The sequence below is a fragment of the Ictalurus furcatus genome, chromosome 3, assembly GCF_023375685.1.
Source record: "Ictalurus furcatus strain D&B chromosome 3, Billie_1.0, whole genome shotgun sequence".
NCBI lineage: Eukaryota > Metazoa > Chordata > Actinopteri > Siluriformes > Ictaluridae > Ictalurus > Ictalurus furcatus.
The window spans coordinates 18,522,988-18,630,857 of NC_071257.1; the positions used below are offsets into that span (position 1 = coordinate 18,522,988).

At 37.3% G+C, this 107,870-nt stretch overlaps 3 protein-coding genes across 4 annotated transcripts; 1 reads left to right on the forward strand and 2 right to left on the reverse strand.

The window, feature by feature from the left end:
- Positions 1-5,478: 5,478 nt before the first annotated feature.
- hpse2 (heparanase 2) lies at positions 5,479-61,621 on the reverse strand. The gene is made up of 12 exons (XM_053621229.1): positions 60,774-61,621; positions 58,137-58,291; positions 57,781-57,942; positions 40,236-40,409; positions 38,013-38,184; positions 33,351-33,398; positions 29,071-29,164; positions 25,928-26,034; positions 24,887-25,001; positions 17,562-17,707; positions 14,651-14,797; positions 5,479-9,595 (listed from the first exon to the last, which is right to left on the reverse strand). The coding sequence occupies exons 1-12, from the start codon at positions 61,028-61,030 to the stop codon at positions 9,433-9,435; spliced, it is 1,740 nt and encodes a 579-aa protein (XP_053477204.1). The 5' UTR covers positions 61,031-61,621; the 3' UTR covers positions 5,479-9,432.
- A 4,604-nt stretch (positions 61,622-66,225) lies between these two features.
- LOC128605065 (metal transporter CNNM1) lies at positions 66,226-84,864 on the forward strand (the record flags this gene model as incomplete). The annotated part of the gene is made up of 10 exons (XM_053620176.1): positions 66,226-67,699; positions 73,716-73,859; positions 75,644-75,784; positions 75,915-76,084; positions 78,524-78,623; positions 81,062-81,207; positions 81,528-81,747; positions 82,346-82,450; positions 83,283-83,393; positions 83,732-84,864. Coding segments are annotated over 10 exons (2,691 nt in total), but the record flags the coding sequence as incomplete, so codon positions are not given.
- Positions 84,865-90,042: 5,178 nt separating this feature from the next.
- Positions 90,043-107,349, reverse strand: got1 (glutamic-oxaloacetic transaminase 1, soluble). 2 transcript variants are annotated; one of them, XM_053621230.1, is made up of 9 exons: positions 107,118-107,349; positions 102,548-102,729; positions 102,199-102,322; positions 101,814-101,926; positions 92,692-92,796; positions 92,410-92,560; positions 92,069-92,234; positions 91,568-91,710; positions 90,043-91,206 (listed from the first exon to the last, which is right to left on the reverse strand). In XM_053621230.1, the coding sequence occupies exons 1-9, from the start codon at positions 107,227-107,229 to the stop codon at positions 91,067-91,069; spliced, it is 1,236 nt and encodes a 411-aa protein (XP_053477205.1). In that variant the 5' UTR covers positions 107,230-107,349; the 3' UTR covers positions 90,043-91,066. The 2 variants fall into 2 exon arrangements, with proteins under 2 accessions (XP_053477205.1, XP_053477206.1); XM_053621231.1 differs by lacking the exon at positions 91,568-91,710.
- Positions 107,350-107,870: the final 521 nt, after the last annotated feature.

Sequence of the window (107,870 nt, forward strand, 5' to 3'; positions counted from 1 at the left end):
TATAAATAAGCATGTATTACCCTTTCTTAAAGACTGACTGAAAACATGCCATGTTTGCTATTTGGGGACAGCATGTTTGGAAATTTGGAACACATATTTTCATTGGTTTAGACCTTTACTTTCATCCACAATGACATGTTTAAAACGTTTCAGTACCAGAATTTCTCCAAATCTATCATCAATATATTATAATGTTGTATAAATACAGTACATCTGAAGGAAAATTGACTGCATATTAAGATGTTGGCCTAAGTAGCATTCTATAATTGTTTTCTTACAGCAATAACAACAATAACATGGTGTAGAAAATCTTCAGCATTTTACAAGTTTACAATAAGTCTTTTCTAAAATTCAACATCACAGAAAAAAAGAACATGTTAACATAATTATTTTTTTTTTTTTGCAGTAGTGAACAGAGTACAGTAGTAAAAATCTCTGTATACTTCCTTATTCGTCTGCTTATTAATATGCTTCTTAAATACAATTTAATAAATGCGTCATTTGTGGAGTGTTTGATGCATCCATTCATGCATCCATTATATCCTTTCACTTTTCCTGTATACACGTATTGTATTTTAAGCCTGTCCCATTTAACTTGAACCATGTTATGCCTAATTAGGCCTACATGTTTGGTGATCCTCGAAAATGATTAAATTATAAATGATCAATTTGTAATTTTATAAAGTTGTAAATTTGTGCTTGGTTTGTGCTAACTTTATGCTTATTTTGTTAGAGTAGGACGTCTTAGGTATAGAAGCATCGAAAATATATCATCTAGGGGTGAAGGTTTCACAATCCACCATTTGAAGAAGACTTACCACAAGATGCATATATTTTGTTAGAGTAGGACCTTTTATGTATAAATGCATCAAAAATATATAGCTTATACTTGACAATTCAATAATCGTATAGAAAAAATAGCCAAAGCATATGTCATTTTGCCTCAGTTTTTGGGGTCAACTTCCTGTTTGATGCTGACCACACCCACTTACATGATGTCACATGTATTAAGTCTAGCTACTTCTATCAGTCAGTTCTAGCTACTGCAAGAGCTCAGCACAAGTTTTCTTTTTCAATTTTAATTCAGTTCAGTTTTATTTATAAAGCGCTTTTAACAATGGCCATTGTCACAAAGCAGCTTTACAGAAAGTCCGGATATAAAATTTTAATTTTAATATGTCTCTAACGAACAAAGCAGAGGCGATGGTGGCAAGGAAAAACTCTCTGAGGCGACATGAGGAAGAAACCTTGAAAGGAATTAGACTCAAAACCCATCCTCAAATTTGTCACATAGTCGATTATAAATCATTTCTGGTCTATAAATGTATACTAAGTGATAAGTAAAGTTTTCAATTAGCAGGCCAGAAAATAAATACTGCTCATTTAAACTGTCCGAATTAACTTGATGTCCCCATCTGAATTTACCCCAATTATTTATTAATGTCTTCATTTTTTCTTCATCAAAGGGATTATGAAGGTACTGCATGTGTTATATACACATACAGGCACAGCAGGAAATAAAACAATCAAACAGGTGAATCAGAGATTTAAGACTGTCTGCTTCCTGTGTTGAGTGATATTCACGCATTGACCTAGCCTACATGTAAAATATATGCTCAATTTTATGTGTTTATAATTAATATAATTCTTTGTAAAGCTGTATTGTAGCTTGCTCAACTGTTTTCCAGTCACATTGGTGCAGCTGTCATAGCATTTTGAACGACTGTCGGTTAGGTTTAGGGAGCATTTGTGGTCGGTGTGTGTAAAAACATTTGGTAACCTTCAATCTAAAAAATAGCTGAAAGAGTAATGACGGATAATTTTGTCTTTTGTAGTTTCTGACCTACCGAAACCACAAGCTCAGACTAAGTTAAACAACGTGAAGCATGAACGTGCAGATGAAGTTATCCCTAATCTGTCAGTGGTTTAATTTTCAAAGCCTTACTGCAACCCAAACATGGAGCCTGTTATCAATCTTCAGCAAAATCCCTTTCTGTTTTCTACATGAAATGAGTTCTTTTAAGCAAAATATAGAATTTGCAGTAATATGGAATAAACTGTCAGCCAGAGCAGACACTAAAGAGTAAATAATCTGAAATAATAATGATAAAATGTTTGGAGCCAGTCACAGATCTCTATGTCTATAGCCTGCAGTCATTATTCTAGGACCTACTGGCGCAGTCAAAACAACCAGCGGGAATATGGACATAATAGGCTATGGAAACACTGTGAAATAGTTGATTGACAGGCCCTTCAAAAATATAGAAATAAACAAATAAATGAATTACTAAACGAAAAAACAAACTAACAAATAACAGCAACGCACAAGTGAATAAATGAATGAATAAATAAACAAGCAGGAACCAAACATAAAAACAAATACAGTAAAAAGGCATACAGTAACAAATGCATAAACACATGGGTAAAGAAATACCAAAATAACAAACTATTAATAAATCTATGCATTTTTATAAAATAAATGTACATTTAACAGACACTCTTATCCAGAGTGATTTACAGAAGTGTATAGTAGTGTAGTCACCATCAAAACATCCTCATGCTAATTCACTAGGTCAAAGACTAAAAATACATTAACTCTAGTAATCAATAATTTGTTTATTTGATGAAGCAAATAATGTAAAAGTGGTAAATAAAATAATTATTAATAATGTACCACAATAAAAGATGTGGTCTATAGAATATACAAGAATATATCTAGTGATAATGTACCACAATTTAGTACTCAGAAAATGTTATATTTCTACTACCTATAATATTAATACAAACTAATATCATACTAACCTTGTAGCTTAATTAATCAGCTAAGATTGATGGATAGATAGATAGACATACAGACAGACAGATAGATAGATAGATAGATAGATAGATAGACAGATAGATAGATAGACTGAATGATTGATAGATTGATTGATAGACAGCAATACATGCATATTGCCTTCCAACACAGAATGTAATTTAATCCATGGCCAAATGTATTCTTGTTCTAGGGATCTAGAATGAAACAAATCAAGATAGCATCAACAATTATTGTATCAATGGAAAGACACAATAATACAATATTATTACCTACAGAGAATATTATTATTTTTATTTTAAAAAGATGTTTAAAAATATAATTTATCTGAATACCTTACATGCCAAATAAGTATCAAAATTAAAATCATATTTTCAGAAGAAATGTTAACACTCTGAGGCTTTCATTTGTGTTATTCACTAACACCTGTAAGAATTTAACATCGTTAGAACATTACCTAATCTATTTAGTGAATCCTGAGACTACAACATTCCTATAAGCCTTATTTAAGCTGACTACTGTATATATAGTGTAAACAACATGAAATCCACCAGCTTAGAGAGGAGTGGGTCTGCATACTACAAGTGGATCCAAAAATATAAACAGTTTCACAGTGGATTTGGTTACAGTTTGCATGGCTAAGCGAGCATAGTCACGCAAAGGTATGTTGATTGTGCGCAGGCCTCTTAGATGTATCACTGAATCATTTAAATAAATTATGGCTTCATAAATCTATAGTGCAAATTTCTAGTTTTGCAGTTTTCTTACTTAATATGATACAAAAAGCAATATTGTTTCATCAGACGATTAAAATATATTCTTTTATTTTTGTTCAAACATAAAGATTAACAGCAGGAATAGGTGTTTTGTTTTGTCTGCCACGGGCTTTGGTCTGTATATGCCATATGGTTCTATGAAAGAAATGCTTTCTTATTCTTGCTCTTCATCCTTCCCCCACCAGTTTCTTGTGAAGCTTCAATATTTTTCTGTAAACTTTGCATGTTTTCATGGTTTTTTAACTTGGTGTTTACTCAGCAAGTTTCCTTGAAGTATGTCCCATGTTTTAAATGTGGATAAATAGCTTTGAATGATCAAATATGCTCATAAAGGATTTCTGGGTAATGTCAGTATTTTGGCTCCTTACCAAACAAACCCAAGTGTGAATGATCTGGGACTGTGTTTAGAAATGGACCAAGTTGACTCATTTAAGATGAACCATATGTGAAATAGAGAAGTATTCTGACTTTCGCAATATGATAGCGATGATACTTGTGCTGTGTAAATACCGTGTAAATACTTTCCTCATTCACCCATCTGCATAAAGGGTTATTTATCTTGTTCTAAAGTGTGAAGATGCTGGAACATGCAACAGAATTGAGATTTAACAGAAAATGTGTTGAGTTTGAATGGTAATACTTATTTCTATAAAAAAAAATATCAGTGTGTGTCCATTGCCAGTAGTATTAGAAGGATCAGGTATCTTATGACTGTTACCTTAATCAGTATGAAGTAGTTATTGAAGATAAATGAATGGATGAATGAGTTTTTTTGTTGCTGTTTTTTTTTTTTTTTTTAATGTTGATTTTGGTCACCAAACAACTTTATTAGGCTGCCTGCTACTTAAAGGTGTTTCTCTTTAGAAAGACAGAGCTTTCTGTCATCTTTTGGATGACAGTTTCCATCACTGACTGCTTTACACCCATTTCCTGACAACAAAATACTCTTCCACCTTACAAAAAAAAGTTGCTTCCAGCTGTTGATGAGTTCTGAGAGACCTGGCAGGTCAAGTAGCCTTTGGGATCTGTCCAGTGTGAGGCCTGAACAAGCCCGGTGCTCTTTGAAGCCTCCTCAGTTCAACCTGACCTTAAACTCTACATATGCCTTTGGTTTTCCATTCCCTTTTCCTGTCATAATTAATTTCTGCTTTTTTTGTGTTTGGGCCCAGGTATAAATTTTTAAATCTTCTAGATCTTCTAATACTTTTATACCTTGCATTTATACAACACTGCACTCTGTTAACTCACAACCTAGCCACAGAACATATATTTTTATTTTCCAGGTTGCCTGTTTAGAATTTTCTTACACTGGAGTTTCCACCTTGAGTGAAAAAAATGCATGTATGTATTAGTCATTCATTCATTCATTCATCCATTCATCATCAGTAGTGGAACTGGAGCCAATCCAGAAAATGCTGGACACATGGTGACATGGGTGGGATGCCAGTCCATCGCAGGGTACCATGCAAACATACACACACACACACACACACACACACACACACACACACACACACACACACACACACACACACACACACACACACAGGAAGTGGGAGGAAACCAAAGAACATGGAAGAAAAACACACAGATATGGGTAGAACACAGAAAACTCCACACAGACAGAAACCTGAGCTAGGGATCAAACTGCAGACGCTAGAGCTGTGAGGCTGCAATACTATCCACTGATCCACCATGCCAGCCTTAGATTTTTTTTTCCTCCCACTGAGCCTATATGATAAGTATATCATATATACAGTTTAATAATTGGTAAAAATATTAGTGGGAATTTACAGTGTATAATAAAACTGCATGTATTTCTAGTAGATAAAAAAAATAGGATAAAGGACCTGCAGTCTTATTTGGGTGCACACATTTTTGCTTAAATTTAAATAAAATTATTATGTAATGATTTGTAATTGAATACAATTATAAATAATTATTTTGTCCAGAAAACTGCTTTGTATCAAAAAGTTTTAATAGAACACACAGGAAACACAATGGTTCAGAGTGTAGACACTGCCTAAACACTGCCTAAAAACTCACTGCCTAAAAACACTGCCTAAAAACTGACTGCCTAAACACTGCCAAAAAATTGCCTAAAAACACTGCCTAAAAACTCACCACTTGAACACTGTCTAAAAACTCACCACCTGAACACTGCCTAAAAACCCATTGCCTGAACATTGCCTAAATACTCACCACCTGAACACTGCCTAAAAACTCACTGCTTAAACACTGCCTAAATACTCACTGCCTGAACACTGCCTAAAAACTGACTGCCTAAACACTGCCTAAAAATTGACTGCCTAAACACCGCCTGAACACTGCCTAAAAACTGACTGCCTAAACACAGCCTAAATACTCACCACCTGAACACTGCCTAAAAACTCACTGCCTGAATACTGCCTAAACCCTGCCTAAAAACACTGCCTAAAAACTGACTGCCTAAACACTGCCTAAAAACTCACTGCCTGAACACTGCCTAAATACTCACCACCTAAACTCTGCCTAAATACTCACCACCTGAACACTGCCTAAAAACTCATTGCCTGAACACTGCCTAAATACTCACTGCCTAAACACTGCCTAAATACTCACCGCCTGAACACTGCCTAAAAACTCACTGCCTAAACACTGCCTAAATACTCACCGCCTGAACACTGCCTAAAAACTCACTGCCTAAACACTGCCTAAATACTCACCGCCTGAACACTGCCTAAAAACTCACTGCCTAAACACTGCCTAAATACTCACCACCTGAACACTGCCTAAAAACTCACTGCCTAAATACTCACCGCCTGAACAGTGCCTAAAAACTCACCGCCTAAATACTCACCGCCTGAACATTGCCTAAATACTCACCGCCTGAACACTGCCTAAAAACTGACTGCCTAAACACAGCCTAAATACTCACCACCTGAACACTGCCTAAAAACTCACTGCCTGAATACTGCCTAAACCCTGCCTAAAAACACTGCCTAAAAACTGACTGCCTAAACACTGCCTAAAAACTCACTGCCTGAACACTGCCTAAATACTCACCACCTAAACTCTGCCTAAATACTCACCACCTGAACACTGCCTAAAAACTCATTGCCTGAACACTGCCTAAATACTCACTGCCTAAACACTGCCTAAATACTCACCGCCTGAACACTGCCTAAAAACTCACCGCCTAAACACTGCCTAAATACTCACCGCCTGAACACTGCCTAAAAACTCACTGCCTAAACACTGCCTAAATACTCACCACCTGAACACTGCCTAAAAACTCACTGCCTAAATACTCACCGCCTGAACAGTGCCTAAAAACTCACCGCCTAAATACTCACCGCCTGAACATTGCCTAAATACTCACCGCCTGAACACTGCCTAAAAACTGACTGCCTAAACACTGCCTAAATACTCACCACCTGAACACTGCCTAAAAACTCACTGCCTGAATACTGCCTAAACCCTGCCTAAAAACACTGCCTAAAAACTGACTGCCTAAACACTGCCTAAAAACTCACTGCCTGAACACTGCCTAAATACTCACCACCTAAACTCTGCCTAAATACTCACCACCTGAACACTGCCTAAAAACTCATTGCCTGAACACTGCCTAAATACTCACTGCCTAAACACTGCCTAAATACTCACCGCCTGAACACTGCCTAAAAACTCACTGCCTAAACACTGCCTAAATACTCACCACCTGAACACTGCCTAAAAACTCACTGCCTAAATACTCACCGCCTGAACAGTGCCTAAAAACTCACCGCCTAAATACTCACCGCCTGAACATTGCCTAAATACTCACCGCCTGAACACTGCCTAAAAACTCACTGCCTAAACACTGCCTAAATACTCACCACCTGAACATTGCCTAAAAACTCACTACCTAAACACTGCCTAAATACTCACCACCTGAACACTGCCTAAAAACTCACCGCCTAAATACTCACTGCCTGAACACTGCCTAAATACTTACCGCCTGAACACTGCCTAAAAACTCACTGCCTAAACACTGCTGATTTGCTTCAATAATAAAAATCAAACTCTAGTTTAGTTCAACTGGAACAAAAGTATTTTAAATTATTATTTTATTACTGTAAATATATTTAGGCAAATAATGTTCACATATAGACATTTCACACAATAAAACAATGCTCTGGCAAAAGAATAAAATATTAACAACTCCCAATAATCAGTAAACAAAAAGTTTGCTATTATACAACTTCAGGCACTGACCTTGCCTAAAGACAAACCCAGTAGTGAACCAGGCTGTGTTAACATTGTTTTTGTGCTATGTATCAACAAAGTACTTAAAGATGCTTACTTAAATACCAACATGAAATGACTGGAGGTTATCAGCAAATAAAAACACTTCATATGATTAACAAGTATGTTTGACTGAAAGAATACTTTCAAACATGGATTCATACCATTTCACCTTTTTAACTCTTATGAGCTAGTTACAAAACCAGCAACCAGGAGTCTCTCAGCTCCGATTTGAACATTATAATTAGACAATTTATCTCTTAAAAGCTTATAATCAGAATAAGAGGAAATTGAAAAACATTATATAGAAACAGTATGTACCTTTGCATTCATTATGACAGTTGCATTTCTTGGCTAAATAAGTCCCTACTTGTGAAGGGCTCTTATATGCTTTACAAAAAAAAAAAAAAAAATTAATAATAATAATAATAATAATAATAATAATAAAGAAATAAATGATAACAATTTATTGAACTAAATATTTGATATTTCATCTCAACAGGTTAAAATATATACAAATATATATTTCTATAAATAATATATGTAAAGAAACAGCACACACCAAAACATCTATGATAAACATATGTACACAGAACAATTATGCTCATATCTGTTACAAATAATTTGTTACTCATCAACCTTAATATTCACCAAACGTCTAGCAGCACAAGGGATTGTCTGTACATTTGTTTACACAGTATACTCTATAAGGTAGTGCTGAGTACAGTTCGAAAATAGATTTTTATCGAGCCTGAGATAGACGATAGATAAAGATAAATCAGATGAAATAAAGGCTTACAGTGTTATGGCAGTGTACAATGTGTGTGTCTGTTTGGATAACATGCACAGGTATAGAACCAATAATGTACAGTATGATGAGAGAGAAGCAATAAACAGACTAAATAAAATAAGAGGATATCTTTACTCATTTCCTGAGCTAAACAGACATTAAATATACTTTCTTTTGTCACATTTGTAGTTTAGGTTCTATGTCCAGTTACCAATTTGAAAGAAAAATAATATTACTCTGTGCTAAATTGTTGAACTTTTTAAGGTGACAAGGATTTGCATGTTGTACAGAGAAAATAAAGATCTGCCCAAGTATTTGGCTAAGTATTTATTTAGGGAGTTAACGGTAATGTGGCTAAGTATTTATTTAGGGAGTGAACGGTAATGTTATCTACCACAACATACAGCATCTAGTATCACAACTAGTGTTCTAATATTTTATATCTTTCTTTTATAACTTTTATTTTAGTTAATAATAGTTAATATTAGATTATCCTAAAGGATGACCAGCATTCCAAACACAATGAGACATCTAGACTAAACAAACCCCGGGCACTGGATTGATTTAAGACATCTCTTCTTGACATCCCCCAAAATAGAAGAAACACTACAAAGCAAAGTGACAGCTGGATGCAGAAAAAGGCAGGAGAAAAATCAATGCATTTTCAGAAACAGTGTTGGTCTTGTAGAATGAAAAGAAGGGATATTTGTTGAAAGGTATTCAGTGCAACCCTTGCTTACATGAAGGGCAGTTCCTTTTCAGTTAGACAAGAATCTGAATGTGTATTATCTGCGACAGGCATATGCATTGATATTCTTGATGACATAAAAACCGATGGAGACCGGGGGCATGAGTATTGTTCGTCCTGCTCTGAGTGTCCGTGGTTTCAGCTCAGGGAAAGTGTCACTGTCTAACATTAACAAATGTTCTCCATTCAGCTGCACAGACCTGTAGAGCACAGAGAGAGTGTGGGTCAAAATCACAGCATGACCCATGGTAAGAATAAAGACTCATGACTTACTAATAAATAAATAGATAATAAATTATGACTGACTAATAAATAATGGCAATAGTGAACCAGAAAATATTACTAACAATACAATCAATACAGCAAAACAATCAGTGGAGCAAATAACCCAATCTAGGTAACTGTGCTGTCAGTGCTGCTAACCCTAACTCTGTGATCAGGTTTAAAAAATAATTATAATATAACTTTTGTGTTCCTCCACTTGATGGCGCCACAGTTATACAATGCAACCTACAAACGAAAAGCCATACAATACAAATAATTGATTTATAATTCTGATAACCCTATCTTTGTGTTAATTCTGGTTGTATTTCTTATTCTGCCTTAGGTAATTATTACAATCTGAAAGGCGAAGTAGCATCAAATTTCTTTGCATTTAAACCGAAACCCACTGCTTTTTTGTAGCCAAAAACTAAAAGGTTATTAAACAATAAAATCAGACAATATCTACATAAATAAATAGTATAGAGCATCTTCATGTTCATTAGACTATCAATATATAAGTGTGCAAGCTCCTCAGACAAAAAAAGCAGTTGCATCTGCCAATAGCAACACCTTATTACACAATGTCAGTACATCTGGAGGAATGAAACTTGGGCCATCAGATGCTGAGGTTGCCTTTTGTGCTTTGTGTCCAAGCAGAACTCAACACAGACATTCCCACGTTCCAGTCTGACGGGTGTAGGGTGTATAGGATCAAATATGAGTATGACTTGTTCAGTGAGCATGATGGAACACTGGATACTTCGACTGGACAGCAAAATCACCAAACCTCAATCCCGTAGAAAATCTGGGCGATTATTTGGACTAAAATTAACAAGAAATCACAACATGGTGGTATTCTTACATGACAGAATTGGCAGTGTTATTGGGGGCCGAGAGGAGATCTGGCTCTTCTATAATCTAATTTTTATACAGATACTATATTTAAAAAAAAACAACAAATTACATATGAGTAAAAGTCATACTGTTAAAATAATAAATAAATAAATAAATAAATAAATAAATAATCTCCAGCATTTATTCATTTCATTCATTCACACAATGAAAAACAAGTTCATGCTCATGGCTATTTTTCAGCATGCTGTGATAGGCTATTAACAGATAAGAGATCGGTTTAAAAATCTCGTTCCACCTTGTGATACCACAGATTGAAGTGATCAGGAGGTTGGAATTGTTTTAATCCAGCATGTTGCCTGTGGGCCTGGAATCTCTCTGGAATACACTGCAGGTTGTATGGTGATGCAGTGTGACACAACATGCTTCAGAAGCCATGCCAAAGAGCATTTGTTGTTCTTCACAATCAGACTTTTTGAAGATTTATACTCTCATGTTAAAAGCAGAAAGGATAGGTATGTAAGCACACAGTATGCGGCGCATCACTTAGGACATAGACAGAGGGTTGTTTTTGCATTTCCTTAAGATATGATATAAATTAAATTTAAGTGTCCTAATGGTTCCATATGCCTGAGCTAGAGGAGCTCCTGGCTACAGATGTAAGCATGTGAGTGAGAGAGACTATCCTGACAAGACAAAACTCTGCAAGGCACTTAGCAAAATGGAGCCAAAAGTCTGCTCTTTCTACATTTTTGATAACATACCACAACCACAAGAGAGAAGTGTACATAGGCATTTTTGTATTTGCCTAACTCAGAGATGGAGAGATTATTAAACAGGAAATGGATAACAAACTTAACATAACATAAGCTACACATCACCAATACAGCATGTCTTTCCTGTAGAGAAAAAATATTATAGCAAGTACAATATTTTTGTCTCATATGTGTGTGTATGTACATATATATGTGTGTGTGCGTGTGTGTGCGCGTGTGTGTGTGCGTGTGTGTGTGTGTATGTATATATATATATATATATATATATATATATATATATATATATATATATATATATATACACACACGCATATATGTACATACACACATATGAGACAAAAATATTGTACTTGGTATAATTTTTTTTTTGCATTAATAGTTCTGTACTATTTATTGGTTGAGAATCTGGTTGGATATTATGGTATATATGAAATATATTTATTTGATAACTAGATAGGGGTGTACAGTTAATGTCCAATTTGTTACAATTAGTAGAAAAAGAGTTGTAAAAGCACAGATATCTGATGATAACAATGATATTTAGAAAGTGCATCATGATGTTATTATATCACAATATCCAAAAAGTATATTAATTAATCAATCTGGGCATGACAGAGATTTGCTATTCCAAAAAAAAGTGTACCTTACTGAAATCATATATTTCCATCACATAATAAACATAATAAACACACATTTAGCATTATTTAATCAGCATTATTTGCTGATTATATTATTGCCAGAGGTGCCAATAATTTTTAAATGTCCTGCAAAATCAGTGGTTAAATTCATGGCTCTCAAGCATGTTTATTTAGTATGCTACAGAAAACCCTACTTAACTACAATAACTTAGTTAACACTGTATGTCACTAGCTACATTACAGCCAACATACAGTTGTAACTTTATGACATACTATCTTATAACTTTCTGTTATATAACCTCAAATATTCTTATTCATCCCAAAGTACACCTGTTGCAGGCAGCAATTTTAACAAAAGTAGATGCTCGATTGAAAAGTTAATGATTCATCATATTTGTGAGGAACATTTTCCACTGAGTACATTACATAAATCAGCAGCTAACCAAAAGAGAACATCTGTGAAGTCTAAATGACTAAATAACTGAGAGTGGTCAAGTGTAATGCCACAAAATGAACAGTTGGCTATATGCTTTACAGAGGATTGTAGCATTGGAATGTGTCATGAGTAACTTTATAGCCTCCCTGTATATGTTGCTCACTCAATTTGGACTGGGAGGTACTGATTCAGCTCATATGGACCATGGAGGATTGCAAAAGAGATAAATACCCCCATATATTTTGCCGTTACTTACTACAGAGAACCATGTGTTGCATTACAACTGTGTTAATTAGTATTATGACTACAGGTTTCAAACTCTCACTTTGAATCTAGGTATAAACATTTACAGCATTTGCTCTGAAAGATTTGTGAAGACTGAAAGTACTGACACAGTCCAATAATGGTATATAGCATGTGAGACATTGTGAGAAATGAAAAGAAATTGCCATTCAGCTCTAAAAACAGAACAAATTAGCTAAACATTCTTCATATTTCCTTGACAAATATTATGGTAAATTGTGTATAGCTATTCAACATGGCAACTAATGTTTCAGTAGACGTAATTATTGTTATGTTTTCATAATGAACTCTATGATGGATTACAACGTTAGATATAATTAGTAGTGGGCTTTTGCAATGCTGCAGAATATTCTGTTTAATTTAACTTTGTGTTTTAAATGTGGAAAAGGCATGAGCCAAAAATGCAACCAAAATGTCAGGTTCAGGTTATTTCCTCAACATCTGGTATGGCTGCATTCTCCAATTTTGATTATTTGATCTGAAATCACTTTTTAAAAATTTCATTGCAATTATCACTACAAAATATATTTCTATACTACAGGAATTGCACTTCTATTCCCAAAACAGGAACTAGGTAGGGGTGACTTCCTGGATCCCTGCATCCCACATGAAACTGAGAAAACTGAACCATTTAATCACTCATTAAACTATTACCAGGGACTATACTGTACCAAAGGAAGTAACTTATCACTGCATGGTCAGTTTGTTTTCAGTTTCAATAAGCCAAGACAAAGTTATTACACTAATCCAATTTTATGGTCAATTTTGATGGCAATGTTTTTTTCTTGGCTTCAAGGTAGTCCTAGAAATCATTTTCAGTATTTCCTGGACATTTACAGCATAGTAAGTGAAAGCATGTTTCAAATGCAATTTATCTTTTTTTTTCCACTTTCATTTTGTTCCCCTTGGTAAATCTACAGAAATTGATGTAGAGTTTCCATCTGTCAGACCCATTGCCGTTCATAATAAATGAGAGCAACCATATTCACTCCATTCAGTTTCTGTAAGCGTTGAGTTAATACTAAATATATTACACTATATGGGACACAACTAAATATATAATGGGTATATGACATAAACACAATCAAATATAATCAAACATAATGCCTCACAGAGTAAAAACCACAATTAGATTTGACAAAAGATATATTAATTTATTTTCCACTAAGCTCACAAGTAAAATTTGTAATTTGTAATTTCCGTTTTAATAGCATGATATTAACCAACAGTACACATAACCCTGCAGTATGTTAGTAATATTATTAAACATATTATTATAAATAAATGTTGCATAAAAGCTTTACGAAGAACTCTAACAAAATCAACATTAGACCCTACTTACATCTAAATATATTTGCTTTTGAAAATGAAAAAAATAATGGTATAATAAGATACGGTCCCCTTTTTTCCCCTTTCATTTTATTATTCAAGATTAGCAAGTGATCTTAATTAAATGTTTGTTATGAACGCAGAAACATCCTCATAATCCATATTTGGATAGACTATATCTGTGTTGTTGTAACCCAGGTCCATCTCTTCCTCTTTTGCCTTGCTATTTAGTGTGTTAGGGCAATGGTGGTGAAAGGGGATCAGCCATTGGTGCAGAAATGCAATATTTTGTCAGAAAACAATTAGCTCAGCTCTATGTTTCTAGGATATCCTTACTGACCACAGAGCGAGAGATATACAATATCACAACTAAGCTAAACTGTTTGGTGAATAAACAGGGGATCTTGTGATCTCCCTAGGTCATCCCAGTCATTGGTTATTTATATGTGAATGAACTCATAACCCAAGATTATCTGACGACAAGCTAATAAACAGAATTTTCAAGCTTAATCCATTTTCTACAGTTTCTCCTAACAAGATTGACATTCAGTATAATACATTTAAAACCACACATCACATAGTCTACTGTGCTCATAAATGCATACACAGGATTTCCATGAGTTTTACAGGTATGCAAGTAAATGTTAATGCACTTACTTTGAGTGAAGACCATCAGCTCCAAAGGGTTGTAACAGGTATTGATGAACTGTTTTATTTCGTAATGTCCCAGCCAGCTTTATTTTCTTTCTCGACCGATGCAGGTTGATAATATAGATTGTTATGGAGCCTCTGACATAATTGTGACTGCAGGGGATGACAACACAGAAGTAGACTAAGTGATGAAAAAAACATGCAGTGTCTTTAAACAATTACTTCTCCCCATAACAAAGCCAAAACAAAGCCTCTAAACATTTACCTTATTTTAATGGGCCAACATATAATTCATACACAACTGTTCTTCTCATACAATCTACTATAATAATTGTTGTCAATATTTGACTGTACTTTCGACTTTAACATGTACAAAACTCTGATGCAGCCAGAAAGACAAAGCTGTTTGAAGAACTGCATAATGCAGATATGATCTGCTCTGCTTTATTCAGACCTTAAACCTGTCTTTAATTTTGAGTATACAACCACATCAAAAGTGTTTATACATCGGTAGAAGAGACCCTTACAAGGCAAGAAAAGAGGATGCTGTTTTCTACCATAGTTAAGTATATAAACCCATATAAAATCAGACTGGAGAGTTAACAGCATTGCCTGCTGTATAAAATAGTGCTTGTTGCAGTAACTATTCAACATCCAACTTATTCATCTATTCAACAAGAACTGCACTTGGGTTACTGGCTTAAAACTACTGAAGACTAAGCCTTTGGGGATATTAGACAAAGATAACTATCTGGGAAAATGAAAAAACAAACATAAGGTTAAATAAGGGCTCTAATGTAAAGGCGGGAACAACATTGCGGTAGTGAATAACATATGTTGTAAAGGAGCAAGTGAACAGGTCAGAGCTTGGCTTTTGTCAGACAAGCCTGTTAGTAATCTCTCTGCGTGCAACCAGCCTGGCCTCCCATCCATGTGTGCCTTTACACCTTGGCATACAGTGAATAGAGCTGGTGGAACTAAAGGAAACTTGAAAAATGCCAAGAAAAAAAAGTAAAACAATGCACATTTGATATGGATGTGGTGTCTCAGTTTTACTAGACTTTGGTAACTTATGCAGAGATTTTCCAACACACTGTATTAGACCAGACAAACAGATTGAACGGTGATAAACACTGTCCAAAACTTTGAAACAATGTACTTTTCATGCATTTGCATAGGGCACATAAACATTTATGTTTAATTTCAGCAAAATGTTCAAGGGAAATATAGAGAAAACAGACCATATTCTGTCTGGTGCCAGCAAAATGGAAAAAAAGAACAGGGTCTGTCTGTCTGTCTGTCTGTCTGTCTGTCTGTCTATCTATCTATCTATCTATCTATCCTTTGCTGAAAACTTTTAACCTATGATAAAACATTTATATCCTAAGGACACTGCCCCTATCCACAGGGCACGAGGACTCAGCAGATGGTTTCATGAGTACAAAAATGATGTAGATTATATGCTCTGGCCTTTGCAGTCACCAGATCTCAACTCAACTGAACACCTACTGTATAAAAGATTTTGGATCTGCATGTTACAGAGCAGTCTCCACTACTCTACTATCATCAAAACACCAAGGTAGGGAAAAACATTTGGAAGAATCCCTTCAACACAGTTCCAGAGACTTGTAGAATCTGTGCCAAGGTACACCGATGCTGCTCTGGCCGGCTGGGGTGGGCCAACCTCTTAGTGAGCGAACTAAGATGTTTTAGGTGGGGGTTTGTCCTATAATTTGTCCCATGTACATGTATATAAACTGTATATACACATATACACATACTTATTTATGCTTGTGTGTGTAGGTTGGGGAGTGGGGTTGGTGGATTGGTGGATTTTGTATACACACATGGTGAGTTATCCAGCCACATCAGAATGAAAATATGCTTTTCATGCATTTTCTCTGAATGTTTTTTTTTTTTCAATTCAGTCACTTAGCTACTCAAATAGACTGCAAGACAATTGCAACAAATCCCAAACTATACAAATGTGTATGCATCAATAAGATTATTATTAGTATTATTGTGAGCAGCCTGAGCCTTTCTTCTTTACACTACTTTAGTCTGAAACAGACTATTCCCTCAGGTTTCTTCTTGCTATCTGATATATACAGCCTTCCTCCAACAATTTCATGTCCATAAAATAGCATATTTAGGCCTCCTACAATTTAACCAACTAATCAGTGACACTTTTCTGTACTTTACTGTACACACTGAGACTATGATGATGTTCATAAAAATTTGACACTGGCGCATTACAGAACCATAAAGCACCACACTACTGCATTTCATATAGTTTATCACAATAAATATTTTATACTGATGAGAGAACAAGAAGCTCAGGCCAGGGGCCAGGAGGAGGCGTGTAACTGAGCTGAGACAGGAGGAGGACTGTGGTCAGTAAGCCTACACTACTGCTGACAAGCTAGCAATCCCTATGTACATCATCCTGGAGTAAATGATAACCATCAAAGGGGATGGTGGCATTTTTTATCTGTTCTAGAGACAGACCCGCCTATTGTCCTAATACCGGGATGCTGGGATAAAGGCTTCTACTTCCTTTCAGCAACCCAGTGACAGTAGAAAAGGCCCCTGCATACGTGATAATTGATACTTGTTAAATTTTATGGGTAGTCACTCTGAAAGAGAGGGTGTCTGGAGCCAGTAATTTATGTGCTTGAACATAAGCAGATATAAAGTAGAGTATTAACCATGGGCTGTGTTCTCAAATAACTGAATATTTGGTGTATGGTGGAAACAAGCACACATCACTCACACACTAAAATATGATGGAGGGAATAGTTAAGGATTGACCGCTAAAACTGTTTCAGTATAAATATGAGGCATAAAGTGTTAAAAATGTGAAATAATTTTTAATAAATTCTGTAAGCACTTCTAAGGGTCATACTAGTAAACCTACTTGGTAAAGCTTGTACAGTGTGCGTAGATGCGTAACTTGTCTCGGATCACTTTCCCTGGACGCGGCTTCCTTTGGAGCCCAGCAACTTGCACTGCCAGCACCCTGGGGCCCACCAAACGCTTAAAGAGCAGAGACAGCCAGTAATCCTACAACAACAACAACATACACATATACTATATGTTACAAAAAAATGACCTATTGACTTATTTGTACAGGAACCAGCAAGTCAACACACATATTAGGTAAATATATGGTCCTCTACTAGGAGTACAGTGAAGGTCAACATTTAAGAAGAAAAGTGATTCATATGCAGGATGATTCTGGTTCAAATACAAAGAGCAGATACGGTGTTATTTGGCTGCAGGTGGCAAGCTATTCATCCCAGTGTATTTCAAATCGGAAACAAAATTAGTCTTGCAAGATTGACATATTTGCCGGAAATTAGAGATGAAAAGTGTGAAAAACAAATAGAGAGTCACAGCTGTAGTGTGCCTTTCTTATATTAGCCTCCTCTGCTGGAGGGACTGAACGAGATGTGTGCTCTTTTATCCTGTGGTTAAACAAGCCCACCCATGCCCCAGCCTTTTATTGAAAGAGACATTTTCTTGGACAGCCAATTGGAGAAATCTCACTACAGATACTGTTTGGAAGCTTTTCCTTTTATAAGCATGGAACAACAAAGAAGAGACTACAGCAAAATGCTTGACTGGATTCAAGGCAATATGATGAACCTTTGCTATTCATGTCATATCATGTCAATGAGGACAACTAAATGCACTTTTGTACTTTCCTGTGAATATATAACACTGTAAACAAAAGATCAAAGAACATGTTCTTCACAAATCTAATATTGTACAATGTACAAGCTGTTAAAGGAAGTTAGCACTTTGTTAGTGAGTGATGTTGTAATTCATCTAATTAGGTCTAAAAGTTGATACCAATATCAAAATCCTACTTAATCAGTCAAATTAATCTAATTTCTAACCAAGAACAAATATAAAATTCACATATTGTCCTTGTGTACCATGGATGCTAAAAGAGATCCACTGTAATCACTTTCACAAGAGTTTGAATAACAGGACTTTCATGTGCTTCTTTTTAACACCATAGCCACACATGATATACTCCTATAAAAGCGTTTTGCATTTAAGAGTTGAACACACTGAGCATTGGCAAATCATTCAAAATATATACAAATAGGCTAAGAATGGTGTAAATTGAACCATCATGGCCAGTAACTGTCTAACAACTGTCCTTAAAAAAAATCTCATTACTTTTCAATTTCAACACCTAATTGAAAGAATTCAGAGCAGAATATGTGACTCAGGAAGTTCCCATGCAATCCTGCATATGGGATCATTTAAAGGCTCCTTTTTCAGGGAAACATTAACTTAATTTGCTCCGGCAGCAAGTACTGTATAGGATCTGCTATGGCTAGCAGGGCAAATGTTAGTCTCAGCAGTAGGACAGTCTCTCTGTACTCCACATGCAGTATATACTACTCACAATAAATAAATAAATAAATATATACTGTATGTGGTGCAGCGGGTATTGTTGATGCCTCAAAGCTCCAGCGCCCCTGGTGCAATACTGAGCTGTCTATGCAGAGTTTCTGTGCATACTCTCCCCATGAGTTTCCTACAGGTTCTCTGCTTTCCTCTCATCTTTCAAAAACAGCGTGGTAGGTGAATTGACTACTCTAAACATTTCTAGGTATGAATGACTGTGTGCATGTGTGTGTACGTCCTGCCCTGCGATGTATCGACATCCCATCGAGGGTGTATTCCTGCCTCTCACAATGGGATTGGCTCTGGATTCACCCTAAAAGAAAGCAGTGACTGAACATTTATATGTTATGATTCTTGGAAAGGTGGAGGACCATATGGCTGCACACGTCTGCCAGTGGGCATCAGTAGAGTGGAAGGTGTGTTGGACAGCGATTCCAAGCACTACGGTACTAATAAACCTCAGGAATGCCCACAGCAAGCCAGCCTTTCCCATAGACAGCTCTGTTGTGTATTTATGTGCAGTAACTGGATTTCTCATCTGTCAAAATGTCTGACATAAAGTTTTATATGCATTAAAATAAAAATTATAGCATTTATGTTCCTTTAGTGGGGACATAAATATATACAGTATCTCACAAAAGTGAGTATACCCCTCGCATTCTTGTAAATATTTGATTGTATCTTTTCATTTGACAACACTGAAGAAATGACACTTTGCTAGAATATAACGTAGTGAGTGTACAGCTTGTGTAACAGTGTAAATTTGCTGTCCCCTCAAAATAACTCAACACACAGCCATTAATGTCTAAACCACTGGCAACAAAAGTGAGTACACCCTTAAGTGAAAATGTCCAAACTGGGCCCAATTAGCCATTTCCCCCCCCCGGTGTCATGTGACTTGTTAGTGTAACAAGGTCTCAGGTGTGAATGGGGAGCAGGTGTGTTAAATTTGGTGTCATTGCTCTCACACTCCCTCATACTAGTCACTGGAAGTTCAACATGGCACCTCATGGCAAAGAACTCTCTGAGGATCTGAAAAAAAAGAATTGTTGCTCTACATAAAGATGGCCTAGGCTATAAGAAGATTGCCAAGACCCTGACACTGAGCTGCAGCACGGTGGCCAAGACCATACAGCGGTTTAACAGGACAGGTTCCACTCAGAACAGGCCTCGCCATGGTCGACCAAAGAAGTTGAGTGCACGTGCTCAGCGTCATATCCAGAGGTTGTCTTTGGGAAATAGACGTATGAGTGCTGCCAGCATTGCTGCAGAGGTTGAAGGGGTGAGAGTCAGCCTGTCAGTGCTCAGACCATATGCCGCACACTGCATCAAATTGGTCTGCATGGCTATCGTCCCAGAAGGAAGCCTCTTCTAAAGATGATACACAAGAAAGCCCACAAACAGTTTGCTGAAGACAAGCAGACTAAGGACATGGATTACTAGAACCATGTCCTGTGGTCTGATGAGACCAAGATAAACTTATTTGGTTCAGATGGTGTCAAGCGTGTGTGGCGGCAACCAGGTGAGGAGTACAAAGACAAGTGTGTCTTGCCTACAGTCAAGCATGGTGGTGGGAGTGTCATGGTCTGGGGCTGCATGAGTGCTGCCGGCACTGGGGAGCTACAGTTCATTGAGGGAACCATGAATGTCAACATGTACTATGACATACTGAAGCAGAGCATGATCTCCTCCCTTCGGAGACTGTGCCTCAGGGCAGTATTCCAGCATGATAACGACCCCAAACACACCTCCAAGATGACCACTGCCTTGCTAAAGAAGTTGAGGGTGAAGGTGATGGACTAAACCCTATTGAGCATCTGTGGGGCATCCTCAAACGGAAGATGGAGGAGCACAAGGTCTCTAACATCCACCAGCTCCGTGATGTCATCATGGAGGAGTGGAAGAGGACTCCAGTGGCAACCTGTGAAGCTCTGGTGAACTACATGCTCAAGAGGGTTAAGGCAGCACTGGAAATTAATGGTGGCCACACAAAATATTGACACTTTGGGCCCAATTTGGACATTTTCACTTAGGGGTGTACTAACTTTTGTTGCCAGCGGTTTAGACATTAATGGCTGTGTGTTGAGTTATTTTGAGGGGACAGCAAATTTACACTGTTAAACTGTACACTCACTACTTTACATTGTAGCAAAGTGTCATTTCTTCAGTGTTGTCACATTAAAAGATATAATGAAATATTTACAAGAATGTGAGGGGTGTACTCACTTTTGTGAGATACTGTATATATATATATATATATATATATATATATATATATATATATATATATATATATATATATATATATACAGTATCTCACAAAAGTGAGAAATTTAACACACCTGCTCCCCATATATATATATACACACAGCCTAAATACAGATATAGGTACAGCTTTAAAATTCTGGACAATACTACTGCTGTAATATACAGTGGATAAATGCAGTGCTATACATGCAGTGCAAGTTTCCATCTTGTATACAGTAAACTACATTTACAGACTCATTCATTCCTTCATTCATTCATTATTTCATTCATTCATTCATCTTCAGTAATTGCTTCATCCTGACCAGGGTTGCAGTGGATCCAGAACCTATCCTGGTAACACTAGTTGCAAGGTGGGAGAATTCACGCATATGGGATGCTGGTCCATCACAGGGCACCATGCACACACATTCAAACTTAAGGACTATTTAGTGCAGCCAGTCTGCCTACCTGCATGTTTTAGACCGTGGAAGCAAACTAGAGAACCTAGAGGAATCCCATACAAACACCAGGAGAACATGTGAACCTCCATACAGACAGTAACCCGAGTTCAGGATCAAACCAGGGACCCTGGAGCTATGAAACAGCAATGCTCCCTTAACATTAAAATTAACAAATGATCAAGTTTAGCATTAAAACATTAGTAAGGTTGTAAAGTTAGAAATGTTATAAAGTTACGATGTAACACATACATTAATTGGTGTTATATTTTGTTTTAATGCTAATTAAATACACCTGCATTGACTAATATTTATTCAATCCATGACTAAAATTTAGTCCACGTAAATGTGGACTCAAAATTTTAATTATAGTATTTAACTAAATGTTGATGACTAATTAAACTATGGTCTTTAGGTATAAGTACTGGAACTTGTTATTAAGCCACTTGCCAGTTAATGAAAATTTGTTAATTAAGGCATTTGTTCATATTGGCAATTGTTGAGCAAATTTGAAGGTTAATGCATCAGTAAATATATATGTTGATTTTTGGGTTTACCTGATTTATTATTTTTTTAATCATCATTAATTAATACAAATGTTAGCCACTTTGTTAATGTTACTTACGATACATTAATGGTTATATTCATAGTTTGTTAGGTTAACTAATGCATTAATAATATCAGATAAGGGAATCTTAATTTAAAGCATTACCCAAATTCCCAACAATTCACACAGTTGAATTTGTGTGAAAAGTTAGTAATTACATTTCCAGATGAAATGACACATGGCTAAATCCTGAACAATCTAGCCGATTACACCACTAAGATATATCTTAGTATTAATAAGTGTCACTGATGACAAATTGTGACAACAGGTACCTCACATACTTTGCATCATTTTATAGCTAAAAGAATACAGAGAAAATGAGAAACCTAAGACAGTAGAAAGGCAAAATGCAAAACGGTTGGCTAAGGGACTTGAAAGAGGAGGTCAGAATTTTGGGGGTTGGATGGAGGAGGATGGGGAGGGAGATATCCTGGGCTAGCACTGCAGGACTGACTAAATGATTAAAGAGAGTGCGTCTGGACATAAATTTCTCTACTAGCCGACAGGTTGGGCCTGTTGTGCATTCTCACAGTGGGAAGTCTGGCAGTCACCACAGACACCCAGCTATGTTTAAAGCATTGTGATCGCAGCAGGAGGTGGCTCTTCCCAGCAATGACCGGAGATATTGAACCAAGAGAAGGAAAAATGACTTTCCAAAGAAGAAAACTAAAGATGATTTGATGTAAGTCGAGTCTGAGGAACAAATTTATGTTGGATGTATAAAGGAACTTGTGTATGATTTTGAAGGATGATCATATATTGATGGACTGGATTAGGATAACTTGTTCCTGGGGAGAGGGTGATAAATTGTGCTTCAAAAACCCATCCAGACCAGATTTTTTTTTTTAAACAGACATTTAACATATAATATTTTTGCATCTAGAACAAAATTTGTGTTTTCCATTCATTTATTCTTTGCCTTTCACTTTTTTGCCTGATCTAAGATAACATAAAGCCTATTAATACATAATTTTAAAAGTGACAGATAGACTAGCTTGAGTTGAACAACAATCAGTGCAGCTTCCATGAAGGTGGGCTGTTTAAAAAATATCAGGAGATTCTCCACTTATTCCTTATTCTGACATAAAGCTGCACTGAGTTAGGTTAAGCTGCAGCACAATCATTATGAAGGGCAGGATAGTCTCAACTTGAGCCAGTCAGTCCACATGCTTCCTGTTTTAATTTTTTGCTATTGAATAAAAAAATTCTTCAAGATACACTTTCAGAATTGTATTCTCCTACCAACAACACTGCAACTCAAATCCATCTCCTGATTTCCAGCATTTAATATCATTGATATTCAATGATAAAAATCACACAGTGAAATCATTATTACTCTGAATTATAGTCTTTCTAATATGTTTTAGGTTTCATGCTATAGTCAAAACAAAAGAGAAGGAAAATAATAACATGAAAGCCCTTCCTTACTATTTCAGGACTGTTCAAACACATCCATATAAAACAGTTGAGTGATGAAGCAAAGGAAAGTAGGAAAAGTCACAATAAAAGAAATGGGCTTTTGCCCTAAGGCATTGTACTTATGGCACTACAATTCTCTGAGCCTTTTAAGCTGTTTTATAGCCAAGGCGCGGTAGGAGTTCACAAAATAAAATTGAATTTTAATTGAAGTCTTCTGTTTGCTCTGTCTACGAGGCTCACCACTAGAAAATGTGCGAGACCGAGTTACATAGTACGGTAGCTAGAGCCGGTCTGACCTGCTAACATAAAGGAGCTGTATGTCATCGTAGTTGCAACCTGTGGAGTGGCCAAGGCTCAGGTTGCATGTCTGTTAGTATCTCGCAGATCCACACACACACAGTGAAGCAGACATGTTTAGGGGGCAGTGGAGGTGGGGGGCAGGTGACACTGTCCTGGGGTATTTGACAGAGGGTTAGAGTTTCAGTGCACCTCACATCAGCTGCCCAGTATTCAATACCATTAAACACCTTTCATCTTGGCTAATAGGTCCCACGGGAAAAGGCAGCAAAGTGTCTAGGCATCAGACTGAAAAGAAACTGTCTCACACACGCAGCTCATGTGACTGAAAGAGTTTCACAAGGCACAGAATATAACTTCAGGGTCTCTACCCATTATTAACATTGCACTAATTTGTTTGCCCTTAAAGCAGAGGTTATCCATTTTTTTATACTGGGGAACATTTTCCTTATTTGCCTATCAAGGAAAGACAGAAAAATGACAAAATATTCATTTTGTTATAATACTTGCTACACAGAAATATATCCACTGTTGAATAAGCTTTTATTATGTTAATTTGTGTCCACCTGTATTCTAGTTATTAATTCAACACTGTGTAATCTGTATATAACCTTCAATCAGTCAAACTTCATCTGAATTATTGAAATCATATAGCAAAGATGTAATCCTTTTTGTCACAATTTAAACATCAAATTAAGAAATTTGTTATTTACTTACTTTTACTAATTGGTTTGGTCTGACTACATCATAATGCATTTGTGAAACAAAAATGATTAAGTTTTAACTTACAGGTAGAGGATTGAATTGCTGGTCCACTAGATGGCTGTAACCATAGTCAAAAAAAGAGTGTCGAAGTACTACATCAATTCCTTGCATTGCAGAAATGCCAAGAGTGTTTAGCCACCTAATAAAAAAAAAAAAGAAAAAAGAATATAAATCAGTGCACACACACACACACACACACACACACACACACTCGTTCTGCTTGCTACTTATTTATATGTCAGAAATTCCTTTAAAGTGTACTTCAAATAGGAGTGAGGCCATTGATGAAAAACTATTTCAGACATTTGACTTTGCTGTGACCCTGACCCTGTTTTAATCAGTTAAAAAATCTAATTGGTTCATCTGCTGGTTACAAGACACATTCAAATGACAATGACAAATCATTCAACCACTCGTTGTTGAGATAATGAGAATCTCAGACAGACACATGGATGGACACACAGACAACCAATGGCAAAAATCATAGACAGACAAAAAAAAAAAAGGAATTGACGAATTGAGTTACTGAACATGTCTAAATAACATCTTTGTATGACAAACAGAATGGATGCCATTGAAGAAAAACTATTTCATACATTTAACCTTGCTGTGACCTTGATCCTGTAAATGTAATGTAATCAGTTTGCAATTCATCTGGTGGTTTCAATGATAATTCATACATAAGTCTCCACTACTCATAAAAATTCTGAACACACACACACACACACACACACACACACACACATATATATATATGTATATATATATATATATATATATATATATATATATATATATATATATATATATATATATATATATACACACACACACACATTCAGAATATATATTGAACTGTTTAGATAATGCAATATAATGCAATATATATATATATATAAGAATATAAGAAGAATCCAGGAAGTAACAGTGCACTTCAGTAGTATTAGTTTATAAAGTAAAAAGCATAGTACAGAAAGTTCCAGGGAAGTTTTGAACAAATCAACTGTGCAGCTGGTTTAAAATCACATAATTATTAGCTTAATTGGATGACGATATGTTACTTACAATAGTCCAGCTGCAAATGTGTCTGACAAATTGCTGATGCCTCCAGCCCATGCAGGTCCAACTCCTCCCAACCACACCCTCTTCTCGGGAGCATGCATCTTCACAATCTACGCATAAGAATAAAATCACATTCATAAATACTTTCAATTTAGAAACTAAAGCTTAAATTATATGCTGAGTTTGCGTATACATAGGTAGACACAGATACATCTATCTATAAGCATACTGCACTAACTTTGGCCTTCAGAACAGCACACATTTGCCTTAACATGGATATTGCAGAATAATGTGCAGAAATGTCGCACCATAAGGAAATAATTGTGCTGCACATTTGCTGTAAATTGGACAGCTGTGTGGACTTGCTGTAAATAGTGTGTTCCACCTCCCCCAAAAGATGCTTCACAGGGTCGAGATCCGGAGACTATACAGACCACTGAGGCAACAAAAACTCACTGACACATTCCTGAAACCATGTGGTAGTGGTGCACTGTGAGATGATGCAGTATCATGTTGAATTTGTCTGTTTGAATGTTGGTAAACTAGTCATAAACCTGGTCAGAAGCAGTGTTAAGATACGACATGCTGTTCACAATTGTTTAGTATTAGGGGCACTAATGTGTGCAAGAAAAACACTGTCATATCACCTGCCTGACATCAAACAGGATTGCTCTGTGGATTCATGCTGTTAATGATCATTCAATATGCATAACATGCTTGAATTAATCTACGTAGTTGTTTTTCCCACTCCACCAACTGTCTGGTTTGCATTGTGCTTGTCTTACAGCACTGATATCCGGCATGGTCTTTGACTGTTGTAGGCAATTCAAGACAAAGTCTGATCAGTGATGCAATCTGAAATGACATTCTGCACACCAGTGTTTAATAAAGCTGTGATTTGCTTGTTTTACTTGCACAGGTCTTGCCATCTTCTTTTGAGCCCTCTGATCTTTGTCTGCAAAATTGCCTGTCACTGGTAGATTTTTTCTTTGCTTACTCAGTATTTTTAAATAGATCTTCTTGAAGAGCCCAGAATGACAGCTGTCTGGTAGATGCTAGAATTAGCATCACCAATAATACCAAGCCACTAAAATAAATGATTTTATACACTGCAATATTCATTTGAACACTAACTGATGCTATTAAGTATACCACACATCACAATTACATAATGTATAACTTATAATGTAGTAAGTAAATGTAGTAATTTGTGCAACAATTTGTGTGATGTTGGTGCTGTACATGTACCTGATAAATTGGCAAAACACTGTGTGTTGGTATTTGCCATCTATTATACTATTATACAATTTTAAATTGTAAACTGAACACAAAATGTCATAAAAACTTTTGTATAAACAGACATCTGCAATAGAGAGAGGAAGGTCACCCCTCCCACCCAGACAGCATGACCAATTATGCTCTCTTGCACTTGAGATCTCTTGACATTAGGGCAAATCCATAGACAGTTGCACTTTGGGGATTCCAGACTGCATTAAAAATGTATTTAAAATAAGAGTTAATATGTTTAGAATTAATATATTCAGTCACATGTCTGAGTATAATAGTCACAGCTATTATATTTGCACTTCTCTATTTATCAGAATGAAGAATAAAAAATTTTAAAAAACTTTTTTTACAGGAAAAATGGCAAGGGGCAGAATGTTTGAGAGTTTAGAAATGAACTATCTTGAGTAGTTCACAACAAACAACACAAAGCAGACAGTCAACTCAAGGGGTTTTGACTGAAAGTATCAGTTGCACTAAGTTGACAGTATTTATAAGATGTAAAATATCTTGATCCTGTAGAATATTAGAGGAATATAAATATTAATAATTACAGGAAAATTACTTGACAATGCACAAGGTACAATTCTTTAATATTCCTAATGTTCAGTTATAGTTATTATAATGCATACAGTAAAGTACAGTATAATCAAGTTTCCAAATCATGTATACATCTTATATACAGAATTTAGAGTATGTTTCTAAATGGTTGTTTCATGGTGTTTCAAGTCCTATTGAAGTCCCAATTTGATTTTATGATTTTATTATTTGATGCAACATCACTGGACCTGGAACCTCAACATAAGTTTAAATAATAACACGAACAAAATAAATTATTGTTATATTTGGTAGCAACCCAGTATTAAAGATTAGGCTCTGCTCAATGTTGTTAATGCTAAATGAAACTTGGGAAATATTTCCCATATTAAACATGCTGTCAGAGAAGCACAAAATATGAGTTGGCTTTCATTAAGGCTGGCAACCATGCTTAATGTCTCAGAACACACCAAACATTCAGGAATGGGGAAAAACACTCTAGGGACCATATACTTTTTCTTCTTTGTCAGAAAGTGGCAAAAAGCCTAACGTATCATCTTTTCTTTTTTTCTGTTCTTTTTTATTTTTTATTTATTTTTATTTCTTTTACATATCTTTATGTGTGAGTATGATATGACTAATTTGACAAATCTGCCTTTTTAAAAGTTGGCTGAAACAAGTTCTTGACCTTAACTGTTGCTCTGATGTCATAACTGATAATGGTTATGAATTAACCTCAGAAGAACAATGAATGCTTTTATTTATTTGATGTTTGTAAATTGAGTCAGTTTCCCCCCCCCCCCCCCCTTTTTTTTTTTTGCTTTATAGGGAACACTCATCCAGATGTGCGCCCCACAAATATAAAATCTGATACCTGTGTGCTTAAAGATAAAGAGTCATGGGAGAGGGCTTTCATTTGAAACCTGGCACAACATAGCCCCAGAGCTAGGGTGTGATGTGGCACAGAAACAAATTAAGTACGTTGAAACTCCAGCTTAAAGCCCCACTCCCCAACTGTGCTTTAACCCTTGCTCCCTTAGCTATAGCCCACCCCGATTTCAGCCTGTTAGGAAGCTGCACCCAAGAGAAAGGGCACAGTGTGATAATTAAGAAGCAAGGAACTAATGAGGACAAGTGGGAGTTAACTGCCTCTGAGTGCCAGACCCTAACAAACCTAGGTCTGTGATGCTCGGGAAGAACACAGTAATAAACCAAAACCAGCAGCCCACAGTGTACTCTCCCAATATATCAGGAACTATCAGAAATCAGCAATATGACTTCCATTATTACAAACACTTTTTTTTTTTTTTTCCAGAGAATCTCACCTTTAACACCTTTGTAATCTGGTCTGTCAGGGTGTCCAGAAGACGTGTCTTCAAAAAGTCCTCCACTTTAGTAACACGCCGATCAATGTAAAAACTGCAGACCAGAGTACAGCTCAGTTAGAATTGCATCATTGAAATAAAATATATGTAAGAGCCAGCACAGGAAGGGCATTCTGAAGATGCATAGTAGTGAGGTAACCTAATATGAATACACATCCATCCATCCATTTTCCATACTGCTTATCCTACACAGTGTCATGGGGGAGCCTGGAACCTATACCAGGGAACGGGGTGCCAACCTATCGCAGGGCACAATTGTGTCTTTGGACTGTGGGAGCAAACCAGAGTACCCAGAGGAAACTCGCAAAGCACAGGGAGAACATGCAAACTTCGCACACAGGCTGGAGGTGGGATTCAAACCCACAACCGCGGATGTGCAAAGTCAACGTGCTAACCACAAAGCCACCATGCCCCCTAATATAAATATATTATTAGAAATGAACAGATACAAATACAGATACAGATAGGAGGTGAATCAGTCTTTTTTGTTTGTTTCTTTGTTTTTAGAAAGCTTGCCTGAAAGGTGATTAAGATTAAAGGTGTGCATCAGGTCTGGGTTCCCATAGGATGCAACAGGATACAATTGCTACTGTCTTGTGGGCAGGAGGTCAGATAAGCATTTTAGAGGACAACCAAAGACCACGCTTATTAACATGAATACAATGTATTTACAGCATTCATTCGTTCATCTTTAGTAACAGCCTAGTCATATGGATCACATGGTTTAAATTAGGCTACAGGTTTGTTTATATTGGTTTCATGTACCTCTGTTTTTTTTTTCCCAGAGTTTCCAGGGGCATAATCGTAGGGCTCATAGTTAAAAACAAATGAACAAACAAACAAAAAACTAACTTCTGGTTTAGGCCACACCCACTTGAGGTTAAATCTGAATACTAAAACAGATATTTGGAGCACTAAACAGATATAGATTCTGATAGTGGCACTGCTTTATACCCAAGACATAAACAATATCAACCCCAATACCATGCTCAATTTGATGAAAAGCTATAGCAGTCTATTTCCCCAACAGCATTGTAAAATTAAGACTTTAGCTGCAAGAGTTACTGTTCAATGTGATGCTCATTCTACCATTTAATGATGACTCTTTGCTGTGATGCTGTTGGGAAACTCAGCCCAGGTCAACCTGCAGGATTCTTAACAGAACAGCTAACAGATTTAGAATGTGAAGTGTATTAAGATGTCAAGACAGATGGGAAAGCAACTAAAAGTTGCTTTTAGTTAACTCTGGTCACTTTAAATGAGGAGAGAACAGGTCAGACTGAAGTAGCAACGGCGCTGACCATCTGGTGCATGGGCTTGGAAAGCAGGAGGCTTAGAGAGATAAAGAACTGTGAGGCATGTGTTGACACTGACCCTCACAATTTACAGTCTCACTGGGACTGGGGCTGCGCAACTGTGAACTCAACCAATCTTAATTATCTTTACATTTCAAACATTACTAAACATGTATTCAGCCTGACTTACTGGTTATCTTTAGCTTGTGTTTCTGCATTAGTGGTATCTCTGGATCAGGGTGTGTGTTACAGTAGGGATCAAGCCATAAACAATGTTGGCCATATTTTGAACATATTGTACATTTCAATAAAAATACTGGAGAACTGAAAAATAAAAGGCAGAGAGAGAAAGAGAGAGAGAGAGAGAGAGAGAGAGAGAGAGATCTAAGAAAGAAATGTTAATACTTTGCATCTGTTTCGACACACAAAATAGTGGTCTACATATAAGAGAACAGAAAGTTGTTGATACTGGATAAGAAACTCTCTGTGGCTATTCTCAACAGTCTATTGTATTATTTATAATTCAGGTAAAAAAAAAAGAGTCAACCAAGGACGAATTTTGGTGAAGGAAATACTTAACTTAAATACATGCTGTATTTCAATAGGTCATGAAAGGTGGAAGTCAAGGTGTCCCGGCTGTATAATAACTGTATAATCCCAAAGGTAAATGTGTGAAAGCATATGGTTTGAATTTGCCAGTGTGTGTGGTGTGTTTTTAATTCCACTGACACTGCTTTTTCATTCTGTTTCCCTTATTTAGGGCTAACCTCTGGATTAATGATTCCACTTTGGTAGGTTAGGAATAAAGCTCTCCAAACCCACCTTCTTTCTATAGACAGAGATGACCTAGCTGATGGGGATACAGCAAACCCACAAATAACCCTTATATTTGTAAGTCATTTATATGTAAATATTATATATACCTAATATAGAAATTATGGCTCTAATTACTGCAACAATTAAAGAATAAAACGATGCTTAAAAAAATTGACAACTCACAAATGAACCATGTGTCACAAAGTGACTTGACTGTATAGTAAAATGAGAAGGTAGCAATAATTATAAATAAAGATTTGTAGAATAAGTAATTTTCTAACAGGACACATGATCCACAGTCACCTACATGGAGAGCATATTAAGCTAACAGCACCTGTGATTCCTCATAGTGTGAAACAAAGAGAAATTTTCCATGACCTGCAACTCACTACCCTGTGTGTGTGTCTCTGTCAGCCTGCGGTGATCTTTAACTTCCCTTGAGGTAAAGTTCTGCAGTTAAGGAGCATCCATTCCCGTAACTGTAACTTGCTTTCACCACATTTGGACATCCAACTAATTGTTGGAATACATCCAAATACTGTCCATAGACAAGCTGACTAAAACATGCTTCAAGAAAAAACTCCATAAAAAACTTTATTCCACACACAGCCATGCTGTCTCAGAAACACCGCATGAAGAATACTACAGAAAGCACTTCCTTTAGCACTTAAGCACCTCAGACCACTCTGAATGTTGGTCTTCATCAGAAGAGTTCAACTTAGTGCTGACTTGCTAAAGATCCTGATAAAGCCATTTTTTTCTTTAAGAGAAAGGGCATTTTCTCAATTAATTAGCTATTAATGATGTTGTTACTTTTAATTAAGAAAATGCACTTTCTCTTAAAGCAAAAAAATGCTTGATCAGGATCGGATGGTAAAGGAAAGAAAAATGCTAAGACAAGACATTTTACAATAAGAATAAGATACAGTATTTACAACCCAAAGATGCACTAAAAGATTTGAATAGTAGAAGGGTCAATTGAACTAAGGAGCAATTCTGGAGGGTGGCATAGTGGCGCAGTGGGTGCCGTTACCGCCACTCAGCCCCAGGTTAGATTGTGAGCTCGGATTACTGACTGTGAAGAGTTTTTCTGCATGTTCTCCCCATGTCCATGTGGTTTTCTTTCCACCTTCCAGAAACATGCCAGTACAAGGATTGGACACACTAAATTGCCCCTAGGTGTAAAAGTGTATGTGAATGCACGTGTGCATAGTGCCTTGAGATGGACTGGATATCCAGGGTGTACTGCTGACTCACACCCAGTGTTCCCAGGATAGGCTCCGGATCCACTATGAGCCTGACCAGGATAAAAGGACTTACTGAAGATGAATGAGTGAGACCAATTCTGGAGTCAATGTATCTACACTATTTTAGCTTCAAGATGAAGAGTAGTGCAATTACCTAAACACTATTCTTGGTTTCATACTGATGAAATCCAACCTTACAGCCTCAACCTTTTCACAACAATGGCAGCACCTTCTGACGAGGAGAACCTATGAAATGTTGGCGCTTGAGTTTCTGTTAGCATTCTTTTTTTTTTTTTGCTTTTGTTCACATACACATTCTACACAATGTAGTGCTTAGAAATAAACAAAATCAACCAACAAAACAGATGTACACTGGTGTGTCAGTATACAGAAATTTAAAAACAAATGTTTGATTTTAGCTAGCTTGACTTCTATAGGAACCAGATGCAGACAAGGGTAAATTATTTTGCATCACATCAAAGTAATTGTTCCTAATGTGATTAGGAAGAAAGGACTAAATTAGGTGTGCATGTTTTTGGAGGGAGTGTGTGCTTTACCTCCTAGCACACTTTCGCATCAAACAGGTGTCAGTAATTATGGACTGAGGTATACAGAGCAAGTGGTTAGAAGTAGTTTTGCAGTATGGTGATTTTTGGAGTGTGAAATGGTTGAGTTCTATATTACCAAGCGGCACATTATTTTAACCTAAAGTTACAAACTTAGATTCTTTAATTTATCCTTTTACATAGGTGATTTCAGAGGTAATCGCCTAGAGGTACATTTATAGACCTGTTTTCCATTGCTCTAGTGAGTAGATTGTAATTAGATTAAGTGCAGAAAAATGAAAAGGTAGAATACCTACTGTTGCCACGTAACTGCATCAACAACAGAACCACCGTTCTTCATGAACCTATGAGACAAAATAAAGGGATATTTTAGTTAGTGAGTACAAATATAGCAGTGGAATTATGGATTATTTACAGCTGCTTTTTCTGTCTTCCATGCAATTGTAAATGACTCTGGCATAAGCAGCCAATGTCAAGGCCAACTAAGCCACACTCACATGGGGAACTTGTTTATATGGCCGGTGGAGGGTGATCGTTCAGGCAGTGTGTAAACCGGCTCTGAACAGATGTGAGTTGACAGTTTAGCAAAAAATCTGTGCAATCCTTTTTAGGCAATATGTTTCACTCTGAGAAGGCCTCTCTTTCTAAACAGTCATTCTGATGAAGGAAAAGCAAAAGTGTGATGTGTGCAGTAAAACTGTTCACACCTTCATTTGTCCTACAGTCACTCCAGCCAAGCAGACCTTGTTGTCTGCTTTGACAATTTTTCACTTCCATCTAACCCTCAACTGGTAGCAAAAAGAGGTGACGTCTATTTCTGAGAAAAGTCTTTGGCAAGACACTTATGGTTATTGGTTGAATGTTCATTGCTGTTAGCCAAAATTTTATTGTAGAAACTACATGGGAAGGGAAGCGCAGGTCAGATATAGTATAAGAAACTGTACAGTGAAGAAGCCAAGTATCTGACAGGCATCTAAAGACCACAACAGAGTTAAGGTTTTGGTTGTGTCTAGGTTTTTTTCCTCCCATGAGCGTCACTGAAAGTGCTATAATTTCAGTTCATGGCCAGGAAATTATGGCAGATTTTATATTCACTACTTCTCCACACCCTGCACATGTACAGAGACAGGTTTCACTTTAAATGTACAATACCAATCATGTTGAGAATACACCTAGATGTAGTAGAAAGACATAACATAACTAAAAAAAGTCAGTGCCTATATTTTACTTTATTTCTAAAATATCTCCATCATTACAATATTTATTAATTCTCCACCCCCTCTCCACCTAGTAGTTTATCTACGGAATCTAAGAAAAGTAGCAAATGATGTTTCAGCAATTTCTTCAAGACTGTTGGAGGACTTTGTTAAATTGGTAAAGGGAATGACAACATCATGCAACTGCCATCAAGCCTACTATGAAGAATCTAAAATAAAAAATAAATAATAATTTAATACTTTTGATCACTGAATAATTCTGTTATTTAATTTTATTTTATTTCAATGTATTCACTATAGCACAAAAAGACCAACAATAAGTAGATGTCCATTAGAAATGAACATGTTTTTTTCTCATCACTTAGAAAAAAATGGAGTGTGTGTGGACAGTGCGGACATGTGCTGCTGACAGCCACTGATTATGTGCAGAAGGCATTCATGCATGTCACTTCCTAACAAGGCAATGACATATTTATGTGTGGCTTGGTCATGTCTGTACAATAATCAGTTAGCTTAGCAAACTCACTCTGTCTCCAAATGGTCTCATTACCCACATGTTAAAGTCATAGCCAATTGCCACAAAACACAAACATCCAGAAAATAAAGTCACTACAAATCCTGCCTTTTTGGCAGATAATAGAAGGCAAGAAACATGTAGAGTAATCTTGTCTCAGAGCAATACAAAGACACCGAACAATGCCTTTTTGTTTCCATACAAATCAGCACTAATCAGACACAGTTGGCGGTATAAAAAATTCTTCATCTCATTGCAATACTACGAAAGAATCAGTGCTCAGGTGGTTACCTCATGTCCATACTTTTGAAGGTTACAGTTTAAATAACTGTTTCAAACAAAAAAAGTTCCATTCCTGTACTTGTGCACTTAAAGACGAGTCTTTTGTATCTGATAGACATACCTGCAAAAAAACCCTATATATTTCCTCAAACGGGTATATGAATACTAAAAAGAATTCCTTTGTTTCAATTTTATAAGGCAATAACATGTAAAGAAGCGATATATAAGGAGCAAAAGGGTGAACCCCTTGATTTGGAGAACAGGGATTACGCAGGTGGAGTATTGCTCAGCCACACTATAAATCGAGTGACACTTCATTTAGCTGACCGAGGATTTCCCTGGTGCAACGAGCGCCAGTAATAACCCACTGGGAGCAACATAAACATGGTTGTGATATGCTCCACTATAGAGATAGAAAGTGTTACACAGCATTAACAAAGAAAAAACGATGAAGGTTTCTTATAGGACATGTATGGCTATGAGAAAGAAGCACGACCTACACAAAACTTATCTTAGGCAAAACACCTGGCATATAATTTCTTAGTTCTCTGAAAGAGATTACTGAGATATATTAACTTTTGAAACATTCTGTAACTGCGTAAATCAGTAAAGCGTTTTTTTCAGCTGTGATGCAGTGGCGCTTGGCCTTGTTGCTTGGAGACCTTGCCATGATATAGTGTAAATAGCTCAGGTCATCCTGTTTTAGCATGAGCCATGTTTCTTTCGCTTTATTCATTCTCAAATGAAAACTGAACCCAGCTTTTCATTATGGGACATTTGACTGGTCCTGGAATAGTCAGAGGAACTGAAAATATGCCAAAGTGAAAGATTGCCCTCTTTTGCATTTTGCATTACATACACTGTGTAATTGTATGCAGAACTATGAAACATATTCCCCATGTCAGTGTATTATTATTATTATTATTATTATTATTATTATTATTATTATTTAGTAGGAGGAGAAGGAGTAATACACTGTAAGACATTTCAGGTTGGTTAAACTTAGAAACTAAAGTTCACCTGCTGCCTTAAAAATGTGAGTAAACTCAACTTGAAGATAATGTTTGTTTCAACTTAAAAAAAAATGTTTTACAAGTCAACACAGTGGAATACTTTAAGTTTACTTTTTGAAAACTTATAAACTTGAGTTTAATATCCAAAACTTGTCATGACAATTGAGTTAAAGAGAAGAAATAAGTTTACATAACTAAATGGGGCTATCATGTTTTCCAGTAGTAGTAGTGGTAATAGTAGTAGTTATAGCACAAAACAGTTAACAAAGCATTAGCTTTGGTTTAGATTATAGGCTTGTGATATCTTCACTGTGTAATAGAAGGTGCCAAGCCTCTCTTAGCAGAATAAATGGCTCAGTAAACAGTGAATATTTCCCTATTATGATCAGGCAGAAGCAGTAAGAGAAAAAAATTAAGTTTAGGAAACTATTCAGTATTTCATTATAGGCAAGCAACCCATCCGCATGAACGTTTTTAGTTCTCTGTGTTCTGCTCTCCGTTTCAGACACATCAGTCTGGGAGCTCCTGCTGTTAAGAGACATAGGTCTTTCCAACAATCCAAGATTAGGAGACAACACTGGGACACACAACAGTTTATTTTTGGTGTTGGACCAAACCTGGGTCTAATGATGCAATTACTTTACACAACCAGCAAGAATAAGATGAAAGTACTTTTCACCCAGGGTTTCACCCAGGGTTTTGCTTTGAATAGGCAATGACAGGAGTGAGCTATTCCCGCTAAAAAAAACATGAGAATCAAGTTATGGGACAGACCTATTACAAATATTTCCTATCTCCGGTAAACATACTCTTGTTGGAATATATTGGAAATCCCAGCTTCAAGAATATAGATATTCTGAGTCCTTTGCATACTACTAGAGTTGCCAGCTGAGCTCATGATTTAAGTATTACAAGCTTGTTGAAAAACCTCAAATGTTCCAGAGCAGCACTACAATTTTATGAGCTGAGTTCAAATTAAGTGGCCTTTTACACAAACTAGAAAGACATGTCAATTGACTCATATATTACCAAATAAAATGCTCAAATCTCATTTTTCTATATCAGTCAATATCCAAATGTGTCAATCACAATCCAGATGTGTCTTAGACTGGATATTCATCGAGACCTAGCACTGTCACCAAGGTGTTTTCCTTAATCAATTCACATCACTATTCCCGCTTATTACAATATCGTACACTATGTAACAATAGTATAGATCTCATTGATTTGCATTGTGCTGAGAATGGTTGCTTATCTGTAATATAAATCTATAACATTTTATTTTAATAGCTGCTCTATGTAAAAAACACAATTAATTAATGCCCTCCTTTTGTTTTGCTTTGTATGCTTTCACAGTAATTTGATTTGATTCCATTGCATATCATAGTGGTGGCTTAAATCCAAACTCCCTATTACAGACACAAAATTGTTATCTAATAGCATTGAAAAATCCCCTTTGATCTGATCCACACATTCAGGCTAGCTACAACTTAATATAACTTCAACCGAATAAACCAGTCTACTTTGATGAGGTATAGATGCAGTTTAGTTTGAAGACAAGGTCCCATAAAGAAATAAAGAAAAATATACTGGCTTTTGATATATAGGACATTAATTTTGCTCTGGTTATAGCTTTGCCAGAAGGCATAACATAAAAAATAAAAGAAAATAAAAAAAATATTTAAATCTTTTTGATGGAAAAGATGTTTTTGCTCTTCTCCCAACTGTGCTTGGCAAGTTTTACCAACTTGATGTGAACATCTGCGTTAACAATTCACTTTTGAGGGAATGCCAGATTCACAAAGTAAACAGATTCAGAATGGCTGTGGACAAACTTTTATTGTAATTATTCTTTGGCCTGTTTTATCTGTTTGGTAAGCCATAATTCTAGTAGGCAATATTAAAATGCAATAGCCTGCCACAGTCACTCACCCATCCAGTAGTAGGATTGCGTTTTTGCGAGGACGGCCAATGTTGGGACCATAGAGATTGGCCCGACTGTAGTAGCGGACAGACTGCAGCAGTGTCTTCAGCATAATGTAGTCCTGAGCCAGTCGACTGCTGTTGACTGAACGAGCTACCATGGTGCGGTAACTGTTGGGCTCTACAAGAAACAAATAAAACTGAGTGCCTGAAATAGAAAACACCGATCTCAAAGTCATTACCTTGATTTAATGAATAAACGATATAAAAACTGCTTACTGTAAATTGTAATAAGTTGACCTTTAGTAAAAAGGTTTGGACACCAACAACCTTAAAATTCTCAAGTAAAGTTGCTTGTTAGTTTTATGTTTATATATACTGTAAGCTCATATTTAAACTTCCATCCATCCAGTAATCTTCACAAGTATAAGCACTGATTTCCTTATTTTTTTAAGTAAGCTGACCTAAAGATGCTAAAACAAAATGAATAATATTTCAGTTTAAAAACAGTGACAATAGAAAATTCTTATAATAACTCATAAGAACTATTCATAAGGCAAAACAGGAGGTTATGTAGTCATTATATGCACTGATAACAAGAGGATGAAATTGGAAGGATTTTGTATTTCAAACTTTAGCCAGTGTGAAGACTCCAGCATTCAAGATATAAACATGACAACATTACATCTTCATTCAAAGCACAGTTTAAAAATTATGCACTTTTGTTATAGATGTACCCACTTGTCCATATGCCGCAGGGTGTTTATTATACCAAAGCATTCTAATATATCATGCTGGCTTCATAAACATTAACCTCAAGATAAAAATGTTTTGTGTTGGAGGAACAAATGTTCCCTCCATTTTTTGGATTGCTCATTTGTTTGAAAATGAATCATATTCATGAAACTTGACTATGATTCCTAACAGATTTTCTGTTAGTCATTATGGCTGCTCTTGCTGTATTTATAATGAGAACAATCCAAAAAGTGTAACTGCTTTTCATAAGCTCTTAAATACTGGAATTTACAAATAGAAAAATGACATTATAATGTTGAGCAGGATGGTGGAGCAGCAGTTAGTATTGGTGCCGCTTAGTCCCAGAGCCTGGGGTTTTATCCTGAGCTTGGGTTACTGTCTGCTTGCAGTGTCAAATGTTTTCCCTGCATTTGCATGGATTTCCTCTGGGTTCTCTGGTTTCTTTCCACCTCCCAAAAACATACCAGTAGGTGAATTGACTATCACTAATTGCCTAGTTGTGATTAATTGTGTTAATGTGTGTGTTTCACGCCCTTTTATGGACTGGTGTCCGATTCAGTATATCACAAAGCAAAGCATTACCCCCTCGAAGTTATCTACTTTCCAATAACAGCATGTGCTGAATTATTTTATTCCATTTATACCACAACAATTTATCAACAATTATAATTTATCAATCTACAATTCATTAATAAATGACATGTCATACTTCATATATGTCATATCCATTTACAGGTCCATTTACTGGGATGTGTGTTGTGGGATGTCTGAAAGACATGTTATTAATTGCATTAATATAAAATATAGTGCATTCATATTTAATAAATAAATAAATAAATAAATAAATAAATAAATAAATATGTGATGTGTATTACAGCTAGCACTGTTCTCAAATCTGTGCTATTGTAGAAAATTATTTAACACAGATTTAAGAATTCTGCAGCACTGTGGTATAAGTTGTTTTAAAATGTAATAGCTCTCCTATAACCTTATTCATATATTTATAATAATCCTCTAATCCTTATATTCAATCCAAAGCATTGCAGTATTTGTACCTCAAATGGAGTCCCTACATACATGGAGTTCGTACATAGTAAAATTCTACGACGTTGGGCTGCAAAACACCACTTATTTAGTGGTTTCTTAGTCCAGTAAAATTTCAGTATTTAATTTTCACATGTTTACTTCATTCTTTATGTAAGTCATTTGAGTAAAACGTTTTCTCACAACTGGTAGTCTGAGCACCCCAGCTGTGGTAATGATTTCCAGAACTCTGCTTGTCTGTCCTCACCAGTTAAGATACACCAGAGCTTTATGATGAATAAAAATATAATATTGCTTTATTGTTTTTTCAAGGTTCAACGGTTATGCTATGTCAGCATGGACGAGAATGCTAACTACTCGTGGTAATATGCAATTCCTTGCTACAGACAAACAGCCTCAGATCAGTCTTGTTAGTATTATGAACAGACCTACCATTGCCCAGCTCCCAGGATATGTTATACTTCTTGCCAGCACTATACTTTAACAAACTCAACGCACTGGAGGCATTCCATGAGTTGTCAGGATTCCGATGTAGGGCATTGAGCCCAAAGATCAGGTGCAGGCTGGCACAGTCAGCAAAATTGTACAGTTTGTCTAAAGACCTGGCTGGGAGAAAGCGAGACACAGTTGTAACTTTGGCACTTTCATTTTCTGTGAATATATGTAAAATTCACTTTAACATACAATACTGTTTTAAAGTACAATACTGTGCTAAACATGCCCTAAATTCATTTGTAAATGTTTGTCTTAAATGTTTGTCTTCTGCGTTCATGTGTCTGCAGAAAAGGCCAAATTTACATTTTGCATTTTTCATATTAAGAAGGCTTGAAGCTATATAGAACTACCTTTAGAAACAAAAGCAAGTTTTACAGTCAAAGTATACCAAAGAGCAAAGGCAAGTTATACAAGATGCCTGAAATAACCTACAGCTGATTTAAACTACATGACACTGTACCTGTGCAGACAAATGGTGACACAAAATATTGATTTGATTGCTTTTTCACTGTTTACTGATCTTTATTAATATGTTGAATGAATTCTGAATTCTATAGAAAAAGTTCATGTAATTATTTTGCTTCACTTTTTCTTTTCCTTCCTTCAAAGATTTTCTACAGATCAGATTGTATGAAATTTAAATAAAATCTTACATTTTATAGTAGGTCACTTTAATGTCATCAATAATTTAATTAATTTTCTACGCAACATCAAGCTTTTTGGGTTCTTGTAAATAAACACCTCAAGAAGCAACCTGAAAAAAAAGTAGTTTCTAAAGCAAAAAGCAGAAAAAAAATCTGCTACACGCTACACACACAAACTGTAAACGGTTCATCAGTGCACACCACAAAGAGAATAGTGGCAGACACAAACACAGAAATGTGCCAAGGAAAGCATTTTAGTGCAAAAGCCATTGGATGGTCTATAATAACTTGAACTTATCCAGCACATGCTTGCTGGTTGTTTTGAAATTCTATCGGTTAAGAGCAGTGACAATAAACACAAATATTTCAGTGCCCTTTGACTTCATTTCCTCTGTTTAAAAAGAAGCAGATGAGACATCTCACATGGCCTTGAGGGATTTGAAGAAGCCCGAACTGTGGGTGATGTACCAAGTTTCAAGGTTTCAAGGCTGATACATTTACTTACAATACCATATTCATATATGTCTACATTAATTATACATTTTATATATCTATATCTATTTCTCTCTCTCTCTCTCTCTCTCTCTCTCTCTCTCTCTCTCTATATATATATATATATATATATATATATATATATATATATATATATATATATATATATATATATAATGTGGTGCATCACTGATAATCAGGATGCACCCCACTTGATGGGAAACAAAATCCAGAAATGTTCAGGGAATACAGAAAAGTTAAATCTGTTATATCAATTCTGTGTCTGTATAGTGAAATAGCTATTACATCTGTTTGGAAATCTCAAGGACTTTATGTGACAGTAAAATGGGATGATTCTCATGTTTAACCTAAAGTTGTATGAGCCGACGAACCCACAGGGACAGATCACGAAAATGAGATTAGTGCAGTTAGTAAAGTAAAGGTGTGTATATACAGTTAACATAAAATTCCTACCATACAGCCACATTTAACCCAAATAAAGTCAGACAAATTCCTAGTCCAGATGTGCACATTAGCATGAATACAAAATTCCTGATTTTACAGGGTGGGAAATTTTAAAGCTTTCAAAACAAAATAGTTGCCACACCAATAATGACGGGTGGCTATCTTATAATTTCAATGGGAAAGTCTAATTCAAAGCATATTTAATGTAACACTGTTGTTCAAAGCACATTAAATAGTCTAAACATTTAATTAAGTCTTTAATTTAATGCATCACTTAATAGGGTACAAAGCTATAAAACATTAATGAGGAGGACAAGCGCTTTAATTCAAACAAGGAAACAATAAACAAATAGCAATGGTAAGCATTTTTATATACTTTTTTTCAGCCAGATTTTCTTCTCCTTTCTAGTATGCCTAAATTGCATAAGGTAGGGAAGCCCACCTTGATGTGCCTGAGTGGCATTCTGGAAGTCCTGCCTGTTATGCAGCCTTTAGCACAGTGAGCTGATTGAGATAAAACTGTATCAAAGTCAGGTGGATAGAAAGCAGAGCCATGCTGTCAGGGCAAAAGTAGAAGCAGAACCAGATGTGGGCCAGGGAGATTTGAAGGCCTTCTTTCCTTGAGCAGATTCTTGCACAAGAGCTGGCACTGTTGAGCAGTCTGGATATGGGCCAAGCACATATCTAATTGTAACTGGTCTTTTGCCCTCTTTAAGGTTGTAAAGAACACTAAACATGATAATTTTAGAATAAAAAAACTGACCAATATGCTATCTTCTATAGATAAGGCCAGAGCTGGACTTAAAAAATCCTATTACTCTTGTACAACTAATCATCATTCACCATCACATTTTCACACACAAACACACAAACAGTTTAAAATACAACATGTTACTTGATTGCACATCTCGGTGTCTCGTTATCTCAGTCATATTCACAATGAAAGAATAGCTACTTGTCCTAAATGCAGCCAACTGTGATCAATTCCATGTTTCTAAAGTAAGGTAATTACACCATGAACAGCAAGCAGGCTCCTAAAGGCTCAGTACAGACATGGCAATATAGAGAAGACATCAGGAATTGAACTCTGGTTCACATTTACAGCAGACTCAAAGTGTTTCCAGATCAGTCTCTCTCTCTCTCTCTCTCTCTCTCTTTCACTCTCTCTCTCAGTAATTTTACAATGTGATAGCTAAGGAGTACTGAAGAACAATAGACTAATTGATACAACAAATTACAAATTGAAGTGTGGAAAAGCCAAGAGTTGGAAGATGGGCTTGTTTTGGGATGCCTTTAATGTTTAGGTTAGCTGGTCATGTGTCATTCTTACAATATGTATATTTTAGCAGTTGAACTGCGGTGGGATTTCCAAGAACATACTTTGAAAATTGTGCAATCTAATATTATTGAACAGAAAAAAAAGGGTTTATTTTAATATTTTAAAAGCTTAGATTAATAATTACCCTGATATATACTGTAGTTTATTTATTTACACAACACTATAATAATCCACCCCAGGTAATATTTTAAAGCACTGCCAGCAAAGAACTTAAAAAAATGTAATGTAAACGTATTAAAGGCTATTCATTGTTGAAATTGAGTGCATGAACTTAGTATCAACTGTAAAGGAAAGCAATGATTCCCAACAAGCCTTACAAACGTAATGGAAAGAGAGGGGTCTGGATATTGTCAGGCTAGCTATCTGATCACAGACATAAGACCTCCATAACGAGCAGGACTGTACCAGAGCGCTACGGCTCATTTCGGAGCCACAGCATTTCCATTTATGTCCAGTGATTACCTACAGCAACAAACTACATATTCAAAAAAACTTCAAAGCAAAGCATTTCCATAGCCAGACTACATTTACAATGTCTACTTGTAAGGAAAACAACGGGTGCAAGAAGTGTCCCAACACAGACCTTTAATCCCCATGTTTCATACAGTGGTAATAACAGCATGTCTGGCTTATCAGCCAGATATCCACCAAGTCTAGCTTAGAAAAATAAGATTTAGGACACACAAGAAAAAGCCATATACTGCATAACATGGACTTTTGCCACTGAATTTTACATAATCTGTTACAAATCAATGAATTAATTTATTATGAAAATTTTAAGCAGTGCTCATTATTTAATAAAATTACATGAAATGTCATTGGAAAATGTTCCAAGTAAAAGTTAAAAATAACCCATGAAAAACTACTACTAGTATTAGTATCTGATATTATATGTACTTAAATAATTTGGTATTTTAAAAAATGCAGATAGTATCAATAAATATACACTGTAGGGCCTTTCCATGTTGGCATGTTTTACATGTTTTATCACAAAGTTTTCTTACAACAGATGTCATACAGCGGAAGAATCTTCCATCTCTGTGCCAAACAATAATGTGTAGGAATAATAAGTAATAATAATGACAATCAATGTATGCAAACCATTTAGCAAATTAATCACCTTGTCTGTATCAGGAGGGATGTTGATGCTATTTTATTTATACTGTAGTAAAATAGTTCCAACTTTGTCTGGTATGAAGGATAGAAATCACATGGGGCTCTCACCATTCATACAGCACTATTTATGAACTAAATATGAGCAACCTTTACTGACACCACTGCAATGTTCAGTGATAGTTAATACAAGACAGCTAACCCGGCAAGATTTCTGAGAGGACTGTAAGACTTAAAATGTGTAAACCCTAAATTAATGTAGACAGTTAATTTGATTTAATGATCTGATATTCAATGTCAAGCCAGCACACTGATGATGCTGATGGGAAGCTTCCAACATTGCATGCCTTAGCTAAATATTTAGTAGGGGTTAGCTCTGGTGGTAACATAATTTGTCGTTTATCAAGATTTTAAAAAAGGATTAAAAAAGGACAATTCTAGCAAGTTTCTTACAAGACACCATTGGTATTTTCTCTGACAAAGAAAAAGTATTAATGTGTCGGTTGCAAACAAGTTGGCGCTTTAACATTGTAATTTGAGGTAAACATTGGATTAACAGAACTCAACTTTGATGATTGGACAATGTGGAAAAAAAGGCCAAAAGTAATTGTTTTAACAGCATTAAAAGGTTACTGTTAATATCTAGGGACATTTATCAAAGTACAGTAGGAATTAGCTTTAAAAATGTAGTGAACTAAATGTAGTAGCAAGTTTGACATAATATGCATCCACTTAATTAAATTAAAACATCCAAAAACATATTTATACAGTAGTGAAGTATTTCTACTTGGGATGTAACCAAATATGAATACAGTATTCAGATTAAACAGATAATACAGATACAAATATGGGGCACACTATTTCATAACCCTCCATTTTTTCTTTTTGAGCCATTCTTTGGTGGATTCGCTAGTGTGCTTAGGATCATTATCCTGTTGAAAGGTCCACTTTCAGTTCAACTTCAACTTTTGGACAGATGGCCTCACATTATTTTCAAGCACTCTTTGATATGATGCAGAATTCATAGTTGAATCAATGAATGCAAGCTGTCCAGTCCCTGAGGCATCAAGACAACCCAAAACCGTAACATTTCCACCACCGTGCTTCACAGTTGGTATGATGTGCTTCACCTGAAAATCTGTCTGCTGTTACTGTGGCCAAACAACTCCATCTTTGATTCGCCTGTCCAGAACACATTATTCCAAAAGGCCTGGTCTTTGCCTATATGCTCAGTGGCAAACTGTATCTAATGTTCTTTTTAGACAGCAAAGGATTTTTCTTGGAGACTTCTTTTTGCATCAGACGGTCTGCTCTTGGGCTGAATTTGCTGGGACAGTCAATCCTTTACGAATTGGCAGTCGTACATTTCTAGATGATTTTCCTTACAGTGGAATGATGTATTTCAAATATTTTGGAGATCTTTTAATATCCCTTGCCAGACTCATAGTTATCCACAACTGTTTTTTCTGAAGGCCTTATAGAACTCTTTAGATCTTTGCATGATGACATCACACACCTCAGTAGCAAAGGAATCACCAGACACTAGATATGAGAGGGGTATTAGATATGAGAGAGGTTTTATGTGTTGTTTGATTGAGTGTAACGCCTTTATTAATAATCTCTGTTTCAAAGAGCATCAAAAGTGTCCAAATATGTAAAACAAACAAAAAAAAAATACAACAATTTCTATGTGGTGTACTTATCTTTTCACATGACTGTACATATACAGACATTGCATTACAGCCTTAATTTCTACTTGGTAGCTTTAAAACATTACTTACATCAAAGACTCTCTCTCAGCACTCTCAACAAATCGATCAACTGACTGTGGATGACTGACAGTGAATTCTCACACCTCCCCCTTGATAAATGACTGACAACACATATGATCTACAAACTGTGAGAAAGCATGTTCCAACCAAGGAAACGCAATCATGCTGCATGCCATATATCAATTCCCAGCTCACACTAAACCAATTTGAGGCAAAATAACTATTCAATTACAAGGGAAGAACAACAAAGGTTAATCCTTCAATTGTTGTGGGAATCTGTAGGCAAGGATGAAGACCACATTGTGTCTCCATTACAATATGCTTTTAGTTAAACTAGTGTGTTTTGCCAGATTAAACATGGTGCCTCAGTGGATGCCAGCATGAGTGGTATTAATTGTATTTATTCTCTTTTAATCCATTAGAACTCCACAACCCGGGTTTACATCATTTATACGCTGTAATAATGCTAATCAACAACATGTCTTGCCTTGTCATTTAACTACAATTTAGTGCACCGGTAGAAGCAGGAGTGCACCATAAGGAAAATAATAAATAAATGTTTACACAAAAATTTATAAATAAAAAGTATAGATAGACAAATGAACAGAAAAGCAAAACTGAAGGCAGGAAAACAAACTAGTTCTCACAACAAAAATGGCTAGAGTGAAAATATGGTTTCAATAGTCCTCCTCTGCCTGCTGGTAGTCTGAAGTGCATACTGCATGTCATACAAACCCAAGTACCCTTGTGTTTATAAACACAGCATTACACAGGGACCCTCGTTTCGATAGGGTATGTTTTGCAAAGAGCTACTCAGGTCAAAGCACTTTTGTATTCTTGAAGAATGCAAGCTATGAAGACACCTGTTTTTCATTCAGTATGGTTAGTATAAAATCTGTGTGTGTGTGTGTGTGTGTGTGTGTGTGTCAGTGTTCGGATTAGTTAGCTGGTGAACGTCTTATGTCTGTGTGTGACCATATTAATAAGATTTCAGCTGTACATCACTGTATTTGTAAGATTGTGTGAGTGTGTGTGCCTGTGTGTGTCAGCAATTGTACATATTTGCGTGTGTATATCAGGCCATGTGGTTAGCAGTGGAAAGGATAGAGTGAGTGACATGTTAACATCCCCGAACACACACTGGTGTATACATCCACACACATTTGTGTACACTAATTAATCTTCTCCATAGAGACGGTCTTATGCAGCAGCACATGGCTGAGACAGCACAGAGCTGCATGCTGGATTATGATTTCCCGTTAATGTCAACAGTTCTGAGAGCTTGGCTGATTGGATGTACACTTGATGAAGTCAAAGACCAAAGTTTGTGCCAAATTGCATAACACTTTAAATGCTTTATAACATCAAACACAAACCCCTGGTAAGGACAAGCTTTGAATGAAAGACATATATTCATAAAATTAGTCACCTTTGTACAGTGTCACCTTGCACATGCAGATATCTGTGCATATGACCATGGCAGCATAAACTTTACAAATATTTAGTATATTTAAACTATAACTTACAATCAGGTCTATGTAATCTATGTGTAGGGAATCCTGAGCTAGAATTTCCTTAAAATATGCACTAATTCCACTATCATGACATCAGACACAAAGCTTGATTGGATTCACTTGTTTGTTGTCAGAGGTCAAACTGAATATGGGATGTATGAGCACTCTCAGCACTTTAACTTCAATCTTTGATTGAAAATGATGGAATGAGTGCAAATGAGGCATTGGCAAAATTTGTAGGAATTTGACTGAAAACATCTGGTCCACTCTTCTAATATGTATTGAGAGCTTTTTCCTTTGAACCTCAAGTCATATTTTAGATTTCATATCATAACATCATGAACTACAAACATATTTATCAAGGCGTTCAAATAACACAATTTATTCATTAAAGCTTCACTAGAATGTCTTTGAATATATATTAAACATGTAATATATCCAAATACTATAAACAAACTCCACATTACAACAGAAAAGTGAAAAATTGTGAAGAGTAAATAAAGTAAATATAGCAAATAATTACAAGCACTGAATGACAGTAGAAGGTGTAGACTCAGCACTAACAAAGCAAGGAATCTTTAAGTTAATATGATATGATCTCTTCAAAGAGGACTGTGCTGAGTCTTTACATACCTGACAGTATTATCTTTTTAAAATCTTTACTATGCACTAATGCTGTAATTGCTCCATGATTATTTTGTCACTTTAAAGAAGCAGGGCATTTAAGAGTGGTAGAACTAACCTGAGCTGCCCCTAGGCTCTTTATAGCACACATCAAAGCATTTCCCTAAAGACTGTCCATTGTGTTTTACTGCGAGTGCCAATAACACGAGTTAGGACAGCAAATCTATACTCTAAGGATGCACAGATTCCTAAAATTGCCTGGAAATGGGCTAATTAACACGTCAGCCAACCACAGCAACATAAATCACTTTCTATTACAACACTTTTCTGCTTAATTTAGATTTCTTTACCCTGATTCCAGTGATCTGTGTTATTTTGCACACCACACATTTACATCATATTAGGGTTGTTATAAGTACTCATCTCTAAAATTACATAAATTTGACCTGAGACAAAAACATTACAAAAACATTATCTTCCAGGTTGGGGCAAATTGTTCTCTCTGAAGGTGAGCATTTTTAGTGCAATATTATTTCAGTCAAGCTACAATCTCGTAGTAAATGCCTGAAAGTCTCGAAAGCTGTAAGATATAGGAAGTCATGGTGGATATCCTCATTAATGTGTTATTAATTGCATTATATTTTACTTGTATACAGCTGTCCAGAGTGGCCTGAAATTTTGTAGCAGCCTAATGTATGCCTTGGCTTATATTACCGTATGCCAAATGCATACATATGATATTGTGTTATATGAGAGTTACTATCATTTGTTCATAGCTGGCTAACTATTACAATGGATTGTCCTGTAAATTAGTAAGGTAGGAATCACAATGATGAATCTTGTAGCATCTCCAAAATGTGATTTTTTTTTTTTACATCATTGTAAAACATTGTTTACACAAAATGTATTTTATATTATTATTATTATTATTAGTAGTAGTAGTAGTAGTAGTAGTAGTAGTAGTAGTAGTAGTAATAGTCCTCTATTCCTGCTCATCATTCTTTAATAGTATGTTTTAATATTCCATAGCATTCAATATTTTGCATTAGCAACCAGTTCTCACTAAAAAGTAGTTGCCAGTAAACATTTTTATCTTAAATATCACTCTACATGTGAGACACAAATTTGCATAAGCTGCTAGAAGCATTCTTTGTGTCTTTGGATATGCAATAAAAACTCCACTAGCCACGCTAACCACATGACAGACCAAATGCTTGTTAATAGTGCTAAAGAGCTAACAGACAGCACAATAGAACAAACAGACCCAGTGCTATGCATCCATCTGGCTTTGATTAGAGGTGTCAGGTCCTGTCACTCAATTTAAGGGTGAAGAAGGATCAGGAAAGAGTTTCTGTTGAAACCCCCTCTTCCCAGTTATTGAAAGGCACCCAAGCCACCACTTGAATAAAGTGTGGGACTTTGTAACATACCACAGAAAACTCAATTTAAGTTTTCCTTTCAATGCTCTCCAGACCACAGCAAATTTTATTACACCTTTATGGACACTTGTGGATTTATGACATTGCTTTCTCTCACGTGCAGTTTCATCAACATATTATGTTTGCAGGGCAAACTGTGCTCTGTCAGAGTCTAAAATCTCTTTGAGGCTTCCATATGTGGATGGTTAATATTCAGTCATGTCTAACAGGCTCCAACTTAAATATACTGTATACTAACACTCTTCAGCTCATTCATATATATATATATATATATATATATATATATATATATATATATATATATATATATATATATATATATATATATATATGCTTTCTCTGCATCTTATTCTTCAATTTCTGACATTTCTGAAAAGATTTCTTTCTAGAGAAATCATACTATAAGCATGCAATTAATAACATGTTTTTTTCCCGTGGTATAAATGACACATTTCAAGTATTATTATTATTATTATTATTATTATTATTATTATCATTATTATAGCCTGAGTTTTATTTACAGTGTCAAAATCAAGACACCTCTGCAAATTCACAAAAAACATAATAACAAAAAAAAATATTGAGCATCTCAATATCAGCCAAAAATGAAAGAGTATTTGTCTCCACAGAGGCCATTCAAGTGCTTGTTCAGTACCTTGTCATGTCGAGATTGGACTTTTGCAACTCAACTCCTGACAGGTCGGCCCCTGCACACCATCTGACCCCTACAACTACTCCTACCTATCTGAAGGCAATTATCACACCCAGCTCTGCATCACGTCCCCTTCAAGACTCTAGCATGGCTTGTCATGACCCACCATCCCTCAAGGTACAAGAAAGACATGCATCAAGACACTTCTGTGTACTTGTACACGTGCGGTGGAATGTACTTCTCCTGACAGGCAGAACAGCTGAGTCACAGATTGTCTTCAAACAAAGACTGAAGACCTCCCTCATTCCCAAGCACTTAAATGAACACTAATTAAATTGTTTTTGTTGCTGTACCAACTTGTTGTACTGATGTCCTCTCTAACTGGGTTTTAGCTGGATAGTCATAATAGACCCTGAACTATTTGTACAAGCATGAGGATCTGCTTAAGACAGTGACTGTAAGTCACTCTGAATAAGGGTGTCTGCCAAATGTAAATGTAAATGTAAGTGCTATCACTTTATCTTGGTTAAAAATAACTGTGGCATAGGGGAAAAATGTTTTGCCTGATTGCCTAGTGCAATAACAAACCACCAACATTCACTGCAACCCCTTCCTCTAAGTTTAATGCCATTGTGACCAATTCAATAAGTCATTTAGTTTCAGCAAGACTTTTTCAGCCCTTTCTGTCGGGTGAGATGTACTTTTCTCACTGAGCCATCAAGTTCATCCCACTGGAGCTTGTCTACAGAAAGATCCCTCAACCATTTACCATTCTAGCAAATTGTAACACAAATAAGGGAATAATAATCATTCCACTAATTATAGACAACTGGAAAATGCCCTATGTTAATTAAATATTTTAGGGCAGATTTGTTACATTTCCTTGCCACTTTACGGGACCAGCCTGAACTTTATCCCTCTGGTACATTTCATCTATACAAGCTGAGGCTGCAGCAGCTGTGATATACAAATCTGTTCCTGGAGCAAAGGGAAAGCCAATATGATCTAGCGTAAGAGAGCCAATCAGAAAAAGATGCTCTACACCCACAAATGTCCATGTCTGAGAGCACATTAAAGAGCATCTGAGACCATAGCAAATGGGAAACCAGGGTGGTCTGGAGGAAGAAGGCTGGGTGCCATGCCTGTGATCTATGGCTATATAAACATAGAACATTGACATTCACTTGATTTCTTGCAATGAGGCCTAAATTAAATATGCTAATTACTTTGAAAGTATGACATTGATTCCATTTGCTGAAAGTTTGCCAAAATTAATATATTCATCTTAGGCTAAGAGTCAGTTTAACAATAAAATTTTATAGCACAAAAGTCTAACACTCAATTCTCCAAAAAGTATTCACTTGTAATATAACCATATGTTATATTACAGGATCACATAGCCTGCCAGGTGAAATGACTACGGGGATATATAAATAACCTCGGCTACACGTGACACATTGCAACCACATGCACGTCCTCCACAAGTGGTTGTAATGCTTTTTAATGATGTAATCAACTGCTTACCAGTTCTTTGAAAGAAGCAAACACTGCCTCATTCCTGGGGCAAGCACATGCCTTTTCCTGACAGCGCAAGTGTCAAAATTAGGTGTCAATAATAAAACATGTCTTTTACTAATGAAAGTAATTTTACCTCAGGACCAAAAAAACCTGCCAATGCAGGAATGGCTTGTAGTATCAGAAAGTGGAGCATTTCTCTCTAATTACTCACTTTTAAATTGGGATGAAGTTTTGTTGCTTAAGAATGATAACATAAGTATATATACATGTATCCATATGAATATATGTTTTGAAAATTCAGTTGTCCCTTTGGGGGAGCCCCTTAAAGGTTCTATGTAGAGCCCAACAACAGACAGTTTCCCCATCAGAAAGACATTTAAGTAGAACCTCTCACTTGGAAGCTAAGAACACTTTTTTGTTTTTTCAAATGAACCCTTACAGAATTTTAAAATAACCATTTTTCCAAGAACACTTAGATTTACACTTAAGATTTATGGGGTAATGTAGTATCTGCAATTTTATTCATCAATCATTGCATATTTATATATTTATTTTAATGAACACAACTATTTAATATTTCCTCCCCAATGGTGTAACCAGTTATAAAAGTTGTCTGGTATCACCAAGCTCTATTTCTGACTTTCCCAAATGCCACAGACTTCTCCAGTTGGGTTTGAAGTATAGCTTAGGCCACTTTTGTGAGTGATTTTACCTTATCCAGGCCATCAGATAGGGTGGTGAGCAGATAGCACTTTTTTTCCAAGCTTACCTAGCTGTCTATGATGTTCAGTGAGTACCAGCTCTATAAAAATAGTGATTTGGAACATGGATCATGAATGAAGCATGTACTTGCCCTCAACAAACAACAGTAACAAAAATGTATTACAAAAGACCTAGATAAAAGGTGGGAATTAGTGTTACTAACAAATTTGGGGAAAACTGTAATAATTGATTCTTAAAGAAAAAAGGAAATATTCTTTGGTATTCATTCAGTATTGTATAATGATAGAAAACCACAAAGTTGAAATGCCGTTTTTGAAGAAAGGGATAATTTATATTATTAGTTAATTTTAGGTTAGAACCCTACACTTCAGTTTTACTTTGAAACTTCATAAGACCATAATATATATGTATATTGCCATTTCTACTTTTACAGTTATTGATGCAGAAACCAAAGTCGGGGAGTCAAAGATAACTGAAATGTGAAAAATTTGCCTCTGGTTTCCCACAGTTCTTGGCATCTGAGAATTTGACACTGAAAATTTTGCAGCCAAATATTACAAATCTCTCTTGGACCACATTCAAGATGAGGGGGAAAAACTAATACTAAGAGAGAGCCATGGGTAAAACAAAATCACTATTCCAGGAGTTTATGTTGGTGTCCAATAAGTTCAGTGGATAGAAGAACACATAGTATTACAGCACACACTTTTAATAGATGGCATTTTTTTCAGTTTGTAAATGTGTTGTACACTCTAGAATAAAGGGGGGGGGAATGTATTTGTGAATACATATTATTCATTATATTGTATATATTGTGTATGTTATCTTAAATATCTATTGTGAAACATTTTTTCTTTTTTTTCTTTGCAATGGGTATGGTTTGTAAACGCTGGCTCCAAGGAAAAAACTGATACATATCATAGGAAGATAAAGCAACATTTTTCTTTTTATAATAAATGCCAACTCTGATATGAGATGCCAAAACATTTTAATCAGACCTTTCTGTGGAAAAGTAAAGCTGTAAATGCATTACTTTAAGAATCTGTAGAAATTGTACACTCATAGTTTTCAGTTCAGAAACTATGCAGCTCTATTAGACTATTTTACCATTTATAGCAAGCTGACAGCTACAAAAATTAGGGAAAATAAAGAATTGTTAATTTTAATTAATCCTTTTTTCTATCACTATTGTTCCTTCTTGTGTTATTATATGTTACAGCTATTTTGCTTTTCTGCAGACTGTAGTTGTTTCATGACTGAAGAGGCAAAGAAATGCCTGACAGTGATAGACTCCTATTTTATACTGGAGAGATTGTGTTGCAAGTATTAGTGTCTCATATATTCACAATTCTGTTTAGCCAAACATCTCAAGTGATTAGATAGTGTAAATGTTCATGTTACACGTGCCATTAGCTCTCTCTCTCTCTCTCTCTCTCTCTCTCTCTTTCTCTCTCTCTCTCTCTCTCTCTCTCCTAGAGTTTAAACAGAACCATTATAACTGTGTGTATATGTACTGTACGTGTTGAATCTTTCCCTCTGTGTGTGTGTCTGTGTGTGTGTGTGTGTGTGTGTGTGTGTGTGTGTGTGTGTGTATAATGTATATGTCACTGTAAACCTTCATCTGCTTAACGTCTTAGAAATTGAAAAAAAGTCATGTTTCCCTTCTGAGGCAGCAACATCTGCTGGAGTCTCAGATCCATCACTAGCGCAGTGAGCTACATGCTCTTGCTGTGTTTGCATTGAGTGCACGCACGCATGCTCTGACCAATGCGAGAAGCTGGGGGAAGGGAACCAAAACATAAAACTCTGAGGTATTTTACATGCAGTCTGATGAGCACCCAGACAATATGACAAGTCCAAAAATAAATAAATAAATGCTGCCTTGCGTTATTCGTCAAAATACTTCATCTGTAATTTCCAGGAAATTATTCATAGTGTCTCGAGCAAACACTCTTGACAGATCTCAAATTTGGCCCCAAAAGCTGAAAACAAATCTGAACAACATCATCTTAACACATGCCCAGATACCCATTACTTCAGTTTGATCTGGACATTGAACATTTAACTATGTTACTTAATTTTTTCAAAAAAATTCAGAATCAGTGTAAACAGGAAGTGTATAAGAACGGATCCCTCGGCCCTCCCACCTATGAATAAACAAAGTTGATTTTCTACAGAGCACTGTCAATACTGTTTTCATAAGATCTTCCTTTAAAGAGCTTTTAATGAGATGAAAACTCAAGTAGTTACTGCTGTCAACGAAAATGGGGGGCTAAAGGGCACCGTTAGTTAAAGCCCAAACTACACTCACTGGACAATTTCCTGTCATTTGTCTTCAGTGTGGGGGATGGGGGGGGGGGTATATTGCGGTGGTGGGGCGGGTTGTAAGCAGGAAACAGCTTTGAATATGACCAAAATCTTAACAATACATAGTAAAGATTAGGAAATCATTGTCACTGTGAGATCCCTGTTTTCTATCACAAAGAAACACTCATAAAGGAGTGTAGGAAGACAGGAAGGGATTGGAAAGTACTCATAAAAGCAGGAGAGGGTGAACAAACAGTCAATATGAGAGAAAATAAAAAATAATTTGCAACAAGTAAAAATGCAACAGAGATGTAATGCCATGGGATTATTGCAAATGTTGTTCTCATGAGAGTATGCATGATAGACTCAGGCACTTTAGGTAGATCAGAGAATTACACTCAGTTTCAGACATAGGATGACAACCACAGCCGTCTTCTCACCAGAGCACTTAATTCATTGTTTTTCTATAATTCACTTAAGTCTTCACTAAATGAATGTAACAGAGTGTTAGAACCAAGAAAAAGATTCATGCACAAGTGCATATTGTAGATATTCATCATACTAAGAATGTCTGAATATGTGGTAAGTGATTTGTAGATTTGTAATAGTATGTCTACATTTGAACTAGACAACATGACTATAAATTTACATCTGTGTTAACTGGCCAGTAAGAGAGGCTGTGAAAGATTTTAAACAGTACATATTTCTCTTAAGAATAATAGGCGTTCACACTTTGTGGGTTTCACAATAATTTGTCCTAAATTATTCAACTTTTAGACAAGATATAAAGTGCACCATCTGGTCATGCACAAGAATATGCCTGTAATGAATTGCTGCAGTTTTAATTTTGTCTATAAAATTAAAATAAAAAAAAGAGGTAGACGGGAATGCAGTGACACTGGAAAGGAGCAGTCTGAGTTCTGAATTGCAGCAACTTGAGAGCATCTACTGACCCTGACCTTGACTTGTTTCAGATGGTTTGCTTTAACTAACCTGGACTAAACTATGACAAAGAAAAGTGAGAGTTTGACCTCGGTGTGTCTTACCACGGTTTGTTTTAACTGGCAGGGGTGCTTTCTCGCCTAGTACAGTTCACGCTGTAATGAGAGAGGGTCAGCAAGGGTCACATGCAGAGAGTGGAAAAGGATGGAGGAGAGCTGTTTTACCACTTCTCCCACCTGCCAGGCAGTGTATAGGGGGCATTCTGATTGTTAACAGGCCTGTCTGTCTCTCTGGACTGTGAACACTGCTGTGTTAATTCCTCATAGTGCAGAGCCTCTCCTACCAGTTACATACTCTACAGACGTCCTACTCCAGCAAACATGCTGGGGGAAAAAATCCCTATTATTTTTATTTTATCATGTGGAGCACAGCACAACAAAGATTCACTTCACAAACCCCAGTGTTCTTAATCAGCATGTTGCTGTGTGATAAATGCCATACATAATATCATATTTATGTTCAGTCGATTCCAGGTTAACTTAATCTCTGTAGCCAACTTAACAAGAATTAATTCGTATTAAAAAATTAGGGAGGGGGGGGGGTCGGGGTTCATAAAAGAATAAAAATTCATATGAAATTGAGCATTCACTTTCACATATTTTATTACTATTTACATTGCAATAAGCAGTGACCGACACCTGCTCATAACTTGACTTGCCAAGGTCAAACTAAAAATGTCTTTTTTTAAGCAAAGCTAACTTCAGTGTCAGCTTCTGAAATTCCGACAAATAATGCTCTGTTAGTAGCAGCAATGACCTAATGTGACCTTTCAGTTTGTATGTGTATTAGCTCATGTTGCAACTGGTAATTATTTTTATTTAATGTGTAGTTTAACCTATTTGTCTGATTTGTTTTTTCCAGTCATCACTCATCTTTTGTTTTATTGCTCTTCACTCTACTCTGTGCTTGATCTTGGCCCATTACACAATATTTCACAAAGCTTTAATGAGGAACACAAGTGTCATTACTGAAAATGTAGTAAAACCTGATCATACAAAGGTTTTGCTAATCAACCAGCATGGTCAGAAGCAAAATCCAGCACTAACAAGCACACCTCGACTTGATCCAAACTGAGGGTTTTTTCAGCAAAGAGCTTTGGAATTTCACTTACAGTAAATTTTCAGTAAGATTTTCAGAGTTACAGTAAGATTTTTTTTTTTAATTATCATCATAGATATATGCTAAAACATGCTAGCCAGTCAGATAATTGCAAGAATCATGCTTCATAGGCAAATCAATCTAATCAAATAATTATACATATTTTGGCTAAAATGTATGTCTAAATATTGTAATTATTGGCATTTAAATTACATTACATTAAACAATAGCAGTGTATGTGCAGCACAAGTCAGAGAGCATCTTACTTGCTCTCTTACTCTTATAAATTCCTGTGCATTTGAAATAGGATTTTTAATGACTGAAGACTCAGGCTTAAATGTTTTACCTAAAACAGGAAATGATTAAAGCACCAACAACTTTCATTTGCACCTTTCCATTGTATTTGCCTAATTTATTCTGTCACATACTTTACCTCAAACGTTTTAAGCAGACTTTTCATCTATCATAATACCACCGCATGCCATTAATATCTCAATTTCTCTTCTTCTCCAAAAAGCTTTACCCTTGCTTATAATATCACTAGCTTACTGCAATAGACACAACTGCATAACAAAACAGGCACATCACTGCAGCCAACTCCATGACAGTTAGGGGAAGAATCTCAGTTTAGGCTAGCTGCACATGCTGGAACAGGCTTAATTAAGGTGACTTAAACACAATCATTAAAATGAGTGCATGAGCACAACTTTTTGCTCCCTGTTCCTGTATTATTGAGTTCATGTTCTATGACATACCCAGTGTGCTGCTGTGATCTCCTACCTGTTATTGTGACATCGCTGTAGAGGTTAGAGAGCTGCTCCTTCAGTAGAACTTGTTGCATCTGAGCCGCTTTCTCCCTTTGCAGCTCCAGCATCATGTCAGGGTGACTGGCCAGCTTACAGCCCTTTTGTTTATCCAGGGCAATGTCACTTCGCACTATGTCTGAGCAGACAGGAACCATTAGGAAAAATATATATATATTAATTTTTCTATTCATACCACAAACGCAGTTGTGTTATGTCTATTATGTCATCATACAGTAATATCTGGTTATATGGTTAAAGCAAACTAACTTCTGTAATTTATTTATTGCAGTTATAATGTTTAAAAATTACACTGAAAACAAATCTTCATACCATCCTCATAATTCTTGAGGTAATAGTCTGGTCCTGGTCCTCTAAACTTGGCTAAATTCTTCAGGTTATGAAACTGGAGAAAGTCTGTCCTCTTGCCCCCAAACCGCAGATAAGCTGGAGAAAGTCCTCTAGCCAAAGTTACTAATCGCTTGGAACTGAGGAAACAGAGAAAGACTGCTTAAAGTCAGACATGCTACCAACTGGCTATGAATTAGTATTATAGAATTAAAAGAAAAACTTAATTTCATTCCTTAAATATTAAAGCTTTTTAACCTAACCAGAATGGGTCTCTAGTGAATTACTGAACTTCATATTTGGTGTAGAACTGTTTCACCAATTTTCTCATTTGCCTATTGTAATATTGTAGTCTGTACTTGATTTTAAGTCATAATTTGGAACACATTAGCTGGGACATTTAGAAATAGGCCAACATAGACTTGAGAGACCACAGAGATTTAAAAAAATCTAAACACAGTTTAAAATTAATCCCAAATGCAATATTTTGCCCATGTAATAAAGCTAAAACAGCAATGTGCTTACCTAGGGGTTTTTTTGTTGTTGTTGTTGTTTGTTTGTTTTTTTGTTTTTTTTTATCCGCTATCAATCAGCTTTTTGAGAACCTGTGTATCTAGGCAAAACTGTCTGATGATTTAAAAGTTAAAACATTAAATAAAAGTTACATCTGCAGACCACGGCTTAGTAGGTCGAGGACATGATTTACGCTCTAATTACTTATACCCATGTGAAAAAGAATTCTAACGAAGTTTCGTTTAGTTACAGGTTGAGCATATTTTATGATTAATATGGCAAAATAAAAGATCTTGACTGAAATACAAGATTGTACGGCGATATATAGGGTTTGCACAAAGACGCACACATAGGCTACACATATGTAAATAAATAAATAAATAAATAGTCGATTATAATAATGTGATAATGTGTGTATGTGTGTGTTTATTTATTTTAGTTTAGTTTAGTTTAGTTTAGTTTAGTTTGCGCGTTTTATTTATTTATTATGCTGTTGAACTGATGCCGATCCAACTCAAAACAATTACTTCCAAAACATCCAATGGGTCTGTCATGAAAACCTTTTAACCGAGTTTTTTGAAGAGATCACTGCAAGCTGCAAAGTAAGAATAAAAAACAACGATTTATGTGCACCTGAAACGTAATTTCAAGAAAGCAGAACACAATAAACTAACAAACAAACAAATAGATAGATAGATAGATAGATAGATAGATAGATAGATAGATAGATAGATAGATAGATAGATAAATGACTGAATAAATAAATAAGCAGTTGTCATCTCTGTAGCTGTAATTCGATGTAAAGTTAGTCATTAGCCTTATGGAAGATCTTAATGGAAACGGAATTACACCTGGCGGCATATTTTAGGCTAATAGTATTATCAACTAATAATAATAATAATAATAATAATAATAATAATAATAATAATAATAATAATAACGTTGATTTAGTTCTTTATTAACACACAAGCGCATAGCCATGTTTGTTGTTTAAGCTGTCATTGCGCAGTAACTGATAACAGTTTCTGTCGCAATTATTCAGAAATGAACCAACCACTAGGCTAATAACACGCTTCTGTATCCCTGCATGCACGTACCCCAAATCAAGTATTTGCTTATGGTACTTTATATTTTGGGTGAACTCTGCTAGAAGGATCTCCTGGTCATTATCGACCCTGTGGGAAGTTTTGTCAGGATGAATATGCGACTATGCTACACAGACCTTTGTTTCCGTTATAAATCGTGGTGTCTATCGAAATCCACCATGTTTTCCTAACGTCAGTATAGAAAAAAAATAAGGATATTTTACAACTGGGCGTTTATTAAATGAGTCTTTGGACATGGTTAAATCTACAGAAATCATGAATTCACTCTCAGGTCAAAGCTCTGGCCTAAACTGCACACAGCATCTCAGCGACCATGACAGAACTACAGCTACATGTGCACTACAGCACTGGGAACATCGCTTACAGTAGTGCATCCCACCTACAGAAATGTTTCATCAGACGCGAATATTCACCCATCTGCTGGCCTTTGAAACTATTTTCAAAAGGTCATGGCCAAGTTTCATCCCACCCTCATGTTGCATGGTTGAACAAAATCGATTTGACAAAATGAGATGAGACAGAAGAGAGAAGATGAGACGCCACAGACTCCTTTATGGAAGTTTCAGTGTTGTTTAATCAGATCAGATCAGGATTATTGTAGCTGCAACCAAATCCTGCAGCTGATAATATGCTGATAATGCACAAGCGAGCCGCTTGGTATGGAAAAGCCAACAGCAGTAGGCTGATCTTAGTAGAAAGCATGTTACTGCCACAGCAATTGCGTATAATGCTGCTGAGGATGTTTTGCTTGCACACCGAAAAGTGGAATAACTCAAGGATTTCACAGAAGGATGTTATTTATTGTTAGCACTTATTAGGTAAAATCCTTCACATCGTATTGTGTAATTTGCCCTGTGATTACTTTAGCCTGTATGACTTTGGCGCCTAAATATCAGCATTGCTGATTTTTTTTAAACAGAAAATGAAAACAGATGCGTTAGAGCAATGGTGTCTAATAGCTTTATGCATGGTGTGAGTGCAGAGAGCTGTCAAAATCGAATACCTTAAGAAGTCTAGCCAGCCGTTCTTCAGGATAGACGGGTCCACTTGCAGCGATAAGAAGTTGTCATTCAAAACCCGCACCGGGTTTCGCGTATTAACGTCCAGTAAAATCAGAGTTCTCTCCAGAAAATTCTGTCTCTTCTCAGCGGTAGGTACGTGTCGCCGGTAGGAAGCACTGGCGGAATAGATCGGAGACTGGATTAGAAATGACCACCACACAGCCAAACCGATCATCTGAGGGAAGAATCGCCCAGGCATCTTCTGTCCACAAAGCCGCCGAGCAGAGCGCGCTGCGAGTTGAAGGAGACCCTGCAGAGTAGCCTTATAAAAAAATAACGTGATTAAAATCACCTTAAGTGCTGTCGAAAGTGAGTGCTCTTCAAGTGAGTGTTTGTTTTCTGTCGTCCTGTAATCTGGTCTCTCCTCCACCCCCCTGTTTTGCGCTGTTTGTTAAAATCGAGCTGCCGTATCCGCCCCGGGGCCAGAATCCCAGCCTCTCCGTTAACGGGGGCCCGAGGCAGCACCGCCCATCCACTCCACACACACACACGCACACACACACACGCACGCGCGCACACACACACACACACACACACACACACAAGGTAAGGAGCCACACAGACTACCTTCGTAGCCTACTGAACTACATAGAAAGTGATTTTGCTAGGACAGATTTCCGTCAATTACGTTAAAGTAATGGATAAACGTTCGCCCGACGTTAATAGCCTGCTTGGAGGTAACATAGGCTATCAGAAAATAGGATATCCCTACCTTCAAATGGCCTGTAAGTAATTTCTAAACTCAGTTAAAACCTCTGATTTTAGGCTATCATCTAAAGGGCTATTTTAGGTCGGCTGATTTTCTTTGCTGATTTTCAAGAATTAAAAATATATCTTTTTCATCAATAGGCTAGAAGTTGTCTACAGTGTGATGAATAATTCGCCCTCCCTATTTGAAGTTCATATTTCGGTTTGCTAAATCAATCCGCTTAACACTTTCCAGATGGAGTTAAAACACATTAGGCTGTCTCATCTAAACCCAGAGTGACATCAGGTATTATAGTCTACTTAATATTCGTGCTCTGTAGACAAAGTAAAACAGACACTGCCTGTGTTGTTCTCTCTCATTCTAGCTATATAATGCCGTGATACAAAAAAAGGTGATGTAGAAGAAAGACAATACTGGAGTAGCAATTTATTGATCATTACATTCAATAAGTAGACTAATAACAGTTTGAGTAGACTAATAACAGTTTAATAACATAATGATTCTTAATGTCCAGTGGTTCAGTCTAATTGTATGGTCTTAAGAAAAGAAATAGTGGGAAAAATGTGAGGGAATTAAAGATTAAAAATTATGCAATATGCCTATTTCCTTTAGCTGATACTGTTTTTGTTTGTTTGTTTGTTTGTTTTTCAAATGCAAAATAGAGCAGCCTATTACAGTAGAATTCGCCAAGATCCCTGCTTCACTCACTTCAATTAACTCAATTAACACAGTCAAATATAGTCATATTTAGTCAGTCAAATAGGATGCAGTCTAGGCTGCTCGGCCAAGAATAAATGGCCTCGAATAAACTGAAACATACTGAGCAGAAAAGGGGTTTTAGCAGAAGTAGACTATTGTTACATTAACAGTATAGCGTTGGCTATAAAACCACAACTTTTCTGATAACCATTTATTAAATACTTAAATCGTTAAATGACAGGTTAAGCCGGAAAGCAACCCGAGAATCTTAAACCTTTACACTCTTCGCCGTGCATTAGAAATGGGTAATAGCTTACCAAAGTTAGCCTACAAGTAGGCCCGTCATTTGGAAAAGAGTTATTTGGCGATTTTCAAAACGAAATAGCCAGCGTGTTTAATTTAATGCTAGCGGCTAAATTATAGACATCTTTAGCATTTATTTGATGTCTAGGCCTGTAGCTTACTCAGTGCACGCAAATCTGCCCTATTAGACATTTGGACAGTGTGCGCTTTTATACAGCCTATACCTTATATATTCAGGTCGCTTAGTCTTCTCATAAATAGGCTACATGGGCTCACTGAAACAATAATGTCGCTTTATTTGTATTCATTTTACACCGAACATAATTATTTATAATAAATAACCCTTTAAAATAGCTCGACGAAGATACACAATATAGATGCCGTTTTAAGTCTGAGTTTGTCCGTTTAAATGTTTTAGATATGCTGCCTTTAAATACACAGTGAAGTTACATGGATTAAATGTAATTTTTTTTAATTATTACCTGATAAATGAAAAGATTTAATTTATGCAGTTTAATTCTGTAGGCTATAGGTAGCCAAATCATTACTGAGGTAATAATATTTTTGTTTTGTTTTGTTTTGGTTTTTTCCCTCATAATCTTTTTTTTTTTTAAAGTAAAATGCTTCGACGGTCCTTTAAACAGTTGCTTAAACGTGTTTAAACAACATTCTTTTTTCTCAGTCTACATGTTAAATCGTGTACTCCGTTAAATGTGTTGACTATGGGATATTTTTGCTGACAGAATTATATAGGCTACTCAAGTAATAATAATAATATAATCATAATATATAATATAATATAATATAATATAATATAATATAATATAATAATAACAAAGAACCGAAGAAGCATGCAGAAAGTTATCGGCGCTATAACATTCAGGAGACAGTCACGTATTTATGCCTGTAAACTGTGTTTCAGGTGCTGTATACATGCATAGTTGTATAGTTGCACACTATGTAGTTCCAGCGAAAAGTCTTAGGATTATTATGTGATTTCAACTTTCACACTGAGCTGCGGACGAGTTACATTTAGTCTTTGTCTACATTCAGTGCTTATTTATTTGCCGTTTCCATTCCATTTGCTAAATAATTAATAATAGTAGTATACGGAAGCCATTTTTTAAAAACAATCATTGCAAGTCTAAGATATGTCAAGACATTTCATCCACATGTTTAAGTGCCGTGGATCCAATACATACATTATGTCAAGTACATTTAAAAGCACTACAAAATTAACAAAACATCAACTATTAAAAAACATAATGTGTAGCGGGAAATTACCACTTTTATCGCGAATCTGTTGACGAATTCATTACATTTATATATTTTTCATTAAATAGCCTATTACAACTAATCAAAGATAACACACACACACACACACACACACACACACACACACACACACACACACACATATATATATATATATACACACACACACATATATAGTACTATATATATATATATATATATATATATATATATATATAGATAGATATATATATGTTATTATTCTTATTTTTATTATTGTTGTTGTTGTTGTTATTATTATTATCGTTTTATAGAACCGTTCATGATTCTATGACATAAACATTTGCTGACCTGCACACAACCTGTTAATCTGACTCACTGCGTATAAATGTGCATAACTGTATAAATATAGATTATGGAAGTGGTAGTGTTAGTACTCATCGACTATCAAATGATGGTTTAGCAACTTTTAGGATGTTATATAATGTAGGTTCCCCTAGGCAGAGTCAAGGCTGAGACTCTGCTCTGAAACGTCATTGTTTTCCAAAGGCCTACAGAGGAAACCGATCTGACACAGGTCCAGGCACAGCAGTAAAACTCTTGAAAAAAAAAAGTAAATAAAATTAAATAAAAAGTATTAAGCCAAGGTCTCGCAACGTATCGTCCCTATTTAACGCAGACGGCGCGCTGACACACTTCGGGAAGAAAAGTCCTCACCCGGACTGTTTCTCTGATTTACTACGTGGCAGCGACACTGAGCAGACGAGCAGAGCTAGTAAGCTACACATTATTTATGCGGTCAAATCTCCAAACAGCTGAGGCTTTGTTTTATTCTCTACAGTCCAGATATGAGCAGTTAGTTTACCATACGCACATTTAGCGTTCACCGCTTGTTCTAACACGTTTAGGTGAGTAAAATTAGGCTACATTTCCGTCCGTCACCATTAGAATAGTAGCCTATTAAAATATTACTTAATATTTTAAGAGTTAGTAATTCTTTTAAAATGATTGTTTCAAAGTATTTTTTTCAAATACTGTCTTCATTAGTTGCATAAGATTTTACTTTATAAAAGGCTTAACAACTCATTGACTGAGTGCCGTCTCAGAAAGGTCTAATGATTTTGTTCCTATTACTTTTCATTAGGCTATTTCTGTGTGGGGAAAAGCTATATATTATATAAATCAGAATCAGAATCACCTTTATTTCCAAGTACCGTGGGTTTACATGTACAAGGAATTTGTCTTGGTGTAGGCTAATGGTGCTTAACAATAACAGTAAAATACAAGAAAAAAAATATTAATAAGATAAACAAGAGATAAAGTTATGAAAATGGTAAGCATAAAAAAAAAAAAAAAGGTCAAATAGATGATAGTTGATAGTTCTCTTCTGGATTTACCTCTTCATCCAGGTCACATTATTCTAGTGTTCCAGTTACAAACATTAAAAAAAATGCATGCACTCTTAGGAAAGGGATATTAAATATACAGCCCTAAAGTGTGACCTGTTTTGTCTCTGTGGAAGAATCTTTAAACTATTTTATATATATATATATATATATATATATATATATATATATATATATATATATATATATATATATAATATATATATATGTGTGTGTGTGTGTGTGTGTGTGTGTGTGTGTATATATATATATATATATATATATATATATATATATATATATATATATATATATATATATTCATTTTAGCAAAAAGTCCAGGCAGAACCTGTTGGAGGTAAGAACCTTTAAAATCACATCGAGCAACTCTCTCTCTATTTTTCTAAACTACCACAATTATTTGTGTGTGTGTTTGGAGCTAGAAACTGGGTTAACTGATGTCTGACTTAAAAACCCCTCTTTCATAGTCACAGTTCCAGTGTGGGTTGATGCAATGCTGCCATCTTGAGGACACACAGATCATATACCATCGAAAGCAGGCTGGGCGTGCGTGACCAAAACACAACACACAATGCACTGCGATTTTACTTCCAGATATTGTAAACATATCCTCTGTATTTCCGACGTTATTTAAAACATTCCTAATGTGTATTCACAGCAAATGTCTGACCATTATCCATAATGTAACTGAATATCTTACACCGCAGACCTGCTTTTTAGCATAATTGTCTCCAGAAGTCAACTGTTCATTGATTCAGTAAATGTTTATTCAGTTTTTCAAACACATACTCTGTATAATTACGCATAATTGAAGGGAAGTCGCTCGTTACTGACAGGTTCATGCGAAAATTGACCTAAACATTCGGTAAACGGCCTTTCGTCATCGCAATGTGTAATTTCTCTTGAGGTATTACAGCTTGAGCTATTTGCAAGACACAGCAGCTGTTTACTGGTGCCAGCATATGCGCACTTGTGCGTGTGTGTGTGTGTGTGTGTGTGTGAGAGAGAGAGAGAGAGAGAGAGAGATCGCCACGTGACACATCTCGCCAATATCCTTCTGCAAAGCCACTCAGCATCATGGCTGCGGATGCTGCGGATGCTCTCCTCTCGCTCTGCATCCCGGCACCATGGCAGCTGCCGTTGCTGCTTCTCCTCGTCTCGCATCTTCCTGGTCACGCCCTCGGCCTGTTAGGCTTCCGACCAGAGGACACGAGTCCGGCGCTGTCTGTGCAAAACGGACTGCTGAGGGCGACCGAGGGAACGCGCTTCGTGTTGCGGGTGTACTACGCAGTGTCGCCGCAGAGGATGAACCGAAACGCGAGCTCCAGAGCGGACTCTACCACCGCGCCGTGGATCGCTTTTGTCGAGGAGCCGCAGCCGGGCCGAGAGGGTCAAGCTCACCCCAAGCGGAACTTATGCGTGGAAGAGAGCGCACGAACTTCTGACATAGAGCTGCTGGGTTCGTTCAAGTCGGCCTCCAGCCAGAATTCCATCCTCGTGGAGCTGCTGGCCAAAGACCTACGGCGAGGTGAGAAAGTCAAATATTATTCCATGTGCGCCTTTGACGGGGCCAAGTGGGAGCACTTTAGGTCCAGGGACTTCTGGCTCGCGGTGGTCGAGCGGCCACCACACGCGGACGGATGGCTTCAGGCGACTGTTTCTGTGCTGTTGTTGGCTCTGTCTGCACTCTTCAGCGGACTGGTTATAAGCATGCTCGCCCTCGACCCCGTGGAGCTGAAAGTGCTCCAAAACAGTGGCACGGAGAAGGAGCAGAAGTACGCGGGCAAGATTGAGTCCGTGCGCAAACATGGCAACTACGTTCTCTGCACGTTGGTGTTGTGCAACGTGTTCACCAATACATTTTTAGTTGTTTGGATGTGCCAGATTCTCGGAGGCACGCCTCTGTCCACCGCCGCTTGCACTTTTCTGATCTTTGTCGTTGGGGAGATTCTCCCGCATTCCGTCGCATCCAGACACGGGCTGGCCATAGCATCTAAAACCATCTGGCTCACTCGGCTGCTGATGCTGGTCACTTTTCCCATCACGTACCCGATTAGCAAACTATTGGATAACATGTTGCATCAAGAAATAAGTAACTTTTACACTCGTGAAAAGTTACTGGCGATGCTGCGCGTCACAGATCCCTATCATGACCTGGTGAAAGAGGAACTCAACATCATACAGGGAGCCCTGGAGCTTAGGACCAAAACGGTCGAGGATGTTTTGACCCCGCTCAATGATTGCTTTATGCTGGCTTCTGACGCCATCCTGGATTTCTACACGATGTCTGACGTCATGCAGAGCGGTTATACTCGCATCCCTGTTTTTGAGAACGAGAGGTCAAACATTATTGACATTCTGTTTGTTAAAGATCTGGCCTTCGTTGATCCAGATGACTGTACTCCGCTTAAAACCATCACACAGTTCTACAAACATCCTTTGCATTGTGTATTTAATGATACCAAGCTTGATGCAATGCTCGAGCAGTTCAAGAAAGGTAAGTATCAAAAACATTCAGTGGTTAACTGCAGTAGAGCTGCTCATAAGGTTTCACAAATTTGCTGATTACAGCCCTGCAACACATACTACTATTAAATTAAACATCAACTCTACCTGTACAGTTACACGCAACGACAGTTGGGCAAAATAATAAAACATACACAGATTTGACCACTGGTTCAGTTTCTTTTGGCTGAGTAGCTGATCAGAAAGCTGGATGCAAAGTTGAATGATTTACTAATTTATCCTTATAGTATGATACATGAGTTTCATGAACCTATGAGTTTCTTTGAGCTGAAGACTCAGCATTATTTCATAGACAGAATTCACTTTATCAAATGAAAGAGAAAGTAAATGAGTGTGCACTGTTGAGTTGAAAGTACTGTGGAGTATCATTCCATCTGAGCTCTGTATTGTGGCTAGAAATAGAGTTGATCTGCTTTGACATCTGGCATAAATTCATGCACTGGGGTTTAGAACTGTGAAACAGCATTCACTGGATATTATGTAACACGGACTTATCCAGATTGCCAGCATCTACTGTGCAAAAATTTTTGTAATTCTGTTTTGAGAAGCTCGGTAGGAGATAGTAGAGCGGCAAAATTTAACGTTTTATTATGTATCAGCACATACTGTAGGTCTACATGCTGAAAGACATGTTCCATTGGAACGAGAGATTAATATGCACACTGTATATATATACATATATACAGTGTGCATACTAACATATATATATATATATATATATATATATATATATATATATATATATATATATATATATATATATACAAATTTTACTTTTCTTTAAGAAAAAATATGAGAATCAGTTCTGCATTGCGGGACACTGAATGAGCAGATACTTCAGGGCAAATTAAACCTGCTGCAGTGACCTTTCTCCCAATCACTGTCTCAGCTTCGAGCCATAGGGAATAAAATGTCAGGGGTTGTATTGAGGACGATTTTGTCTCTCTCAAACTGAGCTCCCCAAGCATTAGTCTTTGAAGCTTCCACCCCCTGCTGCCTCCACTAAATGTGTTATAAGGGAAATCATGAAATATGCAAGTTCAACCTTTACTTCTGTCAGAGTTAGGAGGGGCAGTTTAGTGACATTTTGATTGGTGTTTGTTTATAGGGAAAGGAATTAGCAGACTCTCACTGCAGTCAGTTCGGAATGGAATAAACCACACGTTATCACAGCTTCTAAACTTGAGCAGATGAAAAACATTAATATTATAAATGCATTAATTACAAAATAAATGTATTTGCAGATTCTTCCAATTTTAAAGAACTGATTTTAAAGAACCTTTAGGCACGTCAGATTATCTTCATACAAAATTGATCAAGTGTTGAAGAGCGGATGTGTTTGGTGGTGCAAAATGCTAGTTATGTATGTAACTTTGGTTCTGTGAACCACAGATAACACTCAGGACTGGCGCACGTGATAATGAGTCTTTATTGATCACATATACATATGCACAGTTACATTCTTTGCTTTGCATACCTCAGCATGTCAGGAAGCTGGGGTCAGAGTGCAGGGTCAGCCATGATACAGCACCCCTGCAGCAGAGAGGGTTAAGGGCCTTGCTTAAGGGCCCAACAGTAGCAGCTTGGCAGTGCTGGGGCTTGAACCCCCCCGACCTTCCGATCAGTAACCCAGAGCCTTAACTGCCAAGCCACCACTGCCTGTGCACAGGCATGCCAAGAGCTTCTAACAAAGGCACAAGCTAAACTATAACATAGTATTTGCAATAAATACCACAGCCATCTTTTCCTGGAACCTTCTCATTAAACTATTGTCTAGTAGGCACTGGTTCCCAAATGAGAAGGAACCATGGCAATTATTTGATGTCATGCCACTGGGAGCAGCAATGTTAGCCTTGTAGAACCTAGAGAAGGTACACAGTGACACCCAAGAGAAGTATTCAAAAGGTCTTGGAGCAGACCAAGCAGTGCAGCAGATGTAGTTGATTAGTTGCACAGCATTCATGAAACAGCTTCCAGCTAAGGGCATACAAGGCCTAGGTACTTTTTGTGGTCAGGAAAGTTTCCAGAACTGCCAGTTCATAGTCCTCAGTCTGTGTTTCATCCTGAAAGACCAAACCCACAGGTACAGGTGACCTGGCTGGGGCATCCAAAATTTTCCATTCATTTGAGGTAGCAGATCTGCTCAGGGATGAATTTAACAGGGTGTTTTGGACCACTTTTCATAGAACAAGGCCTTGCCAGCCATCTCAGAGCCACAAGCTAGACTCTGTGGCCTAGTTGCTGAAATCCATGCAACATGGGAACAATCAGCAGTAGAGGCATAAAATAGATGGCAGGGCGACAACGAGTTGTGAGTTGGCTTGGCATCAGCAAAAGGTCCACCTGTAACCAAGTGGACCCCTTTAACCCTCTGTGCCCCCATGGCACCTCATGACCATGTAGCCAGTGAGTGAGGAGAGTGTGGTCTCTCTGATCAGACACCCCTTCCAAGCAGATCCATTTTGGTTAGGAAGGTTTTACTTCACAAGCAAGCTAGAGCCTCTGCTCCTCTCACTGAGACAAGGACTGATAAATGATAAGCTGAAATATAATTTTATCTGCAATTTTACAGTATTTGTTGAACATCAGTGTTAAAACACAGACTTGCACACGAATATGTACAACATTGATATTGTAAAACTAACTGAAGGAACATCTTAAACACCTTTAGAATCATTTTTTTGTAGACACTACAGTTTTGGGGGACAAGATAAATGTAGCTTTAATCGTAGTTGCAAACTGTTAACATAGATAACATATGGTTACATATGGGGTACATGTGGCCCAACATATCTACGATTTTGGTAGAAATATGGGGAAAGATAGTTGTATGACAGCAGCATTATTGCAAATTTTGTGTCATACATCATGACTGGAAGGTCTCAGCATGTGATCCATGTATCAAAAGTGAAGAGGTCAAACAGAAGCAGAGTTTACAGTCTCTTAATTCTACCAATTCTTGTGTATTCTAAGTATTTTCCCTCTCTAATATTTTTTCATTTTAAAAACTGAGATAAAATATCCAAATAAATTGTATTATTTGTTTTAAATGAGCCATTTTAAAAGCACAGATATGGGCTTAAAGGGTCATATAATTATTTTTAAACATTTTTAAACGTTCATTATTTTGTTTAGTTTTGTTTGGTTGTAATAGAATAGATTAACATGTTTTAATGTTCAAAAAACACATTATTTGTCACATATTCTACATTATTGCAGTACCTCTATTCTCAGGCTGCCTGAAATGCTCCGATTTCTCCAAAGCCCCTCCTTCCAAAAAGCCCAGAGTGCTCTGATTGGCCAGCTGACCCATTGACCCATTTGACCTAATTGGCCAAAAACCTCAAGCGTGTGTCGGAAATGTAATGCCTCTTGGCTTAGCTTCAGCCTCCAAGACTTCTAAACCAATTCTAAGCTCCTAAGCAACATGTCGTCTGTTTTATGGTATCAGTTTTACCCCGAGTCAGATTCAGAAAATGCAGATGATCAAGCGGAAGCAACTTTGCAACCTTTTATAATGGTAAGTTTTTACTTCATAACTCTCTCACCTTTCAGATACGATGTAAATTCCGATGCCCCGCTGGCGGGCCGTCTCGTTGTTAAGTGCAAAACTATGCTATGTACACAGCTGCTTTTGGTACTCGTGTGATATATCTTTGGAAAGCTAAGATTCTTGTGATTCGATTAATATAAACCGTTTCAAGATATACTCAGAGCAGCTACAATCAATATCTCTGTCAGACCACCAACATAGAAACAAACTGAGGCAACTTAGCAAACTTTAGCTAGCATGTTAGCAAAGGTCTGTAACTGAGCTCTGGGCCACAACACAAAACTCAGCATTTGAACAGTCAATAGCAGATACTTCATAAAATAATCAAGCATACTTACAGGTTCTGATTCAGAAGCACGAGATTGTCCCAGCAAAGTGGGAATCTGCCGGCTTTTTAGGAGTAGCCTTTGTGTGTAAGAAGTTAGTGGCAGTTCCTCACTTCACTTCCTGTACTAGAACACCTGAATGCTACTACAACCAAGGGAGCTTTCTGAACTGATAAGCAAGTAGATACTCTTCCTTGTTCTGACTGGTTGGTGGTCCACATTATTTTTTTTCTTCTCCTATTTACTGAGCCTGTGATGCCACAGAGACCTCTACGGAAATATTTATATTGACAGATCATAATTCTGACCATGTACAGTACAGTGGTTGGCTGATTTGGAAGTCACTGGGAATAGCAAAAAATGTTAGTAAAGGGTTGACTTTCAGAAATTGTACCGACGTCTTCTTAGCATCTCTAATCTTTTCTTCAATAGCAAATTTCAGATGCAGATGTAAACTAAGGCAAAAGACAATTGTAAACATATCACGCCACAATGGAGGTCATGCAATTTGTGCAAGAGATTTGAGGAGATTTGCTTTAAAGATTATTCAGTAATCAGCACCACTGAAGCAGGTCATTAATAAAGGACATTTGCGCAAGTTACAGGTCACAAAGAGTTTATAGTCAGTTTTATATAAGTCCTGGAATCTGGCAGCATTTAGCCCATAAAAAGACAGTAAATAATTCTAATTATATGCTTTCTTCCACAAGCTAAGAATTCAGTTGTATTATTCTTAATTGTAAACAGACTTTTTCAAAAGAAATTCCAGATGTCTCAAATGTTACAAAAAGGGTTCAAGCATTACTTCCTGGGCCAGTGATCTTTATTGTCATAAACTATGCTGATTAATCTAGTGGAATGAAATGAAGTTTTGCATATGTTCAAAAAAGGATAATATGCAAATGCCATGTGACTACAAAAAAGACAAAACCATACATAATTCTTGGCAAAATGTGGCATATTATTTGCTTTTCATCTGTGGCCTAAGTTATCTTACATAGTCTGAATGGTATTTTTAATAGTCAGTCCTTCATATTTATATTATTACACATTCTGTCATTTTTACTATGATAAAATAAATAATATAACACCATAAACACACTATTCTGGTGCTGTCAGCCTTATGGAGCTCATTGGCTGGCGGAACAGCAAAGGTAATCGTAGGGACTTTCATGTGGACTTCCCTTGGGGTGTTTTTGCATGTGTGTTGCCGTGTATGCACATATAATAGTGAAGTTATGTAATGCATCGTCCTTGACTAGCACAAGGCTGAAGGCTGAGCAATGCCTAATGTGTCCCATTACCTGAATCCAGAGAAACTCCACCTCAGTCAGTCTGACCTTCAATTACAAATATAATTCAATTATAAATCTGTTCAATTTAAAGTCAATCATTTGGTCAGACTGCGGTGCCATCTTCTGCTCTGAGGTGAAAGTGAATGCATTATATCATATTATATAATCCGGTCTTTGTAAATTGATATTCCAAATCTGGCCATCTGATGCTTTCCAGACTCCCACAATTGAGTAAAGTAATTCTATGTACCCTCAAATGACTGTGCTGAGATTACAGTACTGTGCTGAGAGATGCGTTGACACTCATGAGTTTTCAGGGAAGCTAGTAATTAGTTCTGACAGCTGGGTGCGCATTAAAAAAGCTGATTTTTTTTTTGCTGGATGGTTTTTGTTCATTGTTGTTGTTCATGGTCTGGTTAGATCTGTCAGTAGAGCCAGGCTCCCCAAACCGAATTGCATAATTCTTCACCACTGTTTACGTAAGGACAAGTCTGAATCTTCAAAAGTCAGAACTGGGGCTGCTTAATTCCATCATCTGAATCTAAATCATCTGAATAATGAGATGTCTCATGCTCAGTCTTCTGCAGCAATATGAAATAGCCTGAATAGTTTTATAAAGGTCTGCAGTTTGCATTGCTCTATTAAATGCAAATTCAAATACAATTGAACAAAAATACATTATCCAACTTTATATACTTATATAAAAATCTTTTTTGAGTACTTTTGGAAGCTGTGATTGACGCACATTTTTCCCATTATGATATGTTGTTGTAAAATGAAACATTTTATTTTCTCAAACATCTTCTTTTACAGGGAAAAGCCACTTGGCCATAGTGCAGCGAGTCAACAATGAGGGAGAAGGGGACCCTTTCTATGAGGTTATGGGAATTATCACCTTGGAAGATGTTATTGAAGAGATTATCAAGTCAGAAATTGTGGATGAGACTGACTTGTACAGTAAGCATTGTGCTTTCTCAAAATTTCCAGATGCAATTCTCTCTCTCTCTCTCTCTCTCTCTCTCTATATATATATATATATAATTTTTTTCGGATTACCACCACCACCCCCTCTTCGGAGGACTGTTGAGATAGTGTTATTACATACTTCACAATGTAAACAAGTCCCATAAAGACAGAAGATGTAAACTAATACAAGCATGAAAAACAGCAGAGAGAACATGCAAAAGATGTAAGACAATAGAAACCAAAGACAAAAAGAAACACAAATATAGTATGTGGCAGTATGTTTTTTATATCTTGGTAGGGATCAAATATCCCCATAAATGTCGGAATATCTGATGGTTTTGACCTTGCGGGAACATTTGGCTGGTCTGTATAAGAAAAGCTGATTTAAAAAAAAAAAAAAAAAAAAATTTAAGAAAACTGCAGCTTTTATTTTAAAAAAGAATTACCAAAAGGTTTCCTTTTGGTTATTGAGGTTAAGGTTAAGTTTAGATTTGGGTATAGGCATGGCATTAATTACCTGCATTAATAATTATGTTAATAATTGCTATCCTTAAAAGGATAGTAAAACAACCAAGTGTGTATGTGCGTGAACGTCTACAGATGTGTACTATGGCTGTGTCTACAAGTGCAGTCTTGCTGTGAGTGGTTGTTCTTGTTATAGTAGTAAAGGTTAAGGGGCCTCTGATGCAAAACATATACTATTTTTGGTATTATCATCATTTCTATAAAAGGTATTCTGCCTCTGAGAGAAAGTGGAAGGTTTGTGCAACACTGGAGGTTGTTATAAATTTTTTTGAGCAATGGATTAAAGCTTAGCTCTGACAGCTGGGAAGATATTTTTAATGCCCAAATATGTAATGTGGTCAGTGCTTATGGAGCTGGGTAGAGTCTGGATTGCAGTGTCTGATAAGTTGAAAGGTGGGAGAGTTGTTTTCTGATGGTCTGGATAGTGTCATGTATTGAGGATGAAGGATTGTAGCAAGACTAAAATATCTGTGGCTGATTTTACAGTGTGCGTTAGATATTTTTGATGTTTATATTTTGGCATATAGCTACAGCTAATGGTTCAATAAAAATGGAAACTAGGAATGGGAAGCATGGGCACCCTCTGTGCTACGCTTGTCTGTGTGTACGATGAATGTTTGCTGAATACATAATATATGTCCAACTCCAAGTAGACGTTAGTTCATTGTTTCAATTGTTTCAGTTCTCGTAAACAAACAGTCAGCTAATTTATCTTCTGCATAAATGATATTTGTACCATATGTAATGCTTAAACTGTGCCTTTCCTTGAATACACAGAGTTCAACTATGGAACAGAATAGAATATGTTTAATCAGATGTATAATATTCTATTTTAATACATCATCTGATTTATTTTCACTGGCTGAATGGGGGTATTGATGGCTTATCGGTTAAGGCTCCGGAAGGTCGGGGGTTCAAGCCCCGGTGCTGCCAAGCTGCCACTGTTGGGCCCTTGAGCAAGGCCCTTAACCCTCTCTGCTCCGGTGCACAGAAGGATTACAATTACACCGCCTGGAGCACCCTGGGCAACGTTCAGTATCATACTGCTGAGCGGCCAATCCTTCCACCATGATGCTTCCACCAGTGAAGTGAAACCACGACATGAAAAAAAAAAAAAAAAACTGGCTGAATCATGAACCTTTTTAGGCTCTATATAAGGGTTTGTTTAATGAAATTCAAGTGGGAGATATGTCTTTTTTTTTTTTTTGATAAGTGATAAGTTTTCCTCAGTGCATTTCTGTGTCTTTTAGCTGATAACCGCACTAAACGGCGAGTATCTCACCACGAGAGGAAACAACAAGATTTCTCCATTTTCAAACTTTCTGAGAGTGAGATGAAGTTGAAGGTCTCCCCTCAGCTGCTGCTGGCTACACATCGCTTCCTGGCTACAGGTAACTTTCTCAAGACACAACATTACACGAGAAGCGCTTAAGAACATCTTATGCATTTATATACTGAAAGTTGGTATGTGCACACAGTGGACCAATTTTTTTTTTCCTTTTTTTCCCCATCTCCTGTCAGAAGTGGAGCCTTTCAAGTCGACTTACATCTCAGAGAAGATCCTGCTGCGCCTCATTAAGCATCCAAGTGTTATACAGGAGCTGAAGTTTGATGAGAAGAAAAAAAAATCGCCAAAGCACTACCTCTACCAGCGCAACAAACCTGTTGATTACTTTGTGCTGATTTTGCAGGTAAATATAACCAGGTGAGGGGAAAACCCTTAACCTGGCAAAATTTTGACATTTAAACAATATTGCACAAGCAAGAGTGCTGTTGTGCATGGCTGTGATTAGGCCACAGGTTATCAAAGTTGTGTTAATATTCAGTACAACAACACAATTATGAGTCTGATATTGCCTTTAAACAACAGTTCCATAAACAAGAAATTAATATTGGGTAAGTGACATTTGGGACACAATACGACTAAACATTTTGTTTATTTTTGCTTCATCAATGAAAATAGTTCCCAAAGAAGATAGAGCTGGATATAGTGTTGCATGTGGCCATACAATGACTTACAGTCTGTAGTAAGTGTAGTAACAGCTTCAATGTAACGAATTATTGCTAGAATTGGAATTTTATGTAGCGGTCACTGGCAGGCAGAGTGAGACACAGTGAAATATACCAGTCCTGTTACACTAAATATCAGCACTCTTGGAACACTGCTTGTCCAATCAAATTTGTGAAACTATCTGTTGTATACAGGGTATCTGCAGGTATCAACACTTCGAATTTAATATTTTTTTTATACCATATTCAAGACATTTCCAAAAGATTTTAAGACCTGCATGTCACTTCAATCATGCTACATGATACATCAGCTATAATGGATTGTGTTCATGCATATACATCCATTTCTGGGTTTAAGTAAACTATAGAAGGGTAAACATCTATAGAGGTATATGAAAGACCATAGCAAATATCCTTGTTGCATTACCATTCTGTCCAGTATTTCCAGTAAATCCAGTATTTCCTTTCCATGACTTTCCAAGAGAGGAAACAATATAGAGAGAGATGGATTATGGCAGTCAGAAGAGAAAAATATGTTAAATTTACCATCACTCCTTCAGCACCTGTATTAGAACCCCCCTTGCAGCAGTGTTTGTAACAAGTAGTGTTATAAATGTACATACATTTTTTGCAAAGAAGAAATATATATATATATATATATATATATATATATATATATATATATATATATATATATATATATATATACATATATATATATATATATATATATATATATATATATATATATATACATATATATATATATATATATATATATATAACTTAGCTGTTTTTTAATATTACTACTGCACTGAATAATACTTAATAATAATAATGATAATAAAGTTTTATTTGTGGGTATAAATAGTAATATAACAATAGTAATATATTTCTGACTTAATGCACTTTTATGCGTTAGACCTGGTGGCTTTTATTTTGGCAGAAAAACACAAGAAGACCTCCATTTAGTTGGCAATTCACTTCTCATTACCAATCAGGTGAAATGTTGTAAACCTCTGCCCACAAAAATGTTTGAGATTACGCTAACATAAACAGACAGAGATTAAGTTCGTACTTCTTAAGGAGCAGCAGACACCTTGTGTATAATCTCATTTTATATGAAATTCTGAAAACAAATTTCTCTTATGCTGTTATCTCAATCACAGGTAAAGATTATATGATTTAAAGTCTATAAGTCTGGATTCACCCAAAAGTGAAAAGGGAGAAAACTGGATTTAAAGAATCCATTCCAATTCCCCTGAGAGGCAACGCCACAGACTGTCTAAATGCAACTGCTATTTATTGATTTCATTTGCATTTAATTTAGTATGCAAAATATAAATAATAAATATGGCCATAAAAGCTATCTTTATACAAGCATTTATTCATAGCCCACACAGACCCATAGACTCACAGACTCACAGAATATTCATAGCCCACTCACTACTCCCATCCAACAGTCATTCCATGTTTAATATTAACATCCCTCATTTGATTTTTTTAAAGGTCAATTAACCTTTGTAGATTATTAAAATTCATTATTTAATCAATACCGAATGAGCAAGAGTGGGGTTATATCATGAATATCAGCACAGCAGTGATTTGACTGCAGGCACAAAACCACAGGTTGAGTGCTGTAGGTAAATCAACCACAGCAACATCTGATTGGTTTTCTTAGGCCACCTCACATATGGTAGAGAACAGTGTACATGGAAACCCAGAATTGTTTAATCAGAGAATGAACAGTGGACATTTATAAATGAAGGAAAGAAGGTTTATATACTGTATATCATGTAAGTTGGTGTTGACGTTTGTGCTGGATTAGGAGAAAAGATTAGCTTATTCATCTCTATTCCAACATTTACATTTATGGCATTTGGCAGACTCCCTTATCCAGAACATATTACAGAAGTGTTTTAATGTCTCTATCAATAAATACATCCGCATACTGGTTCACTTGATCACAGACTAAGAGTACTATCAGTCTAAAAAAAAATCCTGGTGTGGATTTAATATAGTGTAAAGAACACACAGTCAATACAAGAAGGTTTTTTTTCTGCCTAGTGTCCTCTAGTGAGACCTGATTGAAAGAGGCTTGGTGTTCTCTTGCCCTGCAGGGTCGAGTGGAGGTAGAGATTGGAAAAGAAGAGCTGAAGTTTGAAAATGGTCCTTTCACTTACTATGGCATGCCTGCCATCATGGCTGTACTACCCACAGGTATGCTTTGTTTATTAGAACATGATCATGTTTTATCCAGAACTGAAGAATTTATAAACAATAAACAAGTTCTTAAAATTTAAATCCAACTTATTACCTCCCTTAAAGTAAAAATAATAATAATAAAAATAATGATAATAATAATAATATGATTGGACATCTTGTCTGCAAACTCAAGTAGAAGTGACGTTCAATTCATAGGACATAATTAAGACAAATGCAACTAGAGCTGCTGTGTAAACCTTTTGGGAGAACATTGGAGTAATTAAAGTAAGAGGTCAGCTCAGAGAAAAATGGCACACAGTTGCATAACTTTAAAGTCCCCAGAAATAGAAAGCTGGAAAAAGCAGATCCTCCAAAGTTACTGAATAACCTCCTTCAGGATGAATGCAATAAGCACAAGCTGGTTCAAGTTTTTCAACTTTTTTCAACCTTTGCTAAAAAGATCTACTCTGCTGATACACACCCATGATTTTGTCCATCGATTTTGACAAAGACCGAAGTTTCCATTTCTGCCTCCATTATGGAGAACACAAACTGGAACTTGACTTGCGCATGAATTGGATTAAAGTGAGGAATACTTGCACAGTATCGGCTTCACTCTCACTTCCCGGTGACCACCATGATCCAGTGGCAAGACTGAGTCAAGACGACTGAAGATGGCCCCCGGGCGCAGGGATTCATACACCCATTCATACACTTCAGACACTTTGGAAATGCCAATCCACCTACCATGCATGTCTTTGGACTGGGGGATGAAACCCCCGCAGCACGGGGAGAACATGCAAACGTGCTAACCACTAAGCCACCGCATGCACGCACACACACAGTGGTGATTGAAAGTTTGTGAACCCTTTAGAATTTTCTATCTATCTGCATATACATGACCTAAAACGTCATCAGATCTTCACACTAAAAGTCCTAAACGTAGATAAAGAGAACCCAGTTAAACAAATGAGACAAAAATATTATACTTGGTCATTTATTTATCTAAGAAAATGATCCAATATTACATATCTGTGTGTGGCAAAAGTATATGAATCTTTGCTTTCAGTATCTGGTGTGAGACCTTGTGCAGCAATAATTGCAACGTTTTGTAATTGATCAGTTCTGCACATCGGCTTGGAGGAATTTTAGCCCATTCCTCAGTACAGAACAACTTAAACTCTGGGATGTTGGTGGGTTTCCTGACATGAACTGTTTGCCTCAGGTCCTTCCACAACATTTCTATTGGATTAAGGTCAGAACTTTGACTTCCAAAACATTAACTTTATTCTTTTTTAACCATTCTTTGGTAGAATGGTTTATGTGCTTAGGGTCGCTGTCTTGCTGAATGACCCACTTTCTCTTGAGATTGAATTCACAGACAGATGTTCAGATTTTTTTCCTTTAGCATTTACATTACATTTATTCATTTAGCAGACACTTTTATCCAAAGCGACTTACAAATGAGGAAATACAAGCAAAGCGATATATCAAGCGGAGAACAATACAAGTAGTGCTACCTACCATGCAAGACAATTTGCTGGTATAATTCAGAATTAATTATTATTAATTATTAATATTATTAATATGTCATTAAAATAATTTAAATTTGATATTAAATGAAATTACATGAAATATGTTGGTGCTTTCGATCCGTTTATTCTCATTGTGAGCCTATAAAAATAAACTTACACTTTTACATAATCAGCAGTTTTCCCGAGCTTTGGCAAACGCAACAGTGCTGCATATTGAACGCTATTAGCTGTTTGCTGCAAACGTCTGGCTTTTATGTGCACGCGCACGCTAAGTAAACATTGATTCTGGGTTAAAATCTGGGTTGACTGAGAAAGTTGATAACCAGTATCATGAAATGTGTTAATCCAAATTAACCTGGGTTGGATTTGTTTGGTTTTGTCAACTCAAAACTTACTCTGCAACTTTGAGTTTGTCCAACTCACTTGGTCTCTGATGTGTTAGTGCCTACCAAAATTGGTCCAAGGAAGGACCACACAACAAGGAAGGCACCAGGGGGACCTACACAATATTAGGCAGGTGGTTTTAATGTTATGACTGATCAGTGTATATCAGGCCAATCAATTATCATTATTATGATAGCGCATACTGTAATGTTCTTGAGCAATCATTATGCCCACCATTGCCATCTGTCAGTCCTAGTATTTGATCAGATACAGATTTACAATTTAGAGATTCTAAAAGATTTTAGATGTGATGAATTTTCCAGCTCTTAGAACCAGTCAAGGCTTTCATTATAATTTCTGTAATTAATATTTTTATTTGTAGCTAATACTTATCATTTGTGACTTGTTTGTATAAAACATGTTGACATTAATGAGTGGGAGGAGCAAGGTTATTAAATATGCTGTAATTGTAAAAGTATTTGTCATAATGAATGGCAACACAGGCAGAAAAGTGACTGGTTGTGTCTGATTCAGTTCACAGGTCACCATCACGGAGCAGTGGACTAAATCATTCAGACACCACCATCCATGTGGGGAGTCTGAGCCAGTTGAGCATAGGTGGAGGGGCTTACCTACCAGACTACTCTGTTCGCCAGCTCACCGACCTGCAGATCATCAAGGTTATCACCCAAATTCACACACAGACACATTGGGAATTTAATTTGACAGGTACAGAAGCAGTATGCTTGAATAATTAGGAACATCATTACTTGCAACATATTAATAAGTTAGGTTCAAATTTCTGAATGTTAATCTTGTGTAGATACTTCTTCATTGTCATGCACATAATCTTGATCTTGCTGTTTTTGATCTCACATTGTTTCAATATCTCATGACACTTGCTCACTTTTGCTACGCTGCATGTTTATGTGAAAATTTAAAGAGAGTGATGTGCTTTTAGCTGCTTCTTTAAATTTAAGTCTCTATTAATCTTATTTAGGTCACTCGTAACCACTACCAGAATGCCCTGACAGCCACGCGGATGGACAGCTCTCCTCAGACACCTGAGGCAGACACCCAGGCTGGAGGAGAGAGGACCACCATTCCAGAGACGCGCTCCAACAGCATTGCACTGCCTCTTCCCCGCTCACACCACCACACACACCACTTCAGACATCCCCACAGCACTTCCATGCTCAACGAGAAGAATCGCATTGTCCGTGAGTGCAACTGTCTTCACTGAAACTTTCCTTATTTGGTGAAAAATATATAACCGAGAATTATTCATAAGAAAACAATATGAACATGAATAATACTTATGTTGTGTTAAATTCTGATTAATAAAGTATCTATGGTACTTTACCTGCTTTTCATTGGTCTGCATGTATTTTTTAGTTTCTATACAATTCATTTATTTCAGGATAGAGGTGAGACAAATGTTACATACTTCAGGTTGTAGGGACAGCAGTGACAGTGCTGGTGTTAAAATGTTAATATATAACATTTATTACATTATTCTGAACTGCAATTACATTTATTACTGAAGTTACTTCCTGAATTCTTCTTCAGATTCCAAATTGTAAAATGTATCCAAGTTTAGGGCAAAAATCAGAGGTTCTGAGATCAGAGATGACTCAGGAGAGTAAGTAGTGTAACAAATTAACACTTATTGTGCCTAAAATGTTTATAGTACTCAATTAATTTCTATTATCATATCCATTACAACTGTCATCAGTTATGTACACTTAGTAGTCATACTGTCAGATTTCGTGCTTAATTTAGGGAACGTGCTAAGCCACTCTCTGCCTCTTCCTGTAGGGAGTAAATCAGATGGACAGAAAAGCCCCAGTGACTCTGTGTTCTTACGCATGGATGAGATCCCGTACATGCGGACGGAATGTCTAGAGGAACCGGGAGGAACTGGTGGGTGAAACTATCACCACCTTATTCTACATAAACATGACATGTGACTGTCTGTGCATCTAAAAGAAATGAGAGAAGACCCTCCAAATAAATCTAAAAGCAACGTTACTGTATTGAAATTGAAATTTAAGCTGTTAACAAATACATCTCCTATTTATTGTTTCCTGCAAAGTCACATCCTCCAATCTTAACCTCAAACACCTGAAGGTTTGTACTGGAGGAGCAACTTTCTAAATTTACAAGCAAGAGGACTAATAGACAAGTAAAGATTGTGCTTGTCCTGATTAGGTGAATATTGCTGATCAGTGGTATTTATTTTTACTCTCATTTACAAGGTGGTGTGCCACAGGGGCTGATGATTTCCCTCTGAGCAGATATTTTATTGATAGCCATAGTGAATGAAAACTTTACAAAATATTACAAAGAAAGTATTCAGAGTTAAAAAAAAAAATTTAAAAAATGAAATAACTGGGCTCACCATTAAAGCAAGTTCTATCCTTCCAGTGATGGCAGTCACCAGATGCACTTGAGAAATGGTCTTGGCTATCTGCCATGACATAAGTAAATGCACTGAAACTGTCAAACACTGAAAAGACTGTTTGACATGCTGCTGGGGAGGGAGATGCATGGCTTCCAGGCTCTGTTTATATGACCCATGCAGGAATGCCGACACCAGACACCACAAATCATCTCAGTGCATGTTGTGGCTGGAGGTTAGCAGGTGTGACTAAATCGGGGATTACGAAATCAAAGTGTGTAACTGGAGATGCAGGGAGAATAGAATAGAATCTCTCCCATTGTTTTTATCTTTTGTGTGTATTTCTCTGCCCAGATACTGTATCTGTACCAAAAGAAACAGGTCTGTCTTCATCTCAGCTGATCAGCTCTCACTCTTTGAATGGATCAGATGACAACTTGGGCAAGAAGCTGCTGCGCAAACTAAGTGATTACACTCCCAACACACACACGCACACACACACACACACGCACACACACACACAAGCACGGCCACTGCTGATGGCAGCAGTATCTTAGCAACAGATACTCACACATACTCTGTCATTCTGCTGCACCCCACGCTTTGCTTTATCAAACATGACATACTCATGCTCAGACGTCATTCTCACATTACACATGCATTTTTAGCAAGCATAGTGAGGTAATTAGAGATCCTCTATAAATAATCATGTGAAGTCAAGTTTTTAATTATTGCATTATACTTACTTAATTCCCATGTAAATGAAATTTGATCCATTTCTTTCTTTTTTTTTTTGTATCCAGGTAACAAGAAACGGAAAAGGTCACGTGATGGAGAGAAGCCAGTAGAGGACATTTGTGAACTGTCCCAGGTGAAGACCTAGCACATCAGAACTAACAGTTCAGCCCTTGCCTCTCTCACATTTCTACATCTCCCACCAATGTGAAACGTCCTAGATCCGTCCTGACAGATTCTAAACAGGAAAGGAGTTCAATGTGGACAGAGATGGCCTCTACAGAAGATGAATGATAAGACCTTGCTGTCATTATTTTTATCTAGACTTTTCGTGCTCTTGAGCTGAAGGATTTTGTTACATAAGGTCATGAAAATGTCAGGACACGGTGTGCTTTCAGGCACCTGTGACATTACCCAGCCTATCCAGCCCAGGTTTGTGATGTGGCGTGGGAACAGCAAATATCCAAGACACAAACATCTTGTTCTTACGTTTTTAAGGTACCACAATTTTTTTTCAGTACTGTCTACTATTTGAAGGCTTTTTGCTGATGATGTCATCTCCAGTCACTGTGGTGATTTCACATGAACCTCTAGTGCAGGTAAAGCTTACAAGCACAAGCCTGCAGCGTTATTCATCTCATTAACATGATATCATGTTATCATCATATTAACATGATACTTCTTCAGTATTACTTTAAAAGAATTAATTAGTGTTTGTTTCTTCGTGGAGAGGTATTAGCAAGGCTGGGTCTGGAACTATATAAGATAATTTAGTGATAACAGAGCACTTTAAGTGAAGGCTGATCATTGTATTCAGTTGAATAGTTTACTTAAGGTGTTGATATAGGGGAAGTGAATGAAACTGCCTATATTAGGTAAGTGCTTTTTTTTTCTTTCTTTTTTTTTAAACACTCTTAGCCAAATGGGAAATTTTATAGTGCTGTAAAAATGCACTGTATCTGTTTTCTTTTATTTCCATGAGAGTACTTTTTAGACCAATTGATGTTTTGCCACAGGCACTAGGTGATAATGCAAGTGGTTTATTGGAAGATATCAGAACACATTCAGCTGATCTCAGCATTATTCATACATGCAGGATGCTTAAAAGTCTAAGCACATCCAGTCAACAGGTTTTACATTAAGAAAGTAATTATATAATGGCATGCTTTTCTTAACTATTGCTACAATTTAACAGAAGCCACATATGTTTATTTGAAGAAAAAAAAAAGGATATGCTTCACTAGGCAGTTAAAAAAAAAAAAAGAAGCCATATCTTGAACAAACTTGAATGCATATTATATATATATATATATATATATATATATATATATATATAAAACCCCAATTCCGAATAAGTTAGGACAGTCAAGACATATGGAAAATGCAAAAGAAAACAAACAAAAAGGGTCATTTGAAAATTCAGTTCACCCCGCACAACATTGAAAACACTTTATTAACACATTATTTAATGTTTTACTTTGTGAATTTAATTTATTTTTGAAAATGTACACTCATTTCAAATCTGATGATTGCAATACACTCCAAAAAAGTTGGGGCAGTCAACTGTTTACCACTGTGTAACATCATGTTTTCTTTTAATAACACGTGTTAAGCATTTGGGCACTGAAGACACCAGTTGGTTAAGTTTAGTAAGCTGAATTCTCCCCCATTCATCCATTATGCATTTCTTCAGCTGCGCAACTGTATGGGGGTTTTGTTGACTTATTTTGCGCTTATTTATATGCCAAACATTCTCAATCAGAGACAGGTCAGAACCGCAGGCAGGCCATGCTATCACCCGCACGCTCTACTTACGCAACCATGCGCTTGTAATCCGGGTAGATTGTGGTTTGGTGTTGTGCTGCTCTGGATGGCAGCATATCTTGCTCCAAAATGTGTACATATTTTTCTGCATTAATGGTGCCCTCACACATGCCATGGGCACTGATGCACCCCCATACCATAACCGGCACTGGCTTTTTCACTTGACACTGATAACAGCTTGGATGGTCCTTTACCTCTTCAGTGCAGAAAACATGACGGATGTTTTGTCCAAAAACTATTTGAACTGTTGACTCGTCTGACCACAAAACACAATTCCACTGTGCTACTATCCATCTCAGATGAGACCGAGCCCAGAGAAGTCGGAGGTGCTTCTGGACAGTGTTGATGTTTGGCTTCTGTTTTGCATAGTAAAGCATTAACTTGCATTTGTGGATGCAGCGGCGAATGGTGTTGATGACAGAGGTTTACCAAAGTATTCCCGAGCCCATGTCAGAATATTCATTACAGACTCATTTTTAAGACAGTGAAATCTGAGGGATTGGAGATCAGAAGTGGTTTTCGGCCTTGCCCTTTGCGCACCAAGATTTGACTGGATTCCTTTTATAATCTTTGGATAATCTTTTAATTATACTGCGCACTGTAGATGGTGAAATGCCCAAAATCCTACTGATTTGTCTTTGGGGAATGTTGTTCTGAAAGTGGATTATTTTCTGACGCATCTGTTGGCAGATTGGCGAGCCTCGACCCATCCTGGCTCTTGAAGGACTAGGCATTTTTTGGAGGCTCCTTATATACTATGATTAGATAATTGCCTCACCTGTTTCACATCACCTTCTTATTTCAACTTGTCACATCGCTATTAATCCTAAATTGCCCCTGTCCCAAATTTTCTGGAACATGTTGCATGCATCAATTTCAAGATAAACATTTACCTTTAAAAACTATGCAGTTGTTTAGGTAAAACATCAATTACCTTGTCTTTATATGTTTTTTGTAATGTACAATTCAAAGTACATTTAAAAATCACTCCTCTTTGTTTTGATTAGCATTTTCCTTACTGTCCCAACTTTTTCAGAATTGGGGTTGTATGCCAATTTCATAATATATGAGATCCTGGCACGTTTAAAGCTGAGCTTGGAATAACAATTAATGTTAGTGAATATCTTACTCCTGTCTAGCCTTAGCTTATAACACTAGGAATGCTGTCCATGCTGCTGCTCAGTCACTCTTATGTCTCTAAAAAGAGAAAACCAAATACAGTAAAATTAACATCAAAGGTGCCATTCCTGTATCACTGCCATCAATTCACCAGCATGTTGTATTCATACTATGCTATATCAGTTAAAGCTCATCCCTGCCAACAGTATTAACTGATATATTAAAGGGGTGAGAAGCATGGCACTTATAAATAATGAGTTAAAAAGGAAATGTTTTGCATGTAAAGCACTGCTATGGTGGATTTTTTTTACTACCCTTCACCAACTACACATCTCCTGTCCTGCATGCATGGAGCAGGCATCAGTATCCTACGTAGCTAATGAGAACTGAAAGGTCTGTCTGCATGAGGTGCACACACCCAGGAGATCCGCAGTGCCTCTGAGCTGCTAAGAATTGATGATGGCATTTGACTCGAATCCATCAGTTTACAGCACAGAGAAACAATGACTCAGGCTGGCGACATCAACACGTCCCTGATATCCCTCAAATAGCTATTTATAGTAATGATAAGCAATAACAAAGCTGTATGATGAATAATCCCCTTTTTCTACTGACCTATTGGAATCTTGTGTGGTTTTTTTTTTTTTTTTTTTGAAAAGGCCCTGTCAGTGGTGCTGCTGCTCTCAGGTCACGTGGACTGACTTTATGTTGTGCAATACAGTAAGCTGACTCTGCTTTACTGAGAGCAGATGAGACAGGAGAGTTAGAGAAAGCGCTCCTGGACTCATTGCTGCATTGCAGGCATAGGAACATGTGACACCTACTGACGTCTGGGCCCAACCCACCTCCAAACGTACATGCCCACACACACACACTCTCTCTCTCACACACACACACACACACACACACACACACACACACACACACACACAATATCCAGTGGCTTCAGGGAATTGCAGTAGCACTGACTAACTAAGCTAGCATCAGCTGGCAGAGCACAAAATACACTGCATCCCTCCCTCAGGCTCTCTGTCACACTGATGCATACATTAAAGCCTTATAGCCCATCAGTATTGCTAAAGGCAATGGGAAAAATCCTGTGAAGCCATCTCTCTCATTCACTCTCAGTAAAGATCGAAAGCAATTGAAAGAATATATAAAGTTGATAAGAATAGTAAGTATAAAGAAATGTACAGGACGAGTGTGTAAGACTACAATGATTTACAATTATAGTATATTAGAACTATATAAGATGATATTATTGTGGTACAATGAAAATGACCACTTTTTTTTAAAATAAATAAATTTGTCTTGCATTGCTTGTTGTTTTCTTCCCTGGGTTGGCAATGCAAAATGTATATGTAAAGTGCTGCTTGAAAATGTGTGAAACCTGTAGAATTTGCTATGTGCCTGAATAAATATGACACAAAACATTATCAAATTTTCACACAAGTCCTAAAAGTAGATAAAGAAACCCCAATTAAACAAATGAGACAAAATATAATACTTGGTCACTTATATATTGAGGAAAATGATCCAATATTACATATCTGTGAGAGTTTGTAATATGTAATATTGGATCATTTTCCTTAATAAATAAATGATCAAGTATAATATTTTTTGCAAAAATCTGATGATGTTTTAGGTCATATGCAGATATATAGAAAATTCTAAAGGGTATACAAACTTCAAGCACCACTGTATCCATCCATCCATTTTATATACTGCTTATCCTAAACAGGTTATCAAGGGCCTGGAGCCTATCCCAGAGAAAAAGGACGATCATTCACCAGAAGAGATAAGAGACAAGCACAACAGCCATTCTGTCCTTGCGTCATATCTTCTGTGTAACTACACACTACAACTGTATGCTCTTTCAAGGCCTATGATATTTGCTAAGGTCACATGACCTGTTGGTTATTCTGCTATGATAGCCAGATGTTCTGACGAGAACACATTCCAGGTATTTCTGCACCAAGGACTTCGTACAACCCCAATTCCGAAAAAGTTGGGACGCTGTGTAAAATGTAAATAAATGTAAATAAAAACAGAATGCAATGATTTGCAAATCTGATAAACCCATATGTTATTCACAGTAGAACATAGAAAACATACCAAATGTTTAAACTGAGTAAAAGTACCATTTTAAGAAATTTTAATCAAAAGAAATTTTGAACTTGATGGCCACAACATGTCTCAAAACAGTTGGGACGGGGGCAACAAAAGGCTGGAAAAGTGAGTGTTACTAAAAAGAAACAGCTGGAGGTTAATTGGCAACAGGTCAGTAACATGATTGGGTATAAAAAGAGTATCTTAGAGAGGCAGAGTCTTTCAGAAGTAAAGATGGGATGGAATCTGGATGGAAGCATATGTTGCTCTAAAACCTATATATACCTTTCAGCATTGATGGTACCGTTCCAGATGTGCAAACTGCCCATTCCATAGGCACTTATGCACTCCCATACCATCAGAGATGCAGGCTTTTGAACAGAGTGCTGATAAAAAGCTGGATGGTCCCTCTCCTCTCTAGTCCTCTTTAGTTTAGAGGACGCACCGTCAATGGTGTCCACAAAGAATTTCAAATTTCGATTTGTCTGACCACAGAACAGTTTTCCACTTTGGCTCAGTTCATTTTAAATTAATTTTGGCCCAGAAAAGAAGTGACATTTCTGGATCATGTTCACATATGTCTTCTTCTTTGCATGATAGAGCTTTAACCAGCATTTGTGGATGGCACCGCGAACTGTGTTCACAGACAATGAGTTCTGGAGGTGTTTCTGAGCCCATGCAGTGATTTCCATTACAGAATCATGCCTGTTTTTAATGCAGTGCTGCCTGAGGGCCATAAGATTATGGGCATGCAGTACATGCAATGTTGATTTTCACCTTGTCCCTTGCACACAGAGATTTCTCCAGATTCTCAGAATCTTTTGATATTATGTGTTGTAGATGATGAGATATTTAGTCTTCACAGTTTTACGTTGAAGAACATTCTGAAATTGTTCCACAAATTGTAGATGCAGTTTTTTGCAGATTTGTGAACCTCTGCCCATCTTTACTTCTGAAAGACTCTGCCTCTCTAAGATACTCTTTTTTTATACCCAATCATGTTCCTGATCTGTTGCCAATTAACCTCCAGCTGTTTCTTTTTAGTAACACTTACTTTTCCAGCCTTTTGTTGCCCCCCTCCCTACTGTTTTGAGACGTGTTGCAGCCATCAAGTTCAAAATTACCTTATTTTTTTCTTAAAATGGTACATTTACTCAGTTTAAACATTTGATGATTTCTATGTTCTGTTGTGAATATCATATGGGTTTATGAGATTTGCAAATTATTGCATTGTTTTTATTTACATTTTACACAGCGTCCCAACTTTTTTTGGAATTAGGGTTGTACAAATAAGCACACACAAAAAAAAACAGGACAGATGGTGTTCTATATTTTCATACTGTTTATTTCAAGAGGCTTATTATATTTTGTGCGTGTGTATTTGGCTTGCTTAACATTTAATTATTTAAGCAACATAAACCAAAGCTTACTTTATGTTAAATATATTTGACAAAGTTACCTTGACATTGCACTATAGTCTGTGAAATTTATATGGTAAGAGCTAGATGATGCAGCCACAATGGTTGTCAGGATGCTGTAGTAAACTGGAGCCTAATGAGAGTTGTATGCTTCATACAGGTTATAGACAGATACAGAGTACTTTATTGATCCCCAAGGGAAACCTTATAGGTAAGGTAGGTTAAAGTTATTGGTAAAATTGATGTAAAACATGTTCCTTTGTGGCTATCAGCTAGAGACTTTACAGTATCATATTCAAATAAAAACTTTGAATAAGTCACGCAAGTAATTTTGATCATATTTTATATAAGCACAGGCATGTACTTATTTAAACACCCCCTTATGACAATGTATCCTCAGACTTGAAGGTTTTTTTGGAGTTGCTATAGCTTTCACTTCCTTGTTCAGCTTTACAGAATAATCTCATCATCCCTGACTTGCCAATACAACATAGTAAGTACATGTGCACAATATTATGGTCTTTTTCAGAAACGGTACAAGACCTTAAAAACCAGTCAAGCTGAAACCATTAACATAAATTCCATCACTACTTTGTCGTACTGACTCATCAATCCATAATTACACAAGAAGTGCTTCTTTAAGTAATGCCATGAAACTCCATGATGCACCATATAAGGGGAACAGACTCATTAATTACAGATTTATGTTCTACTCCAGGATGAGTACAAGTGAGACAAATACCACACAAAACTATCTCTTGATCGACTACTTGACCTTGAATGCTAATTTAGTTTACAGTTTATATTTGTTGATGATGAAATGATGCTGGACTGCTGCATTATGAGAAAAATAAGGGGGGTGCGAGTGTGTAAGGACATCTTAATAATGCCTTTTTTGTCAACACAAATGGAAAGCCGGCATGAGAAACATGGTTATTGGACCCTGGTGACTGCTTCATGAATGGACTCGGCGACGTAGTCAATATTCTTAGTGGTCAGGCCACACATGTTGATGCGGCCACTGGCCATCAAATAGATGTGCTTCTCCTTCACCATGTACTCCACTTGTTTGGCTGTGAAAAACAAGCAATAATAAAAAGTTTCAAACATTTGTAGATGTGCCCGTTATTCTTTAAATGTTTTCAAGTCATATTTTGTTTATTCTTCAGAGCTGATACAGCTTTCACGAAAATGCCAGTGTTTTTCTGTTTCTAATTCATAAGCCAGGTTTGAATCCCTAAACATATTCTTGATTTATTTGTAGATTTAGAGCTATTTATATATTTTTATCACAAGGTTATCCAGTTAACCAAGTTGGTCATGTATAGTTACAATGCATGCAAAATACAATGTTGTATGCCAGCTTTTTCAAACTCAGCCTAGAGACCCTGCTATGTTTGACAGACTGTGTCCTTTGGCACGGATGCTGCTTACAGTTAAGGCCTGTGAAGCTGAACATCCCGATTTGCTCAGTGATGTGCTCCCAGGTGCCTGGGGTGCCGAGAGCCTGTAGTTTGGCTTTCAATTCAGCACGCATCAGCAAAACCCTGTCAGCCATTGTCTTAACGTTATCCTTCCTGTACAAGGCAACAGCAGAAAATCAATCATTAAGATATTTTTATTTTCTTATGTATATATGTGCACTAGGGCTGTCAAAACAACTTTTCACTGATTAGACAGAAAAATGTAATAAAATTTTCCATTTAAACAAAGACAGCAGGTATGTAATATGTGTATATGCATGCATGTATGTATGTATGTATGTATGTATGTATGTATGTGTGTAAATAAATAAATAAATCTGATGAAAGTACGAGTGCCTTCATATGAATTTGAGGGTGGAATTATAGGCTCATTAATATTTGAAAGCAACGGAAGAGTATTAATTTAGATTTGAATGTAACTTAATAGGAACTTGATGGTGCTAATACATACCACTCAGCAAAGAGCTCTGGGGTGTTGAGCGTTATCCCAACCACACGAGCTCCCTGTGATGGAGGATTGGACCAGGTGATACGGACGATCTTCTCCATTTGAGATAGAACACGGCTCAGGTTGTCCGCATCTTTAGCAACAACTGTCAGGTTGCCCACCCTCTCATCTGTGGAAAACAGTTTAGCATTAAACAGGCCTTCATACTTTTAAAATGACATTCTACTGGTGTTCTTACTTTGTAATGGTTATTGTAAGTGAATGATTGTCTGATTACAAGGTTTTTAGTTAGTGGCAGAACAAGATGCAGGTTGTGTGTCCAAAATCAATAAAGACTAACTTACTGTACAGGCCAAAGTTCTTTGAGAAAGACTGGGCACAGAATATTTCAAAACCCTGAGACACAAAATAGCGAATTGCCCAAGCATCCTTCTCTAAATTCCCAGAGGCAAAGCCTTGATATGCTGAGTCAAAGAAGGCAAAGAGATTCCTCCTCTGCAAATTGCAAATACAACAGTGTAAACAGGGGTAATTTTTTTTTTTTTTTTTACAGTGATTAGTCATTGCATGGTGCTCTATGGCTCATGCTGTGGCGTGACTGAAATTAGTCAAACTGAATCCCTCACCTTCATGACTTCAGCAATCTTCTTCCACTCCTCGTGGTTGGGATCTGTGCCTGTGGGGTTATGTGCGCAGGCATGCAGCACAAATATAGAGTGTTCAGGTGCACTCTGAAAGACAGAACATCACTATTAAATGGTCTACTAGGGCATAGTTATGATAAACCCCAGATTTATTTGGCATCCTTCATGACAATAGGCAGAAATTAATAACGCATACACTATAAGACAGGGCTGTATAATCTTATCCACAAAGGGCCAGTGTGGGTACAGGTTTTCAACTGTTTAATCAGTTGAGCTTGGTTTTCAGCAGACTCAGATGTGGCCTCTGCTTAGTTGGAATGAAAACCTGCACCCACACCACCCCTTTACGGATAACACTGGACACCCCTGCTATAAGATACTTTGAGTTTAACTATACGAGCTAATTTTACCACAAAAGCACATTGAAAGGAAATTTTCTTATACCATGTTCTCTCTTATATTATGAAGTGCTATCAAATACCTATGATGAATGTAATCATTTAATTACCCTGTATTAATTTAATTACCTCTTTCAATAAGCTGATCAACTGCTATGCTTGATTATATTATTATGTATTTCCGTGTCAACATGACACAGGACTTATTTTGTATTATGACTTTGTGCTGTGTGTTTTGTTTCAATCTGTCTGACAGCTGGACCAGTGGAAACCATCCACGCACTGCTGTTATCAGTCTATAAATACTTTTGGTTTGCATGAATAAAGTGGGATGTCTTTATGAGCATGCAAGAAGTCAGTGTGTGTTCATTTTAGACCCCCCAGGCCTGAACGCTCCACGGTAAACAACACTTTCTAAATGTTAATAGAAGTTAATGGTGAAACAGGCTGGAAGGCATGACGGACGATCTGACAGGCATAATCTGAGATTCCGGAGATACGTGAAATCTAACACACATGCTGACAGCTTGAATAATAAAACATATAACAGTTGAACTGGTTTAACTGCAAACCAAAGAAAGGTTTGGATTTATAAGATATTTATTATATATAGTGCCCTCCTCTAACATTGGCACCCTTGGTAAATATAAGCAAAGAAGGCTGTAAAAAACTGTCTTTATTGTTTAACCTTTTAATCTTTTGTTACAAAAATTCACAAAAATACTCTGCTCTCATGGATATCAAACAATTGGAAACAAAACACAGGTTTATCCAAAAAAAATAATTGTTAAATATAGGTTTGCAACAATTATTGGCACACTTTTAGTCAATACTTTGTGCTACCTCCCTTTGCCAAGATAACAGCTCTGAGTCTTCTCCTGTAATGACTGATGAGGTTGGAGAATACATGGCAAGGGATCAGAGACCATTCCTCCATACAGAATCTCCAGATCCTTGAAATTTTGAGGTCCATGCTGGTAGACTCTTCTCTTCAGGTCACCCCACAGGTTTTCTATGGGTTTCACGTTAAGGGACTGGGATGGCCATAGCAGGACCTTGATTTTGTGGTCAGTAAACCATTTGTGTGTTGATTTTGATGTATGTTTTGGATCATTGTCCTGCTGGAAGATCCAACCACGGCCCATTTTAAGCTTTCTGGCAGAGGCAGTCAGGTTTTCATTTAATATCTGTTGATATTTGATAGGGTCCATGATGCCATGTATCCCAACAAAATGTCCAGATCCTCTGGCAGAAAAACAGTCCTAAAACATTAAAGAGCCAGCACCATATTTAACCATGCACATGAGGTACTGTTCCATATGGCTACCTCTCTGCATGTGCCAAAACCACCTCTGGTGTTCATTGCCAAAAGGCTCTATTTTGGTTTCATCTGACCATAGAACCCGATTCCATTTGAAGTTCCAGTAGTGTCTGGCAAACTGAAGAGGCTTGAGTTTGTTTTTGGAGGAGAGTAGAGGCTTTTTTGCTGAAACCCTTCCAAACAACTTGTGGTGATGTACAGTATCTCACAAAAGTGAGTACACCCCTCACATTTTTGTAAATATTTGATTATATCTTTTCATGTGACAACACTGAAGAAATGACACGTTGCTACAATGTAAAGTAGTGAGTGTACAGCTTGTCTAACAGTGTAAATTTGCTGTCCCCTCAAAATAATTCAACACACAGCCATTAATGTCTAAACCGCTGGCAACAAAAGTGAGTACACCCCAAAATTGGGCCCAATTAGCCATTTTTCCTCCCCGGTGTCATGTGACTTGTTAGTGTTACAAGGTCTCAGGTGTGAATGGGGAGCAGGTGTGTTAAATTTGGTGTCATCGCTCTCACACTCCCTCATACTGGTCAATGGAAGTTCAACATGGCACCTCATGCCAAAGAACTCTCTGAGGATCTGAAAAAAAGAATTTTTGCTCTACATAAAGATGGCCTAGGCTATAAGAAGATTGCCAAGACCCTGACACTGAGCTGCAGCACGGTGGCCAAGACCATACAGCGGTTTAACAGGACAGGTTCCACTCAGAACAGGCCTCGCCATGGTCTACCAAAGAAGTTGAGTGCACGTGCTCAGCATCATATCCAGAGGTTGTCTTTGGGAAATAGACGTATGAGTGCTGCCAGCGTTGCTGCAGAGGTTGAAGGGGTGAGAGTCAGCCTGTCAGTGCTCAGCCCATATGCCGCACACTGCATCAAATTGGTCTGCATGGCTATCGTCCCAGAAGGAAGCCTCTTCTAAAGATGTTGCATAAGAAAGCCCGCAGACAGTTTGCTGAAGACAAGCAGACTAAAGACATGGATTACTGGAACCATGTCCTGTGGTCTAATGAGATCAAGATAAACGTATTTGGTTCAGATGGTGTCAAGCATGTGTGACGGCAACCAGGTGAGGAGTACCAAGACAAGTGTGTCTTGCCTACAGTCAAGCATGGTGGTGGGAGTGTCATGGTCTGGGGCTGCATGAGTGCTGCCAGCACTGGGGAGCTACAGTTCATTGAGGGAACAATGAATGCCAACATGTACTGTGACATACTGAAGCAGAGCAAGATCCCCTCCCTTCGGAGACTTGGCCGCAGGGCAGTATTCCAGCATGATAACGACCACTGCCTTGCTAAAGAAGTTGAGGGTGAAGGTGATGGACTGGCCAAGCATGTCTCCAGACCTAAACCCTATTGAGCATCTGTGGGGCATCCTCAAATGGAAGGTGGAGGAGCACAAAGTCTCTAACATCCACCAGCTCCGTGATGTCGTTATGGAGGAGTGGAAGAGGACTCCAGTGGCAACCTGTGAAGCTCTGGTGAACTCCATGCCCAAGGGGGTTAAGGCAGTGCTGGAAAATAATGGTGGCCACACAAAATATTGACACTTTGGGCCTAATTTGGACAATTTCCCTTTTGGGTGTACTCAATTTTGTTGCCAGCGGTTTAGACATTAATGGCTGTGTGTTGAGTTATTTTGAGGGGACAGCAAATTTACACTGTTACACAAGCTGTACACTCACTACTTTACATTGTAGCAAAGTGTCATTTCTTCAGTGTTGTCACATTAAAAGATATAATCAAATATTTACAAAAATTTGAGGGGTGTACTCACTTTTGTGAGATACTGTATATTCAACAAAGATTTTTTTGGATAAACCTTTGTTGTGTTTGCAAATGTTTGATATCAAAAGTTTAAACAATATAGACAATTTGTCACAGCCTTCTTTGCTCATATTTATCAAGGGTGCCAATATTAGTGGAGGGAACGGAACATACTGAATATATTTTTAAAAATTTGTCGGCGCACATGTACTACCATGCGCATTTATCACTGAACATCCTTTTTTTCTGCACAGCAATGCAAAATACATGTTTTTGCATTCCACCTGTTTTGCATACAACTGATTTCAGTTTTCTCACTTACAGTGGTGCTTGAAAGTTTGTGAAGTCTTTAGAATTGTCTATATATCTGCATAAATATGAGCTAAAACATCATTGGATTTCTAAAAGTCCTAAAAGTAGAAAAAAGCCAAGAAACCCAATTAAACAAATGAGACAAAAATATTATAATTGGTAATTTATTTATTAAGGAAAATGATTCAATATTACATATCTGTGAGTTGGCAACAGTATGTGAACCTCTAGGATTAGCAGTTAATTTGAAGGTGAAATTAGAGTAAGGTGATTTCAATCAATGGGATGACGATCAGGTGTGAGTGAGTACCCTGTTATATTTAACGAATAGGGATCTAACAGAGTCTGATCTTCACGACACATGTTTGTGGAAGTGTTTCATGGCACAAACAAAGGAAATTTCTGAGGACCTCAGAAAAAGAGCTATTGAAGCTCATCAGGCTGGAAAAGGTTACAAAACCATCTCTAAAGAGTTTGGACTCTTTCCCAATCCACAGTCAGACAGATTGTACAAATGGAAGAAATTCAAGACCATTGTTACCCTCCCCGGGAGTGGTCGACCAACAAAGATCACTCCAAGAGCAAGACGTGCAATAGTCCAAGAGGACACAAAGGAACCCAGGGTAACTTCTAAGCAATTAAAGGTCTCTCTCACATTGGCTAATGTTTATGCTCATGAGTACACCATCAGAACACTGAACAACAATGATGTGCATGTCAGGGTTGCAAGGAGAAACCCACTGCTCTCCCAAAAGAACATTGCTGCCCTTCTGCAGTTTGCTAAAAATAGAATTTTTGGTTTAAATGAGAAGTGTTATGTTTGGAGAAAGGAAAACACTGCATTCCAGCATAAGAACCTTATCCCATCTATGAAACATGCTGGTGGTAGTATCACGGTTTGGGCCTGTTTTGCAGCATCTGGGCCTAGACGACTTGCCATCATTCATGGAACAATGAATTCTGAATTGTACCGGTAAATTCTAATGAAAAAATGTCAGGACATCTGTCCATCAACTGAATCTCAAGAGAAAGTGGGTCATTCAGCAAGACAACGACCCTAAGCACACAACTTGTTCTACCAAAGAATGGTTAAAGAAGAATAAAGGTAATTTTTTGGAATGGCCAAGTCAAAGTCCTGACTTTAATAAAATAGAAATGTTGTGGAAGGACACGAAGCAAGCAGTTCATGTGAGGAAACCCACCAACATCCCAGAGTTGAAGCTGTTCTGTACTGAGGAATGGGCTAAAATTCCTCCAAGCCGATGTGCAGAACTGATCAACAATTACTGGAAACATTTAGTTGCAGTTATTGCTGCACAAGGGGGTCACACCAGATACTGAAAGCAAAGGTTTATATACTTTTGCCACCCACAGACATGTAATATTGGATCATTTTCCCTCAATAAATAAATAACCACATATAATATTTTTGTCTCATTTGTTTAATTGGGTTCTCTTTATCTACTTTTCTTGTGTGAAAATCTGATGATGTTTTTGGTCAAATTTATGCAGAAATATAGAAAATTCTAAAGGGTTCACAAAATTTCAAGTACCATTTTACATCCAGAATTTTTTGGTAGACTAAACTGATCACATGTTACCGTCAAGTTGCACGCATCAACAGTTAGTTATATACTGCCCTTGCTATTTACTTTGCTATTTACAAAATCAAGCGATTACAGGCAGTCCAGATGGCACGCGATTTTAGAAACCATGTAAAGGTAACATCAGCTAGATTTTTTTTGTTTGTTTCAAATGTGCACCAAGGCAAATGTCTGATGTGACTGCCACTTTATAATAAGCAACACCTCCATTTTTTAATCACCCAAAATGACCACAGTCTCACCCATTCCGTTTGAGTGCTACTTTATCAGAGAAAGTAGAAAAGCATACTTTTCAGGTGTCTCATTAATCACCTTATCAACAGTTCAAAAATCATAAATGCTATGGCTAAACTAGATGTTTGCACTTCTGTACATGGAGAGTCTTTAGTTTTAACAATTTTTTTCAAATCGATAAATAGCAAAGAGCATCAATTCTTCATGAACATATTTGACAGTGGGCAGGGTTTGTACAGATGCTTCATAATGAAATTCCAGGACTCTCACAGACTTTTCAAGCACAATTTTTTTGTTTTCAAGGACTATACAAGAAATGTCAAACATATTCTTTATTTCTAATTTTTAAATTCCAAAAAAAAAAATTATTATTAATAATAATAATTTTTTAAAAAACAACCAATTTTTATATGGTGCATTTTCCAGCCATGTGTCATGATCTCCCCTGCAGACAGCGCGAGACGTGCACGGAAAGGCAGAGGGCGCGCGCATGCACGAGCCACCGTCTTGGATTACGTATGGACTATGGTGACTTTGTTTACTAGAGGGACTTCCCTCTGCCACCTCTGTTTACGGAGTACTCCGCTTCACTACGGAAGCAGCAGGAATGCATGGACATCGCTTGGTCACACCTGTTTGCAGAATACTTTGATCCGTGTCCCGGTACACCAAGGTGGGAGGAGGATGTAGCTTGGTATGTCCGCGCCGCTCCGCCTTCCAGCTCGGAGGAGAACTGTGCTCCGCCTTCCGGCTCGGCCGAGAACCTCGCTCCGGTTTCCTGTCCTGTCAAGGATGTTGCTCGGGCACCCCTGTTTTCGAAATACTTTGATCCATGTCCCGGCACATTCCAGAGCTCTGAAATTACGGAAGCAGTGGGGGAACCAGAATGGCGTCAACCTATCGATGACCAGAGTAAAGCAAGAAACGCGCGCCTAGATCAGATCTCTCGCTTAACGTAGCAAATAGCTCAGCTGTCGCAAGCCGTGCCACCCGCCACATTGCCCCCCGCGCAGTTTCCCCCGCCGCCAATGCCAGAGAGGTATGCTGGGAACCAGAGCGATGTAAAGGGTTCCTGCGGCAATGGTCTCTGTTCTTCTCCAGCCACCTGGACATGCCAGAGGCTCGTAAGATCGCACACTTCCTGGGGCTCTTAACTGGACGTGCATTGTTGTGGGCCGCCGCAGTGTGGGAGCGGGTGGGCGGCACCCTCGCCTCACTAGAAGAGTTCGTTGCACGTTTCCGGCATGCCTTTGATCACTCGAGAGACGGGACAGGAACTCATGAACATCAAGCAGGGCGCGCGTGATGCTGTGGAATATGCCTTAGAGTTTCAGCCTGAGACCCATGAGGGGGTGCTCCAGCCAGAGGTCAACATGGCGACCTCAGAGCTTTAGCCAGAGGTCAACATGGCGACCTCAGCCACCGAGTTTCAGCCTGAGACCCATGAGGAGATCTCAGCTCCAGAGTTCCTGTCAGAGGTCAATGAGATGACCTCCCAAGTCATGTTCAGGTCCCAGGTCGAAGAGACAGCCTCTCATGCTAAGTTCCTGCCCAGGGTCGAAGAGACGGGTAACCCAAGCTCTGCTCACGCCAAGTTCCTGTCAGAGGGCAAAAAGGGGACATCCAAGTCCTGTTCAGGTCTGAGGTCGAAAAGACAGCCTCTCATGCTAAGCTCCTGCCCAGGGTCGAGGAGGACGTTGCCCCGATTTCCTGTCTCGCTGAGGACGTCGCCCAGCGTTCCAGCTTCGCTGAGGACGTCGCCCCAATGTCCTGCATCACTGAGGACGTCGCCCCGAGCCCCAGCCCCGCTGAGGACGTCGCCCCGAGCCACAGCCCCGCTGAGGACGTCGCCCCGATCCCCAGCCCCGCTGAGGACGTCGCCCCGAGCCCCAGCCCCGCTGAGGACGTCGCCCCGAGCCCCAGCCCCGCTGAGGACGTCACCCCGAGTTCCAGCCCCGCTGAGGACACCGTTCTGAGTTCCAGCCATGCTGAGAACACAGCTCTGATCTCGAACCCCACTGAGGACGGCATTCCGCCTACATGCTTCATGGCGGAGTCCGCTCAGTTTCCTGGGTCAGCAAAGGACAGGTTACCCAGGGGACCAGGACTGCCATTGGAGGGGAGTGTTCTTTTTTTGGGGGGGGGGGGGGGATTCTGTCAGGATCTCCCCTGCAGACGGCGCTGCGGCGCAAGACGTGCCCGGAAAGCCAGGGGGCGCTCTTGGATTACGTATGGACTATGGTGACTTTGCTTACTATTGACACGTGCATTTGTTCTGGCTTCTGTTTTGTCTCCTCCCTGTTCAGTTATTGGTTGATGTTTGAGGGTGTGTCTTTATTGTTTCCCGATGTCGGCGTTCTAGGTTAATTACGTTTGTGATTTAAACCACTCGTGTTGCTGTGTACTTCGCACAGTATTATATATGTTGAATTAGCTAACGAAGTATAAGTGTATGTATGTATTAGCTACTTTGATGCTAAGCGGTCGTGCTCTCGTGTCCCATTTTTGTTTCATGTTTCTGGCCTCGAATCTTGTTTCATGTTTAAGACCGCGTATCTCTGCTCATGTTTATTGACCTCGTGTTTTGGAATAAAGACTTTAATCTGCACTTGCTTCCACTCCAGTCTCGTAACGTAACACCATGCTAGACTAAATGGAAAAAAAAAGTTGCTAAAGGGGTCTGAAAAATAAACCAGAGTTGTCTGTGTCAAAATGAGTGCGTGAATAGTGGGAGGAGAGGGAGGGGCTGCAGCGGGGTGTCATATATTGAGTGAAAGGACTGTATTTGTGTTCTATCGAAAATAAACGATTTAAAGTTAGTTGGCAATTTTATACTTATTGACGTTTTATAATTCAAGCATTTTTTAAGCACCCCTAAATAGAAAATGGCTATTTTAAAGGTTTTCCAGTCTTTAAATTTTAAAAAGCCAAATTCAAGTACTTCAGGCACCTTGTACAAACCTTGAGTTGGTATCAAGCTCTTGTTCTTGTTTCCTTTTTTTACCAAACATGTAGATGCTGTCCATGGCCACAAAGTCTGATTTGGACTCATTCAGTCATAAAATATGATTCCACTTATATTTCCAATGACACTTGGTGAAGTTCATGTGTGCGTTTTTTTTTGTTTTTTCTTAAGTGTGCTCTGGAAGGACATCTTTCATGAGGCATGCTTCCAAAAAGTGTATGCTAATATTAATTAATATTAAATTAAGCAATTTAACAACAATTAAATAGTAATGTTATGTTTATGTGTCCTCTTCCTGCCAAACATTTCCAGACATTTGAAACCTTATTTATAATGGTAATGATATTTTTCTTTGGTATTGAAAGGTCTTTGGTTTTAAATCACAAATTCCCTTGAAGGGTGTCAATAAAAGTGATAAATGTTTGGTATGTAAATAAGTTGTTGGAGTCAAGAGTGGAATGTTTAAAATAGCATTGTCAGATTTACACCTCACCTCTAAATCACCCAGGAAACCAGACAGGTTCAGTCCACGCTTCTCTGCATCCCAATATTTGTATGAACGAATATCCTCAAACCCAGCATTAGCAAAAACAGCATTGTGGTTCTCTGGAGAGTGAAAAAAACAACCACAAAAGGAGTGCTTAGTCAACTTAAGATAAAGCCTTATCATATAAAGGTTAGGGCGATCACCTCTGGACTTACTACTCAGAACTTTAATTCACATCACAGGCCCTCTAGAAAGGTGAACTGAACTATGCTCCCAGAAATCATAAACTCAGCATTTACTCTTGAAAAATCCAGATCATTTATCTTCACTTTTAGGATGATATTAACTTTTTAGGGTGTTTCATTCCCAACCCCAAAAATTTCTCTCTTACCCCATGTGGGCATAGAGACATAAACGGGTGTTTTTGTGTTATTGTTTCCATTGTGAAATCTGCGCAGAAACTCAGCACCGATCTTCAAAGCACCAGTTCCTCCAAGACACTGAACAGCTCCAACCTGCAAGACATGGAAAGAACATACTGAAACAAAGCATCCCCACTGACGCCTCTGACTGAAATGACCTTAAAGCTCAAAATGTGACCAGAACAATTATTTAATGAATACAGTGTGCATGATGAATATAGTAATGGGTCTAAATGAAATGTTAGCAACAATGTCTCCTATTACACTGTCAAATGCTGTAATGACCAGACTAGATTTTGACATGCAATATGTGCTTACCCTCTTCTCCAAAATGGCAGGACTGTCTTCACCCAAAGCAATCTTTGATGCACTAGAACGAAACTCAGGTAGGCCTAGGATGGGGAGGTACTCGTGGTTTAGACTGTCATCCGCAGCAATCAGCTTCTCCACCTTTCTCACAACAGGCAGCACCCATGGTTGACACTCATCTGTCCGGTATGCTATAAAAAACCATGAGAAAATTAAATAAATAAATAAAAACAATGAAAAACAACAATTCACAGGAATATGTACGAGTTGGTATTTTCTTCCATTCCTCAATGCAGATTTTTTCCAACTCTGCCAAAATTAGACAGGGAATGTTGGTGGACAGCAATTTTCAGGTCATCCCACATTTTTTCAACTTGATTTACAGCAAGCCTGGGCTTTGACTCAGCCATTCCAAAACACAAACTTTCTTCTTTTCAAGCCATTCCTATGTGGGTTTTGGCCTGTGATTTGGCTCATTGTCCTGCTGTAACATTCATTTTTGCCTTAAATGCAGATGTCTGTCTAACTAGAACAGGTTCTCCTCAGCAATTTGATTATATTTGGCTCCATCCATGTTGCCTGTGATGGCAACAAGCTTTTCAGTTCCTTGTACTTTAATAGAAACCCAAGAGCATAATGCTACCACCACCATGGAATGGTGTTACTGGGGTGTTGGTTTGTATTTGGTTTGCGTCAAACATATGCTTTGGCTTTAAACCAAATGGTTTAAGTGTAGTCTCATCAAAAGAAAAACTCTCAGATTTTCTAACATGGACTTTCTCAGAAGTGGCTTCCTTCTGGCCACTCTTCTGTAGAGGCCGGATCTGTGAAGAACTGATGATATTGCTGAAGTTTGGACAGGTTTTCCTATTTCAGCTAGTGAGCTCTGTAGCTCCTTCAGTGGCGTAGCTGGCCTCTTGGACACTTCTCTGACAATTGCCCTTCTTGCCCAAGCAGTCAGTCTTGATCATGTTTGGTTGTGCCTTAATTTTTCCTCTTTGTTATAATAAATTTTACAAGTGCTCCAAAAAAGTGTCAAAGCTTTGTGAACTTTCATGGCCAGTTCCTTGGTCGGGACTGATCTGATCTGCTGTTTTATCTATGAGACCTACCAAAGCCGGTGATTTATTTATTGTGCAGGAATATTATATATATATATAAATATAAGGGGTACTTAGCAATTATGCATTCTTTATGCAGCAATTATAACGTTTAAAAATATATATATATTTTAAGGACATCTGAATACTTTATTTAAATTTATTTCTGTAGGGACTTCAAAATAGAAAGCAAAGTAGAGTAGAAAACAAAAAAAAAGAAAAAAGAGAAATGGTCACAGTTGGGGGGTGAACACTTCCTGGATGCACATTATGTGCAAATGGTCTTTTATTCCTGCATTCTGCTAGTTTTCAGACTTTAAAGAGTTGCAGCAACATTAGGAAAATGGGAAACGTGACAAACCTCTTCCTATTTTCGCACACTTTAAGTACGTCATGAGAAATACCCTATCGTGATGAGCCCAGGGCAACAATCATCATACAGCATAAGGGAGACACACACACTACAACCCAAACCACATACTATTGTACTAAATAAGACACCACTGTATTCCACCGAGTCTTGTCCAGTCCTTGCTAGCAAACTGTGACAAGAGCCATTCTCACAACAATGCAATAAATAAATTATTTGGTCACACATGTCCATAACCAGAGGGTAAAGGTTGTGTTCAACTATTTTTCATTTCTCTGAGCACTGAGAACACAGGTCAGTACAGCTGCAAATAATTTACTTATCTTGGGGCTTCATGACATCATCATGAGACATGAATCAGCATTTTCCTCCTTTGGTTTGGGACTGAAACAGGTTAAAAACACCAAACTCCCCATCCCTGCAGCTTTCACGGTTTAATATTTTACACCCCTTCTTACTCATATTCTTCAGCATCAGAATCAGGCTAGCTGTATTTCACATCTTTGAGTCAACTAATGAATATTAATCAACACTGAGGGTCTGTTTATAATTATTCAAGACTCATTGCAGCTTCAGTGACAACAGGCTGAGAGTGGGAGATGCAGAAAGACACAACGCTACAACAAGTAGTTAAATATTCATAGTTTAAAGATCAGACGTCTTTATTAGACACTGGAAAAGCACAAAATGCTGGGAAATAATAAGATACAGTGATATTTTAGTAAGAAATGGCAAAGAACTGTGAACTCTCTTTATCAAAGAGCTATGAGGAACTTATCTATGGCCTTTTACCTATTGTCTCAAATCACCATTCAACTCTTTAGGTCTGTACTTTTGTGTACTTTCTTTTGTGTACAGGTTGCATCACAATCAAATGATGAAAAGGCAATTACTGTACAAAACAGAAGTGAAAAGACACTTGGCTTACTATTTTGGAAAATTATATTTTACAAACAAACTGTCCAGGCCTACATGATTACACCATCATATTAAACCCCACGCGACCTGTGTGTTAAAAATATCTTGCTTATGGTGAAACAAACCTGGCCAATGGAATTAAGAGGTGTCTCATGAAAACTGCAGTCTTATCAAGGAGAAGAGTGCTTACATACAGTCACAAGCTTAACTGAAGAGACATTTTACTTAGCAATTTACTTAAAGCTCTTTGTTCTGTTCTTTGCCTTATTCCTTATTTATTTTATCCAACTGCAAGTTTCCAGGTTTAAGCATCTTAGTCATTAGGTGTTGCAAGCACATTTTTGTACACTCCTGTTCCTGTTTTAGCACCCAAATTTATCTAACCTTTACGTATACTAGAGGTCGACTGATTGATCGAAACCAATAATCGATTGCTGGAACAGTTATTGGCAAAAATCCACACCGATAAATTTTGTTGTGTTATTTGAAGTGTTTTTTGATTCATTTTGGATATAAATCTTTACTTTACTTGAATATTTATTAATAGTTTATTATATATATATATATATGTATGTATGTATGTATGTATGTATGTATGTATGTATACACACACACAGTACTGTGCAAAAGTCCTATTTTTTAAGCACAAACTTTGTTAAATAAAACTTTGTTAGATTTTTCTACATCAAGTCAATATAAAATCATTTTAGATTTCCAACACAAAATGAAATGTTACAGAAAAAAAAATTGTATGTATTTAAAGAAAACAGCATAGTACATAAGAGACAACTTTCCAGCCAAAAGAATAATAATGAAGGCTGCTGGGTTTTGCTGTAAAAATAAGAAGCAAGTGTGACAGTCAAAGAAGAACTGTGGCTGGTTCTGCAACGTGTGCAGTAAATCTCACTAGCTAATTTCCTTATAAAAACGCACAAATTGTTCCTAAGACTACTTTTTTTTAAAGCAAGGATCGTCACACCAAATATTAACTTTGTTTCATTTATTAATGTTTACTGCTCTTTATAGTATTTTTTTTAATGCAGAAACATTTAATGTCATTATTTTTGAAGGCATCTTTGCTCTAAAGCATTTCTTTGCATGCGCCTAATACTTTTGCACATTTCTGTAATATATACTTAATTTAAAAAGTACAGTACTTTTTCATGGTACAATTTTTTTTTTTTACACTAGTGTTATGTTTTCACTCAGTATAAATTTAAAAACTATCGTTTGATTAATCAGTTGATTATCAGCAGGTACTGCTCAACTTACTTATCCGTAAAATCCACTATTGGTCGACCTCTAATATATACTCTATGGAAAACCCTTTGCTGTACAAGCTACCAGACAGAATGAAAAACTAATCCAGCAAGGAATATCATTTTAAAATACCACAATATCCCCAACCTATTGACATTACAGGATGCCTTTCGCTAATCTCTCTTCATCTATTTTGCCTGCACCTGGATGAGTTCCAGCACTTTAACTTAAAACATTTATGGTTGTACTGGTTTTGTGTCTCCTCTAAACTGCTGCCAGCAGGGGTAGAGAAAATAGCCTAGCATCTGGCTGAGAAATGTCAAGTAAACTGAAACCAATTTTCAACTTTATCAGAAGGTGAGCTGGCTATCATCCTGCATGTCTGAGAGCAGAGCCCAATAATTACAGCAAAGGACAAAGTGCTGCAGTTACACCTTTACTCAAAGCTCACGTAACTGCTCTGCAATCCTGCATTATGTTTTAATGGCTTGGGTTCAGATCGTAACACACCACCAGACACTGACAAACGCCTAAAATACTTTGTGAAATGTATCTAAAATTGCTTTGGTTTGAATAGCACTCAGAGTCAATGGTGTGTCAGGAAGAGTGTTATTAAGCACAGTTGCTATATGATCTCTGATCAGGTTCCTGGTGTGCAGTAAAGAGAGCAGCAGACACTGAAAGGGCAGATACATAAACACGTCATCTAGTCCACATGACAACGCAAAGCTGACAGTTCACAGACTAACTGCTGACAGTCACTAGAGGCAACCTTGGTAACTTAGCTCAGCATTAATTACCTAGCTACCAAATTGTCTCCACGATGTAGAGCTGACTAAAGCCGTAAAGCAGTGTACGCACAGTGACGCAGCTACATGTCGTGCTGTGTTCCTGCTTTAAATGTGGCCGAGCATCATGCACAGCATCTCACCTCCCACTCCGAGGTTCACCTTGGTAGGACTCGGGTCTTCACGAAAATCTGCCGTCAGTTTAAAAACGACGACGGGAGCGGCTTGTGGAACCTCGCTGAATATCGACGACATGCTGGGCTGATTAGATGTAAAAAGATGGGGGGAAACGAGAGACACTGAGCGCAGGGAGCTGCAGGTTTTGTCGGTGGAGTAAAGCCGGTCGCCTTACAGGAATTTAACCTTCAAGCTGGTTTGAGCAATGGAGAATGGGCGGAGTGAAATTAACCAATAGGAATGCTCTCTCAACTTCCTAACCCCCAAGAAGTAGCCAATCATTGCTTGCAATGTAAGAAAGGTCGCGAGGTAAAATGGCGACGGCGACAAAATAGCAAGACCAATTACAAGCGTTATAGAATGATTGACACAAACGTTTACAAATAGTGATAGGAAGGGGGCGGGTTTTGTCTGACCCAATAGGAAATTGTAGTTCAGTGCACACCCTCATTAGCTTGAGGCAATCCCGTAAAGAATTATATAGCTCTTATTTATATATCATCCTGAGACCCCGCCCATTGACTTGTGTCCTCTGTAGTGGACATTTTGTTTTCATGCATGTACTTTGACTTTTTTGAGCTACTCTAGATGTCTGGCTGTCTTTTCAAACTAAAATGGTCCTTTGGTCCACTACAGTGGACATGCTGTAAAATTAAAAATAAAAATAGCATTTAAAAAGTCTAAATTGTAGAATGTTTTTTTCTTTTACTTTTTTTTTC

Bases quoted from the DNA above. Each gene is read 5' to 3' on its own strand.
- hpse2 (XM_053621229.1), bottom strand. From the start codon at position 61,030: ATGCCTGGGCGATTCTTCCCTCAGATGATCGGTTTGGCTGTGTGGTGG. The intron at 25,002-25,927 runs GTAAGTAACATA...TTTTTTTATTAG, and splicing joins ACATTTGCAGCTGGACTATT to GTGGCTAAACACTCTTGGCA. The intron at 9,596-14,650 runs GTAAGTGCATTA...TGTGCTCTACAG, and splicing joins GCTGATGGTCTTCACTCAAA to GTCTGTGCAGCTGAATGGAG.
- got1 (XM_053621230.1), bottom strand. From the start codon at position 107,229: ATGTCGTCGATATTCAGCGAGGTTCCACAAGCCGCTCCCGTCGTCGTT. The intron at 92,561-92,691 runs GTGAGGGATTCA...TGCAATTTGCAG, and splicing joins AGATTGCTGAAGTCATGAAG to AGGAGGAATCTCTTTGCCTT. The intron at 91,207-91,567 runs GTAAGCAGCATC...TGTTTTTCACAG, and splicing joins CAGCTTCACAGGCCTTAACT to CCAAACAAGTGGAGTACATG.